Here is a 121,896-nt window from a genome sequence, read left to right on the forward strand (position 1 = left end):
GGTTGGACAGTGTCATCGAAGTGACCAACATGACTTTGACCCAACTCCAGGAGGCAGTGGAAGACAGGAGGGCCTGGCGTGCTCTGGTCCATGGGGTCACGAAGAGTTGGACATGACTTAACAACTAAACAACAATTGTTTTGACTATTTGTTCTATATATGTGTGGGGGGGAGTCCCCAATGAATTTTGTGAATAACTTTGGATATCTTTAATACAATACAGGAATTTTAAAGAAAGATTTCAAGTAATATTCATAATTATACAGAGCACTGATACATGATTACTGAGCAACAGCTGTTCTAATCTTATCTGGGTCTGGTTTTATTATTCTGCTGTTTAATTAAATATATGAAATGGTGGTACATTTTTGAGTTGTGATCTGTTCTGGTCACTCCTTGGGGTTAAAATGCAGGATAGAAATCAATGGCCACCACATTACATAGTTAAGTCTGGAAACAAAGGAATATTCAGTAGTGCATTTAACATAGCTTATATTTAGATCTCCAACACTTTTTAAGAAGGAAGCATAGGATCATAATTGATTATCCCAAAGAGCAGCTGATGTAGTTTATCCCAAGTATAATGAATGAAATTCATTCTTTCCTGGGCAGATGAAGCACCATCATAAACACAGCGATACAGGAGTTTCTACACTTCAAGTTCAAGTGGACAATGTGAAAAATGTCATGGCTCAAAATGTTGAAAATGTTTTGAAAAGAGAAGAGCTACTAACTGAACTGGCTCAGAGAAATGATGATCTTGAAACAGCAGTAATTCCCCCACAAAAAAATCAGCTGAAAGAGGAGCCAACTGGCCCCTATTGTGCCAGTGATCACAAATACGAGGGGGTGCTGATAAGTATTGAGCCCTTACCAGAAAAAAAATGAGCTAGGAAGCTGTAACTGCCACACTATTCTACATATTCCCCCAGGAAATCGATGCACATGCAACATCTGTCCTGCAGCTTCTTAAGTCCCTGCAAATAAAATTCTTCCGACTGCTGATGTAGCCACTCATTTGCAGCATTAGTTGCCTTCAGAACACTCCCAAATCATTGTCCCTTTAGGTGTTCTTTGAGTTTGGGAAACAGATAATAGTCAGAAGGAGCCAGGTTGGGAGAATAGGGTGGATGTGGCATCACTTGAAACTAAGGATGTCAGTTTTGCCATTGTTTCACCTGCAGTGCGTGACGATGTGTTAGTCCACCAGCAGAACTCCCTTCTTATCCCAAAAAACTGCTGCCATTTGCTTCTGCATTGACCCTGGCACTCGGAACTTCTTTGGCGTGGAGGAACCACTGTGCCTCCATTCCCTAGACTGTTTCTTTGTCTCAGGATCATAACAGTAGATCCATGTCTCATCACCAGTTACCAATTTGCCCAGGAAATCTCATTTCTTGCAAAATGTTCCAAAACAGCCACCAGTGACTCCACATGTTTCCTCTTTTGTTCAGTTGTCAACAGTCTGGGGATCCACTTTGCTGCCAGCTTTCTCATTTCCAAGTCATTGTGGATAATGACACCAACTCTCTCACGTGATATTCTCAGATATTTAGCAATACTTTTGGCTGATACTCTGCCATCCTCCATGATTGTGTCAGGGATGGCTTTCACATTTGCAGGCACAGAGACAAAAAAACAGGCCTTCCACTAGGTTTCTCACTTTCAACACCGAAATGGTCAGTTTTAAAATTAACAACCCAATGTTTAACTGTTGCATATGAAGGGCCACTGTCACCCATAGTTTGTGACATTTCATCATGGATCTGCTTTGCACCTTTCCCTTGGAGAAACAGGAACCTGATTATGGTCCTATGCTCTTCCATAATGAACTTTTCTGGAGGTGCTGCCATGTTCACTTTGGACCTGAACATGAAAGATAAGTTAAAATCATAGGTAGTTGATTTTTTGCATCATTGAATACAGACAAATTGGCCAATTCATCCTGCAATTTATAGCTTCTTAGCTCATTTTTTTCTGGGAAAGACTCAATACTTATCAGCACCCCCTCGTAAGTATCAATGTATTGTCAAAGGCTTTCACAGCCGGGATCCGATGGCTGTTGTAGGTTTTTCGAGCTGTCTGGCTATGTCCTTGAGGTTTTTCTTCTTAACATTTTGCCAGTCTCTGTGGCTGGCATCTTCAGAGAACAGGAGTCAGAACTCTGTCTGTGCTTTAGTGCAGTTTGTGGGATACTCAATTGTCCCACAAAATACTCAACTATCCCACAAACTGCACCAGAGCACAGAGTTCTGACTCCTGTTCTCTGAAGATGCCAGCCACAGAGACTGGTGAAACGTTAGGAAGAAAAACCTCAAGAACACGGCCAGACAGCCTGAAAAACCTATAACCACCACAAATAAGTATCTTTAGCAAAATAACCAGCCAGCAGAGCACTTCAGGAGTTACCCCTCAATGTTCCCTTTACAAAACAACCGAGTGGAGGAGGCAGCCAAGGCCCCTTTATCACTTCAGAGAAATTCTAAGAACCTAAACACACACGTTTGACTAAATAAGCAGTGTCTATCAAGAAAAAAAAATCTGAGGACATCCCTCGCTCCACCCAGTTCTAATTAGACCGATAAGAAGGCTGAAAGTTATGACAAAATACTTCTTTGAAGGCTGAACTTCATCCCATGCCGTATTGACATACTTTTTCACTACCACTATTCAGGGAATATAAATTAAACTATTGTAGCAAAGTTGTTTCAATAGCTTTATTTTATTTCATGTGCCTTATTACTAATTTACGCATTTTCCCATTTGCTTTTGGGCTCAGGGTTTCCAAAAAATTCATGAAAAGATTTCAAGTTAAATGTGGTGGAAGAATGCTACAATGGTCATTATTATTGCAGTCATTCTTATTATACTATTCATTGTTCTTCTGGCCACAGGTGTTATCCCAACATAAAGAAGTTAAGCAGTTAAACACAGCAGACTTCATATTATATAAAAATGTTCTGTATTCAAAAGTACATTTAAGTTTATTCATATTTTAATTGTCAATAAATGTAATTAACAGCCACTACATGCTTGCATATATAGTGCTTGCTTTCTGTTGGTAATAGAGGAATGAGATAGCCACAAAACCGAAATCTGAACAGCTTAATGTCATGCAAAATGATGTGCTCTTGGATCAAATTAGAACCCCCATACACAAAACAATGAGCAAAATTCCACTCTGTGATTTGTGTCCAATTTCAAAAGCATGCATAGTGAAAGGAAAGCATCCTCCCCCGCTATGCTCAGAAATGGGTACCGGAATGGAATTGTGAGCTGTATTTTCTCTACCCACTTCCCAAGTGACAGCTATTTGCTATTTTGGCTGAAAGTGACTTTTTAAAATGCTGCAATCAATGAGATGAAAGAATAGAAGTTATTTATCAAGGAAGAAAGGCCACAGTAGAATATATTTGGTTTTTCAGTGTGTATCTACTGAATCTTCTGCCTCTGGATTCAAACTGTGAATCTTCACTACGGCTTTATGCCAGGTGGGCAAAGACACAAATATCTAACATTTTCGTAACCATAGCCTCTCTGCAGAAGATACTACTACAGTGGTGCCTCACTAGACAATGATAATCGGTTCCACTGAAATCACTATTTAGCGAAATCATCGTCTAGCAAAAAGCATTTCCCCATTGGAATGCACTGAAACCTGTTTAATGCGTTCCAATGGGGAAGAATCGTTGTTGTCTAGTGAAGATCGGCCACAGGAAAGCCGCTTTGCGAACCGCCGATCAGCTGTTTAAATTGCTGTCTTGCAAAACTTAGGTCCCGAAAACGTGGAGGAAGCTGTCAAAATAGTCGTCTAGCGAAAATCGGTTTGCGAAGCAGGGACCAAACATTGTCGTCTAACGAAAATCGGTTTGCAAAGCAGGGACCAAACATTGTCCAGCGAAATTCCCCAATAGGAATCCCTGTTTTGCAAATCGCTATAGCGATTGCAAAAAGCCAATGTCTAGCGAAAAAACTGTCATGCTGGGTAACTATCTAGCGAGGCACCACTGTATTACTAAGCTGATTGTGCTCCAGCCAATAATTACACATGCGTGGCTATACATATGCTTTAATTGATGACAGAACCCATAACAAAGGATGTGGGGAAAGAATACTGAGAAAGTCTTTGCTTGAAACCTTAGATTTGAGGCTTGGTGCGGATCACCAATGAAAGAAGGTAGAATGACCTTGAAAAAAAAGCAACACATCTTCTAACAAGACCTTCTATATTCAAAGAACTTTGTTTATGCCAACCACTAGAAAAGCAAAGACTACTTCTTTCCCTTGCCAGTTTTCTTTATTGTCTAGCTTTCAGATGCATACATGGTGACTGAAAATACAAGAGTACGGATGATCTTGGTCCAGTGACACATTTTTACAGTTGATCTTTTCTAGTTCCTTCTTTGCTGTCTTTCAAAGTCTCAGTCTTCTTCTGACTTCTTGGCTGAAGTCTCCACTTGGACTGACGATTGAACTAAGGTATACAAAATCTTTATTTCAATTTCTTCATTGTGAACCTTAAAGTCGTGTAGTTCTTCTGTAGTACGGATTTTTGTCTTCTTAATATCCAACTGCTATCCTGCTTTGGCACTTTCTTCTTTCACTTTTCCTAAAAGTCGTTCCAAATTATTGCTGCTTAATGCCAGGAAGATGGCATCACTTGCATATCTAAATTATTGATGTTTCTTTTTGCCAATTCTCACCTCTCCTTCATCTGAAGATTGTGTGGGTCTCTTGTATGCTCTGAATATACTTTGAACATATAAGTAAAATGCTCCATTGTCTGACACTTTTGCAAATAGGAAACCATTTTGCCTCTCCATAGTCTGTCCTAACAGCAGCTTCTTGTCCACAACACGATTATGCATCAGGACAATCAAGCACTGAGATACTTAATCATTATCTACAAGTCAAAGGCTCTGCTGTAGTCTATAGACTGATCTCCTTCTGAAATACTTTGATGCACTCTAGTAGCCAGGATATATTTGCAATTCGATATAAAGTGCCTCTTTCTTTTCAGAATCCAGCTTGAACATGAGGCACTTCTCACTCCATATGAGGTAAAAACCTTTCTTGCAACACCTTGAGCATCATTTTGCTTGCATGCAAAATTAAAGCAATGGTCCTATAGTTACTACACTCCTTGAGATCTCCTTTCTTGGGGATTAGATTGTATACTGAGTGTTGCCAGTCTGTAGGCCATTGTTTTATCTTCCATATTTAATGGCATATTCTTGTTAGGATTTTGACAGATTCAGTCTCTGTGTCTTGAAAAAGTTTCATTGGTATTCCATCTACAGTACCTCTGGTGATTTATTTCTTCCTAGTACTCTTTGTCTCTGACAGTCACTCAAAATCTGCATCCAAGGTTCTGGCCCTATTCTGTCACCTTTTACTTTTGCTTCTCATGTCTCCTGAAAATTAAGTTTTTCTTCCATCATTCATCTAGGTTTTTCTTTTCTTTTTACTATAGGAATGGTCTTTTTGCATTTTTCCCTAATGATATCTCTGGTTTCAATCCAGGTCTGGTTCATGTTCAATTTTTAGTAATGCAAATTTGTTCCTTATGTGGACTTTAAATACATCGGGAATGTTGTTTATGTTTGGGCATTATAATTCTTTTAGTGTACTTTTTCAGCTTTACTCTAAAGTTGTACATTAACAGTTTAATGATCAGTATCAGAATATGCTCCTGGTCTTGTATTGAGAGAATACTGCTCTTCCATCTCCTGCTTTCACTTACATTATTATCTTTCTATACTGACCACCTGGTAATGGCCATATAAGCAGCCATCTATTCAGTTGCTTGAAGTATGTATTTACAATAAACAGATTTCCAGCTTCCCAGAACTCTATGAGACATTCTCCTGGTTCTAAATTAGGCCCCCTTAGGCCTAATTTTCCATTTGGCTCCGATTTGTTCCCTACTTTGCATTCTAGTCACCTATGATTATAAGTATCCTATTTTAGTCTGTGGTGAATTTCCTCTTGGATGCTGGCATAAAAGTTACCAATTTTATCTTCACATTGGTAGTTCAAACATGGACTTGAATGATGGTTAAGCTGATAAGCATTCAGAGAAATCTGACTGATACTATTTGATGGGATTTTGCATTATAGCCCGTAATTGCCTATGCTAAAGCTTGCCTCAGTGTTAGAGCCACTCCATTTCTTCTGGGTTTGTTATTTCAAGAGCAGAATACATTGTCGTTGTCTGACCAAGAATACAGCATTCCAGCCCACTTTAGTTCACTGACACTAAGCACTGTAATATTACATTTCTTGCTTTACTGTTTTCCAGTTTACCTTCATTCATATTTCTCACATGCCACGTTTCAACTGTATTTGTACAGCATCAGTTTCTTTTCACTTCTGTGCTCATCAGCCACAAGATGTCTTTTCAGCTTTAATCTAGTTGTGTCATTGGCAACTGAGCTATTTGTACTTGTCCTTTGCTCTTCCACAGTAGCTGACTGAGTGCTTTCTGACTGGCGAGTCTCATCTTCCAGCACCATCCCTTGTTTCATTTTGGACTGTATCATCATGGGGTTCTCATGGTAAGGAAGGGTCAGCAGGAGTTTACCAGTGCCACCTTTTGCGCAGTTCTAACAAAAGGTTAACTTTAAGTGTCACTGCCATTAACTCCTTCATCTGTGTCACTGTCAGCTACCCTTGCTGCCTAGCAATTATAAGCTGGATTTCTCATCTCAGTCTCATGATTCCTCCTTGACAGCAGGAAAAAGAACAGTCATTGGCTAGAAACCATTAGTTATACAGGTGAACACAATCAGCAGAAATCTCAGGAGGATCGTGTGAAAGAGCTCAGCATATTTACATCAAATCACACAATCTGGACCACAACAGATGTCTACCCTGACTTCTTAACTGCTATCAATTCTCTGAAAAATATTTAAAGTTTTCTGTTACATCATTATAAAGATGTAACAGGATTCTAGACATTAATTCTTACAAAAGACTAAAATACATTTTTCCCTATCTTCCACTTTTTAGAAGAAAAATAATTCAATGGAAGATGTACCCTATCTGGTAACTAGCTGCCAGACACTAGTCTGTACACTGGCTGAAGCCCTCCCTGATTTTTCACTAGGCAGATCCAAAATCGGCTTACTACTTGAAATACATATAGCAATATATTTCAGAATTTCCAATACCTTCTCCGTTCTTGAGAAAAAGAACGCTAATGCACCTTTATACAAAAAGATTTATTAAAAAACCAGTAAGACACTACTACATCATGACACTGTCACACTGGGCTTTAAACACAAGACTTTTTCTACAATACTGGGGAACAAAATGGGTGTGGGGCGTAAATCAAATAGATCCTTAAGCGTAGCAATTAAAAAGATGGTGAAAGCAACTCTGTTGTAATGAGAACGCAATCAAACTTCAGTGGGACCAACATCTTACTTCCAATTCAGGGACTTGATACAAAAAAATTAGTTTGAACTGCTATTAGCAGGCAGCATGAGCCACCTCAAATGAATCTTCAAATGAGAATACTGCTTGTCCACCTAGAGAGAAAGAAAGAGTGGTCAGTGTGTGAAGGCCATGAGCTCTAGCCAAAATTACAGAAAGTGTTTAGATACTCCTATGTCCCACTACATAAATATTGTATCAATATTAATCAAGTATGCTTTTTGATATATTAAAGCTGAACAGGAGAGTCCATGAGCTGGAAATCCACATGTGCACCACTGTTTGAAAAACGGTCTTTCCACAACTCTGAAATTACTCAAGAAATACTTGTTTATTCACCAAATGCCATAAAGTATCTCCCAAGCCCTTAATGCTCAACTACCACCAAGCAGTAGTAGTATGGTTAAGTGGAGATTTTTGGCCCATACACTCCAGTTAAAGACTTATACTGGCCAGGTAAACAGTGCTACTTGTACATTAAGAGAAATACAACAAGGAGAAAGGGTTAAGTTTCTACAATAAATAAGTATATATTGAAAAGTCAGAGGAGTTGACACAACAGGACTTCAGCTCAAGAACATCTTGCAATTACGGCTACAACGTCTATAAAAATGGGAAAAGCAAGCATTAAAATAGATTAATAAAATATAAAATTAAGACTGGAAAATCCAGAGACAAGCTGTATCCTTAGAAGAACAAACAGTTAAAATTATTCAGTAAGCTGACGTATTTAACCATTACTGGGCCTGTAAAAAATGCATTAAAATTACGTAACGGGTAGTTTGCTTTACAAGCAAAGAAATAAGTGAAGGCAAAAGCTTGAAGTATCCATTTTATTATAATGCTGATACAGGATGTTGGAAGAGACCATACCAAACGGCAGCATTCGAGAGCGTGAGCATCTCGTACCCTGTCCGCATTGAGCGGGCCTGTGAGAATCGGGAAGTCAGCGCGACACAGGGCCTGCAAGGAAGTTCCCGCTGGCAGGTACAAACAAGGTATAATATCAGAGTTAGTAGGCAATACTATTTCGCTGCAATTCCTTAATTTGTACCCATTAGCAGTACTTTACCTGTTAACTTTACTGACTTGTTAATTTATAGGGCAAAAGGCAAAAAGCTTAAGAGCACCTGTGTTACTTATCTTCAAAGTCATTACGTTACATTACGGTAAGCACTTCTGGGTGCTGTGAAATTTTAAAACATTAATCATTACAATATCTTACACAATATATTTGAAAACTACTATTAATTATAAAGTCAAAATATAGTTTACAAATGTAGGACATACCTGTCTGGGATAGGCTGCAAATGGAATAATTTAGTATGGTTTGTAGCTATTTTGATGACCTCCTCGCCGAGATACTTTCCCATAACCACTCTGCTGATCTAAACAAAACAAAGAGGCTTTAAGGCTCAAACCTACACAAGCCACTGAGAATCATCTACTTATTCAAGCCCCTCACATCATACTAGAATCACACATCTCTGTGGAACAGCAAAACCTTCTTCTAAATTCATCAATTCAAAATTAAGCAGGACGAAATACTATTTGGAAGATAAAACCCAACATATGACTCTTTTTGTAATTAGTAACTAGACTAAGTCAACCTGAATTTGAATGCAAATAATCCAACCTTGCTACTAAAGTGGAAAGTCTATTTAGAATCACAATGGTGTATCATGTATTTAAAATGACGGCAGCAGTACCCTTGTGATATACCTGACAAAACTAAATCACAAGTAAGTCTGAGTCAAATGGAACGAGGCACAAAACCTGTATTTAGAAATGGCAATCCCATAAAATTCTAATATGATTCTCCTAGCAGAAACATTTCTCATTTCCATATCTACTACCATCATTTTTGACTGGTAATCTGAAGGCAAACATACACTTAATTTGCAAGTCTGATTGCTAAAGCACGCAACTTTGACAAAACCTTGGCTATTGTACAGAAAAGATACCATCAGCTTCTAAACACAGCTCTAAACCCTCTGTGGATTTAACTTCTCTCAGTACCTCTGAAATGTCTGCTTAGTCACTGCGAGAACCAGTCTACCACCCTGTTCAACTTCAAAGTAAAATCCCATGCATATTAATACAGTATATCATTTTCCCCCTTAAGCCAATACATTCAATGGTCCTATCTGTTTGCTGTGCAGTGTGTACTACAAATATATGAACAGCACTACAGAAGCAAAATATGGGATGTAATGAAATTTACACAGAAGGTTCCTTATGCAGATACATCTGAGGAATTCGCTCCAAAAGAAAACTGTGATACTCCCACAACAGTGCAGCCAGGTCTTTCAGATTTACAGAATGTATTTCTTCCACCAAGAAAAGCTACGCTATTTATTGTTAAAATGGTACTTGGTTGTGCATTTCCCCTATCCAATGGGTAAAAAGCGTGCTTGTGGCATCAAAGAACAGGTACTACAAAATTCACAGCATGTGTCAGGTTTCAAAATGTCAACACAGAGACCTTTGGGTAGTGTGGGCGGCATATAAATTAATATAAATTAATTCAATAAATTAAATAAATAAATTTGTAGCAGCTCTATACTTACTACTATAATCCCCATATCCATAATAGTTGTTGTATCCTGTGTAGTCATAACCTCCGTAGCCACCGTACCCTTGGCTGTTGTATCCATAGTTGCCATAACCCTGATTCCAATAATTACTGTATCCTGGGTTCCAACTTTGACTGGGGCCTGGGGGGAAAAAAACATTAGAAGAGCAGCATTGCAGGACCATAAGCAAACCTCAATGGCAACATGACATTGCTTTAGAAGCACAGCTGGAAGTGGGCTGAAATGGCTGGCTGTGGAGCCAGCACCTGAGAGTTCTGAATGCCACCAGGAGGAGGGACCAGTATACCACTTCCAAACACTTTATACCTAGAAAACCCCTGGGGGGCTCATCCTAATTCAGAATCAACTTGGCATTGATAACTCATTGTTATTTAGAAGCAGGTTCTGTTGAAACCAGTGAGCCAGATTTCCAAATACTCATGTTTCATTTCAGGTTAGGCAAATCAGGAGTAATATGGGTCAGCACCAGACAGAGAATACCTCACTGAAGACTGGAATATGTTAACCAACTTCCTACACAGCAATCAAGTCTACTGTATTCTGATGGCCTGTGTGTGTGTTTTTAAAGGAGGTTAGACAGATTAAGGTCTTCACCCAAAACACAAGCCAGGGCGCAGTGGTTTAGAGCAAGTAGGTGGCTGAGCAGATAATCTGGCAAACATTTTTTAAAGAGCTGAGAAACATACACATCACATGGAAGGACACTTAAGGCACACTCGTCAAAGCCCTTCCCATCCAACACATTTTGGGGTTCAGTACTGGCATGTTGGTTATGCTGAAACGTACCTCCACCTCTGCCACGGGCTCTTCCGGCAAATCCTCCCCGAGTTCCCCACTGCTGCTGCTGCTGGTACTGTTCTTTTGACATTGCTACTTTTATTTCGCACTGAAAGAATGAAAAATCAATTTCTACAGGCACTATCTTGGCTTCTGCAATGCACTGTCAAACAACTACCTACAAGGTCTGAAAACTCAGATACTTTAATACTTGAGAATTTAAAGAGAAATAGCAATGCAACATTAGAAGTCAGTGAGTGGTAGCATAATTGTTAAAATACAGTAGCACCCCCCCATCCATGGGATAAGTTATCCATTCATTCATTTAGCTACTACCAGAAAATACTAAATAAAAAAAACAGATGTATTTATATGTATTTTCAGGCCTGAACTGGCCACTAGCATTCAACAATTCTGTGGGTTTTGGCATTGACTGTGGCGGCTTGGAACAAATCCCTTGTGGATACACGGTCCTACTATACTATTAAATAAAATGAAGAAATGCAACTAGATTTCACTTTAAAGCCATACAAACAATTCATAACGATGGGTACCGAGGGAAAATCTAGCAGATATCTAGCAATATTTAGCAGGTTCCATTAAAAAAAAACAGCAAGATCTTTGCAATGCCCTAATTTGTGTTCTAGAAGCTGACATATTTAACCAAGTGAGGCAAGCTCCAAATACACAATTATCAACAGAAGATGGAATACAGGGGCATTGTTAACTAAAACAAAAATGTTCCAACTGCCCCCAAAAAACAATTGTAACCTATACCATATAATATTAAGGATGTTTTGTTTTTGTGTGTTTTTTGTGTTTTTTTTAAATAGAAACAAGAAGTAAGATGGCCAATCATTAGAGATTTGGGGGGGGGGGGAAACAAAGTCCACACACAACCCAAAACTGCCCCTGAAGTGGCTGACATTATCCACACCGGTACTTGTAATTCCAAATTCCTTGTTCAGCACAACAAACAGCAGTACTGGTGCATGCACACTTTTTAGAAATTTAGTTAAATCCTTGGCCGCAATCTACTCCATTTATTTCATCGACATCTCACTTCAGTCTTCTCAGCAACCAGGATTCCCTTTCTAACCAATAAATGTCACACTAATAGCTTTGAACCTACTTTACTAAGACCAACGTTGTGGTATTTCTTCTCCATAATCTTCTTTACTGGATCTTCCTCTTTGAAAGTAATGAAGCAAAATCCACGGCGCTTGTTGGTTTTGTTGTCCATCGGAAGCTCTATCGATTCCAACTAATCAAGAAACACATCAAACAAGCAAGCAATGGATAAAAAGCCAATAATCATTTAGTTATTACACCCAATATAGTGGCCAAAACCCTGTTCTTTACTGTCATAAATCCTATTAGAAGAGGTGTTGAATCAATGGGCATTTGGTGAGTCCACTGATTCACATGGGACTACTCTTAACTGAGTTTTACATTATCACAGTAAGCTACTGAATTTACAGAGGAGCCGACTCATGAAATCCCACTGATTTAAACAGGCCTACGCTAATATAATTTACTACATTAAGCAACTGGATTTTGGCCAATGGGTTAAAAGAGTTTTGTCAACTAAAAAGAATCAATTTGTTCAGTTCTATGAACTTAGCAAACAGGCATTTCATTTTGACCTTTTTTAAAAAAAAAAAGTTCTTATCCAGTCAGCAAATATCACATTCTAATTTGGCCAATCAATCATGGCTATATAATTAGGCAACTAGCTTATTCCTGTCAGTTTGGAAGCGGGTCAAAACTGAAGAAGCAGCAATGATGGCCAAAAATCTGGCATACTTTTGTGGGTGTGCAAAAAGAATCACATAAGGTGTGCCACGGATAACTGCAGATAACTGATGAGGAGCCTCATGTGCAACCATGATCAACATATACCTGGCACTTCATCAATTAGCCATAACAACTAACATGATTGCTCATGCATGAATATAAAATCCTAACAGGATTTTGGTCACTAGAAATAAGAGGAAGACTAAAGTCACCAGTGCAAATTGTTAAACCTAAACCAACTCAGCGTTGCACCAATGCAAAAGTGCAACAGTATTTCCTCCAATGCTGTCCAAAAACACACTTTGAAGGGTTTCCCAGAAAGGGTTTTTATGGTGCACTGCCATCTGTGGTGGAAACTACTGATCTTAAGGAAGATGCTCTATGTGTGACTTTTAAAGACATTTACTCCAGATACGAAAAAAGAAACCATTCAAAATGGACACAGTATATCAGAGATGCAAGAACCAGTTGTAAAAATCAAATGTAACATGCTATTCAGCTGTAATCAAGCTACAACAGGGAAGATCATTTCAATCAATCTACACTTAAGTAAAGCCTATGTTTAAACTAACTGCAGCCTCCAGAATGTGATGGGTCTTTCAAAAATTCAAAGTACAGCAAAGCACAGATATAGTCAAGTGGAACCAGCTGGCTTAAATTCAGACATCACAGTAAACCATGACACGTACTAAGCATAATTTAGAATCCAAACCGTATCCAAAATTCCTAAATGAATAGGTAACTGTATACTTGATGGGTTAGAGCTGGTTGTCTTCATATGATTCCACTCCTGAGGCACAGTAGCTCTAAAGAGTGTACTTCCATAGGCCAGAATCTTATTGTAAGTTTGCAAAAATCTGTTGCAACTGTGGCTAACTCATGAGGTGTCAGGGTATGTCTGGAGCAAATGCCTGGCCGAACATCTGACTGCATAAACCCAGATGCATGCTAGCAGGAATTTGCCACGGAAAAAAGCACAAACACCAACAAGGATTCTGGCTGCAGTCTGTCAATTCACATCATACGAAACCACAGCTTCCTTATCACTGGTTTGGAACAATGTCTGATCTGATCTTTTGCCTCTGGAGAAGTACCCAGAAAAGCATTTCTTATTCAATCTCAATTAATGAATTAAAAGTGCACCCCCACCCCAAAAAAGTCTAAGGTAAGTCCAATTTAACTCAATTTAACTCTTAGAGAAACTTAAAGCCATCTCAGCAGAATTTACAAAATCTCTGAAAGATAATTCACTTTACATCTGACCTATTTTCACTTAACTGCCTTAAAGGCATCATTATTCTCAAACTTAATTTGAACTTTTTTTGCCTGAGTCAGACTAGGCTTCTGTGCTGGGAAAAACATGCCCATGTCACAACCCACAGAACTCACTGCAAAACTGTCCCTAATTTCAGTGGCGCTGGCAGTAATTCTGAGAGCTAATTAGCTACAATTCAAGCATATTATCTAAAAGGTCACACATTAGATTTAAACTGACTTGTGGGGAAAATGCAATAGGAATCAAAGGCTAAAGTTAACTCAGAAATGGTGACGAACAGCTAAGCTCACAAACTGATGACAGAATAAAAGTTGGTGATGGGTATGCAGAATCAATAATACACTATTATTTTAAATAAGAGGCATAAAAACTTCATGCAAGCATGATATAAGAATATCTATATGATAGAAAAGCCAAGATGGCAGAATCAGTCCCTCTGGTATGAGCAGGAAACAGGTTGTACCTCTACCTTTGATCTATTGGATCAAAGACCTGGTGGACCGGTAATATGCTAGCTTTCCTGAACATGAACTCTACTAAGAGCAGAATGGGTTACATGAAGAAGAGTGGCCAAAGACAACCTTGAGCATAACAGAATCACTATAGGTAAAAATATCAGGCAACAAGATATATTAGTGAAAATACAGTACACAACTGAGAAACTATATTCACTTGTTTTCCAGATATTCATACTTTCCTGTTGCTTTTCTTTACTTGCTGAAGAGCTCACTTCAGGAAGAGACAGGAAGTTAGGAACTTAGATCAACACACACCTTTAGGTTCTGGGACCAAATTTCCATTTGCAAAATGTAAATACTGTACAGTAGCTTCTCCCCAAAGCACAGGAGTGGAAAATGTAGTTCATGACTCTAGGGATAGCCCCACTCTCTCTGCTCTAACGCACCATTTTACAGTTGGAGGATGATATGACTGTCTGGATATGGTCAACAACATGAACATATACCTAGTTAACATTGATTTCCCACCTTTTCAAACCCAGGCCCCAAAATAAATGCCTTAGCCACTCAATAAGAAAAACTAGCACAATAAGCCAAGAAATTAAAGTGTTGTGTGTTTGCAGTTTTCATTTTATTTTTCAAGTACAAAAAACTTGTCATTTGATAGCTCTGGTCCCAAATTAACTAAAATCAATTCAGTGATTTTCTAACTTAGATGCCTTTTAGTGAGGTTAATATTAGAAAAAGATATTTAGAATATTATTTACAGAAACTTTAGATAGCAGCTATGATTTTTGAAGAGATACTCCCACTTCTTACTAAAAAATGACTGCAACATGGTGGCTGCTATAGTTTTTACTTACAGCATCTGGATGCAATACCATAAATGTTCTCTCAGAAATTTAGGAAAGATTAGGACAAGAAAAAAAGTGTGTGTGTATAATCTAAAAACAAGTCTCTTATTTTCTGTAAGTATTGTTTACATGTGAAATATGGCAGACTTAATAGCCCATTTACAGTGGTGCCTCGACTCACGAACTTAATTGGTTCTGGAACTGCAGTCATAACTCAAAATGATCATAAACTGAAGCATCATTCCACATAGGAATGCACTGAAATGCAATTAATCCATTCCAGCCGAAGGAGGGGAAAAAAGCAAAGCAAACAAACCATGCAAGACCCTTCGGAAATGCAAAAAAAGCAAAGCAGAGACTGAACAAACCATGCAAGACCCTTCAGAAATGCAAAAAAAGCAAAGCAGAAAGCAAACAAATCCCACAAGCCCCATCAGAAATGCAAAAAAAAGCAAAGCAGAAAGCAAACAAATCCCACAAGCCCCATCAGAAATGCAAAAAGAGCAAAGCAGAAAGCAAGCAAGGCATGCAAGACCCATCGGAAATGGGGAAAAAAGCAAAGCAGAAAGCAAACAAACCCCACAAGACCCATCGGAAGTGGGGGCAGAACCAAAAAGCAAACATCCATGCAAGACTCATCAGAAATGGGGAGAGCAAACAAACCTCGCAAGATCCATCGGAAATGGGGGAACCCCAAAAAACAAACCCTGCAAGACGCATCACAACATAGAAAAATAATCCCACCATCCAGCCCAAAACTACGCTGCAAAACCCACCCACAACAGTTTTTTAAAAAGCAGAAAGCAGCACCTTACCAGGCAATCCGAAGCCTCCTCCGATTGCACACTCTCTAATTGCTGGGGCAAAAGAGCTACAAAGAAGCAGCCTCTTCGCCACCAACGGGTAGCAATTTGAATTATCCGCCTTTTCTCCCTACCTTCTTCTGTTCATAACTGGAAGCTCCGACCACAAGTCAAAGCAAAATTTTGCGGCTGGAGCTGGTCGTAACTCGGGATGTTCGTAAGTCAAGGGTCCACTATATTTATAAAAATCTTAAGAAAACGATACATAAATGACTTCACTCACCTCCCCAAAGCCACCAAAGTATTCCCTTATTTTCTCTTCTGGTGTATCAGGAGACAACCCTCCAACAAAAATCTTTTTGACTGGCTCTTTTGTTTTCATTGCTTTAGCTCTCTTGGGATCAATCACTTTACCATTCAGTTTGTGCTCCTTCTGATCCATGACCTACAGTTACAATTTTAGAAAAACAAGGGTTACAAAACCTTAAAAAACTTTTCCACCTATATTATTCAAAAACTACCACTTACATTGCTTCAGCAGCACAGAATACAAGAGAACAGAGTGCTACTCCTGTCCTCTGACGATGCCGGCCACAAAGACTGGCAAAACATTCGGAAGAACCACCTTCAGAACACGGCCAAAGAGCCCGAAAAACCCACAACAACCATTAGCACAGAATATCTTAAAAGAAAACATACCTTATCCACACTCTCAGATTCCTTGAACAACACAAAGCCAAAGCCTCTTGACCGCCCTGTAATAGGGTCTAATTTCAGGGTACAGTCCACAACTTCTCCAAATTTTGTGAAGTAGTCCTTAAGATCTTTCTTCGTAGTATCCCAGCTAAGGCCTCCAATGAACATTTTCCTGCAGGGCGAAACCAATGTTAGAACTGTAAAACTTAATAAAAAGAGAGTGAGAAAGACCCTGACACCTTCTATCCATTTATTTTAGAGATATACTAATTTAATTTGAAAACCAAGTAGTCCAAGTTCACCACTTCACCCTACGAAGAATATCCTCTGGGGATAAGCCATTTGGATTGTTGGGATCACTTCTATTATATTACCACTTCATGGAGGGAAGGTAGATGAGTCATCAACGATGATGACAGTTTTTTGACAGCCATGTGCGCAGCCACTAGGAATCCTACACCAGAACTCCAGAAGCAGCATAATCCACAGAGCTTGTGTCAACCACAGTCTTTAAATGAGAGCATATCAAAGTGTTCCTTGCATAATTACTGTACACTGTAAACCACACAAGGAGTGTTGTAGCACAATGGGGCAATATACAAGTCAAAACAACAGCAAGATGATTTTGCCTTCAAAGCAGTATGAAGATTTTTCATAATTGTTGAGTCATCTGCATTCTATCCTGTTTTGGTGTGAACATATTAATGGACTCTCAAACTTCTAAACCAGCTTCGTGGAATGGCTCTGTGCAGACACAATGGTGGCAGAGAAGAATGATTTCTTTATTGCTACCACTGTCACAATAGGTTCTAGTCTGTGCTTGGACACATTTGTTCTGTTATATACCATCATCACTCTAGTTTCCATCCCATTTGTTTCATAACTAGCTTCCTAGGGACTAGTATGGCTTCACTCTATAGGAGTGGACGTTCCACAGCAACTGTGTTTATTGTCCTGACCATCTTCCTATTACAGTATAGATATTAACAAGGGCTTTGACAGGATCATCTACTGAAGTGACAGGAAGCTCCTCAAAGGTTTTTTGGATCCACAAGGTTACTGGAATAGACCATCTTAATCAGTCACCCAACCTTTCAGAGGCTCAGCATTCTGATGACTTTCAGTGCCACCAGATATTGATCTGCCCATGAAGATGAAACTGCCAAGAGTTTCTCTAATCTCTTATCATCAGCAGTTAGAAGACCTGTCCAGCAGAGACAACTAGCTTTGGTGCATGCCCTGCAATATGAGTGGAACGGATACCACTGGGACAGACCCATGATCATCATGGAATACAAAGAAATCATGAGTCACTCCTGATTTCAGATGCTCAATATGAATGCTAGTCCTCCAAACACAGGAATTCTCTAACACAGTACTCCCAGATCAACTATGTTAGCTTAGGAATGGAGACTGATGCACAACAGAGTAGGTAGCACATTCCTAGTCTTATACAGAGTAATGCTCACTCTGCCCCAGGAACCAGCTCATAGGTATACAAACTCAAACTCAGCAGCCTGCTAGAGACCTGTTAGGAATGATGAAATTTCAACAAACTACAGCAGCCCTGCTCCCCCTCCCTGGTTTAGCCTGTTGATGCACAGATAACCCAGGTAGGCAAAGTTGAGAGACTCCCCTCTCTCCATCTCAACCAGCCATGTTTCTGTAATGCAGACCAGGTCAGCACGATAATCCAGGATCAAGTCACAGATGTCTGTTGTCTCACTCTTCACCTATCAACCATCTCACAACTGTTACTCATGAGAGAAGGAGACAATTTGATAACCACCAGAAGCTTTGCACTACAATGTCTATAACCTCTGTAGCTGCACCAATAATGTTCGTTACAGCCTCTCAGGAACTGTTATGCAAAACAAATGGAAAGCATTAGACTGCCTACTTTGTGAACCACAATGCTGTAGGTGGCACCAAACCTCACTCTTCCTTCTACTGTGTGTGTTCTGTAAAGTCAGAACTGACTTATAGTGATCCTAACAAGGCTTTCAAGGCAAGTGAAATATTTAAGGAATTGTTTTAACAGTTCACTGTCAACACACCAGTGAGTTTCCATGGCTGAGTGGGGATTCGAACCTTGTTCTTCAAAACCCTAGTCTGCACTCTATCCACTACACCACACTGGGAATTCTTCCACTACTAGCTGACAATGCAACATTACACTCTTCTCAGCAGATCAATATAATTCCTATAGCTGAAAGCTTACTTATTCAAGATAACACAGGGGTCATCTCAGCACAGAACTGACCACCCACCTGCCTGAATCACCTTACATGCCGTGCTCAAGGCTGTTTTCACTCTACTGCAAGAGAAACAAGTAGTAAGACTCAAATAGAGTAGGTTAAATGAATAAGCAGGGACTTACTGAGTCAATAACTAAGTAAATTCCACTAATTCATCAAATCTGCGCAATGCCGTATAAACTAGTCTTACTACAAGAATGTTTATATAAAATGCAACTGATCCAGTGACAACATATCTGTTGCATTAAATACACAGCTTAGCAATAACTTCCACATAAGTGGAGACATGTTCAGCCACTCCTCAATCTACAGTGCCAGACCCTGGAATCAGAAAGCAATTTAGTACACTACATGCTCTAAAACTTCCCAAACAAAATGCAATGCTAATTTGTCCCGGGCTGAGAACAGAAAAAACTTGTATTTTGGCCAATGTGTACTTTTGCAACCTTACCAGGAAAGAACTTACTTTAGTTTTGTTTAGCAGGCTGCCTTTTCACCTCCAAGTAAGCAACAAGGGAGCTCCTTATCTTATGGCTGCACCTTTCACTGTAGTAGCACGGAGATTAGCTGTTAGAGGACAGAGCCTCTTTTTCAGGACAAATTTAACTTTCACATCAAAGAACCAACTAGGTACTGGAGTGCTAACTGGGAAAAGGAATAGAAGGCACACAATACATAAAGCTAGTTTCAAGAGCACTTCTTGAAACTGCTGTAGACACAAATTTAAATACAATCCAGAAATCCAAGTTATTACTCTCAACTCTTTACACTAAAGGCAAAAGTTATCTCTTGTATAGCACATAAAAGTTTTCTTAACTTAAATCTTTATTAAACAGAACAAGACCTGCTAACCCACAACACGTTCCCATAGTAGCCAGTTTATTTTATTTATTTATTGTGTTTACACCCCGCCCATCTAGTCAATAGACTACTTATTTATGTAGTAATTTCTTGCATACCCAGCCAGAAGTTTGTTACTTTTAAAAAAAATTTCCCTTCTTAATTCCTTCCATGGAACTCCTACACTAGGCTGAGTGACCATTTACAATTTGGTTTCTATAAAACCTATACTGTATGGTGTTTTGAGCATTCCAGCTGGAATATACCGGTCAAATATAATATTTTTCAAGTTATTTTTACTGTCAGTGCTTCAGCTCCCCTCCCCCCTTGAAGATTTCAGTACCTTTGAGAACCATGCCTAAACTGCAACAAGCTTTCTTCTTACTATTTCCCTGCAAGAACTTAAGATAATTTTGGGCAAGGATAAGCATCTAACAATTTGGGCACTGAATTCCTTTAAAAGTTCCTAGGGTTTCTTTCAGAAAAGCATTGCTCTTTATATATTTTTATGTTTATATATTTTATGCTTATATATTTCATATTTATAGCACACTACTAAAGGGACTCACTGAATTTCACAGTTCTGAATATGTCTGAAATAAAAAATGAAGACTGCAGAAAGATAATCAATGACTGATGTCATGATATATTTTTCTGATCCCAGTATATTCTGAGCAGCAATGCCATTGTTTTTAGTAGCACAAGGAAGGCAACTGCACGATTTCTCTGTGTTGGATCACAATATGTGACCCACCAGGCATACTGCCAGATCAGAAACAAAGCTCCATAAAAATGCAGCCAGCATCCTATTTTTGGACTACTGCTCTCCAATTCTTAGACGGATGGATGCACATTTAAGAAACTGCAATGCATATCTAGTATGCTGCATCTGTGCCAACTTCTCTTGCCTTTCAATATCCATCAAAAACAAAACGAAGAGCAGCTTAGAAAATGAACCCATATCTTAATAGAGACAATGTTAATGGCATGTGACTGCTACGTCTTTTTCAAAATACCAGACACGTGCTTTCTGTGCCTGAAGTAGTTCAGTCTCACCACTTTTCTTCCACATGGGAATGCAATCCAAGCTCAAAGAAGTTTTGAAACAACGGAGAATGTAGAAGATTGGACACTGGTAATCACAGCCCCTTTCTTCCTAGAGAAATGTTCCACTGGCTCAGAAAAGCAATGCTCAGACATTTCTCAATAATAATAATAAAAATATTTCCAAATAAAAATAAGAATACAGTACTTGCAGTGCAGCTATGTCCTCAGATCATGTTTTAGGCAATCCAGCACAACGGAAGAAATATAGGCAATCCAGCACAACGGAAGAAATATATACAATGTATATAGGCCATTGCAAGAAATGATGCAAAAATGAAACATTTCTCAACAGAGGTAAAAGAGAGCAAGACTGGTTCTACCAAATAAAAACACAAACCAAGACTATATTTTACAACCACAAAGGGGAAACGGAAATGACAAAGTATAGTTTCTTTCCACTGGCTGTAAACAATGTTCACTTTTTGTAGAGAATACTGCTCAGAACCATCTGAAGTAAAACATGAGTTTAAACATGCCAAATTGCTTACTTGTCTTCGCTTTAAAACTCCAAACTCATAGAACAGAGAAAAAGATCCTCCATTTTTACACTGAGAATTCTTAAGATTAAAAACTTAAAACTGATAGTGTTATAATACACTCACAGCAGCAGTCAGTTTATGATCACACTATGAGAGCCCTCAGCAACGTTATTAGTCTTTGAGTAAAATTTGTGCAAACAGTAGAGCGTGCAGATCACACCATTATATTACACATTATACACCCTTGCAGAAAGAAACCAGCAGAACACACAGCGACCCAATTCACACCACCTTAATGCTGCTTATTAGGTCACAATAATATAAGTACCCATGCACTTAGCCCATTGGAAATGCATCTGAAATTCAGTGACTTGGGTCTTCAACTAAAAATGGCTTCTTGTCTCATTTGAACAAGGAACTAATGGCTACCATCTCTGGTACTCACTATATGCTGAACAAATTCCAAACTATGATTTACTGTGTTGCCTTAATCCAATATTAATTACTATAGTTCACTAGTTTGGATTAAATGGTATACCATGGCTACAGGCTAAATTCCTAGTTTAAATTGTGCTTCATGCAAGAAGAAAAATCAAAATATCGAATGTATTTACAAGCTCATTTACACAGTGATTTAATAAGCTGCACCAGGTTTTCCAAATGAGCTACATCATTTTACAGACAGACAACTGTTATAAAAAAGCTTCTTATAAGTATGCATAAAACACATTCATTATATATTTACTTGGTCTATATCTGAATCTATTCCAAAGTCTGGAACTCAAAATCTGTTACAAATTTCAAACTCACCCTCAGTCAAACTTCTATGGCCAAATTCCAAGTACGGAAAAAGGTCACTCGGGCCTAATTTATGGTAATGACATCCCAAAAGATACCCAGAACTTCATTCAAACAGAGCTTCAAACAATCAGTTAACTACACAGTGTCCCAATGACAGTTACTATAATATACAGAGCAGTCAGTGCTTGTAGATTTGAGAAGTTCCCAAGACAGTGGCTGTTCCATGTCCAAGGGGCAACCTCTGCTTCTTCCCAAAACCCTAATCTAAGGCAGTTCATGAACAATGCCTGCAAGAACATCCACATTTGAATTCACTATCATGGAAAACATCTGCCTATGAAAAAAGCTCACTTCCTGTTGGTCCCAGTGAGTTAGATGCAGCAACCAGCACTTTAAGCCAAAAGATGAACTAAAGGAGCCAATTCATGTGCTGAAGAACAATCTTCATGGCCCAGTCTAACTAGGAGCTTTAACATTCTTCCTCAGTCAAAACATCCCAACCATATCACCCCTCTGGCATCCTTTTTACAATAGGCCAACGTCAGTGTTACTGTGATTTTAATCATCATCACTAGAGTCGCCTCCTTATCTACGCACTACAAAAAGTTATTCACAGCCAGTACTGGTATAATTATGTTAGTCTTTAAATTGTGTTCATTTATTATGCAAGATATGTATGTTGTCCTATTGGAGGAAATTATCATATACTGTAGTTATAAGCAAGGCAAGGGCCTAAAAAAATGAAAAAGTTCCTTATAGACAGACTGCTCAATTAACTGTATGTACAACTAACTTTACACCATCTTGCACACAGCTTTATTAAGAGAAACAACAATGAACACTAGCTTCAATTTTTCATAAGAAACATACCATGCAGCCACTAATAGAGTGCCACGGGATCCAAACTAAAGGTATGTTTCATGATGAAACAAAAGAAGACTCGAAGGAAAACACAGCATTTAACTGAAGCTCAGAATCAAATTCACTTCCCTCAGCTAGAGAAGAACCACTTATTTCTTCTGTAAGACACTTGAGATTTTTTTTTGCACAACACACATTAAGAGTTTGCATAGGATGAACAAAACATGTATCATGAGGTTGAAAACAGCTGCATATATCAAAAAAACGGTTGCTATCCATCAGCTACGTTTGACAATCATAATATTATCTTTCTATTCATTTTCTCTTATACTCACACAGCTATTTATTTTTAACTCACACAGTCGATTTCACATGGTCCAAACCAAGTAAGTACAGCAATTAAATGTATATTTATCAACTGTCTTCTCAGGTTTTCTCTCTCTTTGAAGCTAAAAAATATTTTGGTTATGGCTTCTTTCCGAACACCTGCAACTTTTTAAAGTTTAGGCTCTTGATTCACAACTACGCTGGCTGGATAGCTCAGCAAGCTCTCTGGCTGCAGAGCCAGAAGTTGGGAGTTCAATTCCCCACTGTGCATCACAGAAGAGCAAGCCTGTGTGGCCTGGGGCATGCGGCACTCCGAAGAATTAAAGGGTAAAGCATTTCTGAGTACTTTCTACTCAGAAAACCCTGAAAAGGGATACCATAAGGCAGAATTAACACACTGTTGTTATTGTTACTACTACTACTACAGCCAAACAGTGTTTAAAGCATATAAAATCGAAAACATTCTCCGTTCCTTATTTGTTCCAAGCCAAATATTTAAGGGCGATGCAAACTTGCACATGAGCAATACCACCTTACGTGCACTGGTGACGTCAGTGCTCCTTCAAAGCCAAACCTCAAGTCAAGAACGAACTTCAAAGCACTTTTTAAAGTTTTTCTATTAGGCCAACAACGGCATCCTTTTCTCTCGTTCGCTCTTCTGCTGCAATTCCTCGTGACGTGGTTTACCGATGTGGCTTCGCATTAACAAGTCCATCTTTTTTCCCCCCAAGCGCACATAATGCTTTTAAAAAAAAGAAACATCAAATCCGGACTCTTAAATGCCCCACACAGTTTAAATCCACTGTTTTTCTACCCATCCTGGGTAGAGATGAGCAGCAACACCGCCTCTGCATCGCTGTACAAGCATCATCCTACACCGCTTCATGCCTTCCTCGCTTGCAGCACTAAAAAGGTTTACCAGAGCCCAGTGGGAACCCAGTCTTCTCAAAGCGCACATCCGGGGGGAGACTTCCAGTTCGCCCCCAGTGAAGGTGCCCATGAGGAGCCATTTAAAAGGGACTCGCTCCTCCCAGAAGTCACATTACATGCCTACGACCTCGCTTCCCCCTAAAGCGATTTAAACGAATTAAAGCTTTGGGGGGGGAGGTTTTTTGCAGCAGCAGCTCTTCTTGTAAGGCGCCCAGCGCTTCAAAAAAAAATTAAAACAAAACACCAACCCGACATAATCAGATAAATAAAACGGGGGTAACTTCTTCTCCAACTCTCCCTTTCCTACAGAAGGCCCTCCCGCGCCACTCCAGGCCCAACGACACGCGTCCCAAGACCAGGGGGGGGAGCAAGGCATGCAAGGGGAGAGAGAGGGGGGCCGGGGAGACACCCCAGGGAAAGGCGCCCACCACCACCACCACCACCACCCTCAGGCGGCGAAGGCCCTCCTTTTCCTCCTTACCCTTCGTCTTCCTCGTTCTTGCTCGCATCGATTTTGGCTCCCTCCGATTCGCCGGTCCCGGAGCCAGCAGGCGTGGGGGTGCCCCCTCCGCCGCCGCCGCCTCCACTCCCCCCGCCGCCGCCTCCCCCTCCTTCCGCGCTGTTGTCATTCCCCCCGCCGCCGCCCGCGGCTTCTTCCGGCTGCTCAGTTTGCTCCGAAGCCTCGGCGGCGGCGGCAGCTTCCCCGGCGAATTGCTGGTCCGACATAGCAGCGGCCGCCGTGTGGAGGAGTCGGGTGTCAGGCGGGAAGGAGGGTGGGGGTGACGGCGACGGCGAAAAAGGACGGGGTTCCGGACACGCGAGGCGAGACCGGTCGCTCGGGACGGGAAACCGAGGTTCGGTCCGCTCCGGTTTTGGCTGAGCGGCGAAACGGGGGGGGGCTCTCTCGCTGGGTTTCCCTCCTTTCTCGCACTTTAATGGCGCCGCCTCGGTGATCCGAACCTAAAATGGCTGACGGAAGGAATGCGGCGGCGCGGTCACGTGACGGGCGCCCTAGTTTTCCCCGCGCGCCATCCTTCTCCTGGTCTGTAACGGGCTGGCGCGCCATAGAGAGGGAGTGGCGGGAGTGGCGCCTCCCTTCTCGCGCGCTTCCCGGCACGTAGAAACATCCTGGCCTATCACAGCTTTCTATTCAACCCTGTCCTGTACGTCGTCCAAGATGATCTGTCGCTCCCCTGCTTTTTCACTCTATGGTTTACCGGTCCTATTTCCGCCTCCAGTCTACTCTATAGATCTAAAAAAATAGAGAAAGATAGAAACAGGTTCAGTATATAGTTTGCTCTATGTCGTAGATGTGAAACGCCGCCATTACGTGCGTGCGTACATAAGGAGAGGGTTCTGGCTCATAAATCAGATGAGAAGCAGAGTACAGTATTTCATCTCATCAGATGAGAAGCAGAGTATTTTATGAGGCTAGAAATGGACCAGATAGTGGAAGATGCTTTTTGCAACAATATCTGCACTGGATGCTTGAAGTCAATCCCGATGGGAAAAATCAGTTATCTAGCAGGCATTGCATTTAGGGAATGTAGGAGAGGTCGTGGCTAATAGAGAAATCTAAAGTACACAAAATGAGCATCCACTCTTTGGCTGCCCTTCCATCCTTCCCGGATGTTTCATTCTTTATTATTTATGAGAGTGTTGGTCAATTTAAAATTCTGATATATATATATATATGAAATATAGGAAAAATTAATTCTGCCTCACTAAAAACAAATTAGAATTTTAAGAGACTATTTTTGACCAGAGGGAGGCTACTTCAATAGCGTTGTCTTGGCCATTTGGTAGATCTTCTTTTCTAGACATGGTGGGCCATAAATTGTATGGACATAAATCCCTACTCCAGTCCCAGATGGAGGAGCTACGAGACACCATTTTAATCCCTTCTAGATTAAAATCAAGGAAAACTTTTTCTTTTTTTCAGAATATCTGTGGATCCTGAAGAAACAGCTGGGACCGTAGCTCAAAAAGCAAGAACTAGCTGCCTTTTAAAATAGTCAATGTACCTTACAATCTTCAATTTATACTAGGAAAAATTTGATGCCAGCTGCCCCCAATGCACTTGATGTTGCCTGTTCCTGCACAAAAATTGTTTGATGTATTAATTGTGCAGTGGTGCTTCTGATACAAAAATAAACCCTTCCTTTGTCTTGTCATCCCATATAAGAATGTGGGAGAAAACTATACGTTTATGGCAAATAGGTTTGAAAAATATTCATAGTCAATATTGCACAAAGCATGTTTTAAAAATGTTAGGATTTTGGAATACTGTATATATTCAAACCCTCAGCCTCTGCATTGTCCGTAATGACTGGCAGATTTCCACAGTAGCCTTTCCCATCTGAGCCCTCCAAGTTGTTGTGTGACTATAATGGCCACCCTCTTCAGCTTAACAAGTACAACATCATCCTGTTCTTGCACCCTTAGAAATGTCATGGCATTATACTCATTCCTCTTGAGAGTAACTTTGTAAACTGAACGACAAGGGCGCCTTGGATCAAGGCTAATTATAGAGCTAAGAATCCAACAAGTAGGAACCCCTAGTCTGCGGAAAGGCTGTCATTTCAGTCAGAGGGCATTCTAATACCATCTGGAGATGGAACTGTCTCAAAACCATGGTAGTTTCTCTGTTTGGGACTCATAGCCGACATGCTCACATTTTATGTAAAATTAACGTTTAGGCGAGGACAACCACTACATGCTTAGGTGAAACATCATCTTCTGTACTTTCTTGGAAGCCAAAGAAGTCACCTGACTTTCCCCACTGGGGTTATGAGATGTCAGCAGACTGGAAACTGCTATGCTTCCCCAGGTTTTCAGGCAGGAAGACAAAGATCAAAAGATCAGGGTGAATCGCGTTTGACAGGACAATGCTTGATTTTTGTGTGGTGGCTTCTAAAGCTTGAATACACCTCTTATAAAGAATATGTATTCAGCATGTAACATTGGGGAGCAATACAGAAAATCTGTGTATCTCTCTCCATGCACATACCCATACTTATTTCAATGGTGACAGTAAAAGATCCCGTCAAAGGGTTTGATCCAGCCTTAACAGATGTTGTGGATTTATTCCGGGACATCTTGTAGGCAAATGTGGTGTGAATGGGTTCAGTTTCAAATTCTGACAACTCATTTTGTGCGAGAAATACCACAGGGAGAGGTCTTAACTTTAACAACTTTGTCTTTATTAACAACTGGTAAATCAACATTACTCATGATGGGGTCAAAAAAAGCTTAATTCAGGCAACAAGCCGTAACTGTCCAACACGTAGTCATGTCCTCCTTTCATTGAACTTGGAGGGGTGCTGGGCCAAACCTCTTGGCATCTGTTGGCTTCCAAAGGGGTGCGCTCCGTACTGTGCAAATGGTGCCGCAGCATGGGTGCTTTGCCCAGTCGCCTTCAGGAGGAGTGTTGTAATGCAAACCGGGTCTTATCACCTGCTGCCCGCGTCCGTTATTCTTGGGGAAGACTACCACCGACCACTTGAGTCTCATACTTCACCTCCTGACTCTCCTTCGGTACTGGGCCCGGTAGCAGGGAGCTTCAGGTTAGGGAAGACCCTCAACAGCCCCTGAGTCTTCACTCTCTCATATTCCCTCAACCTCTCGAGCTCTCTTCCTTTTCCACATCTCCAATTCCACCACAAACTCACACTGGCTACTTATACTTTCTTCCCAAACGGACAGCTCTCGCTCCACCCCTTACCCTCATGCTCTTCAACTAAACTCAATTCAAATTTCCCAATCCTTTCCTCTTTATCCCTTGCCGTGTTCTCCCTCAGGTCCTCCTGTTCCTGCTCACTCTCTGCTTTCTCTTTTCCTTTATCTTCTGGGGACAACACACTCTCGACACCTTCACATGTGGTCAAACAGGTCCTTTCCCAGAAAATTAACCAAAACAGCATTCTAGGGCCAAGGGCTCATCCAAAGTACGTCTGCTATATGTGTCCTTTGAGATGTATTTAGACAAGTAACCATCTCAGTCCATACCACAACCTGGAATATATTAATGACTGCAGTAAGAAAGAGTACCTACAGTACAAGAGATTGAAAGACTGCATGGAGAGTTGAGGGATGCAAAATAATTTCAGCACATTTATCTCCAATTGCAAAAACAGAACTGATGCAAAGGTGTCTTCATGTAGTTTGTAGAACATCTGTACTGCACCATCACCATAGTGTGAAACACAGCATGCATGAACTTTGCAGAACTTGACCGTTTTATTAATTTGATCACGTAAATGTGTCTTGTCCTCTTAACAGAACCCACATTGTGAAATATGCCCTTGTGCACATACTACGGTAAACTGTTAGTTCAGAGGATATTCAGCTTTCTTCTCGACTGTTTAGTTTGGTTCCTTTTTTCTGGTTTATTTGGTTTATATCATTTATATATTTAGAATTTTATTAGACGTCTTGAGTGTTCTTACCTGGAAACATGAGGCATGTACACATTTTTGCTGGGGCAAGACACAGTGATGCCTGTAACAATAGGAAAGTCTATTTCAAGCTTATCGTCACCACACCCTCTTGTATTTGTATCAATACCATCTCATTTCTGGGGAATACAAGTAACTGTTGACTTCATAAAAACATCAGATACACAAGCATTCTTCATAGTGCTTACTTTGACACGAACAGTTTTATTACCTCTATATCCTGCTCGTTCATACATTTTTAGCTTATACGAGTCAGTTTTGTCACAAACTAAGACATAGCTTGTGAGGGTTGTTTTTAAATTAGCAAGACTAAACAACTGTTTATAACCAGCTGTTCAGTGTAATTACTGTACTGTTTCAATTTACATGATACACACAAGGAGTTAACATACACTCTAATCCAATATTCTCACTGCTGGGAGAAGGCAGGTTAGAACCTTCTCTCTTACAGGCTAACTTTGTTCTTGTGTAATGTTTTCCGTTTCAAACGTGCTCGCTCCCCACCCTCCTGTCTTAATTGGCACAATCTTGCTGTACACAAGACCATTAGAGTTTGAATGCATGCTTTGGCATTCTTATCCTTAACAGTAACATGTTTCTCCAGCTAAAGTTCTTTATATACATACTACATGGTTAACGAATTAAGACACTCCAGTAGCTCCTATCATAATTAAGTCAGGAGACTATGTATGCATAGCCACAGCTTGAATCTGCTTCTCCCCTATATACAAGGATTTTTACTTCATGAAGCTGTCATTTAAAACTTACAGAACCGACTAATGATACAATGCAACCTAGCATACACCTCTTTTTAAAAAAGAGTTACAGTGCATGTACTACTACCTTCTTAATGCATTTTTCTAGCTTACGGTTGCATGTATGTAACTTAGTGCATCCATGTATTGGCACAAAAGATCATTCTTAAATCATATGCAGTGTCCTCATGTCCCCAATTCAGAAGCCAGCAATCACAGGAAGCAAGTTTTTATTTGAGTCATTCAACAGGAAATTATACAAATAAAAATTGTATAAACACAAAAAAACCCACATTCGTATCATAACACAGATGACAAAGTAAAAACCATAAAGAAAACTAGCCGGCCACTATGTACAGTTGGACACTCTTGTGTCATACACTAAAAGTCTTTTACAAAATAATCTCATGTCACGAAGACCACCCCTTCAGTCAGTCCCGATGTTCTGCAAGATGGCTTTGCTGTAGTCTCTACCTACAAGACCAAAACAAAATAATTATGAGGCATGTGCAACATGTACATGTTTAAAAGGTCCATTTTCATGAACTGCTTTAAGTCCTCTATTTATTCCTCGCTTCACTGTTAAAGATCATATGCATATCTGTCAACATGAAATTTTTTGGATGACCCAGTTACGCTTTACAGGCCCAGGTGTACCAGTTCAGCTCAATCGATGGAGCTAATATCAAAAACATTGTAGAAGGTCAGCAAATAAGTCCTTGGTTTGCTAGAAACCAAGCTGCGGAGGAGCCTTTTCGTGGCTTCAAACTGCTAGCAGGAAAGAGAACATGGCAATAAACCAATGAAAGTTATTGTTAGCCAGCTGATCAAAATAGAAACTGCTCTTTGCATATGATCTTTAATATTTCCAGATTTAAAAGTTCGTTTTGGTTTGTAGATTTCACTAATAGCTATAAAAGAAAAAAGCAAGCATTAAATCTTAAAGAACGAACACTTAAAATGAGGTTCCACAATTGATATACAACACTAAACAGAAGACCAAAAATGATTAAGCTGTAAAGGCATTTATGCACTTTAACTCCTGTAAAAAACCATTTTAAGTTAAGACACTTAAATCTTCAAAGATTTTTAAAAAGAAGCCAAAGTCTGAAGTTTTCCACTTTAATCTTTACGCTGGTACATGAAGTTGGAAGAGACCATACCACAGGACAGCGTTTTCTGGTGTATGCCTTGCGCTCTGCCTGCAACGTGCGACCCCCAGAGATAGACGTGGTCAGGGTGACACACGGCCTGCAATGAAGTTCCCGCTGGCGGGTACAAACAAGGTATAATGTCAGAGTTAGAAGACAACAATCTTGTTTTGCTTAAGTTGTACCCATTTCAGTACTTTACCTGTTGGTTAATACTTAAGTTTAATTATTCCTCTACACCACCTGGCACACAATGTAAGCAGAAAAACTCTTATGTTTCTCTGAAGTACTAAGGACGACGAACCACCTTTTACAGAGTTAAAGATCTATAGACACTTAAAGCAAAAAGTTTTTAACATATATTTTAACAACACAATTTATTTTTTAAAAAAATCAGGCTACCAAGAAAGCGATTTTAATTCATTTGTCTATTGATCTTTAAATTAAGATTAGACGTAGAGTATGTGACTCCTTTACTCGATACACACCTGTTTATTCTGTCAAAAACTTCTTTAATATGGCTGATAGTTGTTTTGGTGATTACCGCCACCTCGTGATGCCTTTCCATACGTGCTTTGCTGTCCTGTTAAGAGATATGTGCAGTCTTAAGGAAAATTTCAGAACCATTCAAAGATTTAGTAAATAATACAAGATTGCGTTCACCCATCTTAGCACTGATATTTAAACACACAAGCAAAGCCATAATGTCAAATTGGCAGTGCTTCATGCAATCTTCTATTTTACTGTGAAAGACTCTAAGAATCTGAATTTGGGGCTTAAAAAAAGTAACAGAACAGCCCAGCACACATACACAAACAGGCTGAAGGTTGCTTCTGGAAAAAGGATTTGTATTGTAATAACAAATTTAAAGTCAGAAGTACAAGAAAAGTCTTACCACTATAGTCAGCATATCCCTGTCCATAGCCATAACTTGGGTAGTTGTACCCTGAATAATCATATCCACCATAGCTGCTGTAGTTTTGATCACTGTAAGGACTATTATAACTTCCATATCCTTGATCGTAATAGTTATTGTAGCCTTGGTTCCAGCTTTGGCCTTGACCTGAAATGAAGCAAGCACAGCGTTTAGTTTTCAGTCCCTTTAAAATCAGAATTTGCTATAGGTGTGAAAAACATTATTTTATCACTAGATTTCCTGATTTGGTTCCCATTTGGCTGCTGATGACTTCTGATGCCTATAATGGTACACCAAGCGTGATGGGGTGCTCCGTCTTCCTCAGAGGCTCAGCCAGTCCGCAATCCCAAAAAAGTTGGGGACTGTTGCCATGCATGAGCAGAGAGCAGCCACAATATTCCTTTACTCGGAAAAAGAACGAGGTGTCCTTTTTGCTACCATCAGAAATGGGGGATTCTCACCCTTCCCCCTCTGCTGAGAAATGTCCTGTGTTATATTTCACTTTATTTTACTTTTCACCCTAATGTTACACATCTAATCCAATGTTACAGGTCAAGTACCATTAAATCATCTTGCAGCTCTAATATAAAGAGCTCTACGTTGTTAACTCAGCACCCTCAAAAGGTACAAGTCTACTCCTGAGAACATAATCAGTTATGCTTTAAGAAGAAGTAAGGAAATAAACAGAATTTATTCATTTCATATGGCATAGCAGAGTAGCATTATAACAAAAGTTATTTCTCAGCATAGGAGTATCTCCAACCCTTATTTAGTACTAGAACATTTTTAGTACTAAATAAAAACCTACAGAAAACAGGAATGGTAATACATTAGAGATACAGAAAGGAACAAGCTATGCCCGCCTGCCTAAAAAGTGTAATAACAGTCTTTCCCTTCCAAGGCAGCAACAACAAATGTAACAATTTTTTTTTTAAAAAAGTAGAGTTCTGTGCTTTGGCAAGGAATTTCCATGTCTCTATACTGATATTAGCAATCTGATCTCAAGCCAAGAATATGCATCTCTAGTTGCACCTTCTCAGTTCAAATTTATTTCTGGTCATTCACATCCATATTCAACAAGCAGATTTCTAGTATCACCAAACTTACCCCTGCCACGTCCTCTGGAACCACCACGCCCACCAGATGAAGCACCTCTACCTCCTTTCTGCTGCTGCTGTTGTTGCCTATATACATCTTTGGGCTGCGCTACTTTGATCTCACACTAGGAGAAAACAGACCACTATTTAGTACAAAATATATGAAGTCCTTGAATTTTTAATTATCATTGCTCCCAAGTGAAGTAAAGAGAGAAGAGTGGAAAACTCTGCCTAGAAGAGCCATACCTTGCCAGAGCCTATTTGATGGTATCTGCTTTCCAACAACTTCTTTACTGGTTCTTCATCAGAGTATGTGATGAAGCAGAAACCCCTTCTTTCATTTGTCTTTGTGTCCATGGGTAGCTCAATATTTTCAATCTGAAAGCCACATTAAAAAGTTGGAAGAATATTCTGATTCAGCACCAATGCTCAGGCTCCACCTCTTTTGCTTGTTCTCATCTTTTCTGTCCTTATTACGTATTACAGCTGATCTATAATTTCATTCCACTTCAATCACCCATGCCACCTTGTTTACAACTCATGCCTTGAATGCCATGTCAAAACTTTAAGCCACCATTTTTCTTTTAAAATGCACTCCCTAACCATCAACCAAAATACTCCTTTAATATTGAATTACAGTGGTGCCTCGCTAGACAGTTACCCCACATAAGTTTTTTCGCTAGACATTGACTTTTTGCGATCGCTATAGTGATTCACAAAACAGTGATTCCTATTGGGTAATTTCACTGGACAATGTTTGGTCCCTGCTTCGCAAACCAATTTTCGCTAGACAAAGATTTTGACAGCTCCCTCTGCGCTTGCAAAACAGGTGTTTTCGGGCCCTAAGCTTCATAAGACAGCGATTTAAACAGCTGCTCGGCGCTTCGCAAAGCGGCTTTCCTATGGCTGATCTTCGCTAGACAACGATGATTCTTCCCCATTGGAATGCATTAAACAGGTTTCAATGCATTCCAATGGGGAAATGCTTTTCGCTATACAATGTTTTCGCTAAACAGCGATTTCAGTGGAACGGATTATCATCATCTAGCGAAGCACCACTGTACATTGATTTATATTCCTCTCCTTTTCCCCTTGTTGCTATCTCTTTATTTCTTCACTTTCCTATGTCCCCATTAATGTAGTTAAAAATAATGTAGTGGCAGTATTTAAAATTAGAAATATTTAAACAGTTTTTAATTAAAAACCATTGTACAGAGTTTGAAAAGCATGGCCTTTCTCATTTACATTCTTCTTGAGTGCTATGCAAATTAATGATGCGATCACAAATTCTGCCTGTGTGTTGTTCCCATTTATCCATATATATTTAAATGCCTGTTTGTCTGTCATCACTATCTATTTTCTTCTATTTTAACATTCTACTAACCAACTGTATAAAGAAAGCGGTAAAGGCACTCAAATCATGAGCAACTACTTTACCAGTCACTGTGTTATGCAATGCCCCAAACAGTAGACGCTAAAACTAAGACTAGATATAGGTAACTAATAAACAATTATACCTCTCCAAAACCACCGAAATATTCCTTTATTTGTTCTTCAGATGTGTCCGGACTCAATCCACCAACAAAAACTTTTTTGGGTGGCTCTTTCCCTTTCAAAGCTTTTGCCCTTTTGGGATCTATTAGTTTGCCATCCAATTTGTGTTCTTTCAATTCCAAGACCTAAAAAAGACATTGAATTCAAGTTTAACTTCAGAGGAAGAAAAATACATATATTTATTTGGAGATTCGTATTTCAGCTACATACAATGTGTTAACATACCTTCTCAACACTGGCAGCATCTTTGAAAAGCACAAACCCAAAACCTCTTGACCTCCCTGTGACAGGATCCGTTTTAATTGTGCAGTCCACAACTTCTCCAAAACGAGACAAATACTCTGTCAGGTCTTTTTTGCTTGTATCCCAGCTAAGGCCTCCAATAAACATTTTGCTACAAAAGAAATAAAATGTGTGACTGAATTACATTTCCTCCAAACATTAGTTATTACCTGTAGACTAAACTGAATTTAATACCAACCAGAGTAGTTCCACTGAAATGAATCAGAATTAACTGACAGAAATCTAATTTCAATGAGTCTACTCAAGATGGGACTAGAACTGGATTTAGCTCTGTATAGTTAATTTTTATTAGCATGCTCAGTGCACCCACCAAACTGAATTACACTAAATCATTATTAAACAAGGCTGAGCCTACTCACATGGCTTTAGCCAAATTATGCTCCACAGAAACTTGAAGAACAAAGGTTGTCATACTTGTGGTCAAACCTACAAGTAGCAGCTTAGCAAATCTCAAATTAAGGGGGGGAGTTGGTGCATGCAAAGGTGACTAAGCAACTTTATTTCATTATTCAGATATGATTCAATAAAGGAGAAAGACTGTCCTCAATACCATTAAACAATACAAACCCAATGGAAATGAACTGATTTTATCAGGGCCTAAATAGAAGAGAAACTGCCAATTTAAACTACTGGTATTACTCTGATTCAGGAATCAGTTAACCTGTGAAAAGCCAGTCCTCAATACTAATGGATGCAAACCAATGCAAATGAAAATTCAGTAACATTAAGTGAAAAGAAATAGGTTTACAATAAAATACTAAAGTGCAGAGTCTAGATGTATTTTAAAAACCAAAAAGATTTATCTGAGGTAAACTTTTGCCGATTGCTTAGTTGCGACACACTAAGGGAGAGAAACTCACAGAAATCTTTGCAATGCAAGCTAGTTATTGTTAAATCAGATGTTTCTCTGAATCTCAGAACAACTCTTGCACCTCTGAAATTGTGACAATTTTTTGTAATTCAATTCCCTATAAGCAAAGACATAATTAAAAACTGTTGTACAGAGGCTGAATTCTAACACTACGCTCTTATACACACACATACTGTACTAGAAATACTAACCATATTTATAGGGACTTAAGGTGACTTCAGTGAGATTTCCCACCCCAAAAAATTATAACCCTGGAGATGCTGGGAAAACAGAATAGTTTTTATTTAACACACTTTCTTTGGAACAGGAACAGCATATTTTTCATGTTAGCAAATAAGAATATTTTCTTCAGGCTGGGATAATTTGAACAAGGGAACTGGGACTGAATATTCTTCAAAGAAGCCAATTAAAATATGTTCAAGAACAGGCTATAGGAATCTGTAAAAACCTTTGACACCTGGCAGACAAATGCCCCAAATTTGATGGTAATTATATTTCACTCTCCTAGCCTTCTCTCCTACCTTACCAGTAAACTCACAATTTGGCATGCTACTGCACAAATTGTCTGTCATCTACTGTGTAAGATTCTAAGCTGCTTCATGTTCTGGAGTGCTCAAGGCATGTTTCCACTACATGTTTCCACTACACCTAGTAAATCTGAAAAGTAGCTCAACCGTTTTTGAACAGGAATGACTTGAATACGAAAGATACAACAGCCCAGAGCATAGGCACATACACTGAAAGTGGGCATACTAGCAACAACAGATTAACAGATAAATTAACACAACTATAACATTCTACTATTGAAAAACTAAGGACAGCCAATAAACCAGATTTTCCCACTGATAGGTCACTTTCAATTTGACAGGAATGTTCTAGTTTAAAGAAAACAAAGACTGCAAAAAGAGAATGTCGACCAAATCCAAAGGAAGACATCATTCCTTTACTCCTAACATTTGTGGAACTAAAAATTTGAAACAGATGTTTCTTTCTTGTAGTTCAATGGATTTTTATCCTGTTCTTTTCCTAAGGATCTCAAACCAATGGACAAAGTTCCACCTTGCACTGCTTAGTACAACAGCCCCACCAGCAACGCTGATCCTCCTATAAAAAACTGATCGAGATCTTCACCTGCAGCTCACAGTAGAGCAAGCATCTGCACTTAAATCTCCCTTCTCACTCTCATCTCGCAGCCACGGTATCAATTGTGAAGAAAAGAACTACAATTCACAAAATCTTATGCCCAATAAATCTTGCTACCCTTCTGCGATACTACAAGACTCATTTTTTCCTCCTCCTTCCTTGTAGCAATATAGTAACGCAATGCACCTTGAAAACGGAACCACACTTGGCCGTAACTTGCGTGGATATCGATCCACCTGCCTTTTATCTCCAACACAAAAGTCTGGGGAGCAAAAATCTCTACGACCAGCCAAGAACAGGAGATACGTGCAATAAAAATTTAAAAAAACCCAATACGACCTTGCTTTGCACGCTGCATGCACGGAAACCTAGCAAAGCGATCCTACGCTGGCGCCCACAAGCCCCTCCCTCGCCTGCCTCCCATCGCCCCGCCCACTTCGAACACACGGGCTCACGGGCCCGCCCTCAGGTGCCTCCAGCCCAAGCCCCGCCCCTACAGGCTGCTATAGGCCATTTGTTACGTCATGACATTTTAATGGACACTTCCTCGGCCCCGCCCACTTGGAAACATAGATCAGCCGCGACGGGCAGGGAGGGGGAAGATTTAAGAGACACAATGAATAGGCCTTCAAGGCGGCACGAGGAGGGGCATCGACGATGACGGGCGCCCAGGGGTGGCTGAGGCCTTTTATTCGCTTATCTGACCCTCCCGAGGCAAAATGGCGGCTGGCTAGACGCTCCCTCCCCCCCTCCCTTTCGTGAGGCTGTTCCGGCCTCCCCTCATACCCGTCATCCTGCTGGTTCTTGCTGGCGTTAATCTTGGAGCCCTCAGCGAAGTCTTCTTGACCGCCGCCGGAGCTGGCGTTGTTGTTATTGCTGCTTCCATAGTCGGTGTTGTCTTCCATGGCGGGGAACGGGCCGGGAAGTAACGCACACGCGCGCGCACACACACACACACACACAGACAAAAAACAACAACAACAAACCCCACACGCACACGACTACCCCACGCTCGCCTACCCGCGAAAAGAACAAGGCAAACGACCCGAGAAGAGGATTAAAATGGCGGCCGTGACAAGAGATCCGGGCAGAGCCTGCGCCGTGTTTATATAGGAGCGCTCTCGCCCAATCAGCGCAGCCCGCCTGCGCAGGCGCAGTTGCTTTAAGGGGTGGCGGGGAGGAATTTCTGAAGGAAATGGGGACGGTGTCGGGTGGGAGAGGCAATGGCGGCGGCTGGGGGAGGGGGAGGCGGTGTGAAGTAAAAGGGCTTTTTTTTTTGGCGCCCAACCTTTTCGTGGGAAATATATTTCCCGCTCAATTCAGCCAGTCGGCTTCCCCCACCAGGCTGCGGGAGTGAAATGCATGTACCGCGAAGCAAACGACACTGACCTTCATGGGTCTTTTTTAATTCCAAGCAGAGGTTAATATCTCTGGCGACTCGCAATATATATTGTGGACTGTACACACGTGCAACATACACGCAGTTCTTTTGTATTGAGTTAATAGATTTCGGGTTATATCTGTAGCCATACTGAGTTATACACATTCACCTATGTGAGACTCCGTACGTATAACTCAGAACGAAAGGACTGCGAGTATGCTGCCCGTGTGTACAGTCAACAAAGCGGGACAGGACGTGGGTCGTCCTTAAAGGTTCTGCACCGCTTCCATGCGCGCTCCACAGGAACTTGCGAACGAGCGCTTGCAAGAATGTGAAGGAGGCTCCGTGGGGGACGTAGCTTTTCCATCCTGCTTTGCCAAAAGCAAGGTCCTCTCCTGGTGCAAACAAGTCCTTTTACTGTTTGCATTCTTTTTTTCAGGAGCTAGTCCCGTGAACAAGAGGTAGAGAGAGCTCAGTGGGCACAACACCTTTTCTGCATGTAAAATCTGTAACACAAGTGAAGCAGATCCATGCCCCAGAGACTGGAACCTGGCTTCTCTCACAGGAGGCACAGTGGAGAATCGAACTCCCAAACTCATTACTAGATGTGAAATGTCACACCAACTCACACAGTTTGCAACATATGTTTACTGCAACCAGACACCTAAACCACATGTGTGAAATGTCACAATGACATACAGTTTACAAGGTATGTCTACTAACCAACCACTATATCTGTCTTGGGGCCATGTAGTCTGGATGTTTTTTCCACAGGACACTGTTTATGTGGTTTGATCAACTATACATAATAATAATAATAAAATATGCAATATTTTCCTAGTGTAGATTTTTGTCTCTGAAATCACGAACAGAACTGCTATATAGCTAGTTCTGATTAGATTGGATCTCTCATTACCCATACACACTTTGCACCAAAATTAATGTCTGCTTAATGTAGCTATGATTAGGGTTGCCAGATGTCAGGCAGATGTCCTCCTTTTTAGCCTAATGTCAGGCTTTTGTATATTTTATGTTTTAATTTTGGATGGGAGGAGAGAGGTGGAAGGACCCCCTTCACCTTGGCTTTCCCCGCCCCCATCTTCCCGCTCACCCCTGGTATTTTGAAAAAAAGCCTCAATTGAATTTATTTTAAATTTTTAACATGACTATTTCTTGGTCGGTTCACTAAGAGACATTTATTGGCTGCTATTGTAATAAAATTGTATTGATTGTGGGTTTAATCTGGAATGATTCAAATGAAATATTCAGTATGTCCTCCTTGATCCTCCTTTTTGTCTTTCTATGTCCTCCTTTTAGTACCCGTGTATCTGGCAACCCTAGCTATGATACACATAGACCAGGAGAGGAGAACTGGAATTCAGTCACAGCTGGAGAGCCACAGGCTCTCCACCTCTGCTCTGCATTCTTATCAGCAAAGAACATCCAAGGATAGCTGCAGAAACAGGAATAAAACACCACAACAGCAGTTCTCACATTGACCCTAACAACTCTACTGTCAAACAGCAATCTCAGTACTATGTATATGCCAAAGGTATTACTACAACTGCCATGCATGAAAGATACCAACACACAGTAATGACAGGAACTGCACAACACAGTATTTGCTCTGATCAGTACATTGTCTTTCCCATGCAAGTTTGCAAAAAAATAAACTACAGGTCAAGAGGGTTGCAACCAGCACATTATTGCCATCACCACAAACTCCAGGGGTTTCTTGAGATACAGTTTTAATCTCTCTGGATGATCAAACATGTCACAAACATTTTTTTTTTTTTGGCTGCCAACCAAACAGTCCACTGGTTAAGAGATCTAAAGGAAAACACTTGTGGCCATAGTCATAATAGTGCCAATACAGTCTAAGGAATTCATATTGATGGTTGCATGAAAGGACCAAGCATTTTGCAAACAGCTGGACTGATGCACACATTCAAAAGGAAAAATGCACACCGTAAGTCCACAGGATGAAGAATTGTGAGCTCACTGTGAATACATAAATGCAACAGAAATTTGAGACACAGTTTTGAGCCATGTTCCCAGGGACAACTGGTGCAGGATCTGCAAGGCAGACTTCAACTGACAAAAATAAAATCATAAAGTAAAAGGGAAAGGCAGCAGGACTAGAACTCAAAACTTCCAACCCAGGCTGCAGCATCCTATCATTTGCTCCTAATACTGTTCAAAAATTATTTACTAAGTAAGAAATTCTGTCATTCAGTGTAGTGTTAGTTATGTGCCAGTTAGTTATGTGCCATTCAAGGTATGTGAGATATTTAAGGAGTGATTTCACCAGTACCACTCCACCAGTGTTTCTGTGGATGAGCGGCAATGTTCCCTCTAAGTTATGTGCATGTGGCTTACCCAGAGCTCCATTGGGGCTGCGTATGGGCAGCCCGCAGCCAGGTTGTTTACTTCCTGTTTCAAATGAAGCCATACCCACCTCTACAGTACGTGTACAGAGCAAGGCTCCTCCAGAACAGGACAAAACATTAGTAGTTAGAGGGAACATTGCTGAGCGGTGATTTGAACCCTGGTCTTCAGAGTCCCAGTCCATCACTCTGTCCACTACTACAGCACACTGGATACCAGTGTAAAGTAATGAGGTACCATAGGTGAAAATACAGAGAAGCAGCTGCTTCTGGGACTTTCTGGGAATTACAATGGAAATGTTTTGAGCTACATTGCATGTGCCTTTGTAAACGTAGCATTACAATCTTACTAGGGGTAGGCCCAGTCCCTGAACACATGAAAGGATGTAAACTTCTTTCCTCTTCCCCATGTGTCTTATTCTGCTGAATTCTCCCTCTTGTGCTATTGATGTTCCACTGGTGTAATTCCAGTGGCGACAGCAGGGCCAGCCCTACTGTTTAGCGAAGTAAAGTGGCTGCTTCACGTGGCAAGCATCGGACGGTAGCAGGAAGCATCAGCTAGACCCTGGAAAAAGATACGCCTGTGTGTCAGCTTTACACTCAGATTTCCTGCCCTAAATGCAATAGCAAACATGGTCTCTATAGCACCACAGAATGATGATTTAGTGTCCTTTTTTTTTCAGCTTCTGTACATCGAAGGGGAAAAGAATGGTATCTTGTTCTATGCCTCAGGCAGCAAACTGGGCAGTGGTGTACCTGTGGCACAATTATACGATTTACATGTTTCCCCCTGCTATTCAGGCCCCACAGCTCCCAGAGCAGCTAACTATCATAATACAGTACCACATATTCAGGTAAGAATCATTCCTCTGTGGAATTTGGGAAAGATCCTGTCTTCACCCAGGAAGAAGAATTTGAAGACAGGATTTAATAAGGTCACATTCAATTAACTGCAAAAAATATAACCTCTGCCTTCCATGGTCCTAGCAGGTAAGGATGAATAATACATTGTTCAACGTTAATTGGGCTTCATTCTTATACTGCATAATAGAGAATAGTTGTATATTTCTCTCACAGCTGTTCTCGAAAAAGAGTGACAAATTTTACATACCACCTCCTCCTATAGTAGGAATAGAAAGCAGCATCTCAAGAGAGGAATTTAAAAGAAAAGATCACTTCCCACTTGAAAAAGAGAATCTCTTCTCATAGATTTTTCAGCAGACACAATTTGTTGGACCAACAACAACAAAAGGGGAAGAATGCTTGTGTGGTCCTTGTACAATCTGAAGGCAAGGGTGTGTGGTATCTTTATTAGTAATAATTGTGTGTTGTCAAGCGGTTTACTTTGAACACACACACAGAGTGATTAGATGTCTGTGCCACATTCTTTCATTTAAAAAAGTTTTGAAATCAGGGCTGCAGATTCCAAGTGTAGGGTTCAGCTTCCATCTCTGGTGATCAGTGGCAGAAATAAATTTGTGGGGCCCTGAAGCTTGAACTGTCATGAGGGGGTTCTTCATAAACAATGAGGTCTGGGTAACCACAGTTATCTTCTTCAGTGAGGTTGTTCCACTACAGATGACTAAAACTTTTTTTTAAAATGTGGATTAAAGTTGCTTCTGGGGCCCCTCCAGGATTAGGGCCCTAAAGCCTAAGCTTAATTAGTTTCATAGCAGATTCACCCCGATGGTGGTATTGATTGGGAATGTCTTGCCCAGTTCCTTAGACAAAGGATGGCCACCAGTCACACCTTCATTCATTTGACATAAAGCAGGCAACACTATTTTCCCTACAATATTTAAAGACAGTAAGAAAGACAGAGGCAAGTATGAGAAATAAAATGAAGAAAAAAGAGAAGGGGGGGAACGTGCAAAATTTAAAAAAAAATCCAAGTTGGGTTAGTGACTAGGCGCTCAGAGGTAGCCACTGCCCTCAAGCAGCAGATTTTGCAGTACCGGTGTATTTTTGCCATCTATCCGTGGCATGGATCCACATGAATTTTAATGTACGCTCACCTCCAAATCATTGCCCATCTCCATTTCCTCGGTTGTGGCACTGGCGTAAGAGGTTGGACTGGAAGCTTCTTTGAAGTGGCATATTTTCTCCCCACTTGTACTCTGCAAGGATCTGTCCATGGAGTGCTCATGGTGTTGATGATGAAGATGAGGCTTGCTAGATCTCAGAGAATGAGCTGCTGTGCCAGGAAATGGCTGGCTGCCCTGAATCTCCAGGCCAGGCAAACAAATGTAAGGAGCAGTGGTGGAAAGGAAGGCACAAGTCTCATTTATTGTTATGGGGTGGCTGTAGTGTTTGGGTACCCAACTCCAACCCTCTCCGAATGGCACCCAGGCTCACTGGCTTCCTGTGTCTGTCCAACACAACACATACTATACTTCCTTAAGAGCTCAGACAGGGAACCCACAATGCCTAGCTGACTCCCTCACACATGCATGGAGAAATATTATGTTCTCAATTCCTGTGACATCACAAGGCCCCACATCATGAATTCACAAAGACCCACCTCAGGCATTGGGCCCCAGATATAATGAGGGGATGGGGAAGATCATCCTGTGACAGCCCCTGACAAACAAGACAACACTTTAAAACCATTCCGGAAAATTCTTTTATTGGTTTTGGAAAAGAGGCTAAACGGGTATCCTCAGCAGAGACAAGGGCCTGGTTCAGCTCCAGCAGGACGCCTGCCTTCTGGTCCCTCGCATCCCCCCGGGGAAGAGGAAGCTTCAGGCCCTGCAAGAGAAAGAGAAAAAACAACTAAGGGGTGAGCTCGTCCATGGCCATCAACCACCTTCAACCCAGGAGTATCCACCGACCAATGTTCTGGCAACTTCATCCCGAAATTCCGCCTGCCAACATCCACTGGCTTCCACCAGGAATATCCACCCGTTCATCTCTTCCACTCTGCTTCTGAAGCCGGCCTCCGTCAGCTCCCGAATGCTTGGGTCACACACACGCCCCAGCGACATCCCCATGTAATGCCAGCCAGCCCATTTATGCACACATTCACAAACACACACACACCAGCCACCCCTCGACACACACACACCTTCACTCCACCAGCCATTCACACACATGCCCCGGCTTCCATCCGCTGATATCCACCAAGCGTCCACCACCGGCTTCATCCGCCAACCTCTGCTGGCCTCCGCCTTGTGGCCTCAGCCAGCTTCCGCAGGCAGATTCCACCAGCTTCTGTCTGCGAACGTCCGCCGACTTCCTCCCAGTCCATCGCCGACATCAGCCAGCTTCAAGCCACGATCTCTGCCAGCCTCGAGCTGTTAACTCGCCAGCCCACTTAGCAAGTTGATTTGCTTTCGCGAAAGAACTTGCCTTGGGCAGAAGGGCTGGGTCCCCTGCAGCCGCTGCTGCTCTCTCTGCAGGGCTGCCCTCTGGCCACTGGCCTCCCTTCTGGTCTCCTGCCCTGCCCAGAAAGCCCCTTTTACCTGCCAGCAGAGAGGTGGGGCCCCTGTGAGGTCACAAAGACCCAGGAGAAAATGGGTTGGTTTCCCAAGGCAGCAGCAGCAGCAACCTTGGGATTGGCTGAGTCCTGAAGATGATGTCAACAGTCCCTCTGATCATGTGATTCACCCACAAAAGCTTGCATTTTGCATGATTTTTTTTAAAAAAAATAATTAGTGGCCTATAAATGTATCCCCTGTCACCAATCCCTCTGATTGTTAAATCTCCCCATGTTGGCCTTCTGACAGGATTCTAGGCTGGTGCTCCAAAAAGTTATCTTCCAGCATTTGCACCAAAAGGAACTTTCCTAAGCCCTGAGCTAGGGTAAAAAAACCGAAAGTAATAAATGAATAAGGATGGGCGCAGTCACACAATGCAGCCTTTGACCCTTTTGGGGTTGAGGGCTTTATTTTTTTGCCTCTTTTTGGACATTTTTTTCTTGTCCTTGCCATAAAAAAGATATTATAAGAAAAAAAAACTAAGTGTCATTAACCTCCCTATGGGTTTTGGAGGCACACAGGAGCACAGATCCGTGGCAAAGGTGTTACAAGGCCAAGAGGTTTTTGGGGGGGTGCGTGGGTGGGATTTGGGACTGCCCCGGTTTGCCACCTGCTGATTTCAGTGAAGTCGTAATCCCGATTATCATCTAAAGAGGGAGTAGTAATGCGATTGTTAGAGCTCCGGGAAAACAATTGCCTGGCTGCACCGTTGACCTTGATCTAACTCAGTAAATAGCGCTTTTCTTGCGCTGAAATTCTGAAAAACCCCTTATACAGACCCTTTCCTTGCTAGACAAGGGAACACAAAAGACAGACAAAACACACAAAAAGAGGCTACTTCAGAAGAACGGCACGCCAAATGGTCCCCCCCCCCACACCTCCAGGCCGTCCCATCCATGCAAGTTAACAGGAGCGGGACAGCTCGGTTTTCAAGACCTGCGTCCTAATAATACATCTAATAATAATACTCCCTAATAATACTCCCTGCCTTTGTGGGAACACAGCTTGGACCTTTCACAGTATTTCTTTCAGCTTTAAAGTATTTCCTCAGCCTCACAGAACTGACTAAAAGACCTGGCTCTTGAAGCGGGCCTTCCCTCCTATCAATACTTGATTTTTCTTTTTATTTAGTTTTCTTTATTTCTTCCCATCTTGACCAATGTTAATCTTGTTAATTTAAATTGTTGTTTTAACTGTATATGTATATTGTCTTATGAATGATTTTATGTAAGCCACCCTGAGTAGACTTTGTCTAGAAGGTGTGGGATAAAAATCTAATAATAAATAAATAATAAATAAAATACATCTTTGGAGCAAGGCTGATATACCGAAAACGCTGCAAACTGGTTTGCTTTTCCTTCGCTGGCTTCATAGATACATTGAGGAAAATGGCCGCTCAGCTTTATTACTTCATTATTAATTGCATAGTAGCATTACGCAACCCGATTGCGCAACTCTCCTTCCTGCGCGGGTTATGTTCTGCAACGTAGTTAATTCGAATTACTTTTCGCACAGAAAAAAAAAGAAGAGGAAACAACGCTCTCAAGCCATCTGTGTGTTAGGTATGGCAGGGACTAATTACCCCCCCTTGCAAAAAAAAATGTCTCCATCAATCACTCTTCCGCCTCTCATGATTTCTGCCTGATATTTCGGGAGCCGGATTTCCCCCGCGTAACTGCAAGCTTTTTTCGGACATCTCTGCAACCCCTCGCGTTGCAACGGCGCGCGCTTAAGTTTCCGCACTTCCGGCCGCCGGCAGGGGCGAGGGAAACCCCTTGCATTTTGCTGGGCGCGTTTGCTCGGGAGGAGACCTCGTCTGAACCCGGCGGGATTTACTTCCGAGGCACGGTGCCGCGGAGGGTGGTGGGGACGTGCAACCCAAGCGAATGACGTGGAAGCGACCATTTCCAAAGCGGTCGCTGCGCTCGCGTGTTACACCAAGAAGAGTCTGGATAACAATTAAAACGTCGTTAAAAGGAGACCCGCTTGGAAACAAGCGAGCAGGAACTTCTTTCAACCCTTGTTAGGCAAACCAACCCGCTTTTATTGTGTCAGATGAAAGGCAGCGAGCACAGCTTTGTTTGCAGGTCTGATGTCGGGGTAGCACTGGAAGGTTTGACTGCCTGCAGGGATAACGTTGTAGGAGGAGGAAATGAAGCATTTGCTTTGAGGTTTGCTTTGATCCTAACTTATTCATCACAGAACGAATGTTTGTGGACTCACAAAGAGAGTATGCCTGAATAAGAAGTTGATGGCATACACCAAGATCCAGGTCTATAGAGCCTGTGTCCTGAGCACACTCCTGCACTGCAGTGAGTCCTGGACCCTTCATGCAGGGCAGGAGAGGAAGCTGAACACCTTCCATATGCGTTGCCTCCGACGGATTTTTGCTATCACCTGGCAGGACAAAGTTCCAAATAGAGGAGTCCTAGAACGAGCTGGAATTTGTAGCATGTACACATTACTGAAACAGCGATGTCTACGCTGGCTTGGGCATGTTGTGAGAATGGCTGATGGTCAGATTCCAAAAGATCTCCTCTATGGAGAATTAGTGCAGGGAAGTCGCCCCAGAGGGAGACCACAGCTGCGATACAAGGACATCTGCAAGCGGGATCTGAAGGCCTTAGGAATGGACTTCAACAGATGGGAAACCTTGACATTTGAGCATTCAGCCTGGAGGCAGGCGGTGTATCATGGCCTCTCCCAATTTTAAGGGACACTTGTCCAGCAGGCCAAGGCAAAGAGGCAGTTCCGGAAGCAGCTAAATCAGGGAGCTGGAGAGAGGACAGATTGTATTTGTCTTCAGTGTGGAAGAGATTGTCACTCTTGAATTGGCCTTCTCACCCACACTAGATGCTGTTCCAGGTCCTCCATACAGAGCATGTTACCATAGTCTCTCGAGACTGAAGGATGCCTAAGAAGAAGATAGGCCATCGGATATATATCTTGTTAACTCAGAAGAAGTGAGCTGCGGCTCGTGAAAGATTATGCCCAATAAAGTTGTTTGTAAGGTTCAGGACTCTAGCTGTCATAGAATAGAAAGGTGATGGCTCCAGATGGGTCTGTTAAATGGGCCATAGTCTACAAAAGCTTGTGCAGTGTATGACCATATTGCACATGGATTTGAAGAAATGGACTGTAATCCACAAAAGCTCACCGAGAAATAAATTTGGTGCACCAGTATCCTGTTTAACACTTGTGGACATGCAGAATTCCAACCGCAGAAGCTGAAGTAATGAATATTAAACAGGTTACTAGTCTTGCTTATGCTTCCCCCCCCCCCCCGTTCTTGATGAACCAAATTAACGCATTTACCTCTATGAAATAAAGATACCGGTTTGTGAGATGCCCCGGCCTGTTGGTTTTATTTAGCAGCAGCTCTGTAGGGGCACATCTGAAAGGGCAACCGCTTGCCATTGCCACCAGTTTCCTCCCGGGAGAGTCCCAAGAAGGCAGGCAAGTGGATCAACTCATCTCAGCAATTGAGGAGCAGGTCTTTGGGAAGGCCAATGGCTCTTCATTACCTATGCAAGGCTAAACCAATCTCAGATACAGTATTTGCATTACGACCGGGATGGGTTGCAGCAATATACTGTTCTTAGGAAAAGTCCTATGTCCCTTCTGTCTCTTGCGAGGATCTCAGCTGAGAGTTAAGGAAACCTTTCTAAGATGACGGCGGATGATGACTTCCTGATGATCCAGAAAGTTCCCCGGGCTACGATCCTGGAAGCCTGACTCCCCCCCCCCCCCCAAATCCCTAAGTAAATCCCCTTGATCGCAAGGTGGCTGGTGTTTGGAGAGCCCTGCGCGCTTCAACTGCATCGCCTTTCCAGGTTGCCTTCCACCCTGGACGGCGGTGGCCACCGACCGCCGCCTCCCCCCCCCCCCCGCCGCCTTTCGCGGCCTCGGATTCCGCTCGGGTCTCCTCGAGCTCCTCCTTCCCCCAACTCCACCCATCCCGACGTGAATGACGGCACTGTCCGGCGGCCCTCCAATCCGGGTCGCCCGATCCGGGTGCTGGGGCGCTGCCGCCGCTTCCAGCCACGAGGGTCGGGACTCGCGTCGGCTTTTTCTGACGGCGGGCTTAAGTTCCTGCTGGCGCGCTTTCCTCTCCCCCCCCGGGGTGTGTGTGTGTGTGTGTGTGCCTGCGTTGGCTGCCCTCGCCGCCGATCCGCAGGGCCTGGGTCTTGGGCGCCTTCCCCACGCTCGATCGGGGTCCCGCGCGTGTGCACGCGTGGCCGGCGCGCTTGCTTTGCAGCTCCTCCCTTTCGGCGGCCCCAGAGGTGGCGGACATGGTGGGGTTCACGGTGCCCGCAGAAGTCCGCGCGTTCCTCTTGGACATCGAAGGCACCACGACCCCCATAACGTTTGTCAAGGTGAGATCCGTGTCGGTGGAAGGGGGTCGGGGGTGGTGGGGTGGGCGAACGGCCGGGGGGCCTTTGGATGCGGCTGCGCTTTGTGTGTGTGTGGGTCTGTGTTTTGGATGAGGCCGGCGAGAAGGCGCAGGCAGCTGCAGCCCTGCCGCAGGCTTCCTCGCGAGAAAGGGGAACCAGGGAACTCATATAGCTCCGAGGTCGCTTTAGAGGGGAGGTGGCCGTGTTCGTCCGAACGAAAACAATCAAGATCCCATAGGTTTTGGTTCAGCATAAGCTTTGGTGCATTTTGTGCCTTGCCCGCACCCACAAGATCTCACCCACCCACCCACCTACCTCCAAAATGCCTCTCGCCTTGCCAGAAGTCACATCCAACTTCTGTTGAGCCTAGCAGAGTTTTCAGGGTATGTGAAATGTGCAAGGAATGGTCTGCCGTTGCCACCCTCCAGTGGGTGCCCAAAGCCTCCTGGGGATTTGAACCCAGATCTCTTGCTCCAAGCATTATCCAGTGCATTGCTCTCATCCATCTTATAAGTTGCTCCACAACTCTTTGCTGTTTTCTCTTAAGAGTGTATTGGATAGGACTACAACACTGACATTTATTTACCAAGGAGGACACTTCCCTTTTTACTACATAGATTCCTTCAAATTTGTGTCAGTCATCAGGGAAATGTGAACTGCCATCATTCTCCGTATATTCCCCCCCCCAAGGGACGTTGGAGGCTTGACAAATGAAAAAACCGGGAACCAATGAGAATGTCTTCTGTATTTTTGTTAAACTTTTCAGAAAGGAAGCCCTATTAATCTGTTTTAGCAACAAAAAGGAGCAGCTTTGGAGCCCCATTCACACTGACAAATTTATTTCAGTCAAAGCTTAGTGGATCGCAGTTTGCTTCTTCAGACATGACAATGTTATCAAAATACAACAAGGCGGGTCTGTCTTGTGTGCTAAGTGACAGGCAACTCATGGAGACTCTGATAGTGTTGATGGCAACATTTGTTGTTGTTGGTGGTCTGCGAATATTTGACGTTGCACACAGTTTCCCACTCCCCACCAGTTTACGGTACAGTATTTGTGCCGTTCTACTTTCCTCTAAAGCATATGGTCAGCTTCCCTGCTGCAATTTCTGGCAAAGATTGTGTTGCATTCTGATTTCATCTTCGTAACGTGTGCTATTAAACATGGAATTAAATGTTTGCAAATTAAATTTTACCAATGCAAGTTCTTCTTGTTATATATATATATATTCCATTTCATGTGTGTGCTTGTGGTAAACTTATTTTGTATGTTGTTGAACAACTCTACTGGATCGTCAAATCGTGGTGTGACATGCTATCGGCTCATAACCAGTTTAAGGAAATGTATTTAAATTTAGGTCAGTATTGTTGCAGTGAGATATATAGGAAGAAATTGGTTAACTGTGAACAAGTTTTGCTTTGCCAAGTTATAGGTTTATAAAGAAATAGTACAAATCTCTGCATGTTTATTTGACAGTGATTCTGTTATTCTGTACTGGATTGGGTTTATGTCAGGTTAATGGATAAAACAGATATCATAAACATACCTGGAAATTGAATACAGTGGAGTTTATTTTAAAATAAGCACGCACAAGGATTGTGCTGTTTTGTAGTTCTGTAATCTACAAAGTATGTACAGCGGAATTAGTCCTAAAGTAACCTCATATACTTATATGGTGCAATAGTACTGTGGGGTAAAATAGGGTTTATGAATTTTGCTATCTCTGTTGTTTTCTTAAATATACCTTTCAATTAGCTGTGGGTTGGTGGTTTGTGAACTACACTGTGGGGTGGTGTAACAAGTCATTGTGGTGTCGCAGGCAGAGCCGTGGAGACACGAGTTCAAAACTGCAGAGAACCATCAAACTCTCCGGGTTTAATACAGTGGTGCCTCGCTTAGCGATCGCACCGTTGAGCGATGAAATCGCCTAGAGATGGTGTTTTGGCCATCGCCAGAGCGATCGTTTAGCCATGGCCCCTATGGAGAAAAATCGCTTTGCGATGATCGCGGGGAAGTGATCATCTCAAAGTCCCCATTTTCGGCCAGCTGATTGGCGGTTCCCAAATGGCCGCGCGCTATGTTGCCTCGCTTTAGAGGCACCGAAAATGGCCGCCGCAATGGAGGATTTTCGCATAAGGTTAGTTTTAAAGCCTATAGGAACGCATTAAGCAAGTTTTAATGTGTTTCTATGGGCTTTTAAAAATCGCTTAGTGACGAAATCCCTTAGCAACGTTTTTTCCTGCACAGATTAATGTCGCTAAGCGAGGCACCACTTATAATTTAATACTGGCAGCTAGCTGGATAGCTCAGTGAATCCTGACTGAGGAGCCAGAGGTTGGGGTTCAGTTCCCCACTGGGCATCCCGGAAGAGCCAGCCTATGTGGCCTTAAGCAAGGATGTCTGCAGAAGAAGGAGATGGGAAATCACATCTGAGTACTCTACCTAAAAAAGAAAGAAAAGAAAAAACCCAAAAGGGTTGTCATAAATCAGACAGCACATCATTTCAATATATTATTCATATTATCGCCAACCGTAAGAGTGTGGTTGAGAAGATAAGTTAGGGTAGCCCTGTACTGTATTTGTTGCTGGAATGAGCAAGGATTAGGATGTGCATAGGATTAATGGACTGTGTAAGGAATTTGCATTTAGGGTAGCCAGGTTCCATCAATCCAGAAATATTCTGTTTTCCTTTAAAGGTTTAAGAGGCTTCCAAAGTTAATGCAGTTGAACTCTATGGCTGTATCTGGTATCCTATCTGATCTCCAAGGTCCAGAGCAGAGTTAATATGAGGATGAAGGTGGGAGAAAGGTGGGTTTGGATAAACTATTACATCTCTTGCAATCAACTGTCACAGTCGTTTGGCTTCCAGTTGTTCCAAAGCAACAACAAAGTGGCTTTGAACCCCAATTTATACATTAAAAGGGGGCATTTGGGATAACCAATACTGGGTTTTTATATGTAGGGGGGTTGTGCTGTTTCTTCCGTTCCAGTACTGAAAACAAATTTATGGGATAATTGTGTCTGCCTTCTGCATCGGTCTCTCAGGGCTTAATCTGTTCTAATTTTGAAAAAGTGAACATCTTGCAAGTCTGTAATCTGTCTAAATTATAAAACCCTTGGGGCAGGCATGTATCCTTGCAGAATTTGTAAAGTATTCTGCACCTAGATGGTGCAGTATAAGTAACAGTGTTGCATGCAGTTTAATCAGGTATAGCCCATTTCATCATAAATGTTATTTTCAGTTGGCAGGTATGAGTACACACACAGAAAGGCCATTATAAACGATAGGTAATAAAACACTATGAAATGAGAGAATTACAGCCTACAAACCTCTAAACTATCAGGGGGTTTGAAAGCCCTTTGCAGCCCTTTAAAGCAGAGTAAATCTTCTTAGCGAAGAATAAATTTTCTCTAGTCTTAACAATAATTTAGATCTCTTCCTTTTTCCTGCTTTCCCTCCTGCTGCATAAACGTGAGTAGGTTTATCCAGAGTTTTGCAGGCTAGCCTGTCACATCAGGTACTTGGGAAACGAGGTCATAGTTTCTGCTCCAGGCATCATCCTGTGCCACTGTGTTACATTGCCAATTGTAGAGTACAGTACATTGTTTTAACCCAGAGAGCAGGGAGCCCTGGTGTGACAAGGGAACATCCTTTGAGATATTTGGCAAGTGACTCTTGATGCTTTACAGCTCTTATGGGAAGGCTGGGATACACGTGGCCTTCCAGATCATGGAGTACTACAAGTTCCATTACCCCCAGCCCGTATGGCTACCAGTTTTCCAATCCTGCTATACGGTTTATCTGTTTATAAGTGGGTGGTTTTATTGCCTTCCCTAAAGAAAAAATGGTGTAAGAGTATCATCCTACCCACCCACTCCCCCGTGCTTTTTTGCATTTTCTGGAACCAACAAATTAGTTGCATCTGTGGATTTGAAATGTCTTTTCTCCGTAAAATGTCAGATGCATTTTGCTGGGGCTTGCTAAGTAAATCAGGTGGGACAGAACTTCAGGCTTTGTGGTCTTTGCTCTTAAAACAAACGCACACATGCACAAGCACACAAAACAGAACTAGAAGCAAAAGACCTCCCGTATATGAAATTGTAGCTCAGGTAAGTGGATGCATCCTAAGGATTAAGTAACCGTGTACCTCTGAGCAGATGATCAACCCGGGTATAGATGATCAAAACCAGGATTTGCATCCTTTCGCGCGAAAATCTACTAGTTTCCCCAAGCTAAATCCTACATATTCTTTTTCAACAACCGAGTAATTGACAGAGGAAAACTTTTTCGTTATCATTATGAGAAGGGGGGGGGGAAGGAAGATAGTGATTTTACCGTGACAACTGCCAGTTAGGGACGTATGCTGTCCCTGAACCCAGCTTGATGTGTACCCAAATGAGGACACCAAGACTAGTGCCCCCAAAATGCCCGGTGCCATTTTGGAGACACTTGTTTACACCCATGATGGTCTGTGTAATCTGTAGTTTTAGAAGAGGTAGCCATGTTAGTCTGTGCAGGCATGTCAGGCAAAATCCAAAGAAACAAAGCAAAAAAAGAGATAAAAACATGTGGCACCTTAAAGGCTGTTATACAGTACTTTAATATTAGTTCACTTATTTATTTAAAATATTTTTACCCCACTTTTCTCCTTGAAAAGGACCCATGTGAGCTTTCGTGGACACATCCACTTCATCAGACATATTGGGGGGGAATGAAATGCTGGATGAAATACCAATACGCAAGTACAGTGGGGTCTTGACTTAAGAACGGCTTGAGTTAAGAACATTTTGACTTAAGAACCGCTCTCATAGGAAAATATTGACTTGACTTAAGTACTTAGATTTGAGTTAAGAACTAAAAAAAACCCACGTGGGAGGCAGGGAAAGTGCAAAATTTGAACTTTCAGTTAACTGTTGGCCAGTGAAAAGGGTGCCTGGCTGCTTCCTCACTCCTCCCAGCGTTTAGAGAGTGGATTGGGAGACAGTCTTCGGACTGCCTGGTACTGTCCTGCCTGGACTGTATTTTCCCTGCCTTCCCTGAACCTTTCTTGACCTAAGAAAAAAGAAACAAAATATCCCCTCTAGTGGTCGAAGGAGGAATAGCAGCTTCCCATTAGTTTCTATGGACGGAAAGGAGCAGATACGGATCAAATGGTTTTCAATGCATTCCTATGGGAAATGCAGATTTGACGTGAGAACTTTTTGACTTGAGAACCGCCTTCCAATACGGATTAAGTTCTCAAGTCAAGACCCCACTGTAAAACATATTAAATATTCGTTGGCTCTTAAAGAGTCTTTTTTTTCCTAAATTGGTTATTTAGTTACTTCTCACATGCAGGGATTTATGGCCTATGTTGGTATTAGGTTGTAAACATTCCCCCAGGAGACAGAGAACAGATGATGGATATGAGCAAAAGGAAGTGGGGAGAAGATTTTGGTGGTGCGTGAAGATTGCTAAAAAGTCAAGAGGAGGGGGAAGAGTACATAAAAGTAAAATAAGATAGTAGAGGAACTATGTGTGTTAATGTCAGTAATGTAGTGTCTGTGTTCCTGGATCTAAGGTGGGGGGGAACATTCCTGTAAATGTGAAAATGCAAATGGCACTGACTTGGGCTAGGGGGTTGCACAGCCATTATTGGAGTAATATTTGGCAGAATTATTTGCCCCTCTCTAGTCCAGAGAATACAAGAGAAAGAAAAGCAGAAGACTGCTGTTAGGAACTTTGGCAGGAACGCAGCTCGTGCACCAACAAGAACGAGAAACTAAGCTGGGGGTGGGGGAGCAGACCCCCATGTCCTAGAGTGACCCCCAGGAATGCAGGCATTTGTCTGCACACCCTGGCATGCTGCATAGCAGTGCAGCTAAATACAATTTTCAAAAGAAAGGAAAAAGGAAAGCTGCGAATGCAAAGCCCAGATTGTAGGCAATGCTAACACCAGTCCCTTGTTTTGTACTATAGCTTTTTAAAAAAAAGCAAAGAGGGGCTGCCACAGCCCAGTTTTCTCCTTCCGAGACCCTCAGCCGTTGGACTGCAAGGGAGGCATTGAGCTTCCCGGGTGGGGTGAATTGGTTTGTTCTCTTCCTTTGCTGCCATTTCCCTCCGTTTCTCATGAAGTATGGATAAAGCAAATAAACCCCTTTTTGCACATTTTTGACTGCATGGCATCCTATTGATATTTTAATATAGTTAACCTCATGAGTGCTGGATTTCGCAGGAGAGAATGACTGTAGGGGGGGTGGCCGAAATGAGGCTCGACCCCAAGATTGCTCCAGAAACCAGTAAAATACCCTTGATTCAATCTGGATTTGCACATTTGGCCAACAGCAGTGCCACCCCTTCTGCCAGTCGCCCAGAAATCTGCCACTAGATCTGATTTGCCTTCTGCCTGTCCTTGAAATGAAAGGAGGGGGAATATATTTGTGTGTGTGTGTGTGTGTGTGTGTGTGTGTGTGTGTGTGTGTGTGTGTGTGTGTGTGTGTGTGAGAGAGAGAGAGAGAGAGAGAGAGAGAGAGAGAGAGAGAGAGAGAGAGAGAGAGAGAGAGAGAGAGAGCTTCTTACAACTGCGACGGGTTTGCATACTTAGGGAAATTCTCATAAGCAAAAGCAGTGACCTATTTACAGGAAGAGGAGTCGTTCCAGTCCTCCTACTGTGGGCATGATTGGAAAATAGTGATTTTGGTTAAATATTAATTGTGTAGAGAGAACCCTGTTTCCTGATCAACACATACAGTGGATTCAATACCAAGGGCTCTGACCTAACAAAATGAACGATAACTTCAGGTTGCTGGCGCAGAGTCAGTATTTGGGGGCTCCCGAATGTAACACACGTCTTCTGCAAGTACAAAACAAATAGACCAAAGAACAAGCCGGAATAATACCTCCCCCCCAACCCCAGTATGCTCATCCTTGCTTTCAGGAAATTTATATATAAAGGGGCTTCTCCTAGGCATCCTTCAGTCTCGAGAGACCATGGTGACATGCTCTGAATCGAGGAGTGTCCTCTCCAGAGCATGAAGCCTGGGTAAAGTAATATGGAGGATAGGCTGTTACCCAAGCAGCAGATCCCCCCTCTCCACGTTGCTGAAATGGTCCAATGGAAAGGCAAGAGCCAATACAACTGGTTCCAGCAATGTCGCAGGAGTTGGCAGAACGACACGAACTGCCTTCGGGACTCCAGCTCTGGATTTTGCCTCGAGGTTAACTCCTGAAGCCTTTTCCATCAGTGGATATAGCCACAAGGCAGTGGAGGTTTGAAATCGGAGTTTTCCTTCTTCTAGATGGGCTGCCTTCCATGGCTGACGAGCCCCACCTACCCAGCCTGCTCTTTAATAGTGCAGAAGTATATGATCTGACCCTTGGAACTTTCCTGCCACCCAGGTATATGCAAATCTAATTGGCTTTCCTATTTACCATATTAGGGCCAGAGATAGAATCAGAGAATTTGAGAACTCCTCAGCAAAATGTTCATGCAGATATACCTGGCCTTCAGGCTCACCCAGCTTCCTAAGGAAAAGGGCCCAGGGACCTGGGACACACTCATTTAAAGTAGAAAGCCCCACCCTCTAGGCCCCACCCCCAGGCCATGCGGTGGGGGGGAAGACAAAAAGGGGCTTACAAGGCTATCATCCTCTCACTGCAGATGATGAAATCCACTCTGCTGTAGGCAGGTAGAGAACATGCCCTCCAGCTTTTTTGGAATGCAGATGCCACGCTGGATCAGGAATATGGGAGCTGTAGTCGGAAACAGCTAGAGGCCATCAGGTTGCAGTTCTGAAGTGGATCAAGTGGTAATGGTGAACAGGAAAGTTCAGAATCTCATCATTTTGGCCAGTTTGGGAGCCAAAATAATGAGAATCTCCTTTTGTTTACACGAACAGGTTATGCATCTCCTAATCAATAATCATCATCATCATCATGTTCTGTCAAATCAAATCTGACTTAAGTTGCTGTTTTCAGGGCTTTCTATATAGGGAATACTCAGTACTGATTTTTCATTCCCTTCTTTGGGGGAGGGGGTACCCTGGCACTGTATAGCTTGCCCGAGGCCACCCAGGCTACCTCTACTCGCAGGAGACACAATGGGGAATTGAACTCCCAACTTCTCGCTCTGTAGCCAGATACCTAAACCGCTGAGCCATCCATCCAGCATCTCACAGATATGGAGAAATGCTCCTATAAAACAGTTTATCTGCCTCTAGAAATAATCGCAGACAATGAAATGACACAATATTGTTGTGCTGTGTGTGTGTGTGTTCTTTTATTTTTTTTATTTGTTTGTTTGTTTGTTTGTTTGTTTGTTTGTTTGTTTCCAACATCACACTTTAGTGCAAAGCAGGAGATTACAGGACAGGAGAGCAGGCCTTTCCCAAGGTGTGTGACCCTCCCATCTCCCATCATCCTCAACCACTAGCGGCTAGCTAGAGGTGATGGAAGCTGGAGTCTTGCACATCCGGTGGGGCCCATTTGGGAAAGCTGCTAGAATATTAGTTTCCAGCGTAATCAGCTAAAAACAAGCAATAGTACAGAAATTGCTCAAAACAACACAAGATTTAAAGCTATATAGCTACCCTGTCTCCTCCATTTAAAAAAATCGCCTGGATATCTGGGATCTGTATCATCACTGCTTTTAAAATTTATTTTCTAGGTATCACTTTGTGCCACTGTACTAGACAGGAAATTTTGTGCTAAATACACTGGCCTGTCTTCCCTCAGCACTGTTTCTGTTATTAAATGTGATCTAATTTTTCAACGGGGCCTTTTTGATTGTGGCCCTCTGTATCCCAAGAAATTGCTACCCATCTCTTAGAGCCAGTTCTTGAAACTTCTTCTCAAAACAATTCTGTCCCATCATCCACCCTCTTCCATAACACATTAGATTTGTTTCTTGGTAAAGCATGAAACACGTTATGCTCTGCTACGTAGCCAAAATGATTCCAACCTTAAAAGCTGAAACAACCATCAGTTAAACTGCTTTTGCTTTGCTGCTAGGCTGCTTCTGATAATTCCGTGTGTTTAGAGAACTTCCATAAACTTACAGATTTTAATTAAGAGAGGGTGCAAATTGCCTGTTCTTCCTGTATCCACAGTGGATTCATTCACATTGGCTGGGAAATTCTGAGAGTTGTAGTGGGTAAAAAATTGTAACTTTTCCAAGCTCTGACCCATAAGAGTGAGGTAAACAGAACCCAATTATGCAATAAGCACATCTGAACTGTGGGAAAGAAAATACAAGGTCATTTTGATTCTAAAATATTGAGTGGCGATAAAGAGAGGAACAAAGACGAATGGACATGCCTTCTTCTCTAAATGGCTAATATAAAACAGCAATTTCAAATGTCGCTTGGGGAAAAAAACAGTATTGCTGAAACAAGAGTAATTTTTGTGGTACATTGATGGCCTACAGGCATGATTACCCTGTACTTCTTACATCATTTTCAAGCCTGTTTTAATTTGTCGTGGTTCTTAGCCACAGAAGCATGGGAATCCTCGTGATATGAAAGCACTAGGGACTTTTAACATTTAGTGTCCTTTCCCAGTATTTGATGGAGGTGGTAAGAAAATACATTGATTTTCGAAGGGAGAAAGAAGCACAAAAAGGCAGTTCAAAAGTTCAATATTGGAAATTATTGTGGTAGCCAGGAGATGAAGTAGGAACAGTTCATGGCCTGGAAGAGGGTGACTTGCATGTTGCTGGCAACGGTTTTATGCCAGTTTTCAGGAATTTAAAATACCATGATTTTTTAATAAATAAATTGGTTTGTAATAGTACAGGGGTGCCTCGCTTAACGAGCGCACCGTTTAACTACAAATCTGCATAGTGACGGGTTTTTTGCGATTGCTAATGCGATCGCATTGCGATGTTTTAGATAGGGAAAACATCGCATTCCGATGATTGGTAAGCGTTTCGCGGCTGCTGTCACCATTTATGTGTGTTCTGGAATACTGCATGATCAAGATTCCAGAATGGAAGCTGCATCTTCAGTGCTTTAAAAGGTGAGTGTTGGGAGTGGTATGGTTAGGGTCAGGACTAATGCCAGCAGCATAGCGCCTGAGAACCTTACTCACATGGAGTGTGTTTGCATGAGTAATTTTTGAATGTTTTTTTAATATGCATGGATTTGTGCATGATAAGGATTTGCAATTGGAAAATGAAGCAGGAACAATTGACAGCAGGTTTGCATTTTGTCAACATCATGCATATGTGCGTTTGTGTTAAGAGCCTGGGATTGTCTGTGGCTCCTGTTGAGCGCACATTCAGTAGCAAACCTGGATTTGCTCCTGTGTTATGTGTGAATGAGTCTTGAGACAAGTTCATCCAGGGAAGAAAAGGGCCACCGTCCTTGAAAGTGGCTGGAATGCAGAGCAGTTTATTCTGATCTTTGTTTCTAGAACGACCTCGTAATTTTAGAAGGACAAGAAGTCGCTTTTTCTGACAACACATTTTTTCCTCCTGAGTTGGTTGTGAAAGCATGGGCAGCCAACCTTGAACTCCCGTTACTTTACATGACGTGAAGATCACGTCACTTGTCATTTAGGAAGCTCATTGTTCCGAGACTTTAACCGAAGTGTCAGACCTGACAAACCGTTTCGTTCTTGGCCTAATTGGGCTCTGCCTGATAGAGATGTTCCTTATACAGGACTGGCATCTTCTCTGATCCTCCCTAATAAGCAGCCACTCTAGGTGAATTCTGCATTCAGTTACGTACGGTGTGGGGTGGAAGGTTGCCTTTTATATGTAGCCCTTGTTTAAAAAAAATCTTCCTTGTCCTTTCAGAATGGGATATTAAAGTTATTGTGTATGTGTGAGAAACAGGCCCTTTAGGGGGAGAAAGAAGCCTCTGCTTTGTGAAAAGGGATGACTGGAACCATTTTAAGAAAAGAAAAGAAATGCCAACAGAAATATGTAATTGCTGGTGTTTCAGCAAGAAAGGGATTTTAACTAAGACACATCATTTCTAGAGAGCCTAAAGAAGGGGAGGAAAAGGAAAAAGAAGGGGGGGAACACATATAAACAAACCCCCAGGAGGGGAGGACACAAAAAACAAATGGCTTACCTCCTTCTGCAGCAGGTCCAAGGGCCAGAGAGGGAGATCCTCTCTGTGCGAAGGTTATATTCTGAAAAATTTATTTTTAATCTGCTTTCTTTTTGCCCCATTAAAAATGCCAGATATAGAAGCTGAATCAAGGAGTGGTTTTAATTTCAGTGGAATACTTTCTGTTGCTAATGAGATAACGCACCATATAGCGCTAGGTTTTCTGTTTTCTTGGGGAAGAAATAAAAGAGATACTAGTTCAATAATAATAATAATAATAATAATAATAATAATAATAATAATAATAATAATAATAATAATAATAATAATAATAATAATAATAATAATAATAATAATAATAATAAATAACAACAATAACAATAATAGTGTTGATATTTAACAGATACTCAGGTTTTTGGTTAAAATTTGTACAGTGGTGCCCCGTATCGCTATACGAAAACATTGCTGTGCGGGTAAGGAAAGCCTATTGGAACGCATTAAACTTAAACAGTAAGCGTCGAAACTTACCCCTCCAGCGATGTTTTCGCGTCCGGCGGCCATTTTGGAGCCGCTGATCAGCTGATCGGCGGCTCCAAAATGGCCGCCGCATGACCCGAAATGGCCCCTATCAGTGTTTTCGCGCCCTCCCCTTGCTTACGGAGGTCGCGAAAACGCTGCGGGGGGGCATTTCGGGTCATCCGCGGCCATTAAAATGAAGATCGATCGATCGATAGATAGATAGATAGATAGATAGTCTTTGCACTTGAATCTGAAGAACTGGATTTTGATTGCTGCGAAATAAATCTGTATTTAAAGGGCTACAGTATTCTGCCTTCCGCCAGACTTTTTTCCCTTTTAATTTTGTCAGCATGCTAAGAAAGATGTAACACAGCTGCCTCTTTAGAGATTCCATTACGAAAGCTCTGCTTCTCGTTATAAAGCTGGCACCTCCTCCATTTCTATCCCAAGATGGTCCATTCTTCCTTGATGAGAGCTCTCTCCCAGAACTTCTTTATTTGGTGTCGTCTCTTTGGAACCTCCTATCCAGATCCTCCTTTTCCCCACCAAACTCTGCCTATCCATCCATTGGGGCTGAGGCAGAGAATCTAGAGTATGTGTTTTAATTTTTTGCTGTCTTTTGTGTTTGTGTTGCCAGGACATTTTGTTCCCTTACATCAAAGACCACATTCAGGATTACCTGCGGGCACACTGGGAAGAGGAGGAATGCCAAGAAGATGTCGGCCTTTTGAGGAAACAGGTAGGAAGGTTTGATGCCTCTCTTCCTTTCTTGTGTTTGTCTGTTCTGCGTTAATCCGTACAGCAATATAACATTTCAGATTGTCGGGTAACCTGCTGCTTTCATTTGGATCTAAGCCTGTTTTCAAAAAGTCTTTTGAAAATGCTGGGTTTAGGTTTTTTGTAAGAGTAATTTTTCCTTTTCTCTATCTTTCCACTAGATGGAGAGGAAGGAGTAGCAGAGGGAGAGGGGGAGAGAGAGAAGGGATGGCCTCACCCAGTTCTGGAGAGTATCATTGTCATTTGATCAGTTTCATTCACTCTCAACATGTGGCCCCAGTAGATTAACACAAAGGGAATGTGGCCCTGGACATAATGTTTTGATCTAAAACAGTCCCAGCCTTGGATTGTTCATTTAAATTTTTTTTAATGGCTTGAGGTTCTCTTCTTAAACATTCTCAGTATTTTAGGCATGCACTGGATAATATGTACAGTCGTGCCCCGCTTAACGATTACCCCGCATTACGGCGAATCTGCTTCACGACAGTGTTTTTGCAATTGCAATTGCGATCGGAAAACAATGGTCTAAATGGTTTTTTCGCTTTGTGAAGATCGGTTCCCTGCTTTGGGAGCCGATTCTTCGCATTACGACGATCAAAACAGCTGATCGTCAGGTTTTCAAAATGATCCCCGGGTGCTCAAAATGGCTCCCCGCTGTGCTTAGGAATGGATTCCTCACTATACAGGCACCGAAAATGGCTGCTGTATGGAGGATCTTTGCTGGACGGTGAGTTTTTAGCCCTTTGGAATGCATTAACCAGGTTTTAATGCGTTTCAATGGGTTTTTTAATTTCACTTTACGACGTTTTCGCTCTACAGCGATTTTGCTGGAACGAATTAACGTCGTTAAGCGAGGCACCACTGTACATGAAATATTGTAAACATGGTGCAGCTATTTTCCAAACTCCCAGCTGTCTTAAGACTTCCTAGAGAACCGTAGCAGACTTTTTCCTTTTTTTTTTTTAAACTGGATTACACAGAGGAAAGTGTCACTCAGCCGTGAAGTCCCATTAGGTTTCCATGTTCACCTGTTGTCTCCCTCCTTAACTTCCAAAGGCTGAAGAAGATTCTCGCCTGGACGGTGTTGTGCCGATCCCAATGGAGAGCAGAGATGGGGAAGAGGAGATAGAACGGATCATCCAGGCTGTTGTTGACAACGTCTGCTGGCAGATGTCTTCAGACAGAAAGACCACGGCCTTAAAGCAGCTCCAGGGTCACATATGGAGGGCAGCGTATGAGACTGGCCACGTGAAGGGCGAGTGAGTAGCAAGCGTGGATGAACTAATGGCCAGTGTTTCATAAGTATCCTGCTCTCACCACTAGAGTGTATGCACATCTCATATCCAGAATATGATTCCTCTCTTACCTTGTCTTCACATGCAAGGATAAAGAGTTGCACAATTATTCTCCTCACCCTGTGGAAGGCATAGATGTTTTTTGATGCTCTCGACAAAAGAAGAGAACAAGAAAAAAAATTTTTATTGGACTTTCATGTGTCCCATTCCTACAGTAGATTTATTCTGTTTTGAGAATAACCAGATTTCATTAAGATCCTCCCATTATTTAGCAGCACCGAATTTTGCTGTTACAGTCCTGAGCCGGACTCCGTTAGGACTTTGATCGTGCACCTGTCTGGGACATAACCAAGCACCATTGGCTTTGGGGTATCTTGTACTGATGAACAGAGCTTGTTAATTGTGGGTTGTCGTTCTCAAGATCTGCTGTTCTTCTGCATTACAGGCTCTTTGAGGATGTGGTTCCAGCAGTGAGAAAGTGGAAAGAAGCAGGCAAGAAGGTTTATATTTATTCATCTGGGAGTGTAGAGGCACAAAAACTCTTGTTTGGGAATTCTACAGAAGGTGATGTTTCAGAGGTAGGTGCTGCTTTGAAAGTTTACATGTTCTCGGCTGTTCGTTGTGCTATATTTGTTTAATGCAGTAAACTGCTCAGAGTGGACTTGGCAGCCAGATGGACGGTATAAATGTCAAATGAATGAACAAACAAACGAATGAACAAATTCATTTCTAGTCTTACTTTTTCCCCCTACAAAAATCTGCTGTTTTTTTTAAAGTGTCCTCCTTGAATTTTTCAGCTCATTGATGGCTATTTTGACACCAAAATAGGTGCCAAATTTGACCACGAGAGTTACCAGCGGATAGCTGCGAACATTGGATGTTCCACAAATAATATCCTGTTTTTGACAGATGTCACTCGAGGTAAGGATGCTCCAGCTTGCTATCTTGATGTTATCCTTATTTCAGTCAGAGTACTGTTGTTTTGGCCTGCAAAGTAACTGGTGCCTGAAGAGATTTCTGTGAAGAGGTGCATGCAAAGAATGTCCCAGGTCTGGGTGTGGAGCTGTGGCTGTTTTTGGGGCAGGGGCTACAAATCCAGTAAGACCAGGACAGCATAGATAGTGGCAGTGGTCTATGAGAGTTGCAGTTTTACTACTGTATTTTTCCATGTATAAGACACTACTTTTTCCTAAAATACAGTGGTGTCTCGCTTAACGATTGCCTCGTTAAACAACGAAACTGCTATAAGATGACTGTTTTGCGATTGCAGAAGGATATTTTAATAGGCAAAATTCACTTCCCGACGATCAGTTCTCTGCTTCGGGAACCGATTTTTCGCTAGACAACGTTTTTAAAACAGCTGATCGGCAGCTTCAAAATGGTCGCCTGCTGTGTAAAATGGCTCCCCGCTGTGTTTTTGGACAGATTCCTTGCTGCACAGGCACCAAAAATGGCTGCCCCTATGGAGGATCTTCGCTGGACGGTGAGTTATTCAGCGCATTGGAACGCATTGAACAGGTTTTCAATGCATTTCAATGGGAATTTTTATTTCGCTTAACGAGGATTTCGCTCTACAGTGATTTCGCTGGAACGGATTATCCTTGTTAAGCAAGGCACCACTGTAGTTAAGACTAAAAATTGAGGGTCGTCTGATACACAGAAGCTGAACCTATGGCATGCATGCCACAGCTGGCACACAGAGCCCTCTCTCTGGGCACGCGAGCCATGCTGATGGTGCTGCCCATGCAGCACCGCTTACTGCCGGGGCCCAGCTCAAGCTCACGCTGCCACCTTGTTCCCCACCCAAAGGGAACCCACAAGTGGCTCTGGAGGCAGTGATCACATGGCAACAGCAGGAGGAGGCGAAGGAGGAGCTGTGCCTGGCCACCCCTCGGTGCGAAATCACTGCTGCCCATTGACTGCGACTCTGGCACTGCAGGAGAGTGAGTGGGGCACAGTGCAGTACAGTGCAGGAAGCCTGCCTATATTTGAGGAGGGTGAAAAAGGTGTCCCCTGGCTGCCCTCCGGAGGATGCACCAGCCCGGAGGGTGCCTGCTGATTTGGTCACTCTGGGTCAAAATGGTGTGTGTGTGTGTTATACATGGGGGTGTCTTATACACGGGGAAAAAAAACGGTACATCTGGAGGGGCTGCAATTGTCCACTCACCTTGTTCTTCTTGTTGTTATGTGGCATCAGGTTGCCTTCAGCTTATGACTACCTTATGAATGAACTATCTCCAAAATGTCCAGTCCTCAATTGCCCTGCTCGGCTCTTGCTCAAGCCTGTGACTTTCTTTACGGAGTCAGTCCATCCGGTATTTGGTCCTCCTCTTCCCCTGCTGCCTTCAACCTAGATGGCAACTTTTTTCTGCCACTTATTGGCTTTTAGCTCCTGTCTGTTCAGAACAGTGTGTGCGTGTCCCTGTACTGAGCCACAGATGGGGCATATCTGTTGAGGCAGCAGAGGCTGTTGAATCCAACTGCAGGGAATCGGAGGTAGGAACACTATTTGATACGATGGAGATGTTCCCACTGGGAAGGGCGGTAGCTTAGCATCAGGGCTTACCTCTGCAGGCAGAAATGCTCATGTTTAGTCATTGCTATCTCCAGGAAGAACCCTAGGAGGCCTTACTAGAACGGATACCTGCCCGTTGCCTTTCACTTCAGACACAGCTGTAACTAGCAATCTTGGTGTCCAGGGCAAACAGCAATGTCTCTTACCCACTCTGCCCTGAAGCGTTGGGTGCAGAGCCCCAGGAAAAAAGAGGGGAGAGATCGTGGTGGCCTCCCCAAAAGAAATGGAATGTTTAAATTTCCAAGAAAAGGAAAGTGAATAGGGTGAGGAGTTGTTGCCATTTATTTTCTCAACACCAGTAGATTTGTCTCTAGAAAGAACTACTGGAGAACTCCATGGTTTAGGTCTCTGGCTGTGGAGCCAGAGGTTGAGAGTTCGATTCCCCGCTGTGCTTCCTTGATGGGCTGGATGCGATCATCCAGAGGGTCCCTTCCAGCTCTACAGTTCGAAGATGACAATTTCAGTGCCCTCTACATTTTGGTGCCCTGGGACAAAAGCCTGATTGCTCCGTTCTAGTTACAGCCATGTCAGGTGTCTAGGTCTGTGAATCGCATTGTTCATTTTCTGCTACTCAAGACCAACAGGCACTCCAGTACATGGTGGAAGGTTTAAGTAGTACAGTGGTGCCTTGCTTAACGACGTTAATTTGTTCCAGCGAAATCGCTGTAGAGAAAACGTCATAAAGCGAAATAAAAAACCCCATTGAAATGCATTAAAACCCGGTTAATGCATTCCAGTGGGCTAAAAACTCACCGTCCAGTGAAGATCCTCCATATGGCGGCCATTTTCGGTGCCTGTATAGCGAGGAATCTGTCCCTAAGCACAGCGGCGAGCCATTTTGAGCACCTGGTGGCCATTTTGAAAACCTGACAATCAGCTGTTTTGATCGTCATAATGTGAAGAATCGGTTCCCGAAGCAGGGAACCAATCTTCGCAAAGTGAAAAAAAACCATTTAGACCATCGTTTTGCGATCGCAATTGCGATTGCATAAAACATTGTTGTGAAGCAGATTTGTCGTAATGCGGGGTAATCGTTAAGTGGGGCACGACTGTATCGCTCAACCATTTTACTGCAGCCGCCACCAGCAGATAAGCCGGGGGGGGCTCATCAACATGGGAGGGGGGCACTGAGAGCCCTTTGACCAAAGACCACTCAAACCTGACAGTTGTCTATGATCCCTTCTGAAACCCTGGAGAGCAACAGCCAACCAGGGGCCTCTGGCTTCTATGGCCCCGTGGATTGATGCAGTAAAAAGCAGCTTCCATTGTTCCAGGGTATCTGTGATTTGTTTTTTGTTTTTTTAAGTGACTAAAGGAATCTGTATTTTTGCCAACAATAGCCGACACTAGAAAAATCATTTTGATAGGTACATAATTCACATTTGCATAATTTGTTCTAGAAGTTCAGCTGTTTTGTGTAATTTTTTTTGTGTAACAAGGAAAGTGGTCCACGAATGTAGGTGCTGTCATTTGAAACGGCAAGTTTGAGACAAAGCGTTGCCCGTTTGAATGATTTTTCACGTTTTAAAGAAGCATCTTTCTCATATCAAACCAATGTCACCTTTTGCGAGTTTGTCTGGACATATTTTATGAATCTCATGTTAGTCAGGAATGGGTTACTTAATGTTTCATGAAGATGTTTTTTTTTCATAGATGATTGTAATGTGTTGAGTCAGGTCTGGTGTTGTATTTTTACCTTCAGAAAACTCATGCGCTCTGAGACACACGGAGCGATGAACGAGGCATCATTAAAAATTGCCTGTTTTTTATCCCCCCACTGGATATTTGTATCCTCTCCACAAAAAAAGTCGCAGGTCAAGTAGAAGGCAAGATGAGAACTTTTCCCCTAGTTTGCTTGTTTTTTCTGTGGGCTGAAGGTTTCTGGTCAGAATGATAAATGCATGCAATTTATTTTCATTTGCGGTCTGAGATAGTTTACATCTGGGAGGATTGTATCATGTATGTGATTCATCTGTTTACGGAGACCAGTCCCAAGAGATGCAGCAGAAATGTGGAAGATAGAACTAGATAAGAGAGGGTGTATATGCAGCCTCCAGATGCTATTGAACTGCAGCTCCCATCCATCGTAGTCAGCATAGCCAATGGTGAAGAATCATGGGAGTTGCAGTCCTCGGCATTATAGCTACATGTTCCCTAGCCCTCATTGAGAGCAGTGGCTTCCAACTTTGGGTAACCCAAGTGTTCTTAGACGGCAGTTCCCAGAATCCTTCATCACTAGCTCTGCTGGCAGGGGTTTCTGGGAGTTGCAGTCCAAGAACACCTGGGTTACCCAAAGTGAAGATCCAGTGATCTAGAGCAGTGGTTCTTAACCTTTGTTACTCAGGTGTTTTTTAACTGCAACTCCCAGAAACCTCAGCCAGCAGAGCTGATGGTGAAGGCTTCTGGAAGTTGCAGTCCAAAAACATCCGAGTAACAAAGGTTAAGAACCAGTGATCTAGATTGCTGGCCCCCATCAGCATCCTATGAATGAAACAGAGGGCAGCTATGGAGTAAGATTTTGGCAGTGTTTTGGTTCAGCAGGATAAATAAACTTTTTTTTTCCCCTGCAGAAGCAGATGCTGCTGAAGAGGCTGACATGCACGTTGCTGTAGTAATCCGGCCAGGGAATGCAGGACTGACAGATGATGAGAAGTCGTATTACAGACTCCTAACCTCTTTCAATGAACTGTTCCTGCCCTCATCCACTTAAGCAGCCAATTCACGAAAGAGAGGAAGAAAGAAAGAAAGAAATTCTCCCTGTAATTTATGGTATTTTTTTTTGCTGGTGTGAAGAATTTGGAAAGAGAAAATATTGATCCGTGATCTCACGACGAGAGGCCGCCGAGACCCAGATGACTGACCTGAGACGTGATGTTGCATTTCAGATGGACCAGCTATGAAACTGTGTATAGTTGGTGGCTCGCTGATTTTGGAGTTGCACATGGAAGGTCGAGAAAGTACAGTTTGCCAGGAGGTTCTCTCGCACAAGCCCTTTGAATGGAAAATGCACAAAAGGACTGTTGTCCTCTTATGCACGACTCGTTCATCTCCGGAAAAAGCTTCGTGCCGGAATCCTCCTGGTCAACTCTGCTCCTGCATGTTTACTTCAAATAAACATTCCTAAACCTTTATTCTCTCCTGAAAATAAACTAAGAAAACAAAATCTTTAGATTTCCCCCACATTCTTCCTTATTTTTCTTAGTTACAGTTAGCCAGATGATTCTGTTTATCAGGCAGTTCATTTGATAAGCTTGCCAGTACCAACAAAATCGCTGGGTCTCTTGCTTTTAAGAAGAGGAGAAAGGAAGAGTTGTCCAGGGTTGGTTGAATTCCAGGCCAAAGTGGTAAACATACTACAGGCCTTTTCTGGCTATAATGTTTCTGCACAGGGTTGGGGCAGTTGAGGGCCTGGTGTGTGTTGTGGGAGACCTGTGAGATTTGAGGGTGACGTGTGGAAAACTGCTTCCCCCCCCCTCAGCTGAGTTCTGAGCAAATGTAGTCTTTTCCCTGCAGTGGTTGTACTGTGTCTCAGGGTTGTGTAAATAACAAATAGGGTTTTAGATTATGTGAGATGTTTAAAGAGTGGTTTACTGTTACTCCACCCCAGTGAGCTCTTAATAGTCGATAAAATGAGGCTGTTCTGCCCTCATTCTATCCACTCACCCGTACTAGCGCTATTTCTCTTAAATCCAGTTCTCACAACTGTTGTGTACCTCACAATGACCATTCCTTCCCACCACCACCCTCATCTTTTTCTTCATTTTCCTTCCTTTCGGACCCTAATTTGGAAGGTAATGTGTTTTTGTTCTGTCAATACAACCGGGGGGGGGGGGGGGTTGCCAGACCTGGAAAAGAGTCCCTGTTGCCTCTGGTCTGTGGAAAGGGGAACAGCCCCCCCCCCCCATCACAACAGAGGGAGCGAATGCAAAGAGACAGACGTGTTACTGCCATGTAAAGCAATGTTATCTGGACAGATTTCCTTGTTTGAAAATGCATCCTCTATTATGAATGCAACATGGGACATGATGCCAGGGAGGTCAGGGTCTAGGTCACTGCTCCGGATTAGGGGATTAGAAATGCAAGATATAATTTACTTAAGAAATTCCAAGTAATTGTTGTTGACCCGAGCCTTGCTTTGAGAAATAACTGAGAGTGCTAGATGTTTTCAAGGTCTTGGACGCAAGACACAAAAACTATAAATAGGATTTGTGGCGGGTGTGTATCTGTGTGAGAGTATGGTTCACTTCATCTTCCACAAAACATTATCACAGGGATTGATTGATGCTGGTGCGTGAAAACTACTAGACAATTTAAGAGGACCTGAGCATGCCAGGAATGGTACAAAACCACTTTTCATCGCCATGCTTTTCATCTCTACACATGCTGCTTTGCTCACAAGCAAACCTTAAGTAAGAAGTGGTGGACTCCAAAGATGCCTAGGGGTGGACACTTTCCATAAGCAAGCTACTAGGCCGGGGTTGAATTTTATCTCTATGTTATTACAGTCTTATCTTATGCATTATATATTCTTGCCCCCCAAAAAACATGTTTTCCCACTACATAAACTGTTTAAATACATTAGGTGGATAAAGAATAATTTTTAAAAATCAAATTGATGGAAGTCACGATTTAAATGTATTTATTTTTTTACATATATAAATCATCATTTAAATCAATTTAGTTTAAAACTGGCCCTACAGAGTGTGTCTGCCACTGGCTGTTTCGTCCTCTACGTCGTCTCATCAATGAAGCCAGAAGAAAACAGGTCAGTGAACGGTGCCCTAAGAGCATTTTTGCTGCAGGAGAGCAATGAATGGTTTGGCATCAAGCCTTTGCGCTTTAGTGGAGAAACTGCTGGCTAAAAGAGTGGTGAGTAGTGTAGATGGGTTGCCTAAGTTTTTGTTCACTCTTATATTTACACATTTGAACATTCATAGGGAACGCAAAGAGAAAATGCATCATCTGGGAAGAGATTGCCAAGTATTGCTTACACTTCTTATCCATGATCCCTTTATGGCTTTGAAAAGTTATTGGCTCTTAGATTCTGGGAGCGCTATTCGAAAAATAACATTTCCAACTTTTTTTGGGGGGGGGAGGGAATGGCATCAAGACTGGGGGGTTAGTGGGAAGAAGACTAGTATTTCCAAATTTTCTTTTCAGGGTGATTGCCTAGATTGATCTTCTCAGCCCCAAGGCTATTTTCCTCTCTCTTGAGAGTAAAAAAAACAACAGGAAAATCAATGCAGGTTGGGGAGGGAAAGCTACATCTTCCTGGTTTTACTTTTAAGTTTCCTTTTGTGAAGTGACTGAAGGCTATTTTAAGAAGTCCTGATTAGGGAACAGACAAATGTCACTCTCCCATCCTTGACACCTTTGGGTAAATTTTGAACAAATCCAGACTGGAACAATGTTCACTAGTCTTGCTAGCTCAGTAGTTCCAGAAGTACAGTACCAATGTTTGACATCGCCATCCAATATCCTCAGAAGGTTGGACCCTTCCAGACCCATCAGTGCTTATTTGTCCTGGGCAGACCCCTTAAATTCTCTTCTCCAGCATCACATATCATTTGAATTTCCACAACAGTACAAAGTAACGTAGCAGTAGAGTGTTGTAGGACATTAAAATGGCAGCTCCTACGTTTCTGCGTCATCCATCATTGCAAGATGTTGTGTGTTTATGTATACACATGCAGAGATAGCTGCAATAATACACATACTGTCCATAAAAGAAATTTATTTAGTGATCATGTTTTAGTGTACAGTTATTAGTCACTGAAATGTGCCATAAGAAATACTTCTAAGAAATGTACAAGAGAACACCAAAAAGCTTGAATTTCAACTTGAGTTGCATATTGGGATCAGGGAGAAAAGTCTTACTCAAATGGTGATTTTTCTCCTCTCCCTTCCAATAAAATGTCAAAATATAAAATAATAAAACATAAACTTTAATTTAAAAAAAATTCACAGTGGACTATTTACAGTAAAAACACATATGAACAGAAACTTATTTTAGTTATGCGTGTTTGTGTGTATCTCAATCCCTGTTTCATACACTACCTCCTTTCCACAGCTTTGCATGAAGTACATTTGGTTTGGATTCACCTGTGGTCTCTTGCTAACCCTGTTTTTCTGTCTGTTGAGACTTCTGTCCATCAAAATTTGAAGTTTTTGCTTTGTATTTTAAATCCAGCACCGAATATTTCATGTCAAACAGCAGACTTTGGCCCAAAGCAAACATATTGCTGTTTTGAAAAATCCTGTTTCTCCAGTCATGAAACATGAAGAATTTAGCAGGACCCAGCTCCCGACAAGATAACTAAATCGTGTTGGCTGTATTTATTATAAATATCTTAATATTTTCAATCCCCATCTTTCCATCAAAGATGCCTGACTCATCGTCACCTTTCACTTTTGAACATTCTGGATGGAATGCTGATATTTAAAAATGAGTAATAAGACAAGGCTTCTGACAGCACAATCTTAATCTAGATGTGTTTGTTCAGAAACAAGGGTGCATAGAATAGGGCTGTGAGTGCCAATATGTGGCCATGAAAAAGAGATCTGGATTCTGCACCTTTGGCAGCTGAATAGAAAAAGGGGTTTCATCAGATGCAGTTTATCATGCACATAACTAACTCTTCAAAGACCCTGTCTATTTCTGCATTTGACCTAGCTGCCAGTGTCTACCCAAAGAACTGTCCATGGGTGAATCTTTGTAGGCTTCCCATGGGCGAATCTTTGTTCCTTCCATGCCACTAAAGCGTCAGAGCCAGCATCTCTTAAAGGCAGAGGAGTCCTACCAACAACAAAACGAGCCGGCAGCCCTAACCCTGAGTTTAGGGAGAAGAGTGAGAGATGCCATCTTCTTTCCTCTCTTGCTCTGGTGGACCAGACTGATTGAAGGGCTGCCAACTCCTTTCCATGAGCAGGGCTCCTGGGCCTTAAAAGAGCTGTCTAGCTTTTTAAAAAATGGGAAAGAAGGGCAATACACTTGAACAAACTGCAACCTGGTGGTCGCTTCTAAATCAGTAGCATAGTTAGCAGCACCAAGCGGCCACGGTTTCTCCTCCTTGGTCTACAGCAAGCATGCCTGGCGCTTTGAACAGCACCAGGAAACGTGCTTGCTACAACAGGCCAGGGAAGAGGGATCATCAAAAAGCATGCAGGGCACCAGAAGGTGCAGCTTCCATGCCTCCCAATTCAGCTCCTGATGTCAAGATGAAGGATACACTGGGTAGCAATTATTTCAGCTGGCAGTAACCAATAAAGGCTGGCCTGATTCCCTGGACTATTCTGGGGAGGAAAGAAACCCAGTTCTTTCCAGAATCATTGTCTGCGATCCAGCCTTTCCAAGTGAGAAAGCAGCAAACTGAAATGCAGAAAGGTCCACAGAGAAAGAGTTGCCAATACCTTCCTATTCTTAAACTTATTACAGGTTGACTAGGAACCTCAGCATACACCTGCTGCTCCTTTTTCATAGCCAGCCATGGGTTGAAATTAGACCAGGAATGAGGAACCTGTGGCTTTCTGGATGTTACTAGAGTGCAACTCTTCCCATCTCTTTACTTCTGGTTCTGCTGGAGAAGGCAGTGAGGAGTGGCAATCCAACAACATCTCAAGGGCCACCTCCCTCCTTTTTAAGAGTAATGGAATTAGAGTTCCTTCATACCCCTCTGCAGCTTCTTCACTGCAACATATGCCATAATGCTACATGGGATAGGAAGTAATTAGATGATGCTTAGTTTTGCCCTAATGAGAGTCTTTGGGCAACTTATGTATGGTTACAGGTGTGGGAAATGGATATATGGTTTGTTGGTTTGCTTTTTTTAAAAGGTAAACAAGGTCATGGGTTCAATCTAGAGCTTGGAGGAATTCTCTTTTTGGACTACAATGTCTTAGATCCTTGAAGCTGTAGTCCAAAAACTCTCCTACCCCCCAAGCACTGGTTCAATCATGTAACTGCAAGCCTCTGCCAATGCAACAGGCTGGGTTAAACCTGATCCGTTTGGTACTCGGATGCTTCAGAGAGGCTCTCAGAAAAGCTGAGGAAGTTCTCCTGATATTCGGAGCAGATGATCTCAAACCGGTAGTGCCTGAACTCCACAGCGAAAGAGCCAAAGTAGCAGAGGAAGCACATGACCATCCCCCACTGTATTCGTGCGGCGTGCATGTGAAGCTTCTGGGCCATCAAGATGAAATCTGAAGCGGCGTCAAGGGAAAGACACGGGAGGTGCACACACATGAACAAAGCAACGGTCACGGTAAGATCCAAAGTAGAGCGTTGGGAGCAGAATCTTATTGCCCTGCTGACTGGGTAAGGGGAATCACATAAACAAATCTACTTTGTTGGAAGCCTGTCGCACATGCTTCCCCACGTTTGCTAGCACACCAAACGATGGCATGTCCAGCCCCAACAAACAGCAAGTGAAAGGGGAAATCCCTTATGCGATTGCTCTTACATGCTCATTTTCCACCAACAAGATTTGGGCTTTTGATGGGGTATTAAAAGCAATCTCTCCTATTTGATGAAAGAATTGCCTCTAATACCCCATAAAGAACATATGGGAGGGGAATTCAATAACACTATTCCATCTGCTGCCATATCTCCAAGTGCTGTAATGCTTTCAGATGTTATCTCCCAGTCTGACTGTTTCCTGGTATAGCTATTGTATTTTTCCGTGTATAAGACGTGTATAAGAAGCCCTCCACTTTTCTAATCCAAAATTAAGAAATCTAAGTGGGGCTTAGCAAGTGTAGGAGGAAAGGGATAAAAGCGCTGCAGAATCGCTTTGATCCCTGATTTCCCCTCCACTTCTTTTTGTTCTCTTCGCAGCTTACTTCCGTGTATAAGACGACCCTCAATTTTTAATCTAAAAATTTTAGACAAAAGTATAGTCTTATACATGGAAAAATAGGTTATGTGCCATCAAGTTGGAACCAACACAGCAACCTTCAATGGGCTTTCAAGGTAAGGGAGATTTTCAAAGAGTGGTTTTACCAGTTCCACAACCCCCAATCAATTTCCATGGCCAAGTGAGGATTCAAAGCATGGTCTCCAGAGTCCTACTCTATCCACTCGATCACACTGAGTACCCAGAAACTACCTAAGGGAAGAAAATATCTGAAAACTACCATGGAGGAAACAAGTTCAAGTTATGCTTCTCATACATTTCATTTGATATGAAAAATAGGCACACCTTGTAACGTGTGTACATTATATGGCTGCAAACTGTAATTAACTACATCAGCTTAGCAATCCAGCAAAGGTTTATCATGATTCTACAACGCTTGCATAAGGACATTTCAAACGATTCTTTTTACCAGACCAAACTTGCTGTTCTGTTTTATTAGAACTATTTCATCTCATCCGGTACATGTCTTTTGAGAAGAATGTTAGCTGGAAGAAAAACATATGAAAGGGATACATCTAGCAAATCCCCCGTGTTATGTAAGCAAAAAAAAAAAAAAGGGGAGGGGAGGAGGAAGGTATGAACATGATCTGGAAGGAAATCTAATTGTATGCATGAGAAGGGAGGGCATTGAAATAAAAATCTAACAGCTATATAAATATTTTTAAAGTTCACTTGTTTGTCCTGAAAGATTGTTGAAATAGTGGGAACTAAAAACACAACTTTGTTTAGATACTACTAATATGACAACTTAAAAAATTAGGAGTTTTACAAGTTGGAGAAGCCTGTAAAGGTTTAATCAACTTCAAACGGTTAATTTATTTGAAAGGAAGTCCTACAGAGGGAGAGGGCAGAATCTGTTCTCCAGCATCCCAGAGTGCAGGACACGTAATAAGGGGCTCAAGCTACAGGAAGCTAGATTTAGGCTGAATATCTGGAAATTTTCATAACTCTTAGAGCAGTACGACAATTGAACCAATTGCCTCAGGAGGTGGTGAATGCTGGAGGCATTCAAGAGAATACAAGACCACCATCTGTTGGATATACTTTGATTTGGATTTCTGCAATGAGCAGGGGGTTGGCTTTAAAGCCCCTTCCAACTACATTATTCTATGATTTACGGTATTTTGCTTCATTACAGAAGACCTTGTGATCCTTGGACTCATTTGAGACTCAAGTAGTGCTCTCTGAGAAATATCTAATTAGAAGTTAGCCTGATTGAATTCATGTAATTCACAGTAGGACCATATAGGATTGTGGCCTGTAATTATATTCTCCTTCCTATACCTGTCAAAAAAAATCCCATTAATTTCAAAGGTGCTTACTCCCATTTAAATGGATATAAGATTGCAGCCTAAGGTGTAATATTAGACAAATGTACCTACAAGTAAGCCCAAATGAAACTTACTTTTGAGTGACGCAAAGGGCTGTATGGAAAATGAAGAATGTAATGACGTAAACAGAAAAACGTCAACATTAAACTGAAAGGTCTTAATTACAGATTAGTTTTTAGTTGCAGAAAGAGATTTAAATTCATTTTTTTAGCCTGGGAGATGTTTTAAGGTTTTGATTCATGGCATCCAAACTCTTGCTTCAATGACAGATTACTCTGGAAATGTTTCTCCTTCTTAAACAAGAATTTTGTATTGAGGGGGAGTAAAGAATTAAAGGATACAGAGGACAACGCAGAGGGTGATTGCTGCTGACAAGACAACTCGTGGGATCCCGGCTTTTCTTCCTTCATTCTTCAAGTTTATTTTGAGCGTTAATGCTGACTGAATCCAGCAGGCCAGAGTGCCAAACCCAAACGTCAAGGATGTGCCAACGTTATGTATCTCTTCATCGTTGGTAAGCTGCAAAGAAAAAAGAACAGATTACAGTGGTGCCTCGCATTGCGACATTAATTTGTTCCAGCGAAATCACTGTAGAACGAAAACGTCGTAAAGCGAAAATAGCCATTGAAACACATTAAAACCTGGTTAATGCGTTCCAATCGGCTAAGAACTCACCGTCCAGCTAAGATCCTCCATAGGGGCGGCCATTTTCAGGTGCCTGTGCAGCGAAAAATGGCTCCTAAACACAGCGGGAAGCCATTTTGAGCACCTGGCGGCCATTTTGAAAACCCGACGATCAGCTGTTTTGATCGTCGGGAAGCGAAAATCGGTCCCCGAAACAGGGAACTGATCATCGCGCAGCGAATTCCCCCATTCAAAACGTCGTTTTGTGATCAAAAAAACGCGGATTCGTCGTTAAACGGAGTGCCCGTCTTGCGAGGCACCACTGTATTTCTAATGAAACAAATGAGAAAGCACAGACTTACTTGCCCTGAACCTCCTAATGATTCTGTTATGAGTTGTGCTTCCAGATGCCAACCCTATGTGAATCTACTAAAAAGAACATCTACGTAAAATTCGGTGGCCAAAATCTTGTCGTGCAGATGCACCTGCACAATGGGAGTAACATCGGCAGCAGTGGCAAATTACTGCTGATTAAAGGCTTCCTTTGGTAATTTCAGGGTGCGTGCAACTTATACACAATGTGACAAAGCTGTATGCACCCCAGAATTGCCAATAATCTGGAAACCTTTAATCAGTGGTGATTAGCTGCTGCTGAAATCATTCCCATTGCACAGACGGAACTGCACAACAGGATTTCAGCTAATACCTTAACACAATAGCTAGATATATTCTTATCCAAGTCCTGCATGTCTCAACACAGATGTACTGTTCTCTTGAAAGTTTATAGGTTCTGCCTCAGAGCCTCATCTTCTTAGTTATGGAGATATAGCTTTCCTACATCTGCCAAAATAATAATTTAAAAAAATCTCAGCTGCCTAGAGCTGCAGAACTCTGATTTTCAACAACAGGGCTGGGCTTTTTATGGCACCAGGACAGTCATACTTTGGCTTGTACAGGAACTGCTTATACCGCATTTATTTCGTGACGTGCAGGTACTCTGGATATAGTCCAGAGAACTGTGCAGCTAGCTATCTGAGTGCCCAGTGGATCCTGTCCTTCTCTCACCAAGCTCCAAGGCAGACAGCCTTTGAAAAGCGAAGGAATTCTAAGAGCATTTTGTAATCATCATACAACATATGGTGAAAGACACCCCTGCCTGAGATCTCAGCCAGCCACAGCCAGTTGCAGGAGACCAAAGAAAGGAGGGAACTTCCCGACCACAGATCAGATGCAGCTGGTCGGGATTCCCCATCCAGTCTGCAAGCTCTTTAAGCTGTGGAGAATCAATGGTAAAGGGGTATTTAAAAATTGCACGGATATCAGCTGTGATTTCCAGATTAGAAAGTTGTCCCATGGAACTACCCGCATTTTTAAACCGAGAAGCAGTTTCGTGGGACTGAGATTTGCTCTGCAGCTTGAGAAGCTATTGCCCTCTGAACAAACAGGCAAAATCCGTAACTGAGTTTCGAATGATCCCTCACCCAGCTCACTTTGCTTTGGCCCCATTCGCCACACCCAGTGCTGTGGGATTCCCCCCCCCCAAAAAAGAAAACCCTACTCAATTTAAAATTCAGCTCCTTGGCTGGAAGAGGTTCGCCACCTCTCAGACACTGCTCAGTGGCCTGACTCCAAATAAGCCTACTCACATGCATGCAGACCCCAACTCACTGGGGAAAGAGGAGGCAAAAGAAAGGTTACCTGAAAGTTGCCCAGCAAAGTCATCCCAAAGGAGGCCAAGCATAACGCCACCAGGCCGCTGACATTGAGCCAGGGGTTCAGGACCTTTGGTTTGAGCTGAATAAAGCGGAGGACAGCTATGACAAGCGCTGAAATGAGGAAAGGGAAGGTAACACACATGTGCAACTCTAACACAAAACATTTATGCCTCCGTAAATCCAAACAAGGGCCCACAAGACATCTTTGCAAAAGCCACCATTACTGTCAAGGAAACATCAATGGAACTCGAAGGGTATGTATTTATCTTGGAATTGAGGCATTCCTGTTATGACATAACATGGATCTTTCTTGCTCAGCCTGGGAATCAGGAAGCCCTCTAGATGTGGCTCGACTACAACCCCCTCTATCAGCCTTTGCTGGAATAGCCAGTTGTGAGAGAGCCACAGTCCAGCAACTTCTGAAGGGCCACAAGTTGATGACCTCTGGATCAAACCAACAGGAGAAAGGTAAAGGTTCCCCTTCACATTTAGTCCAGTGGTGCTCATCCCCGTCTCCAAGCCGTAGAGCCAGCGTTTGTCCGAAGACAGTTTCCATGGTCACGTGGCCAGCACGACTAGACACAGAACGCTGTGACCTTCCCACCATGGTGGTACCTATTTATCTACTTGCATTTGCATGCTTCCGAACTGCTAGGTTGGCAGGAGCTGGGACAAGCGACAGGAGCTCACTCCATCACGTGGACTCGATCTTACGACTGCTGGTCTTCCGACCTTGCAGCACAGAGGCTTCTGCAGTTTAACCCACAGTGCCACCACGTTCCGATCAACAGGAGAAAAGCAGGGCATAAATATACATACATACATACATACATAGATATTAAGTAAATCATGTTTTTAACATAATATCTAGTGTCTGTGAGAATTCTTGCAAAGGATAACGGATCATGGTCCGATCTGACGGCAGGACCTCCTCCTTCTCTGTACTACTATGGCAAGTCTCTGATCAAGAGATTTCTTGGGCTACTTAATACTGTATTGCATGTCAGTATTACCACTGTAATGGCCAGAAAGAATTCCACAGTTTTGTGTAGCCCAATGGCAGACAGAGAGGTCACATTGACAATTCTGCCTTCACGAAGCCTTCCCCAAGCCAGCACAATCCAGATGTGTCGCTTTACAATTCCCAACACCCTCAGCCCGCAAAATCATCAGCTGTGCTGGCTGAAGATGAAAGGAGTTGTAATAGAATACCTCTGGGAGACTCCACATCGAGGAAGGCAATCTTGTTAAGACATCCTGAGTTCAAATTCTTATGTACAATTATGGATCATAGAGCTTCAAATAAGCCAGCACAGGCTTTTGTGAAAGCTTCTGGGAGTTTTAGTCCAAAAATATCTAGCAACCCAAGATTGGTTGGTGCAGTGGAAAGGGTGTTGTGTAGAAACGTGATGTGGGGGGGCAATGTTCACTCCCTCAATATCTCACATAATTTGAAAACCTTGTTAGCATTGCTATAAGTAAAAAATAACTTGAAGACACATAACAATACAGCCACGTTTGTGCAATTTTCACACACATGCAGAAGTTTAAAGCAGGAGGAACAAGCAAGTGTCATGCAAATCAAAAACAACAGCTCAAATGAAATCTTAAAACTGCAAATGAATTTTTCAAACTATATAAGGCTAGAATATTTTAATATCTAGTATTTTAATCAAGTCTGCATTAGCTGTTTTACTGGCCTAGTTCTCACTGAGGTAGTAAATCCGTCAGGCTTTCTCTTACGTGTTATTTGGTCCTCCCTCACCATTATTATTTCCTCCCCAACATCACTATGCCCATCAGCACGTTTACTGGCAGTGGTGAGCAGCAGAGGTGCGGAAATCTCTGCTCCCCATAAGACCTTTGTGTGGTGCTCCAAGGCATGGTGGGAAGTTGTAAGTGGTCAGCTGACGACTGCCCGTTGCTACAGGTCAAGCCTGAACCTACAGAGCCGGACGGTCCAGTTCTAGAACAATGGACCATCCATGCCTAAGGATGCCAGTCACTGACTGCAGGCCTAAAAACATGAGTCTGTGATGAGCAGATCAGAAACACCAGGAACTAGTACATCCAATAGTATCAGACATCAGAATGAGAGACTGGGTCACAGGAGGTTTAAAAAAATGTAAATAATCTTTATGCTGGTTGTTGTAGGTCTTTCAGGCTGTTTGGCTGTGTTCTGAAGGTTGTTCTTCCTAACGTTTCACCAGTCTCTGTGGCCGGCATCTTCAGAGGACAGGAGTCGGAACTCTTGTCTGTGCAGGAATCAGAACTCTGTCTTATTCTGCTTTTAAGATTTGCTGGTTTATGAGCTCATTTTCTTTGTACCAGCTCTTTCAGAGCTAACGAAGTATCAAGCTCTAAGACCTTGCTCCTGATGACGGACGTGAGCTGAAGCCCACTGAGCATTTTTAAATTGGAATGAATAAAGATTATTTACACGTTTTTGCATCCTGAGACCCAGTCGCTCATTCGGATTCCGAATAACTTTAGATGACAAATGGGCAGGCCAAGCATCTCCATGCCAAAGAAAACACAACGAAATGCAACGTTAACAAAACAAAGCCCTTCACAAACTAGGGTGTCATACAAACAGGAACAAAACTCGTGTTCTCTTCCATAGGCTAATTTTACAAGAGCAGAGGAGGAGAAGGCAGTCCATGGGAGTTCTCACATGCAGCTCAAGTTCTACAGCCTAAACACCGGTTTACCACCTTAATGAGACCTATGCCATAGTAGCCACTGCTAGGTGAAGCCCTGGAGTGTGATGCAAACAACATCAAACTGGGTAGTGTGGGCGGCATATAAGTTAAATAAATAAATTTACTGGTCTGAATCTGGTGATTTTTTTAAAATGTGAATTTAAAAACGACAACAAGAAATCAAACGTTCTCCATGCAAACGCCTACCTAGAAATGCTGCCATGTTCATGACTTGGCTGAACACACAGCTTGCAGGAGGGACATCACCTGCAATACTTCAAAAATATAATAACGCGTATCATTGTAACTCAACTAAGCCTGCAACAAAGATAAATCCATCAATAAAAGAGTCCATGGGTTAAAAAACGGGCTTTGTTGGGAAAGAAAAGAAGAAGAAGAAACTAAACAGAAAAAGAGATCTTATTACCTTATATAAGGTGGCTTTAGAGGACCTGGTTTGCTAAGGGAGACAAAAAGAAAACAGTCATGCATAAGTCAAAACTAACTTGCTGGTTATTTGATGCGACACGGCTTGATAATATATGCTTATTTTAGCTGTATTCAGTTTTAAAGAAGTGGTGTGCTTTACAAAGAGAATACCATATGTGGTCTACTGGTAGGTTGTGGCCGAAGTCACAATAAATTGCCAAAAGCTTCTTGCTCAGAAGCTACAGAGAAGCTTCCTTGCTTCGTGATCCCCTTGACTTCAATGTGGTTCTCAGGCTGCATCCGGTGATCTCTCCCAATGGCATCCACGACCCAGCTGGAGGACTCCTCCAGGAAGAGCAGGTTCAAGGGCCATGGGCATGAGGAAGGCAACAGGATGACTGTTCCTGCACACCCAGGACCGTCACAGGTACACAGGGCTGCTCCCCAGACAGAAGCAGCCGATCACCAGAATCAGGCTAAGAGGTTGGAATCACTACCACCACTACCCCTGCCCAGTCTCCAGCAGCCAAATCAAGATACCGGGAGGAGTGCTTTGTTCTGGGATAGGTCTCCTCAGGAACAGGGGACTCTCAGGGGTCACATATGCCATCAACTAAATGATCTCTTAATGATGTATTTAAGTTCTGAATGGCGTTAAGCAACTCAGCCAAAAAGAAATGAAATCAAATCGCTGAGACCAATGTTATTTAGCTGGACTTTGTCAGGTGGGCATTGTTTTCATATTCTAATACTGGTTGCAACCTGATGAGATAGCACCTGACCTTAAATACTGTTTTGGCTTCGTCTCTTGGAAAATTCCTGCCAGGCAGTGGTTCTGAACTCAAATGGCTAGACCCTCGGTGTTACTTGAGGCTGGTTTTCAATTCTAACCATCTGGTTTTTTTCTCACTTGCTGGTAGGACTCTTGTCTTGGCTTGTTCCCTGACTTTGCTTTTGGATCTTGCTTGCCTAGCTGGTCTCTTTAATGGTGTGGAGCCTTACTGGTGTTAACCCTGGACAGTGAAGGCTGCCTGCGAGCCTGCCCCAAAACAGGATACCTAGTCCTGTTCACCCAAGCCAAACTGCTCTCACAAATGTTCTCCCTCCTCAGAGAGACAGACCCCCATTTCGAGAGTAGCTAGTTTCTCTCCTTGATAGTGCCGCTGCTACTTGCCTCTGCCATCCCTTTCTATGAAAGTATGCGTGTATTTCCATGTGCACCAATGCATAAGGAACAGAAAGAGTGAATGAGCCCACTAGACCCGAGGTCCCCAACCCCTGGTCGCCTTGGCAGGACAGGGCCGCGGAGACAAATCTCCCACACACACATGTATGCCACACACACATGCGCAAACAGGTGCCCCCCCCACGCACGGACCCCGCCCCCCCACCAGTCCACGGTTTGGAAAAGGTTGAGGACCACTGCACTAGACCATCCACGGCTGACCCCCTCCTTGATTTAGAAGACAAAAAAAAGTAACAAATTGGTATCAGGCAGCCAATGCAATTATTTCCATTAATGCAATTCTTCACTGTTCACCCTCCATTTTTTATTTCATTGCCTCGCGCTGCGCCATTGTTTGGTGAACAGCTCATCATATATATATATGATGAGCTGTTCACCAAACAATATATATATATATGTACCCGGAACAGTGTCTAAAGAAAAATATCTGTTTCATCATAGGTATTCATACGCTGGGGCTCCCAACACTGCTTTGGGCCCAACCACCCCCACCCCCACAGCAAATTGGATATTCAGCATTCAGATGCTGAACAATGAGAGTCATAAATGAAAGTCATAAAATGAGAGGAAAGATTTGAAACATTATTTTACCTGTCTGCCACATTTAGCGGGATAATTTTGTTGTCTTCTACTGCTATAAAATATCTGTCAAATGAGAGAGAAGAGACTTAGACAATTTTAACAGACATATTGGGGGTGGCGGGAAGGGGGTATCAAAACAAGGAGGTACCTCAGTAGGGAATCAGACAGGAAGTCATCCTGGGAACAATCAGATGAAGTGGCCAAATCAAAGTCAACACAGGAAAGCTCAGACCTTTGGCTCTTTCTGCTCCAAGAGTCTTTGATGCCTTCGGGCAGACTTCTCCAACTGGGAGTGTGTTGGTCTGGAATTCCTGTTGTCCTCTAGCCCAGTGGTCCCTAACCTTGGGCCTCCAGATGTTCTTGGACTACAACTCCCAGAAGCCTTCACCACCACCTCTGCTGGCCAGGATTTCTGGGAGTTGAAGTCCAAGAACATCTGGAGGCCCAAGGTTGGGGACCACTGCTCTAGCCAGTATGACCATTGGTACTCAGGGACAGAATTAACACACTCATGATCATGGGGCTCTGTGTGATCCAGTGAATCAGTGATGAAATGAGGACACTTCTTGAGCAAATTTCTCATACAACCAGCCATGTCAGAAGCTGCCTTGCAATTAATCAAATCATTTGTCTTTCCTCCTAATATTGTCTACTCTTTTTGGCTGCAGCTCTCTGCTGTCTCAGCTAGCGATGGGCACAAATCATCGGTTTTCGTCCAAACAGGTTTTCAGAGCTTCCCTGCCCCACCTCCTCCCGATGCTGGGAAGCACCCAACACCCATTCAGACAAAAATCAAACTGATATGAACCCCTGAACTGACAGTTCGTACCTAGGAGGTAAAGTGCCTGGAAATGCTGAGATCTGGCCTTTTATGCAACCATGTACTCTGGGACCAAACCAGAGCCTATCCCAGTAGAGACAAGGGTGGAAAAAATGCTACAATTCCACCTCCAAGAGAAGGAATGCAAGAAAGAATTCTCCAACAGCTCTTCTTTGGGAGAAGATTATGGTGCTTGCAAATTGTAGTCCCACTCTAATGTCTGAGGAAGGTGACTTGTCCACGAAAGCTCACATTAAAATATAGCAGTCTTTTACACGTCACAATGCTTTTGTCTCTTTTAAAATTATTCTTCTGTTTTTGCCTGATATGCTAGCACAGATGAACTCGGCTACCTCTTCTAAAAAATTGTCTGTTACACATTCCAGAGGGCACTACTGTATATATGATTTAGAACTAAATTCCAGAATCCTGCAAAGATGGACAAGGTGTGCAGATGGACAAGGTGTGCAGAATATAGGACAGGACACATAATTCATCTCCCTGCAAATACTCGCCTTTCCCCCCCTTTTACTGTCAACTCAAGCTTCTAATCCATAAGCCTCTAAAAATATGCCTGACAAAGTGTGGGGAACACCTTTTGAAATGTGAGAGGTCCCCGAATAAGATTTGCAATTATATAGAAGATGGCTTAATTTCCTACTTAACATCTTGTCCCTTAAAGGTAAAGGTTCCCCTTGACATTTTTAGTCCAGCTGTGTCCGACTCTAGGGGGCGGTGCTCATCCCTGTCTCCAAGCCACAGAGCCAGCGTTTGTCCGAAGACAGTTTCCGTGGTCAAGTGGCCAGCGCAACTAGACACGGAACACCATGACCTTCGCACCAAGGTGGTACCTATTTATCTACTTGCATTTTTACATGCATCTTTACATTGCAGGAGCTGGGGTGAGCGACGGGAGCTCACTCTGTCGCGTGGATTCAATCTTACGACGGCTAGTCTTCCAACCTTGCAGCACAGAGGCTTCTGCGGTTTAACCCACAGCGCCACCACGTCCCATTCTTGTCCCTTACCAAGCCAAAAGAAAAGAAATACTCCATGAAGAGAAATGTGCAAACTAAGCAATGCAAAACAGGTTCAGCAGGTTTGCTTAAACTGCACAATTGACTGCAAAATCTATTTTGCCTGGGGACAGAATTAAGTTTTTTATGTGCTGTGTTTACCTACATACAAATATAATATTGTGGATGTTCACAAGAGCAACTGCTGTTGCTTAAATAACAACTATAAGGAAGAAGACAATAGCAGGATTGGGGGAATTCCAACATTTGCAAAAGCACAAAAATCTTGTGGGAGAAAGCAACCATTACAGGTATAGGCTAACACAAGCTAGTGTCCATGACTGAACCGTTTGTGGAAAAACAGAAAATCATAAGAACAAAAGAAGAGCCATCCTGGATCAGGCCAAGGGCCCATCTGGTCCAGCTTCCTGTATCTCACTATGGCCCCACCAGATGCTTCTGGGAGCACACGAGACAACTAGATACCTGTCTCCTGATATCCCTCCCTTGCATCTGGCATTTGGAGGTCCCTTCCTTTTAAGCCTGGAGATTTTACATCCCCATCATGGCTTGTAACCTGTGATGGACTTTTCCTCCAGGAATCCGTCCATTCCCCTTTTAAAGGCATCTAGGCCAGATGCCATCACCACATCCTGTGGCAAGGAGTTCCACAGACTAGCAACACTTTGGATAAAGAGAGATTTTCTTTTGTCTGTTCTCATTCTCCCAACACTCAACTGGAGTGGATGTCCCCTGGTTCTGGTATTGCATGAGAGGGAAAAGAGCTTCCCTCTACCCCCTGGTTCCATTCCCTGGATAATTTTATACAACTCAATCATGTCCCCCCCTCAGGCACCTTTTCTCTAGACTAAAGAGCCCCAAACGCTGTAGCCTTTCCTCACAAAGGAGGTGCCCCCATCCAGTAATCATTTTAATCAAATGGGAAGGGAAAAGAAAGGAAGTTCCCTGGACTGAGGACATGGCTGGCTGGCTGACTGAAATGAAGAGAACTTGATATAGCATTATTTTTTTGACTTGGTTGAGTGAGTGTGTCTGTCCACGATAACGTGATTCTAATTAACGTAAGAATCACAGTAGATGAGATGTTTCCATGTTATCTCCTTTCTAGGAATTAATGATGAAGATTGTGGATTGCTGTTGTTTCAATTAGTTTACTTTTTATTATGGCAATTATTCACTTCAGGTTTTGGTACTAAATCTGCTTCTTTTTTAAGTCAGTTAGTTTGTTTATATATTGGATTTTGCATTTTTTCTTCTATTTTAAATTATTTGATAGACAATTTTGATTTGCCCGATATTGATGTCTATGCATGGCTACTTTTAAAAAGCAAGGAAATCTGTGAAAGAAAACAAAAAGCTAAAAGCAAAAGTTAGGGTTGAAACGGTGCCCTAAAAGAAAACTTAAACCCACAGATAATCCCACCTCTGTGCTCAAAACATGGACACACTGATCAACTATTTTTGTACTTTCTCCAGGTAAAACCAGAGCATAATCTTAGAAGCCACCTCACTCTCCATATAGCACCCACTTAATGAAATACAGGCTTTCATAGTGCCACCATCTACAAACAACAGATTTGCAGTGCAGTTGTATCTACTTTTACATAAGCATTAATAGTTCAGCTGAACTATATTTGGGAAAAGGGAGTCTCACTGTGTTTAATGGCCTTAGTCTTAGATAAGCAGGGGTATTTTATTTTTAGAGAGTTAAAGAAAATAGACGTACAAGAAGAGTCCATTAGTGTGTCTATCTTTCAAATAAGAAGGGGTGCTGATACGTGATCCAAATTTTCTTCCTAAAGCTAACTTTTTTGCTTCAAACTAAAGATTTTTCTCTCTCTTTTATATACAGATTTATATCCCTTTCCAAACGTATAGGTGTTTTTCAAGAGTTCAAATAGTTACCTGTTGAAAAGATCAGAGCGTTCAAAGAATGATTTTTGAGCAGCATAGTGATCATCGGATTAAGAGCTGTTTCATCTTGAAACAGGTTAGGATTCCCTGAATCATGGAATGTTAAGAAATTACTCCTTCCAGGGGGAAAAAAAATTAAAACACAACACAAAGTATACTCACACAATCCACAATCCTGCTGAGGTAAACAGTGTCAATACAAGAGGTAAGAACATCCATACACTGCATTTCTTCCCATCCATGCCTGCAAGAAATGTTTTAAAAAGGATTAAAGCCAAGCCAAAAAAGCAGAGACACAGGGGAAAGGTGGAAGACATTATTAAATAATTAAAACTGTTTTACAGTGGACCCTCAACTTACACACTTTTCCAGTTACAGACTTCTCTGGCCGCAAAATTTAGGTTCGACTTGCAGCCAGAGAATCGACCTACAGACCAGAAAAAAACCAAAATGGAACAAAAATGGCCGGTTATGGCATTAATCTGTTTTCAATGCATTGTAGGTCAATGGAGACTCAACCTACAGACTTTTTGACCTGCAGCCACTGTTCCAATACGGATTAATTCCATAAGTAGAGGGTCCACTGTAATTGCTGACTAAGGAGACAACACGTCTAGTAGGTGATCCAATAGTAAGCCACAACCACAGTAGACCCATTGAATCAATGGAATTTAGAACAAAGGTGGCACTCCAAATCCTTACTGATTCAACTTACTAATGAATTTCAGCCTATGAGGTAACTTAAGGCTAACAATGACTGTAGCAAGTTTATCAAGTAGACTCCATGGCCAAACAGGGAACTCGAACCCATACGCAAGTCTGTAGACTAGTGGTTCCCAATCTTGGGTAACCCAGGTGTTCGTGGACTGGAATTCCCAGAAGCTTTCTCCACCGGCAGTGCTGGCCAGGGTTTTTGGGATGTGCAGTCTTAAGAACACCTGGGTTACCCAAGGTTGGGAATCAACGCTGCAGACTATCTGCTACCATACACTCTTGGGGGTGGGGGGGACTCACAGATATCCTGTGACCTAGGATTTTAAACATGCCGCCCTCCAAAAATTGACATATCAATATAAAATTAAAATGTTACCATTGAACACTTATATATGTCTGGCTTATAAATGTAGTGTTGCATAGCAACCCTAATCGGGCTTTCAAGGTTAATGAGATATTTAAGGAGTGGTTTTTCCAGTTCCATTTCCCCAGTGAGTTTCCATCTGAGCGGGAATTCAAACCCTGGTCTCCGGAATCTTAATCCAGCACTCTATCCACCACTCCACATTGGATATGATTTCTAGGAAGCTGAAAACCTTTCCAGCTGAAGTCTCTTTTCCTTGCCGTAACCCCTGCGGTTCTCAGCAATCATTCTTCAAAATATAATTTTAAAAAATGGGGGGGGGCACAATTGTTATTTTAACCTTTTTTTACTCCTGGTGGAAAGAGCATCTCCTCCCTGTTGCACCAATAATTTTGCAGCATCCAAAACAAAGCAAAAGCAGCTAAGATACTGAAATATTCAGTGAGACTCTCTGCTACTGGAATTCAGGCAAATATCTTACCATCTGTGCTTAAAATTCATTTTAAAGACAGACAGCAGAATTTTTTTTTGTTTCATTAATATCCCACTTAATATCCCAAACACTCTCTCTCTCTCTCTCTCTCTCTCTCTCTCTCTCTCTCTCTCTCTCTCTCTCTCTCTCTCTCTCTCTCTCTCTCTGTGTGTGTGTGTGTGTGTGTGTGTGTGTGTGTGTGTGTGTGTGTGTGTGTGTGTGTGTGTGTGTGTGTGTGTGTGTGTGTGTGTGTGTGTGTGTGTGTGTGTGTGTGTGTGTGTTCTGGGCTGTCAAGTCAGATGCAACTTAATGTGACCCTAATAGGGTTTTCAACGAGATACATTTTTACCAGTTCCACTCCCCTAGTGTGTTTTGATGGTCAAGTGGAGATTCGAACCCTGTTCTCCAGAGTCCTAGTCCATCACTCTATCTACAGCACCACACTGGGAAACCAAATTAGAGTAGCAAAATACATTTGGATTAAAATAAGTTAAAAGCACAACAAATGAAGCACAGATAATCTCGCTAAATACAACCCTTCATCTTTGTATTTTTTAACTTTTTGCAGCATGATTCTCATGGGACCTTCGTTACACTCCCATACTTACTTCTCTTAGAAAAACTGCACTATAGGCACATAAAAACTTGTTTATAACCCCCATGGCCTCAGGGTATGGTTGAAATATTTCATAATAAAACTCAAGCAAGACTCAAAGTATATTTTATGTAAACTGGAATGAACTACATATTTTAAAACAAGCAGACTGGGCTCTGTTTTGGCCTGATCTCTGCTAGTCACAATGCCCTTCGTTTCTGGTTAATTTCCCTTCCTCTTATTCATTATCAATTTCCTTCTGATCCCACAGAACTCTCCGCCAGCAAAAGTCTTGCATGTTTTATGCACAGCATAACGTTAAACATTTCTCAGGGCGTGTTTTAAATCTGAGGTAAAATAAGCAAAATACAAGTCATCAACGGGAGTGCCTCTTCACAGTACCTTCTGTCCTACTTCATAAAGCTTATTAATTCATACATTAATCAAGTGAATAGCAACTGTCTCTCAAGGGCTGGAAAACATGCCAACTGGGACAAAAGACAATTTTCATATGCTTCCTTAAATGAAATAAATTTCTATGCTGGAGTTTTGTTCAGTGTCGCAAGTAGACCTAAATGCCACCTCACAAGACTGCAGTACTTTAATCACTTCCACTAAAGTTCCTGCACTGGGATACACACCACCCTCTATTCTTCACATTCTTCCCATTTTTTTGAATGGGATGGGGAATGGGAAATGCATCAACTTCCTGGTTTCATAGAATTCTTGAGGTATGTTCTATCACTAAACCACCATCCAAAGAACCTCATGACATCAGATCCTACCACCACTACTGATTTTCAGTTCAACCCGGATGAAAGAGAAAGTTGGTACAAAAGGATCAGAGGATCAGTTTGTGCAAATCTTCATGCACGCACGCACGCATGCACACACGCACACGCACACACACACACAGACTGGATCTTCCCGGATCTTGAATGCAAGATCTCACCTAACTCTAGGGAAGACGTTGCCATCTATAACGTAATGATGGACTATCCTTTTTGCTTGATCAGTGGCCATGCTGACTGGGGAATTCTGAGATTTCTAAAGAGTGGCATTTTTGAACTCTTGTCACCATTATCCATACTTGGCCCTACACCTTTTTCCCCTTTTCTTTCTCCAACAAGGATGACTGAGGACATTTTGACCATGGATGGGAAGCATATTCCAAAAGATTTCCATCTTGCAAATGCAAAACTGTTACTTCATACGGGATTCAGTTCTACAGTACTTGTAAAGAAAGGAGCAGCTAGCTACTGTTAGCTTAACCTTCAGAACAACTGTAATGTTTCTGTCCACCATATGGAGAGCACCAATTGCATAGTTTCCTTGGATCACAACTAGAAATGGGGGTATTTGTATTCGTACAGCCCCATTTTTAGTTGTGATCCAAGGAAATCAAATACTGTACGAATACCCCCATCTCTAATCACAACATGACCATTTTTCCAGCCCCGCCCCCGCCCCCGGTGATTCATGGCCTTTTAATGTTTCTGAAGCACAATTAGATGAAGCCAGATGGTTGCTATAATCAGTCATGGTATTATGGATTTTTTTCCCATTATAGATTTTATTTCTTCCCAGAGGCACATGCCACTTGTTAGCCTAGTCAACATAGTCTCTGAGAGTGGCAGCACATTTATGCTCTTGAGATGTACTGTTGCTGTTTGGGCTATATAAAAACACTTTAATACGGTTCTTTTTGATGTCTCCTGGGATAATTATACATGCTTCACCTTTCTTCCTCTCCTCCCCCCACTTTATCCCCACAACAATGTTGTGCCATAAGCTAGCTTGAGAGTGTCTCCTCCAGGGAGTTTCATGAACCCGGTGGACATTTGAACCTGGATCTCCCAACTCCCAGTCCATAACAAACATAGCAAATGCGCTGTCAGAATCGCATCAAAAGACTATCTAACCCAGCAGCATCTTCACATAATGGCTGGCTAACAAGATACCTCTGGGAACTGTCCAAGCAAAAGCAATGACATTCTCTGCATGTTCTTCAGAAACAAATACTGAGAAGCAGACGAATGCTGAAGCAATACAGAGCCAGACTGTTTTTTGCTGTGACTTTGTGGCCAGCAACTTCCGACAAGGACAATCAAACCAGAAATTCAGCCTCGGTTGTGGCGCCAACTCACATGGAAGCCATTGAGGCCCCGACGGCACCCCATCGTCCTTTGGTGCCATCATGGCTGCCTCTTGGTCTTGATGGGTTGCTTTTTTCTCCCTAGCTCCCTTCGCCATCTGTCCACGTTCAAACGGCGGAGCGGCCTCAAAGCCTCTTTAAAAGTTTGGAAGTCAGGAACTGGCAGGCATCCACAACAGCTCCCTTCAACGTCACTCGCTCATCGCTCAGTGACATTGACGACGAAGAGAGAGCCACCAGATGGTTTCTGCCCGCTTATTTCCAGTCCAAAACGGTGGCAGAAAGAGAAAGGAGGGTGGGAGGAAACCGGGCTCATTTAACAGATGGCAGAAGATGGAAACAAGATCGGTTTTAAATGAGAAGGGCATTTCTCGTAGATCCTGAACCAAGAGGCCTCCCACTTGGGAAAAGAGAAGGCCGTGGTCTTCATCAAACACAACATGGCAGTTTTGACTCGGGTCCCTCTTTCCAGACGAAAAGGACAACTTTCTGCGGAGTGTGTCTCAGCTGCAATTATTCACGGGTTACCAAGGCAATGTGATTTAAAGGCAACAGTGAGCTGAAAAGGCTCTCTCCTAAAGCCTGGCTCCATGTTGCCTTGGTAACGCGCTATGGTCTGATCTAGAGTGGTTATGTTAATCACACAGGCCGAAGTCTCGGAAAGAGACGAGAAAGGTGGTCTTTCTGGGCCTGGATGGGGCCAATTCAGACAGAAAGGTGGGGACAAAGTGTGTATTGTTCCTCCTTAAAAAAATTATAATTCCCTGCATACAGGAAACAAGTGTGCCAGGAAAAGACGCGGGCAGAAAATAACTATCTGACTTCTCATGTTCTGTATTCAAGGATAATTTTTTAATCAAGGAACCTTCAGTACGAAGTGGTCCAAAAAACATCTTGACCATTTCATGTGCTGTTTGTCCTTCCCTATCACTGATCTTTGGTGCTGCTTCCTGGGAAAGTTGTTTCGTGACATGGGCTTCCCCACCTGACTACCCTCCAGTATTCATGCCGCATATTTTAGTCAAAAGCCTTAAAAGGAGCTAATGGTTCTCACAGATGGAAAAGGGCCACTTCTCTGTACTTGACCGAAATTGCTCCCCCCCACCAATATTTTTCTCCTCTTGCTCTCTGATGTATTTGTTCATTTCACAGTAGCCTTGGCCCACTCTGGCTTAGAAAACCAATGCATGCCAATAAACTAAATATACTGATTTTCTCTTATTCCATAAACATGAGGACCTGACAGACATTTCCAGATGTGCATGCACGAATATACCTCTATTTCTTTACAGAGTTTAAAGTTTTAATTCCACCTACTCCCGAGTGCAGGAATGCAATGAATGAGGGTACATTCAAATAAGGTTTATTATGCAACATGATCATTTATTTCACTGTCATAACTACATCCCACCCTTCCCTAGGCTGAGTGATAGAAACACAGAAATTGGAAGTTTACTATAGCTTCGAAAGACCTCTTCTTACTTGGAGGTAAATCTCACGGAAGCGAAGGGACTTTCATCTACCTGAACATTATTAGAGCAGGAGCTGATCTATCTTGTGCTTATTTAACAGCAAGGCCTGTGCATTTACAGCTGATGAGCACCAGAGGGCATGAAATACTGGACAGACTCTAAATCTAAGACATATAGCATGAATTGTTCTCAGAGAACTTAAATTCATAAAGTCTCAGAAGTCTTTCATTAAAGACTTCATGTTATATAGTTTGAAAACCATGTCATAGGCATACTATTTATCATTGTAAAATAACATATTCCACACTCCTTTTTTTCCTATTTTTCTGCAGGGGAAAAACCAAAAAGTGGATTTGGAAAAATACAGGGGGGGGGGGCTTTTTCTCTCTCTAATTTTTCTGGGTTTCTTCCAGGCCTTCCCATCTCTACGCACAACGTATCACACTAACAATGATGGGGGATCTGAGAAGCAGAAGAGGGATATGAATGCCTCCATAATAAAATTCTTATATGTAAGTCTCCCCATACCATGCCTCTTTTAAACAATTAAAATGTTGACCATAGCATTGAAATCACAGGGAGCTATTCTGCTGTGTAGTAGGGGATATACCAAAAGTAAATAAGGGCAAAACTGTACATTCACTGCACCTCCAAAATATATCTCTATCTAGGTATCAGTAGATAACAGCCTCCTGTTCCTGAAGGCCAGATACCAGCATCCAGGCACAAGAGCAATAACCGTAGAATTCAAGGTAACGGAAATCATGCAAGTGGCTGATTAGCAATTAAGGATCTTCTTGTAGCAAGAAAGAGGCATGGGAATACAGGAAACTGAATCTATTGTATGAAATCCCTGTTCCACTTAGCTGGGTACTGGTGGAGCTAACTGGCAGCAGGCCTCCAGCCAAAATTAATTCCTTGCTCTACCTAGAGATTCCATGAATTACAGTAAGTTTGGAAACTTCAACCTACAGTATAAGGCAGAGGCTGTTAATCTAAGCCTCTCCCTAATGGGTCCCCTTACACAGCCAACATAATTGTATGTGCACACAGGAGCACAGAACGGGAGCAACAGCGTGTACAATTCTTAGTACTTTGACCATCGGGGGGACCTTCAGCATGGCACCACTCTCCTGGAGAACCTACTCGTTCATGTAGCATCTGGTGTACCTCTTTGTTCAAACAAAGGAGGACTGAATCTACCTCCTTTCAACTCCGCTTCTTAAAGCTCAGAAGACTTCCAGACACAAAGAGGTCACCTAAGGGCTACCAACGTCCCCTGACCAGAACCCGTCTCATTTGAACTCCTCTTTCATGAGCATGCACAGAAGCCGAGCATGATGATGGGATACACTTTATATCATACATGCTAGTTGCACCTTCTCTACTGCCCACCATATCCAAAACAAGCAAACAAACATTCTGTACACTTAAGACAAGTAGTGTTAGGAAGGAGGGTTTCTGCTTTATCAGAACTTGGAATGAACTTTTGCCCTGCATCTCCCACAAGTCTTCAGGCAGCATGACCTGTACAGGAGCTACAGGCTTTTAAAAATGGTTACTCATCCAGAGTTCACATTTGCATGTTCCATGTAGAACACTATGTCTGTAAGAAAAGGCTCAAAAATGCAACCCTCCATCTCCTCTAATCTCTGCAGCGTGATCGTACCATGTCATTCAAACGCCACGCATAACGTCAGAAGTGCTTTAACTTCCACAGGACAAATTGTGTCCATGCCGCTGGGGGGAAAAAAACTGCTATACATCAGATCAGACCCGTGATCCATCTAGACCAGAACTATCCATGCTTACTGACAGGCCAGTTTCTCTTCTGGCCCCCTGTGGAAACGCCAGGAATTCATCCTGTGATCTTTTGCATACCAACCACGTCTTCTACTGAGCCACAAGCCCCTTCCAGTAACCATTGCTTATTTCATGCTGTCACACTGCAGCCCCAAGAAGCAGCAGGCAACAGCAGACAAAGAGTTTCAGTGTTTGGACTCAAGGCACACCCACTGCAGCAGAGAGACAAGAAGGCAGACAAAGCTGACAGGTATATGACTGCAAGGCGGGCATCTTCATGTCTTCTCTTAGCCACAAGACCTTCTCAACACCCTTGGCAAACGTCTCATATCAGATAAACTGTCATGTGTCTCCTGGCAATGTAACAGACAGCTATTACGCCAGGATTACACGGATTAGGGTAGATGGCAGAGCTCATTTTGCCCCTCCAAGTCAAGGATTAAACTTTCAGTGTAATTCCGTTCTGTAAACACTCCAAAATACAGTAATTGTTTTTGATCAATGGACTCTGTGTGTTCACATGAGAATAGTATTAACCACTACACTGCCTAAAACAAAACCAGTCAAAATCGGGTGACTGATATGCCAGCGCTGGGTGTATACCATCCACAAACTTGTTCTGTGTAAAGTCAAGATCCAGATGCTTCACCCAAGCAAAACAGAACCACTTGCTGATTTAGATTAGAAAAAGAGTAGGAAAACCACAACTCTCGTCTAAAATAAAGGGGCCGAGTTCAAAACAGAGGTCCCTCTACCCTGCTAGTAACATGATCTCCACATGAGTTGGATTTCACCTACATGACCTGTACCTTCAAGACTATCAATTCTTATTGGGTAAAACAGAAAGGATGGTATCAAATTACTGCCACCACACATGCTGATGTGGAACAGTCTCCTCACACGACTGCATCAAGTTCGTAATGACACTTTCTAAAAGCACCCTAGCCATATTGGTCCAATTAAATTTGAGAACTGGAAGATTCTTATGGTCCCATACTTAGATAGTGAGGAAGCCCCAAAGAGAGATTTGAATCTGGCACAGCTCCTTTCAGCAAAGTGGGTACCATATAATAACAGAGAAATACATTAAAAATGAAGGACTGCAGAGGCACCGTTCTGTCCTATGTCTGCTCACAAGATGGCTTATTGATCCTTGTACACATTTCTAGACGAGATAATCCACTGTTGGCCATCTGACCACATAACCATGACAACAATCTTTCTACAGTAATCTCCCTTTTGAACAACAGAGAGCAAGGGGGGGTGTCTTTCTTGGTTCAGACGGCACAGGATCAGGCAGAGCTTGGGAAAGTGATATTTTTGGACTACAGCACCCAGAATGCACAGGCACTGGCTCTCAGTTGAAGCAAGTGTAGGATTTAAAGTGCCTCTTTAAGTCCCTTCCTTTCCTATGTATTTCTCTATAATTGGTGTGAGACAGGAGGCGAGAGGGATATCCCACTCACTGGAGAGTCGTCCTTCCTCCACACAGAAGATAAGGAAACTCGAACTCAACCGACACCAGCACCCACAAAGACAGAACAGCGAGGGACAGAAGCACACGGTCTGGGAAAAGAGATGCAAAGAATGATGGTACAGGGAGAAAACAGGGAGAAACGGCAGGAAAAAGAGAGGAAGAAGAGGGTGGAGTTTGAGGCAGGGACGGCAGAGATAAAAAGGAAGGAAGAACAGTTACCACCAGGTTGGGAATGGGTGTGGATGGAGGATCTCTGGACTGGGTCATGGTAGAGACTAAGAGTGCCCAAGGAGGAGGCTGATTATAGAAGGAGAAGAGAGATCCCACCCAGACCCTCTTATTGGGGAGAAGCCGAGGCAAGAGAGTAGAGAAAGAGACTGAGAGAGGAGAAAGAGAAAGTTGAGAGAGAAAGGAAAGAAAGCCTAGAATGGAGGATAAATGAGACGAGGAGGAAGAGTTACAGGGAGGACCTTGGAAGGATCCAACATCAGAGGGACGCTCCCCGTGGAATGACAACCGGGATGGCGAGAACATGCCCCTGTTGGAAGGTGAGACGGGACAGACCGTAGCAGACGACATCTTTACAGACTGGCTGGGCCCTTGGAATGCCAGCGGTAGAAACCCGTTCCCATTTGAAGATTGGAAATCCCTTCGAGACCCGTCCAAATCATGTTATAGACACTTGTTATTTGTTAAATACACCAATAAATATTTCACCTGGTTCAAAACAGCAAAAATCTACTGATTTCTTTGAAACAAAAATGGAGCCAAAAGTCCAACTCTTACAATTGCATAAGGCAGAAAAGAGATTTGCTAGTCTCATCTCTCCCTCTGGAAAATTCTTCACTATCTAAAAGTCAAATTCATGTCTCAAAACAAAGGAGCATTTTCTTTTCTTAGAACGTTGTCCCTTCAGGTTCACAGGTCCTCCGCATTTACAGGCATGAGGTATCAGATATGCAAACAAAGTCACAATATCTCCCAAAAGGACCAATTACAAAACAAAAGCGAGCTGATTTGCCAAATTCAAATTAAGGCAATCTCATGTTACATAAACAGCCTTTTCCTCTTAGAGTAAGAAATGCCACAGACTTAAGCTGAACAGAGAAAGGGAGGAGGTACAAGAGATCACATTGCAAATATACAACGGCAACTGGAGCCTGCCAAAGAATCTCAGAATAAATTCAATATTGAAAAAAAACAGAAGTCATGACCATAGAATTACACCAGTTTAATTGTTCACAATGAAGAATTCAGAATTGTTAAGGATTTTCTATAACTTGGTTATAGAAAACCAATGAGATCTTTATGGATATCACAGATGACAAGAAATACTGATAGAGTGTTTTACAGTGGACCCTCGACTTACAGACGGCTCGACTTACAGACTTTTCGAGTTACAGACTTCTCTGGCTGCAAAATTTAATTCGACTTGCAGCCAAAGAATCGACTTACAGACGAGAAAAAAACCAAAATGGAATAAAAATAGAATAAAAACCACTGGTTATGGGATTAATTGGTTTTCAGTGCATTGTAGGTCAATGGAGATTCGACTTACAGACTTTTCGACTTGCAGCCACCATTCCAATACGGATTAATTCCTTAAGTAGAGGGTCCACTGTTACATCAAATTAAGCCTCCACTTTCACTAGAAGCTAAAGTGACAAAGCTAAGGGTATAGCAATCTGGCAATATCATAAAAAGACAGGAGTCACTGGAAAAGACAATAATGTTGGGAAAAACAGAAGACAGTAGGAAGAGAGATGGATTGACTCAATAGAGCAGTGGTGTCAAACTGTGGCCCTCCAGATGTTCTTGGCCTTCAACTCCCAGAAGCCTTCACCACCACCTCTGCTGGCCAGGATTTCTGGGAGTTGAAGGCCAAGAACATCTGGAGGGCCACAGTTCGACACCACTGCAATAGAGGAACAAGAGGAAGCCATGGTCCTGCCTGTGCAAGATTTGATCAGGAATGTTAACAGGACCTTTTACATGTTACACCTAGGGTTGCCCTAAATTGGATGGGTACCCATATGCTGTTCCATGGTTTTGGATTACAACTTCCAAAGTTCTCCAAGAACCGCCCCCCCCAGGCAGAATTCTGAGAATTGCAGCCCCAGAATACAAATCTACATATTTCCAAATTTTTGCCATCCCCGGAGAACCATGTCCAGATTATTCACCTCTATTTATCCTCAGTGCTTGCTCTGTCAACCACCCCTCCTGTCACTTGACCAACCAGGGTGGCCGGGCAGGCCCACCTGGATGCAGAGGACGCTGAGAGTCATAGTCTTCCTACCCATTAGGCTCCATAGAGGGTGCCTCCCAAAGAATGACAAGTCCCAGGAAACACTGTGGCAGGAAGGGGACAGTGAAAGGTAAATACTGTAAACCAAAAAAGGCTTTCTCTAGAGGTCTGCAAGTTCAGATTTTTGTGCTGCAATTCCCAGAATTCAGCCTGGGGAATTCTTGGAGAATTCTGAGAGTTGCTGTCCAAAAACACACAGAGACACACAAAAGCACTCTTATTTTAGGCAGATGAGACTTTCCTGTTAAGAATGTGCTATTAGATATAAAAGTCTGTATCTCCGCAATAAAGCTCTGGGTTGTTCCCCTAATCACTGATATGATCACCCCTCACTGATGAGGAATGAAAAGCCTGCATCCCTTTCTGAGAACTGACTGACTGACTGACTGACTGACTAACTGACTAACTAACTAACTAACTAACTAACTAACTAACTAACTAGCTTGCTTGCTTGCTTGCTTGCTTGCTTGCTTGCTTGCTTGCTTGCTTGCTTGCTTGCTTGCTTGCTTGCTTACTTACTTACTTACTTACTTACTTACTTACTTACTTACTTACTGAGTTTCTGGACTGCCCAACTTATTGAAACTCGAGCCAGTTTACATACTTAAGCAGAACATACTGTACAATAATTAAAAGAATGAATACATAATACCACAGACTAAACAAAAACAGAAAGGCAACCAAGAATTGCCACCTGGTGGCTTAAGTGAACCAAATTAGCATTTAATTTCATAGATGTTAAAAATCGGTCCTGTTGTTGAAGAAGCGGGTTGTAATCCACAAAAGCTGACATGGAAATAAAATGTGTGAGTCCTCAAAGTGCTGTGATACTTCACTTTGCACTGAAAAAACTGTTTGTGGGACCCAGCCACGGCACCAGCCATTGTTTGTGGATCGGGACAAGGGACCCATGAGGCTCACTTCTAATTTTCAGAGGTGGTGACTCTGCCACCCTAGTCAACAGGCAGGCCTGGCACCAAGTAGGCCCTGTTGCTACATTCTCATCCATACACAGTACATCAACAGTAGACTCAGCTGGGAAATGGACTGTATTTCACTGGCTCTGCAGTCCGTGAGATGTTCCAATAGCATAAAAACAAGTACAGGGCAGCAGTTCCTAAGGCTGGGAGTCTCATTTCCAACAGCTAGATGTAGAGACTCTTGAATGTGAGAAAGAACTTTCAGAATACTTAAAACACCCACTCCCCAGTGGAACTCTCTTTATAAGAGAGCTTTAAAAAAACAGGCCAGTATCCTGTTCTCTAAGTGCAAAAGCAAAAGGGAAATCGTGTAGGTATCACAGCCATGTTCAAGCAACCTCCCTATTGCCTGACCAGCCATGTGACGAATCACTCAAGCTCTGCAGGCATGGGAATGCAACAGGGACGTCTGGCCCGAGTGGCGGTGGGGTGCTTAAGTAATTCCCTTTCTCCTCTTTATTCAGGCACAAGAATGCAAATCAAAACCCAGGACTTTTACAATGTTCTGGATGAGATTCATATGCTCTCCTTTCCTGTCGTGGACACTGCCAAGGAAAACAGTGCAGGAGGAGGAGTGAAGAGGAGAAGAGAGCAAGTTACAACAACCAAAGGGAACTGTCTTTGGTTTGGGTGCGAATTCAAAGCATGCTGCTTATATACCCCCCCCCGGTAGTGCTTCAAGCATGCTGCTTATATACCGCCCCATAGTGCTTCAAGCACTCTCTGGGCGGTTTACAAGTTAATTATGCAGGCTACACATTGCCCCCCCCCCCAGCGAGCTGGGTACTCATTTTACTGACCTCGGAAGGATAGAAGGCTGAGTCAACCTTAAGCCGGCTACGTGGGATTGAACCCCGGGTCGTGAGCACAGTTTTGGCTGCAGGACAGCAGTTTAACCACTGCGCCACGAGGCTCTTCAGGCCCACAAGCGTCTTTTGCTCTTATCTCCCACTAGCAGCAGAAGCTAAGAGGTCATAGGAAGCCCAAAAGCTGCTGGATGGAATTCAGCCGTGGGTTGCAGCCTGGGTAACTGTTACGGGAAAATGAATTTTGTTCTGCAGAAGAGGAAGCTGCTGTGAGGAATTCAGCTCCGCTCTGCAGCCAGAAAAAAATATGTGTTATTTCTCTGAATAGAAGCGACCAGAATCATAGCTTGCAAAACTCATTTCCTGGTCTACAACTCCACAGATTCCTTAGCCAGGATAGCCACTGGAGAATACTGGGAGCTGTAGTCCAAAAAAGAGAGCAAAAGTCCAAAAAAAAAAACCTGTAGTCCAACAAAAGCAACATTTTCAGGCGGTGACTTGTGTTGAATTTTGCTTTGTGTGCTTCATGGGGGAAATGTCTAGACTGATGTGAATTACATCTGCACCCACCTCATGGCCATGTGCTGGATTGTGACCCATGAGGACCTTCCCAAATTAAAATTTGGACCATGCAGAGAAAAAAAGATTTGCAACCCTCAGTTACAGGATAAATGAGACCTGATTATCCTTTATGTGCAATTCATTCTCCATTGGTTTAATTGGATGACTATGACTAGCATCAATTCACTCGGGACATGAAGGGCAGCAGGCAGTTGTTCTTGACAATAAGCAGAAGACCCATATTTGCTGAAAGAGAAGGGCCATCCAATAAATCTCATATGTTAGCCTTTCCCAGGCTGATGCTTGACAGATGGACTGGACCAAACGTCCCCTCACTCCAGTCTGGGAATGACAGGCATTGTATTCTACCCCCCACCCTGAAAGGCTCCCAGATTTCATTGGTTCATAAGAGAACCAGTGAGTTCTCTTAAGTTTGTGCCCATGATCTTAACTTTTGTGCCCATGATCAAGTGCCAGGATCTTCCGTGTTAATGGCAAAACTCACCTTGAAGCATTCAGGTACCGCAGCATATATGGTGTTTCTACAGAGGGTCACACTTGGGTTCCAGCCTGCTTAACAGAGAATAAAATATTGGTTACAATATTTTAGGCAGGTTGTGACAAGCCAATGCAGCATGTACCTGCTTGAGCCAACAGCTGAAAATCCAAATGACAGAAATTTAGATGCGATTGCCTGTTTAACCAGTTAGGTAATGAACAGACTATAAGGAAGACATGCTATAAGGAAATCACCCCATCCCTCTGTGGTCCTTGCATTCACTTGGCTCTTTTTTCCAACCGCTCACAAATCACAAAAGCATAAATAAGTTGCATACTCTCATACTTTAAAATGACACTCTTTATATTGTTTTACCCAGTGTTTGGGCAACACGATCTTAGATCTGAGTTTTTGTTGGCAGATCAAAGGAAGAGATGCCATAAACAATAGCCAGAGACCCACAGATGTTTCTGCCCCAGGGTTTCCAGGCTGCTTTTCCATTTGCTTAGAAGCAAGCCCTATAGTGGGACTTACTTTGAGTAAGTATCTGACTGGTAAATGACAATGACATGGGAAAAAATCCAAAATAACAGGAGAGGCGCACAAGCTGGATAGTGGGTGACAAGCTGACATTAGGAAGGTATTAAATTGCCTTCTCTCCATCCATACCATTGGCCCTCCCAACACAGGTTGATGCTGACTTACAACATCTTTCCAAAGTTTCAGACAGGAGCTTCCCCCAGCCTTCCCTGGAGAAGCCGGAACCCAGCATCATATACAGGTAGAAAGCATGTGCTCTACTATTGAGTCTGGGCACTTCTGAAATATCATTGCAAGCAATTCCCCAGCTTATCCAAAAGTTGAAATGACTCCAAAAAAAATCTGGAATTAGGGCTGGAACCAGCGAAGGCAGAACTGGACATGAATGGGGTCAGATCGGTTGGAACCGCAGAGATAAGAAGAGGACCGACTATAGCTTGGAAAGAGGAAAGGCAGTTGTATGTCGATAAAACATTATTTTAGCAGCAGGGCCGGTGTTATTGTTAGGCAGCGTGAGGAGGAGCTGGAGAGCTGCAGTAGTAAGCCCACTGCCATTCTTCCTCCAGTTTCCTTCCTTCCTTCCTGGCGTGCTCTAGTCCATGGGGTAACGAACATTCGGACACAACTTAACGACTAAACAACAACAGTTCTTGGATTGGGGTCCTATTTTTAGGCTTCCATACAGATTATTTTAGAGACGTGGTGGCGCTGTGGGCTAAACCGCAGAAGCCTGTGCTGCAGGGTCAGAAGACCAGCAGTCGTAAGATCGAATCCACGCGACGGAGTGAGCGCCCATCGCTTGTCCCAGCTCCCACCAATCTAGCGGTTCGAAAGCATGCAAATGCAAGAAGATAAATAGGGACCACCTCGGTGGGAAGGTAACAGCATTCCGTGTCTAAGTCGCACTGGCCATGTGACCACGGAAGATTGTCTTCGGACAAAACGCTGGCTCTATGGCTTGGAAACGGGGATGAGCACCGCCCCCTAGAGTCGAACACGACTGGACAAAAATTGTCAAGGGGAACCTTTACCTTTACCTATACAGATTATTTAATCTTTCTCTTTCCCTCTAAATTACATGGTGTAATACTCAATCCAAACTGACAAAATCCAGACAAACAGAAAATCTGCAGGTCTCCATCTGGGCTTTTTGCCTCCAAAGAGACATATTTGTTAATAGAAATATATGTCAATGAGGGAAAAAAAGACCTATTTTCCAGTTTTGACTGAAACTATTCCAGTCCCAGAGCCTTCTTTTTCTCTCAGCGTATACTGCTATGATGCTGGAATTCTTAGAAGTTCTACTGAAATCTCCAGAATTGTTTTCAACCGTTTTCTTAAATAACAATGACTCCTTTAAAACATCAAGCCTAATTTTTGCTGCTCTGAATCCTTTCCAAAGTGCACAGTGAATGTCAGTAAATACAGTAGGTTATTTACAAAGTATACTGAAAGAAAGTGTGCATTTTTCTTTCGAAAACCTGTACATCACATCACATTTTTCCAAGTAGTGAAATCAATTACATTCAATTCCATTTAGGTTAAACCTACCCAGACTCAGATTATAAACCTCTTGGATACATCATCGTGTTCGTGTTGTTTAACAATAAAACTCAGCTCGATCCTTTTTGATATGATGGGATGTACAAAATAAATACTGTAAAGAGATAACATAGTAATGAACGGGGGGGGGGGGAGAGGATTTCTATGACATGTCATATTTTCTTCTGCAACCTATTGTATGTTTGAGTTTATGGGCGGGTTTGAGTAATCTGGTGAGAAAGGCAAGCTTACTAAAAAAAGTTTTAACTTGCTTACAGGTTCAGATATAGGTTGCAGAAAAAATGTGAAAATCACAGAAATCCCCCCCCAAGAAATGGACATGTGAGAATTCAGATTAATCATAAACACTGAATTCAAAGCTTAAAATTTACAACAGGGGGCAAAGTCAGATTCATTGGCCAGAGGGCCAGTTCTTTTTGAATGACCCAAACACATGGTGTGACGCTGGGGTGACCAGGCGGCTGCCCTGGAGTATTACGTAATACAGTAACAACACAACGCACGCACACATAGGGAAACTAAAGTCACATACAGTATAAGAGGTAAATCAATAGCCTGCCAGCTAGGTTATTTGTTTCCATGTGCTGTGATCAAAAAGAAAAGCTGTCACACGCTGAGAACAAAGAATGGGTGTGGGAAAGGGGAACAGTTTCCTTTATCCAATGTTGCAGCTTGGCAACAACATACACAGTAAGATGTGGACATAATATAAATGAAAACCTGTTCTCCGGTTTCTATATAATGACTCCTTTGACAAAACATCCTAGTTCCTAGTTTCTTAAATACATAAAACTGTAATCATTCACATACCTTTCCCCCTTTTCCTTCTTTTTCCATTTGTGTGTGTGAGTGTCCCTTCTACTGTAATCACTGTCCCTCCTAATTTTGCTTTGTAAAGCATACACAGATGGTGATACCCTGTTTCCCCGAAAATAAGACCTAACCTGAAAATAAGCCCTAGTAGGATTTTTAGGATGCTTGTAATATAAGCCCTACCCCTAAAATAAGCCCCAGTGAAGTGAAACCCCACCCTCCACTATTGTGCAGCAACCAGAAGATGACAGGACTGTATTTTAATAAATGTAGGTTGTTGTACATGGGGAAAAAATCCCCTGAATATACGCCCTAATGCGTTTTTTTGAAGCAAAAATTAATATAAGACCCTGTCTTATTTTCGGGGAAACACGGTGCACAAACGCATGCACTCTGAATCCTCAGCATTCCGTTGCAACCTATTGTGCATGTGTGATGTGCTGCATGACTTATAGCGACCCTAACAGGGATTTCTAAAATAAGTGAGATATTTAAGGAGAGTTTTACCAGTGCCACCTCCCCATGATTTTACACAATCAAGGAGGGATTCAAACCCAGGTCTCCCAAGTCACAGTATACCGTCCTCTACTGTAATCTTCCCTAATCTGGCACCTTCCAGTAGTCCTGGTCTCCAACTCTCTAACAACCACAGCCATGTGTAAGGGAAGGCTGCTCTATTCTGATCAAGAGTGAGACATCAGGTTGGTTTTTAAAAAAAACAAACCTGGAATGTGCATAAGGAGGCCGCCAAGAAAACTGAGCATTCCCACACGCTGCTTTGGTTCTACTGCAGTGATGCTCTTCAGTTCCAAGATCATGCCTCTCTCAAGCAGGATCTGGCCCACGGAGTGTACGATTCTCTGGTGGTTCGGGCAAGGGGAATATTTTGTCCCCCCCCCCAGCGTCATTTCAAAAAGCACCCCTTTTCTTCCTTGATTACAATGCAAATGTTATTGCTACTCAAGCCTAGGAGCAAAAGTTAACATTGGAATTTGGAGAACCTGTTCCAGGACAAGACAGAACTCTGTCTTCCACCCCTAACACTGGAGGTACTAAGAGAGGATGTGTGAGTGCATATGATATGTGTTCCTTCACAATGTAAGTGACACAGAGAGAGAGAAAGAGAGAGAGAGAGAGACAGACAGACACACACACACATACACACAGGAGTTGCCCCAGCCACACAATCTATTCTGCTAGCGAAACAATAGCAGCCACATGGCTTTGTCCTCCCACTAACCACCCTTACCCCAAAGCAAAGCAAATAACATCACCATCACTGTGCTAAATTCATAAACAATTACAGATGCTGTGTAAAAACTTGCATTTATTCCTTATTTATGAAAAAAAATATTTTTAGACTGCTTATCCAGGTAATGCCCTCCCCCTCCTCAATATAAAACATGCTGCATCGGGGAGCTCTCTGGTGTTATAAATGGGACAATTCAGGGGCCCGATCCTTTTAAAATAAAAGGGGGGGGGAAAGGGTCCTGTGAGGCTTTGGTGAAGCCTTTCTGGCCAAAGGCAGCAGATCCAGACTGGGAAGTGTCACTTAGCAGGTAACCCTCACCCCCCCCCCACCCTCCGATTTAGCGGAGCGATGCTGTCCAAACAGCATCCTTTGCTGCAAGATGATGATAGTAATTCTGGCACTGAGAGGGAGAGGCTCAGCGGGCAGAAGGGTTTGGGAAAGAAGACTACCGGTATACCTCGACACATGCCCATGCAGAAGCAAACCCCACTCGCCTTGGGGGGGGGAAGGCATCCCCAGGATGCAGCCTGGGGATCCCTCCAACCTACCTGCCAGTCTGCCCGGTGATGGACTGCAGAGAAGAAAACGGGGAGCTCCTGCAAAAGGAGGGGGGGATGTTGGGGGGGGGAAGGGAGGGCGTGGAGAGTGCCCGGACCGACCGGGAGCAGGAAGGAGGAAGAATTAAAGGGATTTTCCTGAGTCCTGAACCAAAGAGATAAGGCCGCCTCTGGACCAGAAAAATACACACAATAAAACCGCCGCGCGGAATCGCCCTCGCCGTAATCAGGGTCGTCACCATGGCAGGGAAAGGAGATCTGGATGGGGAGGGAACGGGTGCAGTGGCAGCAACCCAGTGCAAGGAGGAGGGGGGGACCCTTCCACATTCAGGAGATTACTGGGGAGAAGGACCGCCGACACCCCCCCTTATTGCAAGACAGACACACACACACACACACCCATCTCTAGTTCCCACTATCCGCGTTGCTGCCAAGACGCTCCGCGCGCTCTCCCTGGAGGGTGGCCCTCTCAAAGAAGACTTCTCTTCCCCCCCCCCCAGACCGGGGCGGCGTCCTTGCAAGGAAGGGGAGCCGGGAAGGAGGACTGAGGACGGAGGAGGAGGCGCCGCCGGCAGGAAGGAAGGGCGCCCCCCCCCCAGCAGAACGCGCGACCGGCGGCCGTACCCACCTGCGGGCGGGCGGGGAGCAGGGGAGGGAGGGGGCGTCGGCCCGGCGGGTGTCCCTGCCCTTCTTGTCCCGGGGGAGGACTCGAACCGGGACCCGGGAGGCGGAGGGCCCTCCCTCGAAGAAGCAGGAGGCAGCGTTTCCTGCCCGCCGTGATCCCGGGCGATGGAGACAAAAGCTGGGTGTGTGTGTGTATGTGATGGGGGGGTGTCCTCCTCTTCTCCCTTCACGCCCGCCGCTTCTTTCTCCGAAGCGAGCCAGCCCGGGGAGTGCCGCGGGGGGGGGGGAGAGAGAGAATAGAAACACACCCGGGAAGGGGGACGAGTGGGTGGGAGGGTGGGGTGGATGGATCCTGATAGGAAGAGGTGGGGGGGCCGTCGGTGGGTGGGGACATCCTGCGCTCGTGCACCACGCGAGCCACCCTCCTCCACCACCCCCTCAAGTCCCCCCACACACACGACGCTCGAGGACGTTTGCTTTCGACCCGGGGAACTGCCCGCTCCGTGCCCGGGTCTCTCTTCCCCCCCTCCCGCCTTGGCACGGGAGCTGAAGCCGAGCGAGGGCGCGTGCAAAGGGGGCTGTGTGTGTGTGTGTGTGTGTGTGTGTGTGCGCGCGCGCGCGCGCACCTCGTGTTGCAGAGCCCCGCGCTTGGAGTTTGTGTGCGTGTGCGTGTGTACAGGCTGACGCTTGGAGCGATCGTATTTTGCTGCTGTAGCTTCGCTGGTCTCGGGCCGTGGGGGGGGAGGGATGTGAAGGTGATGGACGGCTCGGACTACATCTTCCGTTACTGTCTATGGAATAATAAGGTTAAGTAGAGAGCTAAAAGAGATTGCTCTGAGCCCTCACTCACCAAGACTCCCCTAGAGTCACGTTTTGTTGCAGAAGCCGCACAGAACACTAGACCCACAATTTAGACACTGCTGCCCTGTCATCGGCACAGTGGCGGCCTGAGTTTCACCCACTTGCCCTGAAGGAGAAGCCACTTAAAGAAAAGAAAAAACCAAGGAGAGGAGGGGATCTGCAAATCTATTGCACTTTTCTTTTTTCCCCATCAATAATAATATTACCAACAATGTCATGTGTGGGGGATGCTGTGGGGTTTCTTTCTGAGTGTGCATGCCTAGGATCAGGCTGAAATTTTGAGAGAAACCCCCCCCATGTCCTGTTTAGTTTGTTTTTTTAATGAAGGGAAGCCAGGGTGCAAGGAAGCAGAGTTTATTTATACACTCATTTTATTGGTACAGTACATTCGTAGCACTGCGGAGTAGCAGAGATCAGAGATCGAAGGGGCTGTCAAGGCCCACCTCCTGCTGATTCAAGAAATCTGCTAAAATATCCCTGCAGAGGACTGTTTTCTAGAAAATTCCAAAAAAGGAAAGCCTGCCACCTTCCAAGTTATTTTGTTCTGTTGTGAAACAGCTGTTACTATCAGGAAGTTTACAAATAGTTTATCAACCTCTTAAGTTGGTCCCTCTTTGAGGAGTTTGATGCTTGGGGTTCTGGTTGGGCTCAAGATGCAGGAAGTGTCCGTGATGCCCTTGTGATGCTGGGATTTTCTGGGGTCCAAAAAGGCCATGTGGTTTTCAGTCCTAGAGCATGAAAAATATGACAATTTGGTTATGATGAGCTTGATCACATGAGCCAGGGGGAAAAGCTGCGCTGGATCCTTTGGGATTATTTCTGAATATGCCTTCCTAGAATTGCACTAAAATTCCTTTTCTGTATTTTCCTCATGTGTTAATCAAATAGGAACATGAAACAAAACAAAGAACCCTCTTTGGGTTGGTCATGCCCAGGCAGCAGACATGCCTCCAAATTTTGGAGTGAGATGCATCTCCCTGCCCCTCCCCAGAAGCTGCCCAGGTTTTGTCAACAACAATTACATTTTATTTAGTTTGTATTTATTATATCATCTATTTCATCTGCTTTGTGACTCCATGGACCAAAGCACGCTAGGCCCTCCTCCCTTCCACTGCCTTCCCGAGTTGGGTCAAATTCATGTGGGTTGCTTCGATGACACTGTCCAACCATCTTGTCCTCTGTCATCCCCTTCTCCTCTTGCCTTCACACTTTCCCAACATTAAGGTCTTTTCCAGGGAGTCTTCTCTTCTCATGAGATGGCCAAAGTATTGGAGCCTCAGCTTCAGGATTTGTCCTTCCAGTGAGCACTCCGGGTTGATTTCCTTTAGAATGGATAGGTTTGTTCTCCTTGCAGTCCAGGGGACTCTCAAGAGCCTCCTCCAGCACCACAGTTCAAAAGCATCAATTCTTCGGCGGTCAGCCTTCTTTATGGTCCAGCTCTCACTTCCATACATCGCTATTGGAAAAACCATAGCTTTGACTCTGCAGACCTTTGTCGGCAAGGTGATGTCTCTGCTTTTTTTCTGTGTTAAGCACACAGTATTGTAACAGAAAGAAGTCTCTTCTAGACTGCCCTTGAACCCCACCCTCTTATGCAGAAAGTAATTCTGCTTTGTTTATATGTCCATCACTTGATGATACAAATATCAGCAAGTGACAACTTGCGTCTGTGAACGAGTCATTGTCACAGATCTGACAAACAGGGAACTTCACAGCACATCATTCACATCACATCAAACATAAGGGCTTTCCAAGGCCGTCTGCTCCCACTTTTCACAGGCAGTGGGAGAAAATGCAGAGTATCTGAGGAACCTGCATGTATGAATGTGTTCATAAACTGGCTAGGAAGTGTGCATTTTGCTCAGTTCCTCATTGCATGTTTATGGATTGAGTAGGCGTGAATCATTCTTATGCACATGAAAGTTGGCATTGCCACAGATTAATTAGTACGGAAAACAAAGATGAGGATCTTGTTCATCACATGACGATTCCAAGTGACAGATGGCTGGTAAAATCAGACAACTTCCAGAACTCCTAGCAATGCTTATTTTTAAAGGTGTATTGTTGCGGGACCCTCTGGATGAGGGCTTTCTTTCCTCACCCACCACTGAAAAATCAGCTTAGTGAGAGCATATTTCCACCTCATTCATCAAGAAAGGGAGGGCACAAGGCAGAACTTGGGCAAGTCATTTCTTTGGATTACAACTCCCAGAATCCCCAACTAGCATACCCACTTGTGCCTAGAGAGATTCTGGGAGCTGCAGTTCGAGCATGTATTCCCAGATATTTGGAAGAGGATACACTGAACAGTTTCCTGAACTGGCTCAAGAAACCAGCAGACTAACACGTTCTGGCAGCAAGATGCCCGTGACCATATTTCCCCTAAATTCCCCATCCAGGAGAGCCAAAAGTATGTATTGAATTAAACTGTGCAACACTAAACATGCTCATATATTCTACGACCCCAAAATATTGAACTTGAAAACCAGGAAAAACGGACATAAAATTTTACTCAGTGCCGAAAATGAATGTTGAGATGTCGAGTTTCTTTGACACCTGGGATAAGGTAAGACCATGGAACTGCAGTTCCCATGTTTCACTCTCCATCTTGTTCCAGTTTTAGCACCAAGACATTTTAATACAGGATACTCCGTTTCTGCTTCTTTTTCCTGTTGGGATTCAGAGGAGGGCTAATGATTTCCTGGAATTGACCAAAGATGCTGGAAGCGTCTTCAGTGTCTACCCCAGGAGAACATCCTGTTGTTGCCTTCTGGACACAATTCAACAAGCTATTTTAGACAGTATTAAAGCGGAGCCGAGTTTTAAAAGCCAGGGACTTTTTAATTAGCAAGGATTATGGTCATCTCTCTCGGGCTTTCCTGTTTTCTTGTAATCCTCATGCTAGGTGAAGGAAGGAGGGGATAATTGTTTCTCTGATGTTGCAGCTGAATTGGATCCAGCTATCGGCTCAGACATTAAAAGAAATGTCAAACATCTTTCTTTAGTCATATCAGCATGTTGCACAATTTAAAATCATAGAGGTATATAAAATATAAGTAAAATTCAAACAAATTAAACTATCAGAGTAATTTAGACTACTTCTGACCAGAAGTAGATGACTCCAATAGCATCACCATTTACTATGTTATCTTTTGTACATATGGCAGGGCATAAATTGTATACACATTAATGCTGCATTGATTGAATTTCACCACATTCACAGAAAATTTGTTCCCATATCTAAGTAGCCCCATTTTACTTGAATATTCTTTGATCTTGTTACTCCACTTCAAAGTCTATTAAGCGACTTCCAGATGGTCATGCCAGAACCTTGTCCTGGTGAAAGACACTCTTTAGCATTCACCTAGTTGGCAAGCTGTGCTGTTTTTGCTCTCCACAGGTTTAGTCTAGCTTCTTCTAGTTTAATATTTAGTACTTGAGAGGTAAGCAGAAAACTTTTCCTTGATTTTAGCCATTGTTTAGGGCAGGGGTCGTCAACCCCCGGTCCGTAGCCCGGTGCTGGTCCGTGGGCTTGCCGTAACTGGGCCATGGATACGGATCTCCACACACACACCCTGCACGCACACAGCGGGATGTGTGGCGCCTGCGGGGGCATGTCCCCCTGCAGGCATGCGGGCGTGACAGGCCCATTGCAGGTGGTACATCCATTGCACCGTGTGAGCATAGAGCTCGCTCCCCCCAGCCGATCCATGGCCCCAAAAAGTTTGGGGACCACTAGTCTAGGGGATTAGGTATAGTATTTTGCTTCTTACTTTCTATAAAGTGGGCGGTTTTGGTACTGTATTACCTTATTTTCATTCATTTGTTAGCACTTCTGGGGATCCTTTCGAAGGGGCAATGCCGGCTAAATAATAGACTATTTCAGTGGGGATAGGTTTCAGGCAGCCCGTAATAATCCTGCCTTATTAATGAAAAGCTACATCCACTTGTTCGGCATGTGCTGATTTATACTATACAGCACTATCATTCTGCTGTGGAGCACAAGGACAATGTTTTGTTTTTATTGTTTGTATATAGGTGTACACCCTAGTCTGACCCAACCAGTTTCCTGAGTAAGTTATTTCTACTGGCAACTTCCTGTTTGATGTTTAGTCAATTTTTTGTAGGTCAAAGTTTGGTCTAAACTAAAATACTAAATACTCTGGGGTTAGAAAATATTCCAATATCTTATCTTTCCAGCTTTCTCTGTGCTTCTCTATTCTTTAAGTAGAAGGTACAGACCTGTTTTTGTAACACGTTTGATTTCAGCTGGTGGTTTCTGTAATATATAGAAAGATCTGATAACGAGAGTCTAGCCGGTGCTCAACGGACTCAAAATTTTCCTCCTGGACTGTCAAACAAGATCAACAGTGTCTCCAACCAAGACTCCTGGAGCAGAGGAACAGTGATTGATCATTTGTCTTAATGTTAAAAAGTAATGATGCCAGGATCCCACCCTGTGGGAGGCTGTTCCTTTATTTATTTAGTTTCTCCAGCAATGGTGCTTCCCTTGATATTCCACAGGCTTTGTTTTTAAAGTAGTACAGGAACGGTTTCTGTTAGTCGTCAATACTTAGTAAGAAGGTAGAACTTTTAGAACAGCAATTGATGGTGGACAGTATTGAATGCTACAGTAACTTTGACAAATGCTGTTCCAGTTATTTTATATGTTTCCAAATAATCAGTAAGCTGGGTTCGCTTTAAAATTTGAGCCATACTGCTCTTGCCAGGTCTAAACCCTGCTTGTTCTGGACTTAGAAGAGGTTCAGTTTTAGGGACTAGACCATTTCAACTCATCCAAGTCCTTTTTATAGGTGGTATAGTAGGGGGATTGGCCTTTAGACAGGGTTGAGCACCTTGGGTTGCTCCCTGTCTACAAGCCAGCCTCCCTACGAGTAGACATGGTCTAGAGGGGCGGGGTATTAATTAATTAATTAATTAATTAATTAATTAATTAATTAATTAATTAATTACATACATACATACATACATACATACATACATACATACATACATACATACATACATACATACATACATACATACATACTATAAAGTTTGGACTAAAACCAGAAGAGAGTCCATTGAAATCATTTGCCTGCACTAAGAGAATGGGTTCTCCTATCAACAGTACATCGCTTTGCGTTATCTTTCTTTTAATGCAATGCAACAAACTGAAAATGCCCAAAGCTGTTGATCTGTCCTCTCCACTATATGATGTGGAGATGTGGACTAGCCATGCAAGAAAGCTCAGTTGCTTACCTCTTACCTGTCTTCAGAGAAATTCTCAACAGCAAATGGCAAGACAAATCCCTTACACTGGAGTTTTGGAGCAAACGTAGATGACAAACATTTTTACAGTCTCGAAACAACTTCAATAAGCTGGCCATGTGGTCAAGAGCTTGGATGACCACCTCCCGAAACATATTTTCTGTGGAGAGCTTGTTGCAGATGCTTGATGATGGACAAAAGGAACAAGTCAAGGATACACAGGGAAAACAACATTCCAAGCATATTGACCGTGTCAGTTGGGAAGCTTTTACTCAAGACCGAAGTGTCTGGTCAAGTGCTGTCAAACAAGGGGGCTAAAGGATTTGAAATAAAAAGAATCAAGGATGCAGAAAGGAAGAAAGACATGAGAAAGAAAGGATGTATCTTATTGGCAGCCCAACAAACCCAGGATCAGCTGACCTGTCCCCATTTTTTCTGAATCTTCCACGCTTCTATTGGGCTCATGAATCACCTGCATATCCATCAGTGTGCTACTGCTCAGCATTAACCACTCATTTCTTCTCTTCCCTCTCCTCTAAATGGTGAATTTGATGGAGATGGTCATCTTTGGAAATGAAGGATGAACTATTAATGCAAAGTACTTTGTGATGGCTTGGTCTAAAAGGAGCAAGTAAGAACCATTAGCTTTACAAAAGACTGCTTCATACAACACCCCCTAGGGCTTTTTGTTTGTTGACTAGCTTTTTTCTTTTACATTTCCAAATGGTACAGGATAGAGTAGGATATCCCACCTTGACAGCAGAACATGGCAAAAAGTTCCTCTTTTGGGATTGCAGCTCTCAGAATCTCTCAGAAAGGCTAATCCAAAAAGTAATATTGTTAAACTCTGTATTCATTTTTTTCCCTCTGCAGTTCCTAAGATCAGCCAGGAATTTCCTCTTACTTTTCTTACCATGTTTGTGCCAGTTTAGATAGCACTGCATGGAGGTGTTTGTTAATCCAATGTTTAGAACAACAGCCAGCATGGCATAGTGCAGAATGAAGTGCAACCAGGGTCAAACACCTATTCAGACATAAATTTCACTAAGTTACTTCGGGTGAGACAAGATGATGCAATATATCCTACCTGCTAAGGTACTTAGGGGGATAGAAAAGTGTACATTAAGTGATACTGATGTGGAAAAAGAAAGACATACAAATACATTCCTATCTATATTGATATATCAAGACGAAATGTTTTATCAACATTGTTAAGAGGAGTGGTCAGAATCCTGTCAACAAACATGCAGCGCCACAGCTCCACAGATGGTGTTTGCTCCTCACAAGCTTCAGCTTCCACTTCTGGAAGGTGGAGATCAACCAGAAGCAAAAGATTCTGCTTGCACAGTGGAGTAGCAAATATCAGCAGGAAAAAGACAAACGCATGTCATGGTTCACGTGGAGAAACTGAAACAGATGCTTGGCTGACTTCTGTAGTTAGTAGGGGGGGGGTTATTTTTGATTTCATTTCACTGAAGTCAGTGCTCATGAATGCTAGTTCTTGAACTTTCTCCTTTGAAAACATGCTGCTTCAACTTTTTTTTTTTAAGTTTTTGGCCATTTGTTCCTGTTTCTCAGCTTTTAGGATGAGATAGGCTACACAGAGGAACAAAAGCATTCAGTTCTAAAATGGATTTGTTCAGACATCCTGTTCCCTATCTGTCTGCCCCCTTGATTCATGCCAACACCACCCAGATGTTGGATGCTGTTATAACCCTGTGAAAACTCATGATACACCCGTTCTTATGGAGTTGGGTATGAGCTGGGCTGCAGTGGGATGTAATGAGCTATTTTAAAATATAATGGCCTCCTTCAATTTGGCCTCCCTTTGACGATGGCCAGTCTGCAGCCTGCTCAGAACATAACAAATCTCCCTCCCCACCATATCCTCCCCCCTGCCATGTGCTTTTATGCCTGAAGAAGCTGTTCATGCAACTGAACCACAAGATGCAGGCCTGACATTTCAATTAAACCCAGCTGTTGTATTGCGGAATACCCTCTACGAGGTATTTCTTCCTCCTTCGTGTTTTAAGCCATGAAAAAAAAAAGATTGCAGCTATCTTAATGCCAGCATTTTTAGCGAACCTAGCTGCAAATGAGCAGGGAAGAAGCGGGAGTGTGAAGGGAAGACAAGAGGACTCGGGTTCAATGTCACAAGCCATCGTTTTTTGTCGTTTGTCCACTTGAACGGAATTTCAAACTGGCTGTGTTTTCCTTAATTGCATTTCTTGCACTGACCAAATGACAACACAAAAATGCAACAGACAATCATGCCGTTTCAATTACACGACAGAAAAGAAACTCTGTCTGACATTAACATCCAGAACCTTGTTTCCAAAACCTCAACCTCCATCTAGTGTGAATGTAATTGTATATAAAGAGGCACAATGAGCAGCCAAAGTATGCTATATAGTATCTAGCTCCAGTGGACTTTTTCCCATTTAGTTTACTATTCATGTGTCACAGAGGGACAAATTAACACAGTAAATAACCAGTCCTGAGACCAATGCTAGATGCGAGTCTTGAGACCTCCTAGGTCTTCTGCTGGACTCCTGTGGTGTCGCAAAAATGAAACACGGAATGTTTGCAGACATTCGAATTGCAAGTAAAGTAAAAATCCCAGAAAAAAGAGCAACAAGTGCTTTGAAATTGTTCATCAGAAATTAGCCCTTGGGCAGCAGCCTGAACTGTCACACGAGATCACCTGTTGCAGCCTTTAATGCTTTTTCTCCATCCATAATGCTTCTTCTCCATCCTAATCTAGACACTACACCACACTGGGCATCATACTTTTATAGCTACCTTAAAGGTGTTGTTAGGGCTTCCCATGCTGCCTCCAGGAGGTGGAGTTGTGAAGGACCTTTCTAGATTGGGGTGACTGTCAATCCATCCAAAAACTAACCAAGTATTCCTTCCCACTTCTGATTTCAAAGAGAACTCCTTTCTGCTGAGTGTTTCTCTTTAGTCTGTTGGAAGTCAGTTCTGTTGCTTGTTTGCTATTGACCTGTTCACATCTGTATGTAATGAAACATTTTTATTCTTTCTCCTACAAATGTCTCAAGGATATTAAGACTTTAAGTGCCAAGTAATGAGAAAGGGGTGGACTGTTTGGGGATCCTGTAGCAATTCTACTCTGGATCTCTGAACTTTTAACTGCATAGCAAAAGGAATTTTATCAGAAATTTGGAACTCTGCAAGAAAAAGGAGGAGCATCTCAGTCTTCTTATGTGTACATTTATGGTATCTGTTTAATTGCAAAGAGAGGCAAGCAGAGATAGGGACCTCGGTAAACCATGTTTATCTTAAACAGAGCATTCCTTCCCTGTTCCTGATATTAAATAATCCACACCTGCAGCCTTTAAGACAGCTGTAAGCACTCAGATTTCTGCCTCCTTTTCTGGTTGTATGACAGATGGCTAAACAGTATCTCTAGTGCAGCACTCTCAGCCCCAGGCCTTCAAGCCCAGCTGTGAGCTGTATTTTTCACGGAAAAATCCCCAGCCAAAAAAATCATTGAAGAAGCATCTTTTATGAAGAAACATCCTTCGTTAGCTATATTTTGTTTATTAGCTAAATAACAAGCTAGATTAGAGCAAAAGCCATTTTTCCATGCAACGCTCTTTTCAGCCCCTTTAGCAAAGCTAGAATTTTATTACCCAGTCCTTACACTCCTTGATTTCCCCACCCAGTTTTACACCATCTGGGAGTCTGGTTTGAATTTCCTCCATTCTCTGCAGGAGTGAAGAGGCAAACTCTAAAGAGAGGAAAGGATTCTTGGAATATATTTGCCAACTCTGGCTGAGGAACTGCCAGCCTATCTATTTTTTCCAAACCAATTGGCTTTACCTGGGGAATGCCAATTAAAATTCACAGCCCCCGCTTGCAACCCTTCAGTGCACTTCTAAGAGAGGATAGCTAGTTATTCTGATTTTTCAGGGCATGTGAATGTGCTCCAAGTTGTAATCTGAGCCTTACAGGAGCTACCTAAAATGTTGAACCCTGTACTCCAAATGCGTTTAGTACCTTGGAGAGGTCCATTAAATCAAAATCCAGCATAAAATCAGCACCTGCATGAAATCAATGCCATCAGCCTACCCATACAACTACCCATTTATTTATTTAAAATATTTTTGCCCCACCTTTCTCCTTACAAAGAACCCAAGGTGGCTTACATCACTGAAAGTCAATATTTAAAGCTAAAAATGATGAGTATACAACAGTGCTTTACATCAGTGGTCCCCAACCTTTTTAACACCATGGACCGGTTGGGAAAGGAGGATAACCCCTCCACACTCGCACACATGCGCGAAGGGGTGCGCCCACACACACTTGTGTGAATGATTGTGGGGACTTGTGCAGGGGTGTGCACACTTGCCGGCATGAGCAAAGGATGGGGCGCTCGGGGGGGACTTGTGTGCATGCGTGAAGGGGTGGGGGCACTCATGTGGGCACTCACATGCATGCGCAAAGGGGCTGTGGGGGGAGTGCATGCAGGGGGTGGGAGATCTGTCTCCGTGGCCTGGTTCGGCCCAGGCCATGGACCATCACTGGGCCGCAGACCAGGGGTTGGGGACCTCTGCTTTACATCATTAAAATACAATATTTGAAGCTAAGAACAATAACTAAAAAGAGGCAGCATAGGTCATTAAAAGACAATATTAAAGCTCAGACAATATTAAAGAGGCAGCATAGGTCATTAAGGCAATATTAAGGAGGCAGCATAGATCATTAAAAGACAATATTAAAGCTAAGACAATAAGTATATAGATATTAAAAAGGAATAAACAACTGCCACTCAGAGAGATGGTAAACACATCTGAGAGTATTTCTTTTTATCTTCTAAGCTTGTTTTTTGAGTATTTTTAATATCAATGATTTAGCATCATACCATTTCTCCAGATAAATGTTCACCATACCAACATCTTAGCTTCTTCCTCTCTGAATTTTATCACTTGAAGGGATGTCGCCCTCATGATTTAGGTTAATCTTTCATGGAATAGATTCCCTCTTCCCTTCAGTTTTGAATTGAGCCTTTCTCTGACACCACGGGAACTCTGCGTAGCTCTCATTGTTCATTCTAGTGTCTCAACAGCATCCCGCAACAGCTGCTGGTTACACCTTTTGTACATAAAGTAAATATAACAAAAAGGGAGACATGAGTACACTCTGGAACCAATAGCGGATCTGAAAGTCTTCTCCTTACCTTTGAAGCAGTCTGAATGACTGCCCAGCTCCTTCTCTTAATCCCTCCTTAAGAATATATATATAGAGGGAGCATTTGTTTCCAAAATGTACCTGGTTTACAACAGATGCTAGTGGCATTCCACAACCCAACCCCAACTCCACATGTCATAAGGATTTTTCTTGGTAGAACAGTGACAAACGATGACAAAATTCCAGACTTCCTCTGCGTTTTTTGTTCTCTCCTGAAGGCTGTTTCCTTTCGTTGCTCTTTATTTCAGGGTATGGGTTTAGCAGACTGGCACCCCCCAGCATGTTCAGTTCCACAAGAAGTGTCCGCTTTTAATTTGCAATCAACTGGCATGGAAAAAGCACAGAAGAAAACCACTCCAGCAGAGGAGTTTTGGCAGTGGATTGCTTTTAAAAATGATATTTCAAAAGATATCTTCATTAACTTTGTTTTAAAACCGGATGCCTTCGTAAATACAGTATGGCAGGAATCCTGGTAAGCCATGAACCACTTTGTGATAAACAGAGATGAATCAGAGGGGAAAAACGGGAAAGATCTTTCCTCCATCTGCAAGAGCCCTAGGCGGTCTCAGCATCCCTTCTTGTATCTTAACCCCATTTCCAAGCCTGTATCCAAGATTGGTGTCCATGTTTTTTTGCCTCTCTTTACTGACCAAGCCCCTCTAGTATCTCCTGCACTTTCCTTATCAGACATCTTGACTCCCACATAACCACTTTACTTAGGCTTACTTCTCTACTGCCTGGGCCCACAGCTTCAGGAATCAACATGCAACCTCTTGTAATAACAATAATTATGTGCCACCAAGTCAATTCTGACATATGGCAACCCTTTTCAGGTTTTCTAGGTAGCAAAGGCTCAGAAGCGGTTTATCATTCCTTTATCCTTGGAGCATTCTATGCAGCTTGCCCAAGGCCACACAGGTTGGCTCTACTCATAGGAGGCACAGTAGGGAATCAAACTCCCAACCTCTGGCTTCATAGCCAGACAACTAATTCACTGATCTATCCAGCTAGCTACAACCTCCTGTAGCTACTTAAAAATACCAGTGGTTTCAGTGGCCCACCTAAAAAGTATGCAGAAGAGGACCACCGTCTGTGAGGCACCCAGACTACAGAATGCACTTCTTTCTGAGTTACGATCTGTTTCCACATTGACTGATTTTTAAGAAGGGATTAAAAACACATTGTTATAGACAGGCTGATGATGCATAACCTGCCCAGTAGTCATCTTTAAGTGTATCCTCAGTGCATTTTAATTGTTGTAATGTATTTACTTTTTAAAATGGTTTTACAGTGGGGTTGGTTGGATTTCATGACTTCTCGCTAAAAGAGATTTTACCTGTATTCTTTTAAGGAATTTGTAAGCTCCCTCGAATGCTATTTTTAATGGAAACCTGGGGCACAAATAGGAAGGAAGGCAATCTTATCCAAAATATTGGAAAATATTTTCTGAGTTGTCTGGACAAAAAGCCCTTGTATATTATCCTTGCTAGCACTTGCTGGTGTCAAATCATCATCATCACCTTAGAACTGCAGAACCGGAAGGGATCCTACAGATCATTGAATCCAGTCCCTGTCAAGGAGGCACAGTAGGGAATAGAACTCCTAAACTCTATCTTTGCAGCCAGATGCCTAAGCCATGGAGCTATCTACAGCAACAACAGTGGCTTGTCACGTCTTGGCATCAATAATGTCTTGGAGAATAAGGTCAATTCCTGGAGCTCCAGGCTACAGCCCTGCTAGCTGGGGATTCCTCCCCCCCCCACCCCCGCTATCATCTTTCCCAAGCCCTGCTCTGTGCACCGAGCAATAGCTGTCATGGGGATGGAGAGAAACTATTGAGGTAAAACGTGGTAGCACCACATCTGAAACCAATTCTCCGAAATTCCAGGTTCCATCTTGTCTTCATTCTTGATCCTTTAGGTTCAGTGTCCAGTCAGGATGATTTTTGTTTTCTGTTTCATTCCATTACCCTCCTGATGAAGAGTGAGGGTGGAATCATGGGGTTTCTTGGACTACACATCACATAGTTCCTATTTTAGGAGTTCTACTTCACATATACATGCCTTAAAGTAAAGGTAAAGGTTCCCTTTAACATTTAGTCCACTCATGTCCGACTCTAGGGCGCGGTGCTCATCCTCGTCTCCAAGCCATAGAGGCGGCGTTTGTCCGTAGACAGTTTCCATGGTCACGTGGCCAGCACAACTAGGCATGGAACGCCATTACCTTCCCACCGAGCTGGTACCTATTTATCTACTTGCATTTTTACATGCTTTCAAACAGCTAGGTTGGCAGGAGCTAGGACAAGCGACGAGAGCTCACTCTGTCACGGGGATTTGATCTTACGACGGCTGGTCTTCTGACCTTGCAGCACAGAGGCTTCTGCGGTTTAACCTGCAGCGCCACCACGTCCCTTATACATACCTTACAAATACCCAAATATTCCTTACCTGGTTCTTTTTTTTTTAAAGGCCTAAACTGGAAGGCTAGCTTCACCCAGTTTTCCTCTCCTGCCCCAGTGCTAGCTGGAAACTTTCTTTCTGAACAAGTAGATAGGTGGAGCTAGGCCTAACTAAGCCTCAGAGACTTCCAGTTTAGGATTTCCCACCACCACCACCCAGGTAAATAACATTTAGGTGTTTTTAGGGTGTTGTCAATCAAGCAGAACTCCCAGAATGAGAAATTATTGGATCTATGATCCAGGAAATCTGACGATCCCATCCTTAATGAAGATTTCTGAAAAACCCGAAAGCTCACATTTTAAATGATATTTTAGTGACCCCATTACAGCCTTGACCCCATGCTAGTTGGCAGGCAAATATACCAGCCTGGTGTGGCATGATTCAGACCATGCAAAGCAGGTAGATGTATCCTTTAATGAAAGCCGTAGAATCATTGTTGGATGCCTGAAGCCACCCCCTACCAGTGAGATTAATTGTCTAGCAGTCATTGCACCCGGTGACCTATGGAGAGAGGTAGCAGCTAAGAGAGAAAGCTACATCAAATGCGCATCCACTCCTTGGCTACCATCCTGCCCCTGCCCAGTTTAGAATCAAGGAAAGCTTTTTTCAAAATATCCGTGGATCCTGACGGAACATCAAAGAATGCCAGGGCTATAAGGTGGAAAGAAAGAACCACCCACCTCTTAACATGGATGGAACCCCAGGGAGGTCTAACCTCTGATCACATGGAGAACTGCATTACTTGCATGCCACTTACGAGGCTGCAGACTAGGCTTGGCTGAACCAAGGTAAGGCTAAGAAAATGAAGTTTTGCACTGACACCGTTCTTTGCGAATGTGCAGGACAACAGGAAACTTCACACCTACCTCAGTGTACTCTATGCCCTGCAACGTACAGCATGGAAGATTTGATGTTAGCTGCCCCCGAGGACCTTGATGTTGCCTGTTACTGGGTGAAAATTATTTGATTGTACTGTGGTGCTTCTGAAATGAATAAAGAAAGCAGTCTAATAAAGTTATTATTCGACCCTGATTTTAAATTGTTTTGAGTGTCTTAGAATGGTAGCTCTAACACTTCTAAAGTATTTCCAAACCTTGGAAAACCCTCACCCACACTCGTCTCCAAACTAAGAACAACGAGGGTCTATTTCTTTGTGTGTGTGTGTGTGTGTGTGTCTGTGTGTCTGTATGTCTGTGTGTGTGTGTGTTTAAGTCAGCTAACTGCCCAGCTTGTGAGTTTTGCTGGGTCTTCACAAGAAGTGTGGGAAATGTGAAAGTGAGCTCTGCACGGTTTGTTTTTGTTGGAAAGGGAAAGCCCCAGGGAAATTTGCTTTTGCAAAACTCTGTATATTTACCAATGTACGGCTCGAGCAATGTGAGCTGTTCTTATTATTCATTCTTGCGTGTAGCCTCTTCTTCTTCCATAGAATTCAGTCAGAAGACTGTACATGATATGGCTTCCTGGAAATCTTCTGTTTAAGCAGTTTTCATGTGATCGCATGCCTCCAATCTATTCTCTGCTTCAGGGTCATAAGCTTAGAGGAAAAGCCAGAGAGAAAACGGCTGTTTTCAGGATGTGTTGTTAAATAAATAAATAAATGAATGAATGAATGAATGAATGAATGAATAAATGAATAAATGAATGAATGAATGAATGAATGAATAAATAAATAAATAAATAAATAAATAAATAAATAAATAAATAAATAAATAAATAAATGGCTAATGTTTGCTTTGTGGATGAGTGTGATTCTCAGGAGGCTTAAAACTTGATACAGAATCTAAGGTAATGCTGTGATACACATAACTGATCATAGTGAAAATTAGCAAAGGAGCCTAGTTCGATCTTTTCCATTTTCAACTGATAACTACATGAACTACACCATAACTATGAGCTACTGTGGAAGCCTCTTTTGGCTTTTTTTTTCATGGGCCAGAGCAGGGCCTTCTATATTTGTGGCCCCGAGACAAACGGGTTCTTCTTAAGAGAAGAAAAAGGCGTCTAGTACTGGAAGATTTAAGCAAAATCACTGGCAACAAATCACCTTGAACACCTTTAAAGCTCTTCTATAAATGGGGTTCTTGTTTTAAGGGACTTCATGGGAATTGTGTCCAGAAGCCTTTGGAGATGGGCTTTTATATGTTTAGAGAATGGTAAGGTAAAGGTTCCCCTTGATATTTAGTCCAGTCATGGCCGACTCTAGGGGGCGGTGCTCATCCCTGTCTCCAAGCCATAGAGCCAGCATTTGTCTGAAGACAGTTTTCATGGTCACGTGGCCAGTGTGACTAGACATAGAACACCGTTACCTTCCCACTGTGGTGGTACCTATTTATCTACTCACATTTTACATGCTTTCAAACGGCTAGGTTGGCAGGAGCTGGGACAAGCGATGGGAGCTCACTCCGTTGCGTGGATTCGATCTTACGACTGCTGGTCTTTTGACCTTGCAGCACAGAGGCTTCTGCGGTTTAGCCCACAGCGCCACCACATCCCTTTAGAGAATGGAGATGGATGCAATTCTTTTCCTGTGAGATCCAGCACAGTTTTGTTGCAGAGTTCCAAATTTCTGAGGTATTACATAGCAACTCCCATCATTCCTAGATCTTATTGGGAGTGATGAAAGTTGTAGTTTTTAACACTAAAGGGTGTCAGGTTGGGACAGTGTAGAGTTGCTGCAGCCAGGCAGGAAGGGCTTTGTGTAGGAATCCAAGCTCATTTGTCTCTGAATGACAAAGACTGTTCACTTCAGGAGCCACCTGTGGAATAATGCGTAGGTGGCTGACTATAGAATTCAGCACCCATAGTGTGGAACACCTTCCCTGTTAGATATTCCTAAAGGCCAG

The 121,896-nt window shown here is 42.8% G+C and overlaps 4 protein-coding genes and 1 long non-coding RNA gene across 22 annotated transcripts; 1 reads left to right on the forward strand and 4 right to left on the reverse strand.

The window, feature by feature from the left end:
• Positions 1 to 7,204: 7,204 nt before the first annotated feature.
• Positions 7,205 to 25,253, reverse strand: HNRNPD (heterogeneous nuclear ribonucleoprotein D). 3 transcript variants are annotated; one of them, XR_012087816.2, is made up of 9 exons: positions 24,780 to 25,165; positions 16,699 to 16,867; positions 16,283 to 16,444; positions 11,944 to 12,075; positions 10,821 to 10,920; positions 10,008 to 10,154; positions 8,728 to 8,825; positions 8,311 to 8,417; positions 7,205 to 7,532 (listed from the first exon to the last, which is right to left on the reverse strand). XR_012087816.2 is itself a non-coding variant. In XM_020803177.3 (8 exons), exons 1-7 carry the CDS (start codon positions 25,022 to 25,024, stop codon positions 8,758 to 8,760), a joined length of 1,023 nt encoding a protein of 340 aa, XP_020658836.3. In that variant the 5' UTR covers positions 25,025 to 25,253; the 3' UTR covers positions 7,205 to 7,532; positions 8,728 to 8,757. The 3 variants fall into 3 exon arrangements, 2 of the variants coding, with proteins under 2 accessions (XP_020658836.3, XP_078250622.1); XM_020803177.3 differs by lacking the exon at positions 8,311 to 8,417 and having other exon boundaries at positions 24,780 to 25,253; XM_078394496.1 differs by lacking the exons at positions 8,311 to 8,417; positions 24,780 to 25,165 and adding an exon at positions 19,420 to 19,600.
• A 4,470-nt stretch (positions 25,254 to 29,723) lies between these two features.
• HNRNPDL (heterogeneous nuclear ribonucleoprotein D like) lies at positions 29,724 to 37,681 on the reverse strand. Of its 2 annotated transcripts, XR_002301422.3 has the most exons (9): positions 37,332 to 37,681; positions 34,454 to 34,622; positions 34,192 to 34,353; positions 32,921 to 33,052; positions 32,685 to 32,799; positions 31,557 to 31,724; positions 31,150 to 31,244; positions 30,674 to 30,778; positions 29,724 to 29,984 (listed from the first exon to the last, which is right to left on the reverse strand). XR_002301422.3 is itself a non-coding variant. In XM_020803179.3 (8 exons), the coding sequence occupies exons 1-7, from the start codon at positions 37,448 to 37,450 to the stop codon at positions 31,174 to 31,176; spliced, it is 936 nt and encodes a 311-aa protein (XP_020658838.2). In that variant the 5' UTR covers positions 37,451 to 37,681; the 3' UTR covers positions 29,724 to 29,984; positions 31,150 to 31,173. The 2 variants fall into 2 exon arrangements, 1 of the variants encoding a protein (XP_020658838.2); XM_020803179.3 differs by lacking the exon at positions 30,674 to 30,778.
• A 5,241-nt stretch (positions 37,682 to 42,922) lies between these two features.
• Positions 42,923 to 45,458, reverse strand: LOC144589578 (uncharacterized). Its single transcript, XR_013545765.1, has 2 exons — positions 45,118 to 45,458; positions 42,923 to 43,061 (listed from the first exon to the last, which is right to left on the reverse strand). It is a non-coding gene; the product is annotated as an uncharacterized LOC144589578 (long non-coding RNA).
• Positions 45,459 to 47,901: 2,443 nt separating this feature from the next.
• Positions 47,902 to 67,544, forward strand: ENOPH1 (enolase-phosphatase 1). Its single transcript, XM_073002028.2, has 6 exons — positions 47,902 to 48,165; positions 60,372 to 60,473; positions 61,568 to 61,770; positions 62,252 to 62,384; positions 62,604 to 62,727; positions 66,952 to 67,544. The coding sequence occupies exons 1-6, from the start codon at positions 48,082 to 48,084 to the stop codon at positions 67,089 to 67,091; spliced, it is 786 nt and encodes a 261-aa protein (XP_072858129.2). The 5' UTR covers positions 47,902 to 48,081; the 3' UTR covers positions 67,092 to 67,544.
• Positions 67,545 to 70,098: 2,554 nt separating this feature from the next.
• Positions 70,099 to 105,496, reverse strand: TMEM150C (transmembrane protein 150C). 15 transcript variants are annotated; one of them, XM_073002031.2, is made up of 11 exons: positions 105,253 to 105,496; positions 101,991 to 102,096; positions 99,906 to 99,970; positions 98,834 to 99,128; positions 85,856 to 85,937; positions 81,932 to 81,985; positions 80,093 to 80,125; positions 79,873 to 79,940; positions 76,947 to 77,074; positions 74,966 to 75,143; positions 70,099 to 72,580 (listed from the first exon to the last, which is right to left on the reverse strand). In XM_073002031.2, exons 5-11 carry the CDS (start codon positions 85,933 to 85,935, stop codon positions 72,372 to 72,374), a joined length of 750 nt encoding a protein of 249 aa, XP_072858132.1. In that variant the 5' UTR covers positions 85,936 to 85,937; positions 98,834 to 99,128; positions 99,906 to 99,970; positions 101,991 to 102,096; positions 105,253 to 105,496; the 3' UTR covers positions 70,099 to 72,371. The 15 variants fall into 15 exon arrangements, with proteins under 15 accessions (XP_072858132.1, XP_072858133.1, XP_078250630.1 ...); XM_073002032.2 differs by having other exon boundaries at positions 99,906 to 99,973; XM_078394504.1 differs by lacking the exon at positions 105,253 to 105,496 and adding an exon at positions 105,024 to 105,139.
• Between the last annotated feature and the right edge of the window lie 16,400 nt (positions 105,497 to 121,896).

This window comes from Pogona vitticeps, chromosome 5 (assembly GCF_051106095.1).
Source record: "Pogona vitticeps strain Pit_001003342236 chromosome 5, PviZW2.1, whole genome shotgun sequence".
Taxonomy (NCBI): domain Eukaryota; kingdom Metazoa; phylum Chordata; class Lepidosauria; order Squamata; family Agamidae; genus Pogona; species Pogona vitticeps.

Coding starts and splice junctions, on each gene's coding strand:
- HNRNPD (XM_020803177.3), bottom strand. CDS start 25,024: ATGTCGGACCAGCAATTCGCCGGGGAAGCTGCCGCCGCCGCCGAGGCT. Junction 10,921..11,943: donor ACAACGTTGGTCTTAGTAAA/GTAGGTTCAAAG, acceptor TCATTCTTTCAG/TGCGAAATAAAAGTAGCAAT. Junction 8,826..10,007: donor TGGATATGGGGATTATAGTA/GTAAGTATAGAG, acceptor TGTTTTGTTTAG/ATCAGCAGAGTGGTTATGGG.
- HNRNPDL (XM_020803179.3), bottom strand. CDS start 37,450: ATGGAAGACAACACCGACTATGGAAGCAGCAATAACAACAACGCCAGC. Junction 34,354..34,453: donor ATGCTGCCAGTGTTGAGAAG/GTATGTTAACAC, acceptor TGTCTTTTTTAG/GTCTTGGAATTGAAAGAACA. Junction 32,800..32,920: donor ATCAAATAGGCTCTGGCAAG/GTATGGCTCTTC, acceptor GTTTTCTCCTAG/TGTGAGATCAAAGTAGCGCA.
- ENOPH1 (XM_073002028.2), top strand. CDS start 48,082: ATGGTGGGGTTCACGGTGCCCGCAGAAGTCCGCGCGTTCCTCTTGGAC. Junction 48,166..60,371: donor CCCCCATAACGTTTGTCAAG/GTGAGATCCGTG, acceptor TTGTGTTGCCAG/GACATTTTGTTCCCTTACAT. Junction 61,771..62,251: donor ACTGGCCACGTGAAGGGCGA/GTGAGTAGCAAG, acceptor TCTGCATTACAG/GCTCTTTGAGGATGTGGTTC.
- TMEM150C (XM_073002029.2), bottom strand. Junction 79,941..80,092: donor CTAAAGCCACCTTATATAAG/GTAATAAGATCT, acceptor ATATTTTTGAAG/TATTGCAGGTGATGTCCCTC. Junction 75,144..76,946: donor CTTTGCTGGGCAACTTTCAG/GTAACCTTTCTT, acceptor TTTTCTTTGCAG/CTTACCAACGATGAAGAGAT.